Source organism: Rhinopithecus roxellana, chromosome 8, assembly GCF_007565055.1.
Source record: "Rhinopithecus roxellana isolate Shanxi Qingling chromosome 8, ASM756505v1, whole genome shotgun sequence".
Taxonomy (NCBI): domain Eukaryota; kingdom Metazoa; phylum Chordata; class Mammalia; order Primates; family Cercopithecidae; genus Rhinopithecus; species Rhinopithecus roxellana.
The window spans coordinates 100,710,946-100,835,374 of record NC_044556.1 but is presented as its reverse complement, the minus strand read 5'-3'; the positions used below and the strand labels follow the sequence as shown (position 1 = coordinate 100,835,374).

General features: G+C 45.0%; 1 protein-coding gene and 1 pseudogene across 3 annotated transcripts; both read right to left on the bottom strand.

Annotated features, from left to right (window-relative positions):
* Nucleotides 1-35,282: 35,282 nt before the first annotated feature.
* Nucleotides 35,283-36,910, bottom strand: LOC104679182 (annotated as a pseudogene). The gene has a single exon (XR_004058967.1). The product of XR_004058967.1 is annotated as an alpha-enolase pseudogene (transcript).
* Nucleotides 35,290-124,171, bottom strand: EDARADD (EDAR associated death domain). 2 transcript variants are annotated; one of them, XM_010384671.2, is made up of 6 exons: nucleotides 123,944-124,171; nucleotides 109,490-109,548; nucleotides 103,977-104,016; nucleotides 89,517-89,575; nucleotides 52,772-52,817; nucleotides 35,290-37,952 (listed from the first exon to the last, which is right to left on the bottom strand). In XM_010384671.2, the coding sequence occupies exons 1-6, from the start codon at nucleotides 124,002-124,004 to the stop codon at nucleotides 37,570-37,572; spliced, it is 648 nt and encodes a 215-aa protein (XP_010382973.1). In that variant the 5' UTR covers nucleotides 124,005-124,171; the 3' UTR covers nucleotides 35,290-37,569. The 2 variants fall into 2 exon arrangements, with proteins under 2 accessions (XP_010382973.1, XP_010382974.1); XM_010384672.2 differs by lacking the exon at nucleotides 123,944-124,171 and adding an exon at nucleotides 122,831-123,348.
* Nucleotides 124,172-124,429: the final 258 nt, after the last annotated feature.

The following is a 124,429-nucleotide window of genomic DNA, read 5'->3' as shown; positions in this document are numbered from 1 at the left end:
TCTACTTGACTTTTATCCACATTTGTTTGGAAAGATATATTTTAGTGTCACCAACATGGGCTTTCTCCTCCTTGGCTTTTGTTTTCATTATTTTTTATTTTAATTGAGGAATTCATTACAAGTCCCATAACTGGGAACTCATGTTCTGATTCTCTGTTGCTTTTCTCTCCTTCTTACCCATTTTCCAAGTTTGATACACTTCTCAAGATACAATTTGAATAAGTGAATTTACCCTTGACATACACTGCCTTGGATTTATAGTTATCTTCTGGTGGGTGTCATGTGTTTTATCTGTGCAACTCGACTGTAGTTTGAGAAAATGAACTTGTCTTATACATTCCCCAGTGCATAGTGTAATGCTTTGCATAAAATAGATATCAATGTTAGGTTGAAGTGTTAAATTATTGATAAAGTCAGGAGCAATTGAATATCTTCACAATTCTGCCTGAGTCTCCCCCGCCCCCACCCCCTTTGAGACAGGGTTTCCCTCAAGTGATCCTCCCACCTCAGCCTCAGGAGTAGCTGGGACTACAGACACACACCACTATGCCCAGCTAATTAAAAAAATTTTTTTGTACAGACGGGGTCCACTATGTTGCCCAGGCTGGTCACAAAGTCCTGGCTCACAATATCTTCCTGCCTTGGCCTCCCACAATGCTGAAATTACAGGCGTGAGTCACCAAGCTGGGCCCTGAGTCTACCTAGTACTTCTCCTTTACAAAGCTAAAATAAGTTGAAATAAGTACACATAAATGCTGTGTTTCTTTCGTAAGTCATATTTAGGTACAAATGGGGCTGAGTAAAAGGGCCACAGAGTTAACAAAGAAAATCTGGATTAAAATGTTCATAAATCCTAAGAACTTATTCCTAGAAATAGCTCCCTCATTTGGCACTGTTGTTCAACTAGCCCAGTGTGTAATTTTAAATAAGCAAATATTCACTGAATGCCTATCATGGCCAGGCACAGCAGTAAAGAATACTAGCATGCAAAGGACCTCATGGGCCCTTCTAGATAGAGTCCACATCTCTTACATTATTACTGCAGTACCCAAATTGGTCTATTTTTGCCCTTGCCCCTCTGCAATTTAGTCTCAACACAGCAGCCAGAGAAATCATGATAAAACATAATTGAGATCGTGTTAATCCCTTACTAAAAACTACTTTTTTTTTTTTTTTTTGAGACAGTCTCACTGTCACCCAGGTTGGAGTGGAGTGTAGTGTTGCAGTCTCAGTTCACTGCAGCCTCCGCCTCCTGTGTTCAAGTGATTCATGTGCCTTAGCCTCCCGAGTAGCTGGGACTACAGGTGTGTGCCACCATGCCCAGCTAAGTTTTGTTTTAGTAGGGATGAGGTCTCACCATGTTGCCCAGGCTCGTCTCGAACTCCTGACCTCAAGTGATCTGCCTGCCTCGGCCTCCTGTAACCTGGGATTGCAGGTGTGAGCCACTGCTTCTGGCCAATGGTCTACTACTTTTTGCTCATTCTTTGAGTAAAGATCCAGTTATTACAGGAACACTTCATGATCTGCCCCAATCCTCACACACTGTGACTTTATCTCCAAATATTTACCTTCTCGCTTTTTCTGCAGCAGCCACACTGACTTTGCTATTCTCCTAGCAGGCCTGTCACACTTCCATCCTAAAATCTTTACTCAATATTTCCTTTTCCCTTTTCAAGTCTACTCAGATGTCAATTTTCAGTGGGGCCCTTGCTGACCACCAATATTTAAAATTGCAAACACTGTCCCCAAACACACTCATACACACTCCCTATCAACTCTTCCTTGCTCTATTTCTGGCTAACATTTGTCATGCTAATATACTATATAAGGTACCTTTTTATTTTATGTTACTTCACCCATCATAAGACTATAAACTCCATGAGGGCAGGGCGTTTTGATTGTTCTTGTTTCAAGGAAGCTTACACTCTAGTTGAGGACACATATAGTGATGTGTTTTAGAGATTAAATTGGGAGCACCTGAGGGGCAACCTTAGTTGGGTGACAAGGAAATTCTCTCAGAGGAGGCAAAGTTTCAGCAGCTGGTGAGTGAAAGAAAGGAAACAGCCATATGAAGATGGTGCAGAAGAGCATTCCTGCCTTAGTGAGCAGCTAGTGCAAAGTCCCTGAGGGTCTTGAGAATGCATTAAATGTGTTCAGGAAACAAAGGCCACCAACCAGCATGGCTGAAGCATGAGGGGAGAATGATAGGATGTCATGGGATCGGATGGCGCCACCTAGGAGAGTAGAGGGAGAAAATCACCTCGACAGCCATGGGGAGATAAGACAATGTCCATACATGAGACTGAGAAGGAACAACCAGGGAAATTTGCTGAAAGTGGTGTCACAGACGCCAAAGAAAGAGGAACAGCCTGTTGTGCCAAGTGTGCTGAGAGGCCAAGAAAGACGGAAGGGAGCAATGGGCTTAGGAACGTGAAGTTATGGCTGACTGTGACTCTGAAGTGGGTTGAGAAATGGGAGGGGAAGAACTGGTGGAAACCGTGACTATAAAGATTTCGAAAGTGTTTGCTGTGAGGAGGAGCAGAGAAGCAGCATTATAGCTGAGGAAGCAGTGGAGCAAAGGGGAGACTCAGGTTTTCTCGTGTTGTTTTTGTTTTGAAAAAGAAGATACTACACTGGCAACCTTTAGATTTTTTTTTCAAGTGACCTGCCATAAGAATGACATTTCCATTGAGACTTACTACATACATAGTTAAAATTATGAGAACAAAAATTTTGGCCGGGCTCACTCCTGTAATCCCAGCACTTTGGGAGGCCGAGGCACTTTGGGAGTGCCTGTAATCCCAGCACTTTGGGAGGCCTCAAGTGTGAGGTCAGGAGTTTGAGACCAGCCTGGCCAACGTGGCGAAACCCTGTTTCTACTAAAAATACAAAAATTAGCTGGGCCTTGTGGCGCATGCCTGTAATTTCAGCTACTCGGGAGGCTGAGGCATGAGAATCGCTTGAACTCTGGAGGCGGAGGTTGCAGTGAGCTGAGATTGCACCACTGGCACTCCAGCCTGGGCAAGAGAGTGAAACTGTGTCTTGAAAAAAAAAAAAAAAAAAATTCGTACAAAACAATACTCCTGTTATGTGTAAAGCAATCTACTTTTTTCATTTTAAAAAATTGCTGCTTATAGCCCACTAAAATGTTTGCAAGCCGCACTAACGGACTGTGACCTGAAGTTTGAAGAACACTGGGTGGTATGTTGGTGTTAGCTCATACTGGTTGGTGACAGCCAATTTTGCACATAACTTCCATGTTGATACCTTGAAGTTATCCAGGGCAACTGCTATAACTTAGGACCTTTTTCCCCTAAAGAACAAGATCTTAAACATTTACCAGCACGCTACTGACTTTACTCATGTGAATGATCCGTGGAGAGGAGAAACTGATCATGCAGGAGAAGGGATGGTGTTCCCAATAAAAGTTGTGAAAACCAGTTTCAGAACAACAGAGTAGATATTGCAAATTATTTGCCACAACTGCCTGAGAGTTATACAATAAAAGGATCACTTCAGGTAGGATCAATTTCTTTTTCATCTATATTGTCCTCTTTCCTTACCCAAGAAGCCACATTTATATGGTACAATATAGCCGTACATTTAGAAATAGTCTTTTTTTTTTTTTTTTTTTTTTTTTTTGAGACATAGTCTCACTCTATCATCTAGGCTGGAGTGTTGTGGTACAATAATGGCTTGCTGCAGCCGTGACCTCCTGGGCTCAAGTGATCCTCCCACCTCAGCCTCCCAAGTAGCTGGGACTACAAGTGCACACCACCATGCCTGACTAATTATTATTATTTTTTTTTTGGTAGTGATGGGGTTCCACTATGTTGCCCAGGCTGGTCTTGAACTCCTGGGCTCAAGCAATCCTCCTGCCTCAGCCTCCTAAAGTGCTAGGATTACAGGCATGAGCCACCATACCCAGGCAAAATTGAGTCTTATAAGCAAAATGTTAAATTATATCTATTTATATATAGCCCATATTTTTTTAAAAAACTAGTAAAAAAAATCATGATTTTAGACATGAATTGTAAGTTCTTGCTACTTAGCAGCGTTAACTGATTAAACAGAAATAGACGCCATATTCTATCCACGTGAACCATATTGTTTCAAGCTAAGGAATACTCTGGCAGTGATTTTGCTTATTATTTTGTTGCTGTGTTATTTTTGTTAACATAATTTTAAAATTTTTGGACCCCCCCCTCTCCAACTATCCATTAAATAGCGCTGCTAGTGCTGGAAAAATATGCCCCAACTCAATAATTTTGGAATACAAGCTAGGTATGATAAAACCGTATCCAGAACTTGAAAGAACTGTCTTGGTAAGCTGTGAATTTAGAAACCAGAACTCTTGTCACAGAACCTGTGACAATCATGATAAAAAAAAATTGAAAGCAAAAATTTGCCACATGGATTATACATTTGTGAGTCCTGAGAACACATACCCTGCTATTCTTATGAGAAAATTAATCAAAATATGTAGGTTTTAAATTATGCAACATCTTCAGGAATGCATTCTTTACAAAACCACAACACTCACATCCTTATACATACATCTGCTTCCCCATGAAATGTCATGGACAGTGTCATCTACCTCTTCTGATTATCTTCCCCAATCTAAAGGCATTAATTTCTCCTTTGAATCCTCTTGCGTTGACCTAATCTCCCCCACACCCCAATACTAGCCCCATCCATCAGCACCAAACTTTTTTTTCACCCTCCAGACCCCCTATGATCAGATTCACCAGGCTTACCTCTGAAGTTCTATAGGATCATGTCCCAAATCCAGTCTTTTCAGGTGGGAGAAACAAGCTTCTAGAACTATGGTTTTGTCATAAAATAAAAGAATCTTAGTGATGAGAGGGATCTTAGGAGAAGTATACATTAATTCATCTTGATAGCTCAAAGGATGAGATAGCCTGTTTTGTGAAATACATTTTTTGAATGGCTTACAGACTATGATGTTAGTACTAAAAAACGCTTGATTATTTGATATGTGGAAAATGTATCTGAAATTATGTAAAATGTAAAGGCAAGATGATACTAAAAATGTATAAATAGTATATATGGGCCGGGCGCGGTGGCTCGCGCCTGTAATCCCAGCACTTTGGGAGGCCGAGGCAGATGGATGACGAGGTCAGGAGTTCGAAACCAGCCTAGCCAACATAGTGAAACCCTGTCTCTACTAAAAATACAAAAATTAGCCAGGAGTGGTGGCAGGCTCCTGTAGTCCCAGCTACTCTGGAGGCTGACAGGAGAATCGCTTGAAACTGGGAGGCGGAGCTTGCGGTGAGCCGAGACTGTGGCACTGCACTCCAGCCTAGGTTACAGAGCAAGACTCTGTTCAAAAAAAAAAAAAAAGGTTTAAAAAGTAAATGTGTATATGCTGTATATATCCAGTGACAGTCAGACAGTAATTACATACACATACTTAGCCAAGTGCAAAAGAATGATGTTTAACGTAGTGTTCATTGTTATCTTTTCTCTTGCAAAATTACTGAGATTCGTTAAAAGGCTTCCCTCAGCAAGCCAGGTTCAATATTTAACCAACCCTTCTTGCGCATAACTAATCTCTTCCAGCTTGTGTTTACACAGTCCATTATAAAGCAACAAGTGAAACCTCAGGAATTTCTATGGCAGGTTAGAGCAAGAAAAAAATTGAGGTGATTTTTTTTAATTAAAAAAAAAAAAAACTATTGAATCCAACCAAGTACTTTTCCAAAAATATTTTATCTGGGTGTATTTTAAAACATACACAAGCGGACCTCCTCTTTCGGCCTTGGAGTCCCCCTCCCTCTGTCTCTGTACAGGGGAGCTTCTTCCTTCAGCCTTCTCTTTTCTTTCTTGCCTGTCAAACTCTCTGCTCCTTAAAACCAAAACCAAAAACAAACAAATACACAAAAGTAGAGAGATGGTGTGATGAATACCTGTGCTTTCATCGCTCAGCTCCAGCAGTTATCAGCGTGACCAATCTTGTTTCATCTATGCCTCGCCCACTTTCTCCCCACCACGGGTTCATTTTGAAGCAAATCTCAGACTTCATTTAACCTGTGAAAACTTCAAAACTAACTATTAGATTTAAAGGTTTAATAAGATCCAGCTGGGTTTAATTTTGGCCAGAAGCCTTTACAGGTGATATGTAGTTCCAACTGTAACTCATCAGGAGACAGAAAATAACTGGTTGTTTTTCTTTTTATAACATCAAAACCAGTCAGTGGTTTCAGATGTTGTTAGCCTCATCCATCTATTACGAAGTTCCCATTAGTTTCTGATCAAATGATTTTAGCATCTAGCTATTGATGGTCATTGCCTAGATCCGTTATTTCATTAGGAATTGAAAATGGTGATATTTTAATTCTATCATTTCTCCTGCATTTATTAGTAAGAATTCTTTTTCTCTTTCTCTTTTTCTTTTTCTTTTTTCTTTCTTTCCTTCCTTTCTTCCTTTCTTTCCTTTCTCTCTCTTCCTCCCTCCCTCCCTCCATTCTTTCCTTCCTTCCCTCCTTCCTTCCTTCCTCCCTCCCTCCCTTCCTTCCTTCCCTCCCTTTTTTTTTTGACAGGGTCTCACTCTTCACCCAGGCTGGAGTACAGTGTTGCGATCTTGGCTCACTGCAACCTCTGCCTCCCAGGCTTAAGCGATCCTCCCACCTCGGCCTCCTGAGTAGCTGGGACTACAGGTGCATGCCACCATGCCCGGCTAATTTTTGTATTTTTGTTAGAGATGGGGTTTTGCCATGTTGCCCACACTGGTCCTGAACTTCAGAGCTCAAGCCATCTGTCTTCCTCAGCCTCCCAGAGTGCTGGGATTACAGGCCTGAGCCACTGCACCTGACCTAAGAATTATTTTATTAGGAAATAGTGCTTGATAAATAATGCTTCTTTTCATGTATTTGCCACAGTGTATCTTTAGATAGATTCCTAGAAGCTGCATTTTTTGTGTCAAAGGTTAAATGCCATGTAGTTTTGCTAGATATGAGTCCAAGCACTTCTTGAGAATTCATTTAAATTCTGTTTCTGCTCTACGATAGGGGAAGGTCCAGGCTGTTCTGATGGGAAAGCGGTATCCGGTGTGAGGCCCAAGAGGCTGTAGTGGGAAACCTCTCACCTGAAATGACAGGAGAATCCAAATTAAGGGAGTGTGTGGGATCTGGAGCCACATGAAAAGCCAAAGGCCAAGCCAGGAAGGAAATCTACGGAATTTCAAGTAGGGCCAAGAGCAGATACGGAAGCTTCCATCCAGGAACAGAAATGTGGGAAAAATGAATTCAAAAACAGGCTTGAACAAACTGGGGAGGGTCCCAGATCATTACCCCAAATAGCAGCTGCTCTTTTACATCATTTTTCTTGGCTGGCTGGAGCATAAGACAAAGGCCCAGGGCTGTGGCACATGTTTCGATCACACTGAGGGCAGCTAACTGAAGGAGGATGTGGTAGCTGAAACCCAGTCTGTACTTTAGCCAAACTCATCCAGTCCTGCACTGCCCCTCCATCCCCAAAAGGATAGGAGTGAAGGGATGAAGGCCACCTTTTTCTAATTTGCACAAAGGTGCGTTTGGCCTAACAAAATGGACAAGAATTATCCCAAATCTCCTTCCTCTTTTGCAGTTATATTCTTATTTTTCTTTATAATTTAGCTATACCATGGCACTTTTAAACTCGATCTATAGTACGAAGGTGAGGCTAAATGTTATGGTCCTTTGCATTTTGATCCATAAGCAAACAGTTCTTGTTGATTTTAGAAAGGTGGTTTCCAAGTCAAAATGTAATTGCCAACTGCTGAAACCTTAGGGTTATGTGAGGTGAGGCATGTTGATACTTTCGTTTATTTGGAGATGGGGGAAGGAGGAAAAACAGCAAACCATACAGTACCTGGAAATGATATAGATCTTGATGTTTAAGACAGGGAACTGAGGCCTGGCTCTACCATACATACTTCAAACATTTCTGCTCACATAACCACTAATCGAATTTTGAAAAACTATATAACTTTTCACACTTTTTACAAGGATGTTTAGGTTTGATTAGTTGAAAATGATATACATTCTAGAATCTTGTGAATATGACATTTTAAATAAAAATTGTTACACCACTCTTTTAAATGTATTAAATGGGGCCAGAAGCAGCGGCTCACACCTGTAATCCCAGCACTGTGGGAGGCTGAGGCAGGAACACTGCTTGAGGCCAGGAGTTTGAAACTAGCCTGGACGACATAGTGAGATCCCATCTCTACAGAACATTTTAAAATTAATGTATTAAATGAAATATTAGCACCAAAGTGATTTGATATTCACCATTATCCAATGAAAAAAAAAAAAAAAAAAAAAAAAAAAAACTTTGCCAAGCTTTTCTTTAAAAGGAAACCCCAAGGACAAGCAGCAGCAGGATTTTACATCCTCATTTTACATTGCTCCTTTCTCTCTTGAAAATGTATTTCCATCCCATTTCCCCCAAAGAATTTTATCTAGTATAATATATTTTTAGTGCTTAAAAGCCTTTCGTTGATCATTCTTATGTCTCTGCAACAAAAATATTCATATAAATTAATATTTCTGTGGTCTTCAATTCCTGTGGTCTTAAGGCTCTAAATATTCAAAGATTCCTTCCATTTAATTAGTTTTACAAGTCTTTTTATTGTTACCATGATCCATACACAACCCAAATAAATAAATTTTATCATTTTGTAAATCATTGTTAAACAAAATTTTATTGGAAATTATCATTTTAATGAGAGAGGGTGTTTCAGAGCCTTTGTTAAAGCAGGTTCTGCAGGCATCAGCTTGAGTTTCCTTTACTTGGGAAGATGAGTTTTTTATATGCCTCAGGGCACTGCATAATATTAAAATAAAGGACGGGCCGGATGCAGTGGCTCACACCTGTAATCTCAGCAATTTGGGAAGCCGAGGTGGAAAATTGCTTGGGCCCAGGAGTTCAAGACCAGCCTGGGCAATATAGTGAGACCCCCATCTCTACAAAAAATAAAATAACTAACTGGGTGTGGTGATGCGCTCCTGTAGTCCCAGCCATTTAGGAAGCTGAGGTGAAAGAATCACTTGAGCCGGGAGGCTGCAGTGAGCTGTCATCAGCCACTGAACTTCTGCCCAGGCAACAGAGTGAGACGCTGCCTCAAAATATACATATATATTTCTCTTGTTAATCTGTATATAATATATATGCACACACACATGCACACACATATATATACACATATCTTATATATACACATCATACATATGTTTGCATATTTAGACACACATATACATATATAGGCACACATATATGATGTACATATGTACACACATATGTGTGTATAAATATACACGTACACATATATACATATACATACACACATGTATATACACATATGTATACATATCATATATGTATGTATCATATATGCATACATATATAACATATGTGTGTATGCACACATATATGATGTGTATGTGTGTATATATAGGATATGTACCTATAGAATATATATAGGGGATATATAGGATATATATGGGGATTTTATATATATATGATGGGTGAAAGGTTTTGGTAAAGTGGGAGAAGGGCAATTATGAAATGAGAAATAGAAAAAGAGCCAGCTTAATGCCTCAATTGCAGGGACTTGCTATCTCAGACAGACCAATGTTCAGAAAAGAGTACAAATGGAGGTTGATGGTCCCCACCTGAAGACCCCAGAGCAGGGTCCTCACCTACCCCCAGGGTTGTGCATACCCCAACTGGAAGACCGCTGGCCCGTGTAATATTAAGTTAGATCCTTTATCTAGAAATAGAGAGTAATAAAACCCACCTTGCAGAGTTGTGAGGACTAAACAAGAGAATCCCTGTCCACTGCTTGCTTGTATTATGCCGTGTAAACACAGGGTAAATGGACATTACTGTCTGAGTTGGGCATTTACTGTTATTGCTGTTCTTATTGGTGGTAAACATGTTATGAATAATTAAGACAAGGAATGAAGAATATTTGCAAGTTCTCAGTGTACCTTTATCCTAACAGTGGAGTTGTAATTGTCTGTTTTCTTGTCTGTCTCTATTCCTAGACTTGTTGGCTCCTTGAGTTGGGAGTGTCAGAGTTGTCATTGTAGTCTGAGAAGTTAACAGAGGGCCTGACCACAGGAAGTGCTCAGTAAATGTTTGTTGACTGAATTAATGTGATTTCTCCTATTAGTGTCTATTTAACATTAAAACGAGAACATCTAAAAGAGGCAGAAGCCACTAGGCCAAACCTATCCCTCCAGAAAAATATTCCCCTTTTGATTGATCTGGTTCTTTTCAGAGACCCATACTAAGAGAAAGAAGCGATTCTTGCCACTTATTTCTCTTTGTCAAAGGAAAATGGGTTTCATAATTGTTTTTGTTTGCACTGCTGCCAACATGGGCCATTGCAAAGCTCAGGTTGAGTGTTTACATGGATGTAAGGTATACTTTAGCCTTGGGAGCACTATAAAGACATGTTATTCTCTTGATAAAAAGAAAGAAAAGGCTGGGTGCTGTGGCTCACGCCTGTAATCTCAGCACTTTGGGAGGCCTAGGTGGGTGGATCATGAGGCCAAGAGATCAAGACCATCCTGGCCAACATGGTGAAACCCTGTCTCTACTAAAAATACAAAAATTAGCTGGGCATGGTAGCATAAGCCTGTTGTCTCAGACATTCGGGAGGCTGAGGCAGGAGAATTGCCTGAACCCGGGAGGCGGAGGTTGCAGTGAGCCAAGATCGCGCCACTGCACTCCAGCTTGGCGATAGAGCAAGACTCCATCAAAAAAAAAAAAAAGAAGAAGGAAGGAAAGAAGGAAAGAAGGGAGGAAGGGAGGGAGGGAGACAGAAAAGAAAGAAAAGAGAAGAGAAAAAAAAAAGAAAAGAAAAGAGAAGAGAAAAAAAGAAAAGAAAGGCTGGGCATAGTGGCTTATGCCTGTAGTCCCAGATACTCAGAAGGCTGAGGCAGGAGGATTACTTGAGCCGGGGAAGTAGAGGTTGCAGTGAACTATGATGACATCACTGCACTTCAGCCAGGACGACAGAGCAAGACCCTATCTCAAAAAAAAAAAAAAAGAAAATTAGCAAGCAAAGCAAACTTTTAAAACTTTTTTTAAAAGTTTGAGAGTTAATACTCTAATGCATAACCATGCTTATCTTAAATTTAGTTAGTCCAATTTTATTGAATCGAAACTGAAGCTGTTATATTTCTGCATCTGTAAAATCTGCCTCCTAAAGAACTCCAGATTTCCTTCCAGTTCTAAAATTAAGTTTATGCGTCAATTTACGTTTATGCATAGCACATGCAAGCCATGGTGGCCAGTTTTTACTAGATTGCCAGATTTTCTGTATTTCTTTTAATTTTTGAGATGAAGTTTAAAAAAAAAAAGAGAGAGAGAGAGAAGTCTTGCTCTGTCACCCAGGCTGGAGTGCAGTGGCTCAATCTCGGCTCACTGCAACTTCTATCTCCCAGATTCAAGCAATTCTCCTGCCTCAGCCTCCCGAGTAGCTGGGATTACAGACACCCACCACCACGCCCAGCTAACTTTTGTATTTTTAGTTGAGATGGGGTTTCACCACGTGGATCAGTCTGGTCTCAAATTCCTGACCTCAAATGATCCGCCTGCCTCTGCCTTCCAAAGTGCTGGGATTACAGGCATGAGCCACTATGCCCGGCCAGTTGCCAGATTTTCACCAGCTCTTTTTTTTAAATACAAATATTGTTTTCTCAATGATGTAGCTAATGGTGGCACATAAAAAGGCAGAAAAATATTTTCAGTTGATTGAAATGTTTACTTCATCACAAATTTTTCTTACGTTCAGCCTAATTTGTTTAGGTCATTATTTTCCTTTGGGTGCCTAATTTTTCCCTAGTTACAAATAAAAATCTATACAAGAGAAAAAGTTTCACTTTAGCCTCCATTTCACTGGAGCTTTAACCAATTTGACGAATCTTGAAGAACAGATGCGTGATAGTGAAAGGCTGATAAGACATTGTCTTCTGAGTTGAGCAAGTGCTTCCTGGTAGCAGAGATGAACTTTTAAATCTGCATGATTAAGCAAGAAATCATCTTGGTTTGACAGCCACAAACACTCAGGAGCCCTGTGCCCCACATATGATGGAGTGCCACATGCGATGGGGCACAAGATTTTAATCGACGGAACAAATTCATCAGATACCATTAATATATGGTCAGGTGCAGTGGCTCACGCCTGTAATTCCAGCACTTTGTGAGGCCAAAGCAAGCGGATCACTTGAGGTCAGGAGTTCAAGACCATCCTGGCCAACATGGTAAAACCCCATCTCTACTAAAAAAAAAAAAAAACTTAGCCAGGTATGGTGGCGTGCGCTGGTAGTCCCAGCTACTCAGGAGGCTGAGGCAGAAAAATCGCTTGAACCCAGGAGGGGGAAGTTGCTGTGAGCTGAGATAGTGCCATTGCACTCCAGCCTGGGTGACAGAGCAAGACTCCACCTCAAAAGAAAAAAAAAATTAATATATAGTCATGAGAAGATGTTGATGGGAGATCAGTCTGTGATTTAGCTGTTGGAAAAAGTTTTGTGGGACTCTTGAGGGTGCTTTTAGGAAAATGAGTCATAAAAAAACCGCCCCAGTTAGCACAGGGGCTTGGCATTGGAGACCACCATCTCTCTTGCCTCCTATTCTTCCGTATCCATCACTGAATGTTCAGCCAACGCTTATTAACATGCCCATTCTGTAGGCACTGGGGACAGGGGTGTACTAAGGGATCTAACCGCCACTCAGAATCAGAAACATTTAAGTTGGGAATATTGTCGAAACTCTGCCTGCCATGGATTTAGACCAAAGAGCTGCCCCTCCTGTGGAGATTCCCAACTACGCAAAGGACCTTCAGGGAGAACAGGCTGAAGGAGCAAAGGACGTGCCATCCCCAGATATGCCAGGTGGGGGATATTGGTTATTTTGAGTTGAAAACACTGAAGAAATTGTAGTTTCAGAAAGGGCAGGCTGCCCTGTCTCTTCCTGTGTGCCGTGAGTGATAAAGGTTGCGCTGGGAGGCGTGCCCTCTCCACATCAGAGCGAGGAGATACTCCTTATCGTAGAGGCTACACTGGACCAGCGTGAACATGTTTAACGACCTAGCCCTTATCTTTCACCTGCTTTACACACCATCCCTCGTACATGTCCTAGAGATTCTCCTAGAAAATTTACTGCCCAGCTAGTTTTCTTTGTGCTATCATTTCTTCTCCAATTTATTGCTCTTTTTCTAAAAAAGTATAAAAACACCTTGCTTTGGCCACCTCTTCGGACTTTGCTCTTGTGCAGATTCCCATGTACCTATAAAAGCCATAAAAGCTGTATACTTTTCTCTTGTTGATCTGCCGGTGTCCATTTGATTTCTAGATCCAGCTGAAGAACCCCCTAAGCGGTGATCTCCCGCTCCGCTACAAGGCGCTGGCCATAGATGATCAGGAAGCTGGGCTGTTTCTGGGAACAGAACCATCAGCTTGTGTAGGATCTGGAGTGAGGTTCTAAGCCCCTATTTGACTTTTCAGCACTTCAGGTGGTTACTGTATTGGTTTAACCCTAGCAGTGATCAGGCGATTCTTGAGATCATGTACACAAAAACACCTCCCGGGTTCAAGCAATTCTCCTGCCTCAGCCTCCCAAGTAGCTGGGATTACAGGTGCATGCCACATGCCCAGTTAATTTTTGTATTTTTAGTAGAGACGGGTTTCACCATGTTGGCCAGGATGGTCTCAATCTCTTGACCTCATGATCCGCCCGCCTCGGCCTCCCAAAGTGCTGGGATTACAGGCCTGAGCCACCGCGCCCGGCCTGCTCCTGCCTTTAATTGAGCAAGAGGAGTTGTGGCCTCTCTGCTCATTAACGTACTGCTTGCTTAGGGAATTTGGTCAGGAACCACCAATGCAAAGACATTTAATTGTGATTGTACCTTTATTTGTTTATGTATTTATTTTTTGAGACAGGGTCTCACTCTGTCATCCAGGCTGGAGTGCATTGATCATGTCTCACTGCAGCCTCAACCTCCTGGGCTCAGACGATCCTGCCACCTCAGCCTCCCAAGTAGCTGGGAACACAAGCATGCACCAACCTGCCCGACTAATGATTTTTGTTTTTTGTAGAGATGGGGCCTCCCTATGTTACCCACGCTGGTCTCGAACTCCTGGGCTCAAGCGATCCCCTGCCTCGGCTTCCCAAAGTGCTGGGATCACAGGAACAAGCCGCCACATCAGGCATTGCAGTTTCACCTTTAATTCAATTCCTGTTCTGCCCATGAAAGCTGAGCAAGCCTTTAGACATTTCTAACATTGGATAAATTACTTGTTTCATTCAACCAGAAAATCCAAGGGCTGCTTTCCATTCCAATGGAGTTTTTGTAGTTATTTGCTGTTTTTAATAAAATCATTTTTACTGCACATTTTTAATACAAAGCCAATGTGTATTTTCACTATAGAAACAATGTAGAAACAAAAGAAACACTATTGAGTATCAATAGTCCCTCTCATCCAGGGCAACCACAAAGAATCAACATCTTTATATGTCATTAAAAATACTGTACTTTTGGCTGGGCGCGGTGGCTCATGCCTATAATCCCAACACTTTGGGAGGCCAAGGCAGGCGGATCACAAAGTCAGGAGTTCGAGGCCAGCCTGGCCAACATGGTGAAACCCTGTCTCTACTAAAAATACAAAAGTTAGCCAGGCGTGGTGGTGGGTGCCTGTAGTCCCAGTTACTGGGAAGGCTGAGGCAGGAGAATTGCTTGAACCCAGGAGGCGGAGGTTGCAGTGAGCTGAGATGGCGCCACAGCTCTCCGGCAAGACAGGGTTGACAGAGCAAGACTCTGTCTCGGAAAAAAAATCTATATATATTAAAAATATTGTACTTTTTCTGTAACATTATTTTTTTCTGTTTTTGTTTTGTTTTGTTTTTCTTTGAGACAGGGTCTTGCTCTGTCGCCTAGGCTGGAGTGCAGTGGTGCGATCTCGGTTCACTGCAGCCTTGACCTCCTAGGCTCAAGCCTCCCAAAGCACTGGGATTATAGGCATGAGCCACCACACTCAACCTGCAACATCATTTTTAACGTGTAAAATTCTGTGAATGAATCCAACTTGGGCAAATTTTTTTTCTTTTCTTTTTTTTAATCAAGGAAGTGGAGACAAAATCGGCAGCGTCTTTTAAAAAATCATCTTTTCTAATAACTTAGGTCTTACAAATATTTGCTCTGAACTTTTAAATTCTTGTAATGTAGGAGTAGAGTCTGGTTTTAGAAAAATCACGTAATCATGGCGGTATTTCAGGTTCCCTCAAAGCATGTCCAAATGCCTTCCACAAAAGTACTACGTACACCTTTAGTTGGTGAAGCTGTGGGTGAAAGATATGTGGCTTGTTCTTTAAAATTTATATGTTTCAGTGGCTCATTTGTAACTACATCAATTATATAAGGTAGCTTATATAATTATTTATTTTATTTTACTTTTTTGAGATTGTGAGATGGAGTTTCACTCTTGTCGCCCAGGCTGGAGTACAGTGGCGCTATCTCGGCTCACTGCAACCTCCATCTCCTGGTTTCAAGCGATTCTCCTGCCTCAGCCTCCCAAGTACCTGGGATTACAGGAATGCGCCACCACGCCCGGCTAATTTTTTGCATTTTTAGTAGAGATGGAGGTTCACCATGTTGGCCAGGCTGTTCTCGAACTCCTGACCTCAGGTAATTCACCCACCTCAGCCTCCCAAAGTGTGGGGATTACAGGCGTGAGCCCCCGCGCCCAGCTATATAATTGTTTCAAATAAACAACTGTTTTCCTGTAATCCCAGCACTTTGGGAGGCCGAGGCGGGTGGATTACTGAGGTCAGGGGATCGAGACCAGCCTGACCAACATGGAGAAACCCAGCAACAAGAGCAAAACTCTGTCTCAAAACAACAACAAAACCCAACCAACCAACCAACAAAAACTGTTTTCTTGCAAACAATTGTATGAAATCAAGTGGCTGTTTAAGAACTTTTAGTATTTCAGACCATGGAACGACAATGTCAGACCACGACCATGGGCAGCTCTAGCGTCCCTGTCATTCCAAGTGTGTCCTTCCTTCGCGCTCCTGTTGTGCTTGGCATTTTGCGGTGCTCTCTCTAGGCTTTTGCTAAGTGCTATGGGAGTGTAGGGCCTGGGACAGAGACTAGCCCTTGGGGAGCTGGCCCAGGCCTCCCTGGGGAGGGGGAAACCCCAATCAAAACATAACATTCCTGTGACCCGGAGATTCTGCCATAAAGCAGTCTCAAGTGGCCTCCGGAAAGAGGAGGTGGGTGCACAGAAGGATGTGAGCTGGGGAAGCAGCCTGCCTTCTCCGTGGGAAGCCAGCATTCACTGCTCAGCATTTTTTCTTCCCCAAAGCTCCAAAGGCTGAGCTTGTTTGTTTGCTTTTCTCAATCTGCCACCTACGTTGCACCCACAATTCTCTGTGGAATGCAGTCGGTCCAGGGCTCCCTCCTGCTTTCTGCCCATCCCACACTCCCACCCAAGCCCCCCCACTCCCACCCCGCAAGCATACAGATCCTCATCTTTTTATTTCTTCCTCCTTCCCTCCCTGTCTCCCTCCTTCATTCCCTCCCTCTGTCCCCTTCTTTCTTCCTTCCTTTCCTCCCCTCTCACCTTCCTTCCTTCCTGTTACTTTCTTTCTTCTCTTTCTTGCTTTCTTTCTCCCTTCCTTCCTTCCTTTTTCCTTTCTTGTCTTTCTGTCTTTCTTCTTTCTTTTCTTTCTTCTTTCTTTCCTTTCTTTCTTTCCTTTCTTTCTCTTTCTTTCTTCTTCTTTCTTTCTTTTCTTTCTTCCTTTCTTCTCTTTCTTCTTTCTTTTTCTGTTTTTCTTTCTTCTTTCCTTCTTTTTCTTTGTTTCTTTCTCTCTTTCTTTTCTTTCTTTTTTCTTCCATTTTACTCAACTCACTCTAGGGAAACAGACAGGAAAAATAACAAGCAGAGGTGAAATTATAAACATTCCAGAAGTCTTATAATGTCCTCATGACTGTCATTTCCAAACGTGTGGTCTTTACACACATTACCAGACTCCCAGGTTGGAATCCTGGTTTCACCACCTGCTAGTAACAGGGCCTTAGGCAAGCAACTTACTCTTTCTGTGCCTCAGTTTCCCAACCTGTAAATTGGGGATAAGAAGGGTACTTACCTCATAAAGCAATGAGGTTTAAATGAGTTAACATATGGAACATATGTAAAAATGTGTAGTAACTCCCACGGGAGAACATTAACTATTATTGCTTTTAAAATTCTGGCAATCCCACAGCCTGTTGGGTTTGACTTTTACTCCTGAGGAACCGAGTGCAACAATAGATAGGAATTACTGAAGTGCCACAGTACTTGGATCTCAGAGACACCCAGAGTATCTTCCATAGTAACAGAAAGTCAAGGTAGGTTACTCCTTTTTTTTAATTTTTAAGACAGTGTCTTGCTCTGTCACCCAGGCTGGAGTGCACGGGCATGGTCAGAGCTCACTGCAGCCTCAACCTCCTGGGCTCAAGTGATTCTCCCACATCAGCCACCCACCCAAGTAGGTGGGACTACAGGCCCATGCCACCATGCCTAGCTAATTTTTAATTTTTTGTAGAGACAGGATCTCACTATAATGGAGGAGACTACCCCTCATATCATCTTATGCCCAATTTCTGCCTCCAAAGAAAGAAGTAAAAACTAAAAGGCAGAAATGAAATCCACCGGCAGACAGCCCGGTGCCACACCCGGGGCCTGGTAGTTAAAATACCTGACCTAATTGGTTCTGTTATCTATAGATTACAGACATTGTATAGGAATGCACTGTGAAAATCCCTGTCTTGTTTTGTTCCGATCTAATTACTGGTGCCTGCAGCCCCCAGTCACGTACCCCCTGCTTGCTCAATCAATCACAGAAATTGCTCACACGGGGAGCTCGGCTCTTGAGACAGAAGTCTTGCCGATGCCCCCGGCTGAATAAACCCCTTCCTTCTTTAACTCGGTGTCTGAGGAGTTTTGTCTGCCGCTTGTCCTGCTACAGCTATATTGCCTAGGCTGGTCTTGAACTCCTGAATTCAAAGACCTTTCTGACTCAGCCTCCCAAAGTGCTGGGATTACAGGCGTGTGCCATGACACCGCTCCTCATTTTCGCTGTATTTTATCTAGGTCTTTCCCAGGAAAATTTGATACCTTAAGAGAAAACCACCCATAGGGGTGGCAGGCAGTGGAAACATAGTTTTTGACTGAAATCATACAACATAGGTAATTGCTATCCCAACCAATTACGGGGATTTAGGAGGGACGTTTAAGCTAGCTCTAGAAATGGACACTGGATTACTCAAGTAAAAGGAGTCTTACATTTTAAAGACTCATGGCACTTAACCTCTCTAGATGTTTTGCAACAGTATTTCTTCATCTCTGTGCCAATTGTTCTATTTTGTTATATGGAGAATAAAAAAATACAACTTCACAGCAGTAGGTCTCTGAATTAATTTTTTTTTTTTTTTTTTTGAGACAGAGTCTTGCCCTATCGCCCAGGCTGGAGTGCAATGGCACAATCTCAGCTCACTGCAATTTCCACCTCCTGGGTTCAAGCGATTCTCCTGCCTCAGCCTCCTGAGTAGCTGGGATTACAGGTGCCTGCCACCATGCCCGACTAATTTTTGTATTTTTAATAGAGACGGGGTTTCACCATGTTGGCCAGACTGGTCTTGAACTCTTCACCCCAGGTGATCCACCCGCCTTGGCCTCCCAAAGTGTCGGGGTTACAGGCAAGAGCCACTGCGCCCGGCCAAATTACTTTGATTAAAAGAAAAACATTAGACAAATTAAATGAACAGAGTTGAATTGAGCAAGGAGTGATCCATGAATCGGGCAGCCCCTGAAACAGAATAGGTTCGCAGTGGCTCCAGCACAGCCACGTAGAGGAAGATTTATGGACAAAAAAGGGAAAGTGATGGACAGAAAATGGAAGCGAGGTACAGAAATGGCTGGATTGGTTAGAGCTCAGCATTTGCCTTATTTTAGCCTGGTTTGAACAGTTGGCTGCCTTTGATTGACCAAAGCTCAGTGACTGGCCCAAGAGTAGGTTATAGTCTGTTTACATCCAGTCAGGTTACAGTTCACTGTACCTTTTTTTTTTTTTTTTTTTTTTTTTTTGAGACGGAGTCTTGCTCTGCCACCCAGGCTGGAGTGCAGTGGCCGGATCTCAGCTCACTGCAAGCTCCGCCTCCCGGGTTCACGCCATTCTCCTGTCTCAGCCTCCCGAGTAGCTGGGACTACAGGCGCCCGCCTCATCGCCCGGCTAGTTTTTTGTATTTTTTAGTAGAGACGGGGTTTCACCGTATTAGCCAGGATGGTCTCGATCTCCTGACCTCATGATCCGCCCGTCTCGGCCTCCCAAAGTGCTGGGATTACAGGCTTGAGCCACCGCGCCCGGCCAGTTCACTGTACCTTTACAGTGAACAGTGTACAGGGAAACCTTTAGCCTGAATTTAAAAGATGTAAGAGGCAGCTCTAGGCTAAACTTAATTTAACAGTTTATTTATTTATTTATTTGAGATGGAGTCTTGCTCTGTCTTCCAGGCTGGAGTGCAGTGGCGCAATCTTGGCTCACTGCAACCTCTGCCTCCTGGATTCAAGAAATCCTCCTGCCTCAGCCTCCTGAGTAGCTGGGATTACAGGCATGCCACCACGCCCAGCTACTTTTCATCTTTTCAGTAGAGACGGGATTTCACCATATTGGTCAGGCTGGTCTCGAACTCCTGACCTCAGGTGATCCACCCACCTCGGCCTCCCAAAGTGCTGGGATTATGGGCGTGAGCCACCGGGCCCAGCCATAGCAGTTTATTATGAAACAATTTATCGGTAGTGCTGTCTCAAAAACATTATGGACATAAAGCTACGGTAGAGCTACTACTCAGGTCTTGACTTAAACAGAGCTAAGAATATTCTTGCCTTCATTCAACCTTATTAAGTCCTTTTTTTCCTTAAATTTTATTTCCTTTCTTCTCCTTCTTCTTCTTCTTTTTCTCTCTCTCTCTTTTTTTTTTATAAACAGGATCCTGCTCTGTTGCTCAGGCTGGGGTCCAGGGTTTAAGCGATCCTCTTGCCTCAGCCTCTCGAGTAGATGGGACTACAGTTGCATGCCTAGCTTATATTTTTATTTTTGGTAGAGATGGGATCTCACTTTGTTGCTCAGGCTGGTCTCGAACTCGGGGCCTCAAGTGATCCTCCTGCCTCAGCCTTGGCTTCCCAGAGTGCTGAGATTATAGGCATGAACCACAGGGCCTGGCGGTAAACTCCTTTTTTCTGGTGAAAGTATCTTCATTGTAGATACTTGGAGGTATAACTTTGAATATTCCCTTGGTAATTCTCTGACCTAAGGCCCTCATAATTTTATGTTATTGTATTATTTATTTATCTTTTTTTTTTTCTTTTGAGATGGAGTCTTGCCCTGTGACCCAGGCTGGAGTGCAATGGCACTGATCTCAGCTCACTGCAACCTCCGCCTCCTGGGTTCAGACGATTCTCCTGCCTCAGCCTCCTGAGTAGCTGGGATTACAGGCACCCACCACCACGCCCAGCTAATTTTTGTATTTTTAGTAGAGACGGGGTTTCACCATGTTGGGCAGGATGGTCTCGATCTCCTGGTCTTGTGATCTACCCGCCTTGGCCTCCCAAAGTGCTGGGATTACAGGCTTGAGCCACCGCGCCCGGCCTATCTATTTTTTGAAGATAGAGTCTCGCTCTGTCACCCAGGTTAGAGTGCAATGGCGCGACCTCCACTCACTGCAACCTCTGCCTTCTGGGTTCAGGTGATTCTGTTGCCTCAGCCTCCCGAGTAGCTGGGATTACAGGTGTGAACCATCACGCCCAGCTAATTTTTGCATTTTTTAGTAGAGTCAGGGTTTCACCTTGTTGGGCAGGATGGTCTCAAACTCCTGGCCTCAAGTAATCCACCCACCTTGGCCTCCCCAAAGTGCTGGGATTACAAGCGTGAGCCACTGCACCAGACCAGGCCTTCATAATTTTATAAAATGTATTCTATAGGTTGACATTTCATAAAAGTATTCTGGATTCAGTGAAACTGTTGACAAGCATTTATTATTTATTTATTTATTTATTTATTTATTTATTTATTTATTTATTTATTGAGACAGAGTCTCGCTATGTCGTCCCAGCTGGAGTGCAGTGGTGTGATCTCAGCTCACTGAAAACTCCACCTCTTGGGTTCAAGCAGTTCTCTTGTCTCAGCCTCCCGAGTAGCTGGGATTATAGGCACCTGCCATCATGCCCGGCTAATTTTTGTATTTTTGTAGAGACGGGGTTTCACCATGTTGGCCAGGTTGTTCTTGAATTCCTGACCTCAGGTGATCTGCCCGCCTCAGCCTCCCAAAGTGCTGGGATTACAGGTGTGAGCTGCCATGCCCGACCTGACAAGTATCTTTGAACAACCTCTTTGTTGGCCGTGACAGGGAAACCTGGCCAAGTATGCTTGATATGGCACTTAGTGGGAACTGTGGGCCTGAGAGGGCAGGCAGTGCTGACGTGGGCTGCCCTGGACAGGAGGCCATGCTGTTCTCCCAAGTGGACACTGGGCACGCTGGACAGAGGACTGGACCACGTGGGACTAGTTCCTAGGGGCCTGAGGGCATGGTGCTCCCTCTCTGACATTGTTTGTTGAACAAGTGAAGCTTTTGGAAACTTTCCAGTGAATCTGCCCACTTTCGAAATCTTTCTAATATGTAAGGGTTAACTTGGAGCAAAACGTCATCTCCATAGTTACCTTGCTTGTTAAGAGCTCAGCTGTCTTTGCCAAGAACAGGAAAAACAATGTCCTTTATGAATTTTCCTGTTGTGTGGTGTGTAAAAAAGGACTTTCTGTTTTCATAAAATAAAGTACAAATAGATCCATCAAGGAACTGAACAGAGTTTTGCTTCTAGCTACTGAGAGCTTGTTTGACTTGGACTGATTTTTTCAACTGTGTTTAAATTGAATTTTAAATGGAGTTGTAAAATCGTAATTAGGCTACAGTGACAATGAGGACTCATCACTATGGCTTGAGTAAAGCCATGATTTATATTTTCAGGACAAATATATATGGCACCCCTGGAAAGAGTAAAAAATAAGTCTCTTTCATAGTTATTTTATTTGACAGGGGGTGAGCAAGTTGAAGAGTCAAGGAAGCTTTTAAAATTGGGATTTAGGTTTTTTTTTTTTCGGGGTTGTGGGGAGGGGACAGGGTCTTGCTCTGTCAACCAGGCTGGAGTACAGTGACACAATCATGTTTCACGCAGCCTCTAACACCTGAGTTCAAGGGATCCTCCCACTTCAGCCATCCAAGTAGCAGGGAATGCAGGTATATGCCACCATGCCTGGGCAATTTTTAAAATTTTTTGTAGAGCTAAGGTCTCGCTATGTTGCCCAGGCTGATCTTGAACTCCTGGGCTCAAGTGACTATCCTACCTCAACCTCCCAAAGTGCTGGGATTGCAGGCATGAGCCATCATGTCCCCAATGAGTCTGTTTTATTTACAGCTTAAAAAACAAAAATTCTCATTTTCTGACCTTAAGTGGATACCTTAACTGGAAATGGTTTTTCAAAAATTATCGGCCAGACGCGGTGGCTCATGCCTATAATCCCAGCACTTTGGGAGGCCGAGGCGGGCAGATCACATGAGATCAGGAGATAGAGACCATCCTGGCTAATACGGTGAAACCCCATGTCTACTAAAAATACAAAAAATTAGCCGGGCATGGTGGCGGGCTCCTGTAATCTCAGCTACTCGGGAGGCTGAAGCAGGAGAATTGCTTGAACCCGGGAGGCAGAGCTGGCAGTGAGCCGAGATCACGCCACTGCACTCCAGCCTGGGCGACAGAGTAAGAGTCCATCTCAAAAATAAATAAATAAATAAATAAGGGGCCAAAAAGGAGACAAGAAGAAGTCGGGTGAGGTGACTTACACCTGTAATCCCAGCACTTTGGGAGCCTGAGGTGGGTGGATCACTTGAGGCCAGGAGCTCGAGACCAGCCTGGACAACATAGCAAGACCCTGTCTCTACAAAGTCTACAAATATTAGCTAGGCATGGTGGTATGTGCCTGTAGTCCCAGCTACTCAAAAGGCCGAGGTGGGAGGATCTCTTGAACCCAGCAGGTCAAGGTTGCAGTGAGTTATGATCACACCACTGCACTCCAGCCTGGGTGACAGAGAGACCAGAAAAAAGGGAGACAAGAAGAGAAAAACAGAGAAGTAGAAAAAAACCATGAGGGATTGTAGTCTCAGGAGCCAAGGGAGAGATGAGTTTTGTTTTGTTTTATTTTTTTGAGGCGGGATCTCACTGTGTTGCCTGGGCTGGAGTGCAGTGGCATGATCATGGCTCACTGCAGCCTCGACCTCTCAGGTTCAAGAGATCCTCCCACCTCAGCCTCCAGAGTAGCTGGGACTACAGGTGTGTCACCACACCCAGTTAATTTTTTTTATTTTTTTATTTTGTGTAAAGATAGGGTCTCCCTATTTTGCCCAGGCTACTCTTGACCTCCTGGGCTCGAGCAATCCTCTTGCCTTGGCCTCCCAAAATGCTGGTATTACAGGCGTGGGCCACCGAGCCCAGCCTGTTTTGTTTTTAAGAGACAGAGTCTCCCTATGTTGCCCAAGCTGGAGAGAAGTGGCATTTATTCACAGGCACGATCAAGGCTCACTACAGCTGGAACGCAAGTGATTCTCCCACCTCAGCCACCTAAGTAGCTAGCTGGGACTATAGGTGCACACTGCCATCCTGTGGGGTGACCATTAATGTTAAATGAAGCAGAAAGAGGCCAGGCACGGTGGCTCACACCTGTAATCCCAGCACCTTGGGTGGATCACTTGAGGCCAGGAGTTCAAGACCAGCCTGGCCAACACGGCGAAACCGCGTCTCTACTGAAAATACAAAAATTAGCTGGGCGTGGTGGTGCACACCTGTAGTCCCAGCTACTCGGGAGGCTGAGGCAGGAGAATCACTTGAATCTGGGAGGTGGAGGTTGCAGTGAGCCGAGATCGCACCACCACACTCCAGCCTGAGCAACAGAGTAAGGCCCTGTCTCAAAAAAAAAAAAAAAAAAAAAAAAAAAAAAAAAAAAAAAAAAAAAAAGAAGCTGAAAGAAATTTTTCTCTGGCTCCTCACTTCCAGATATAGACACAGGTCCCCCAGCACCCTTTGAGTCCCCTCCCACCAGAAGTGGCTTCCCAAGAGTCCTGGGGACCACTGCTGCAGTGTTTCTCTCCCATGGATACTCAGGCTTTCTTGGGGATAGGCATTTCTCCCAGAGCATGGCAGAGCGTCTTCCAGTCACACGGCTGTGACTTCCTGACTCAGCCATTCGTGGTCCTTCTCTGTTGGTGGCCACCTGAGCAGTCAAGGTGCCACAGCTTCACAGTGATTTGTGACAGACCAGGGGAGTGTGGGTCCCTCCTCTTTGAGCCACAGTTTGTTAGTGATGTGCTATTTGTTGGAAGGACCTCAAGGTTTGGGGCATCCACAGGAGAAGATTCAAGAAACATCCACGACGCTGTGCTGAAAATCTCTGCTTCTTTCCAGTGAGTCTGTCTTGGTTCCTGAAGAGTTACCTCTGCCTGGCTCCTTTGCGCAGAGTGTGTTGTCTCCTGGGAGGCCCCTGCAAATATGACTTTTGTGGGAAGAACTTCCCAGGGGCTGGGCACGTCTGGTTCCACCCAGCAGTAGCCCCGGCTTGAGTTGTCTCCGCAGCTCCTCAGCTCCATGTGACCATTCTTTGTCACGCTATTTGGTGTTATTTTGTGACCAGCGAATGCTGGAGGTCCTGCAGGGATTAAGCTAAGCTTCTACATACAGATTCAAGCTGGTATGGGCAGGGTGCAGCTGCGGGAATTAGAAGGTAATTCACCAGCTCTGCTAGTCCCTTTCGCTTGAGGCAGACAGCAGCAGGTCACAGACTCCAAAGGGAAACAGAGTTCGAGAAGAAAGAACAGACAGCTACTTTTTTTTTTTTTTTTGATGGAGTCTCACTCTGTCATCCAGGCTAGAATGCAGTGGCGAGATCTCGGCTCACTGCAACCTCCACCTCCTGGGTACAGTAGTGTGATTATAGTTTACTGCAGGCTTGAACTCCTGGGCTCAAGCGATCCTCCAGCCTCAGCCTCCCGAGTAGCTGGGACTACAGGCATGTGCCACTGTGCCCAGCTAATTTTTAAAAATAGAGACAGGGTTTCGTTATCCTGCCAAGGTTTGAGAGCTGCTGTTTCTATTATACCTTCCTTTCCATTGTGGGGGAAGCTTTGTCTTTTTTTTAAGCCTTTTATCCCCAATTAGGTTATAATTCATGTAACATGTAATTCATTATTTTAACCATTTTCAGTTGTACAATCCAGTGGCTTTTAGTTCATTCACAATGTTGTGCAACCAGCACCAGTATCAAATTCCACAACATGTTTTGCTTTGACCTCTTTAGCCCAGAAGATGGATGGAAGGGGGTGGACCTCATCAACAGAAACCAAGGCTGCCAGGGCGCCAGAGGAATTCGTGGTTTCCTTTGCTAAACAGATCCCCTCATTTTGCAGTTTCCATTGATAATGTGTTTTCCTCCTTGAGGGCCATAAAATGGTAAAAAAAAAAAAAAAAAAAAAAAGGTTTTGCTTTATTGAGAGGCTTTCCACTTATCTATTTGTTCATCCCATTTCATTCATTCAGCATCGTTAGCATCTCTTCTAGGCCAGGTACTCAGGTAGTGCTGATGATCCAGAGGCGAAGGAGAACGCAGGGTCCCTGTCCTCTGGGGTTTGCAGCCTTGCAGGGATGACAAGTAGGAATCAAACAATTACCATTGTGGCAAGAGCTGTGGGAGTGGGTCATAGAGAGACAACTGCGGCAGAGGATTGAGTGCAATTTCCCGGAGAAAGTGGTATTGAGTGTGGGAGGATTAGCCAGGGAAGGACAGTGTGCCACATGAGTGTGGTGGGGCGGGAGAAGGATGCGTGGGTGTAGACAAGGTCAGAGGGGATGGCACATGGTGACACCTGGAGCAGGAAAAAAAATGGCCATGGGGACTTGGAATTCCAGGGTGGCTAAAGCCTCAGGAGCTGCAGGAGAGTAGAGCAAGATGACACGAGGTATTGGGGCAGGAGGCAACACGCGGTTTCACCATGTTGGCCAGGCTGATCTTGAACTCCTGGCTTCAAGTGATCCACCCAAAGTGCTGGGATTACAGGTGTGAGCCACCGCGCCTGGCCTCTTTCTGCTTCATTTAACATTAATGGTCACCCCACAGGGTGGCAGTGTGCACCTATAGTCCCAGCTACTTAGGTGGCTGAGGTGGGAGAATCACTTGTGTTCCAGCTGTAGTGAGCCTTGATCATAGGGCCTTGCAGGCCGTGTCAATGGTCTGGGGCTTTGTCTTCAAGATAGGAATCTGACCAGGCGCGGTGGCTCACACCTGTAATCCTAGCACTTTGGGAGGCCGAGGTGGGTGGATCACCTGAGGTCAGGAGTTCAAGACCAGCCTGGCCAACATGGTGAAACCCCGTCTCTACTAAAATAGAAAACTAGCTGGGCATGGTGGCATGCACCTGTAATCCCAGCTACTCGGGAGGCTGAGGCAGGAGAATTGCTTGAACCTGGGAGGTGGAGGTTGCGGTGAGCCAAAATTTTACCACTGCACTCCAGCCTGGGCCACAGAGCGAGACTGCATCTCAAAAAAAAAAAAAAAAAAGGAATTTGTCAAAAGAGATTCAGGCTGAAGACGAAAGGATTCACCAGCTCTACAAACAACAGCCGGGAGGTCATTATTGGGTGAGAAAGGGTAGCTGTTTGGGTTTGGGTTAGGATGGTGGCTGTGAGGTGGGAGAGGATAGAAGGATTTAAGAGATATTTGGGATGTAGAATAGACAGGGAAGGAGAGGGAGGTCTAAGGATGACTTGAACAACTAGGTGGATGGTAAGATGGGAACTCCGGTGAGAAACAAGTTTGGAAGGAAAGATCACGCGTTCAGCTTAGAGCAGGCTGAGTTTGGGGTGCCTGAGAGGCTCCATGTGGAGACATCAAGTCCATAGCTAGGAATGTCTGGTCATTCAACGGACAAGCATGGGTCAGAGATGTAAAATGAGGAGAGGTGAAAAGTAACAGTGAAACCACCTTTCACTTACACATATCACAACATCTGAAACACTTTATTGGATTTTTCTTTTCTTTTTTTTTGAGACAAGGTCTTTCTTGCTCTCTTCCCTAGGCTGGAGTGCAATGGCGTGATCATGGTTCACTGCAGTCTTCACCTCCTGGGCTCAAGCAATCCTCCCACTTCAGCCTCCTGAATAGCTAGCACCACAGGCGCACCCCACCATGCCAGGCTAATTTTTTTCTTTTTTCTTTTTCTTTTTTTTTTTGGTAGAGAAGGGTCTCCATAGGTTTCCCAGGTTGGTCTTTATCTCCTGAGCTCAATGGATCCTCCTGCCTTGGCCTCCCAAAGTGCTGAGATTAGGGTGTGAGTCACTGTGCCCAGCCTTGGATTGTCAATGGCCTGTCTTTTCTCTTAGTTCAGTGATTCTCAACTTTGTTCCACCCATTTCTGGACCACGTGTGCACTGCTCTCTCCGGTAGCTTCCCTCATTGTCTGCAGTGATTCTCCCCCGTCCACGGGCTCCTTGAGGATAGAAATGTGTTGCTTATCTTTGCATCCCCAGCATCCAGGGCCCATTTTAGAAAGCCAGTAGGTGCTCAGATGGCTGATAATCATGTGTGCCGAGAGTACACATGAATCAATGATTGTGTTGCAATCTACATAAAATAATTCATCAGAGACAGTGATTGACATCTTTAATTTTGTAGCACCCATTATTAGAGTTTAAAATAATCTTTACTTATTTAGAAGCAAAACATACAATCATACAGATGATAACATGAAGGCAGCTTAAAAAGTACAGCACAAAGATGTATAAGCAGTGTCACGAAGATGTAGGAGCTCAAGAGCATCACCTTTGCGGCTAAGGAACATCCTCCATGAAGCTTCGAGGACCTGCCTTGGGAAGATGCAGGGGTCACTGGGCCGTTACACCAAATAGAAGAGCATGGCTGAGTTCAGGATGTCCAGGGAAACTCCCTCTTGTACATTTGCAAAAGCGCTGATGAGCTCAATCGTTTCATTTCAAGTGGCACTGTGCATTGCTTTGGTCTCTTCAGCGGTGGAGCCGATTTCTAGGAGGCATCCCCAGCTAAACACGGCCACTAGACCCATGACTCGCAGCCCCTGCAGCCACAGGAAGAAAGGGAACAGGTTCTCCCTCACCTTGGTTCTTCTGGTCTAGGTGGTGAGCACCCCGAGGGGCGGTATCCACCAGCCCAGGGGTGCCAGCAGGCCCAGTGCATGGCCCAGCATCTCAGCCACGATCCTCTGTAAACACGGGGGAAGGAAGCAAGACTTGCCTTCATCCATTTACAACCGAGTACACAGGGTTCAGAAGGTGGAGATCAGAGAAGACATGGGGGTGAACGTTGCTACTGCCTTGGGCTCACGTAGATAAGCTGTGTTTCAAAGAGTAGAAAATGGTTTTAGCAATAGTAGGACCAAAGTGTCATTAAGGATGAAAGCCAAGGCTCATGCCTATAATCCCAGCATTTTGGAAGGCCGAGACGGGTGGATCACCCGAAGTTGGGAGTTCAAGACCAGCCTGGCCAACATGGTGAAACCCGTCTCTACTAAAAATTAGCCAGGGGTGGTGGCAAACACCTGTAATCCCAGCTACTCCAGAGGCTGACGCATGAGAATCGCTTGAACCTGACAGGCAGAGGTTGCAATGAGCTGAGATTTCGATACTTCACTCCAGCCTGGGTGACAGAGTGAGAGTCTGTCTCAAAAAAAAAAAAAAAAAAAAAAAAAAGAAAGAAACACAAGCCAACAATTGCCTAGGCACGGTCAGGAAAAAGGAAGCCCGTGGCGGGGAGAGGAAGGCTGTCGGCATATGGAGGAAATCTGATTTGAGAAATGAGTGAATGGCTCGAAAACAAGTGACACGAAACAATGACATGGACCCAGAGGAGAGGAAAATTATAAAACAAGGAGGGCAGAAGTGGAAAGAGATGTGATAAGAAGGACAGTCTCCTCAAACCTAGGTAAAACATTAATTCATCTAAAAGAGAAAGGAAGGGGGAAGAAAATCTAGACCTTACTTATTAATATTGTACTTAAAAGAACATATTTTTGCATTGCATATTATAGAGGAAGCAACAAGGATAGTGCTCTGGGTCAGTATTTGCTGTAACTATGAACTTTGTCCTTTAACATTACAGCTACCTTTGGTCACAACCGCTTCCTCGGATGCTAAATTGAAAGGGAAAGAGACCAAAAGTCCACAAAGGGCTAAGCCTAAGTCTACAGGAAGAAGGCGTCCTGCTGAGTGGTAAAAATAATTCCCAGAGTATGGAACTGTTACTGGAGTTGGCTGGTCACACACTGGATCCGAATGACAGGGTGAAGTAGCGATGGACACATCCAGAGGACGGGGACCCTCATCTCAATTATGCCAGCCTCGTTCTGCTTGCATGTGCTCATTGGTAAAACAGCCTCACTTTTCCTATCTTCTAGTGGGGCTACTTGCAAGGCTTTTAGCATACAACCAAGAATGAATTTATTTTTATTTTTATTTTTATTTATTTTTGAGACAGAGTCTCGCTCTGTAGCCCAGGCTGGAGTGCAGTGGTGCGATTTTGGCTCACTGCAACCTCTGCCTCCTGGATCCTGGTTCAAGTAATTCTCCTGCCTCAGCCTCCCGACTAGCTGGAATTACAGGAATGCACCACCATGCCCAGCTAATTTTTGTATTTTCAGTAGAGCCGGGGTTTCACCATGTTGGCCAGGCTGGTCTTGAACTCCTGACCTCACGATCTGCCTGCCTTGGCCTCCCAGAGTGCTGGGATTACAGGCGAGCCACCGCACCCGGCCAAGAATTAATATTAATAAAAGGCTGGTTGGTCCTAGGCTGGTTTTAGGACGTCAGCCCAGTCAGAAAGAATGTGTATAGATGCTATACTCCAGCAGGGGGCAGTACCACATAAAAATTACTATTAAGGAAAATCCAGGGCGCAGCATCTTTTGTCTGCTACCACATATTTTCTATGTTGTTGAATAATTATTATTTAGTGCCCTAAAAATGGGTGACTTGTTCATACAGTTGATCTTTTGAGTACTTGTGGGAAATCCCAGCACCACTTAAGCCCTAACAATGTAAACCTTTGCCATTTGAAAAGTCACGTGCCTTCTTTGAGTCTCCCTCCTGTGTGAGCCCTCCTGTGTGTGGATGTGTGGGCGAGTGTGGCCTTCCTTTCTCTGTGTGTAGTAATTTGCTATTGCAACCAAGGAAATGCATACTACATAGAACCTCATCAACTACCATTACAGATCAAAGTTTTGTTTAAGAGAATATACCCCAGATTTTTCTCTTTTTAAAATAGAGACAGAATTATCACATGTTGCCCAGGCTGGTCTCGAACTCCTGACCTCAAGTGACCCTCCCACCCTCAGTCTCCCAAAGTGCTGGGATTACAGGCATGAGCCACCACACCCAGCCCTGTAATTTAGCAAAAGGTATTTCATTCTAGGCTGGGAATGGCGGCTCCAGCCTGTAATCCCAGCACTTGGGAGGCTGACGTGGGAGGATTACTTGAGGCCAGGAGTTTGAGATCAGCTTGGACAGCATAGCTAAACTCCATCTCTACTTAAAAAAAAAAAAAAAAAAAAATTAGCCGGGCTTGCTTGTATAGGACTGCAGTTTCCATTACTTAGGAGGGTGAGGTAGGAGGGTGAGGCAGGAGGATTCCTTGAGCCCAGGAGGTTGAAGCTGCAGTGAGCTATAATTTCGCCACTGCACTCCAGCCTCGGCAACAGAGCAAGACCCTGTCTCCAAAAAATAATTTAAAGAAATAAAAAGTAGATGTCTAATAGCAAAAGGACCTCATCATCAGCAGTTAAGTTTATAATATGCCCAATTTAACATGGATCCCTACGGACAGAAGTAAAAGTATTAATAAACTTAAATTTTAACAATTATTTGATCAATTAGTTATAATGTCCTACCTTTCCACTCTCTCCTTTGTAAAGTATCATCATGCTTATGCTATTACAGTACTTATTTGCTATAAATTAACTTTAAATAAAATGATTTTTGCATTGTTATACAATTGATTGATACTTGTATTTCAGTTGGGAATTACTGTTTGATATTTTTGTATGCAATATTGATATAAATCATACTACATTTAGTCAAAGTCTGGACTCCGAAGGAACTTTAAAAATCTTTTGATTAAATTTCTCTCTGTTAATGGCATGCTCCATTTTCATAATTTTCATAAACTCCAGTCATTACAGATGACAACACGTGCAAAAATTTTCATAAACTCCAGTCATTACAGATGACAACACGTGCAAGAAACAGTACAGTCAAATTATAACAGCAAATTTGTATCAACTCTCTTGTTTTTTGAGATGGAGTTCCGCTCTGTCTCGCCCAGTGGCAGATCTCGCCCAGAGTGCAGTGGCGCCATCTCGGCTCAGTGCTGCCTTCCAGATTCAAGTGATTCTCCTGTCTCAGCCTTCCCACTAGCTGGGACTACAGGTAATTTTGTATTTTTAGTAGAGATGGGGTTTCACTAGGTTGGCCAGGCTTGTCTGAACTCCTGACCTCAGGTGATCCATCTGCCTTGGTCTCCCAAAGTGCTGGGATCACAGGCGTGAGCCACCGCCCCCAGCCAACTCGCCTTCTACAAAAAAGAAAAAGAAAAGAAAGAAAATTCCTTCACCTTGGAACTTCCCCATGCAATTTTAATAGGAATTAAAACAGAACTATAAGGATGTTCAAAGCTTTCCTAGCCATGCTAGCAACGAGATGATGATAAATCCAGTGTTAGACATGACTAGCAATCGGGACTCTGGAAATAATGATACCAAATGAGACAAGTGGGAGGTTACCCTGTGATCCTGTGTTTTTCTTGTTATTCCTGTTATTACTGAATTTAAGGATAAAGGCACACACTCAACTCTGCCTGTATCTTATCTGCCTGAACCCTGCAAATCAGCAAATGTCATCTTGCTTGACATTTCTGATCCGTCTCAAGAAAGGAAAGTTCCACTGACACTTGTGAACAATAGCTGTGTTTCAGATAAGACGGTATGTTCAGTTTACAGTCGGTTTTGAGACTGCACTTTCGTGGTTGGAATTTTGGAAACATGCCCCCTAGAAGCTGTGCTCACTAAATTTTCCAAATTTTAAATTTAGAATTTAAGATCATTTTACAATTTTTATTTATGTTCGCTGCTGCGGCCCTTCGGAGGAGTTAGAAGCCCACTTCTTGGGCTGCTGTCTCAGGCCACCGAGAGTGGCCCTGTGGCTTTCAGTAGGGCAGGGCTTCCTCTGAGCGGAGGACTTGAGTGAAGACTAGGAAAGGATCGGGCGGGAAGAAGGGCGGGCAGGGGGTGGGGGTAGGTGCTGTTTCTGTTTTTGTTTTTTGAGACGGAGTCTCACTCTGTCAAACGCAGGCTGTAGTGCAGTGGCACAATCTCGGCTCACTGCAACCTCCGCCTCCCCGGTTCAAGCAGTTGCCTGTCTCAGCCTTCGGAGTAACTGGGATTACAGGCACCTACTACCACACCCGGCTAATTTTTGTATTTTTAGTAGAGACGGGGTTTCACCGTCTTGGCCAGGCTGGTCTTGAACTCCTGACCTCGTGATCCACCTGCCTCGGCCTCCCAAAGTGCTGGAATTACAGGTGTGAGCCACCGTGCCCAGCCGCAGGTGCTATTTCAATGCCCTTCTTCCCCAGGGTGCCCTTTCTTCTTGCCAGGCCTCTGCCCTTTTGTCAGTCTGAGGTGGAGGAGTCTCTTGAAATGAGAGAAACCTTCCCATTCCCCCTCCACCGGGATGAAGGCTTGGGTGGGGGGTGCAGGTCCCACCTGTTCTTCCATCTTTTCTGTCTCTGTTTGCGGGGGGTGGAGGCCCAGAGGCGGGAGGAGGAAAGAACAGGTGAGGAGAGGTATAGAAAGGGGTTTTCCCTCCCACCCTCCTCCCCTTTCCCTCTCCCACTGCCTGTATGGTGGCCACAGACTGCAGGCTGGTGTTAGGCTCAGGTGACAAGTGGGCCTGGGTGGAGATGGGGGAAGGAAGGGGCTTTCTGGAGGCACTTGGCCAGGCAGTCGTGCCAAGAAGATTGTCACCCCGAGATCCATTCTTTGCATCCCCAGGGGGTGGCCGGATAGAAGACGTGCAGAGCATCGGACAGCTGGGGTCTGCTACCACCAACACTAAACAACCACAGCCTTTTAAATCCCACTTCTCCAAAAGGTAAAAAAAGGAATGTCCTCTTCCATTTCCCCGCAGTAAATTCTGGGCTAATAAATGAGAATGTGTCACACGTAGTTTAATGAGAATGTGATACATCAAATCCAATTTGTAGGTGGCGAGAACTCCTAACGGCTTCTGTACAGTGCCCGGAACCTGGTTGACAAAAATGTTTCATAATTGCCTCACTGAACACCAATTTGCCAAAGAATCTATTTTTGAAAATCTCAACATTTTATTACTGGCTGTTACTTTCAGTATATCTGGTGATAAATCTGACATTTATCTCATAAATCAGACAAGAGAAGATGAGCTGGGTGAGATGAGCACTAAATCAGAAGTGATAAGTATGTCTCTATAATAGATTTTGCGAGTTTAGAGTTTACAATTGATGGTGAGGCTGACTTCATGTGCTAGCAACCTAATGAAAACCACTGGAATTGTCAGTGGAAAAAAACATGGTGGTTTAGAAAATAACTTTCTTTTGAGTTAATCCTAATCTTCCGGTTGCACTGAATCAGTGTTATTCATCATTTTTGCTTATTTTAATCAGGGACTTATGCAGAATCCTTCCAAATTGAACTAAGTGTCTCAATTTTCTAAGCCCATAACCAAAACCAAATAGCACTTTCATGGAATTGTCAGTCAAAGCAAGGCTTTGCCTTTTATCTTTTCTCCCCCAAATTACCTAGAAAATCTGATCTTTCCAATAACAAATTTGAACCAAATGTTTCGTTTGTTTAAAATCCTTTAAAGTTTGGATTTGAAGGAATCCCTTCCCTCCCAGCGTCCACATAAAGACTCCCTCTTCTTGGCTAAACCGCTGTGTAGTGTGATGAGGTACTGTTTTAAGCCAGGCTAGTAGAAGCTGGAGGTGGTTACATTTCACCAGTAGGTTACTGGATTTTCATTTATTTCTTAACTGAGCTTTATCTTAGGGGTGAAGCACTCAGCCTTACACAAAGGATGAAAAAGTAAATATTACATTAAATTATTATTACAATTTTTTTTTTTTGAGATGGAGTCTCGCTCTGCTGTCTAGACTGGAGTGCAGTGGCGTGATCTCGGCTCACTGCAACCTCCGCCTCCTGGGTTCAAGCAATTCTAATGCCTCGATTTCCCAAGGAGCTGGGATTACAGGCGCCTGCCATGACGCCTGGCTAATTTTTGTATTTTTAGTAGAGACGGGGTTTCGCCATGTTGGCCAGGCTGGTCTTAAACTCCTGACCTCAAGTGATCCACCCACCTCGGCCTCTGAAAGTGCTGGGATTATAGGCATGAGCAACCACGCCCAGCCTAACTATCACATTACATTTTTTAAAGTCCCGGGTAACCAAAGGGGATTTGGAGTCCTTTTTTTTTTTTTTTTTTTTTTTTCTTGAGACAGAGACTCACTCTGTCGCCCAGGCTGGAGTGCAGTGGTGCGATCTCGGCTCACTGCAAGCTCCGCCTCCCGGGTTCAAGCCTCAGCCTCCCAAGTAGCTGGGACTATAGGCGCATGCCATGACAGCCGGCTGATTTTTTGTGTTTTCAGTAGAGACAGGGTTTCACCATGTTAGCCAGGATGGTCTCGATCTCCTGACCTCGTGATCCGCCCGCCTCAGCCTCCTGAAGTGCTGGGATTACAGGTGTGATGGAGTACTCTCTTTTTTAAAGTCCTGAGTAACCAAAGGGGATTTGGAGTACTCTCTTTGTCAAACACTATTCCCATGGCCTTGATTACCTCACTGCTTCCTGACTGTTTTCCCAATAATCATCAGTTTCTACAGGTCTTTAAAAAATATTTGAGCAAATGACATTACTGATAGTCCACCGATTGTAAACATATTTGCATAAAAAAGATGGGGCAGGTGTTCTCAAGAGTAACAGCATCCTGTTAATTCACCAAAGTACTTTCTAACAAAAAAAGTAATAAACCAACAAGACAGGGTCACTTCTCATTGCTGTTTTTTGTTTTTTTTCTTTTTTCTCATGGGTCACTGAGGCTTTTTATTTTGAGCACAAAATCACTGGGGATCTTGCCTGTGGCCACCCTGGAGGTGACACCGGAGGGTCACGTGGCTCCAGACACTTGGTGGAAAGTGAGGCGAGAAAAACAATGATTTGGGCCAATTACATGACCGCAAAGTTAGAGCTGCCAACAGGGCTCCAGGGAGCTTGGCTTCTGTAGAAATTCTTTTTTTTTTTTTTTTTTGAGATGGAGTCTCGCGCTCTCACCAGACTGGAGTGCGGTGGCATCATTTCGGCTCACTGCAACCTGCTTCTGTAGAAGTTCTAAAGAAGCGGTGCAAACTCCACGGCGGTGGGCGAGGGGAGCTAACTAGCCGCGGCCCCTACAAATGTTGGTCAGGGGCCTTCAGCTGCCTGAGCTGACACGAGGGGAGGGGTCTAATTAGCCACCAGGTGACTGAAGGGCTTGCCTGCCCACAGCTTAGTTGGCCAGGGGGGTTCTGAAGTTCCTCCCAGCAAACTTAGCCTTGCTGCCAAGCTCCTCTTCAGTTCTGAGGAGCTGGTTGTACTTGGCCAAGCGCTCAGATCAGCAACAGGCACCAGTCTTGAGCTGCCCAGGGCACAGCCCCACCACCAGGTCAGCAATGAAGGTATTTTCAGTCTCCCCAGAACGATGAGACACCATGACACCCCAACCACTGGCCTGGGCCAGCTTGCACGCCCGAAGGGACTCAGTCATGGAGCAAATCTGGTTCACTTTGAGCAGGAGGCAGCTGCACACCTTCTCATTCACGGCCTCGGCGGTCCTCTTTGGGCTGGTCACCGTGAGACCATCCCTCACTACCTGGATTCCTGCACTGGCCGTGAACTTCTGCCAAGCTCCCCAGTCATCCTGGTCAAAGGGATCTTTGACAGACACCACTGGGTAGTTTTTGATGAAGGACTTGGACAGGTCAGCCAGATGGTCAGGTGAGATGTACCTTGCGGGGTCGTCGGGAGACCTGAATTCCAGGTCACACTTCCCACACCTGAAGAAGTCAGAGGCCGCTGCGTCCCTGCCGATGATCACCTGATCAGTGTAGCCAGCTTTCCCAATCGCAGTCTTCAGCAGCTCCAGGCCTTCTTTATTCTCCAGGATGTGGGCAGCAAACGCGCCTCCATCCCCCACGCTGGTGGCATCTTTCCCTTATTTCTCCTTGATGACATTTTTCAGGTTGTGGTAAACCTCCGCTCCACTGGGCATGGCTTCCTGAAGTTTGCCACACCGACTGGGAGGACCATGAACTCCTGCATGGCCAGCTTGTTGCCAGCATGAGAACTGCCATTGATGACATTGAACACCGGGACTGGCAAGATGACTTTGGGGTTGCCAGGCAAGGTGGCGATGTGGTGGTACAGGGGAACCCTCTTCACAACAGCGCCAGCTTTGCAGGTGGCGAGGGAAACCCCAGAATAGCGTTCCCACAAATTGAGATTTATTTTCTGTTCCATCCATCTTGATCATCAGTTTGTCAATCTTCTCTTGTTCTGTGACGTTCAGTTTCTTGCTAACCAGGGCAGGTGCAATAGTTTTATTGATGTACTCAACAGCCTTTGAGACACCCTTCCCCATATGGTGAGTCTTATCATTGTCCTGGAGCTCTGGGACCTCACAGATACCAGCTGAAGCACCACTGGGCACAGCAGCTCTGAAGAGACTTTTTGAGGTCAAGAGATCAACCTCAATAGTGGGATTCCCACGAGAGTCAAAGATCTCCCTGGCATGGATCTTGAGAATAGACGTGGTGAATTTCTAGCCACTGGGTCTCATCGCCTAGGAGAGACGTGGAGGGTGCTGCAGACACTGAGGTGAGCATTCCTCATTGCTGTTTTCTTTGAAACCGTGGGAATGGCACTGATCAGGAGAGATGTTACATATAGTGCTGTGGGTATGTCTGGGCCTATCAGCAGTCTCAGGACCTATTTAAATCTTTAGCCATATTTCAGGGAGAGGATAATTTTATTTTCATCATGGCATGAATCCATTCCGACTGTAGGACTTTGGCCCTTAGCGGATACTAGAAAATATGCTTTCCTAATTCCAGATTTGAATATTAAATTAAAACAGATGTGCAAAACTAAACAGAGATCCACCACCGAAACAAGCTACCCCTCCACAAAACTGCCAGCTTTGGGGAAAACCAGTGTCTACCGTTACACGTCCTTATACTAAATTCCTACAAAAGAACAGATTCACATTCCTTCTTGACCTGTGGTTGTTTCAACGTCCGGAGAGGCCAATGAAGGAAGAAGAAGAGCTCTAGAAGCGCCTGGAGGGGTCTCCACGCTCCCGCTTGGGCCACTCCTCGTCCACCCACCTGCGCAGAACCTTCTCCACGTCGGCTCTGTGGTAGAGCCTGCAGAGCTCCATCAGCTGACCCACCGTCCTCTGACTGTTCCGCAGCAGGAACTCCAAGGTGGGGCTCTGTGGCCTCTGCTCCAGGAAGCACAATTCATCATAGGACATCCCCCATTTGCTTGCAAAATTCCTCCAGTTTTTCACCGTTGGGTGACACGGATCCAGCTTTATCCTGATCACATCTAATAAGTCCTGATCATTGAGCAAGTCACTGATGGTGGGGGCCCGGAGCAAGCAGGAGGAACAAGTACAGTTTTCTTTGCAGGAGTTGTCCTTGCTGATCTCTGCAGGGAGAAACAATTTAGTCCACAGGTCAACAAGAGGCCTAACATATGCATTCATTTCTTACATCCTTTATTTTCCTGCTGAATTGTCAAAAGCATCATATGGAAGACTATTTCAGAATTCTCTCTTTTTTTTTTTTCTGAGGTGGAGTCTCGCTCTGTCGCCTAGGCTGGAGTGCAGTGGTGCGATCTCAGCTCACTGCAAGCTCCGCCTCCCGGGTTCACGCCATTCTCCTGCCTCAGCCTCGTGAGTAGCTGGAACTACTGGCGCCGTCACCGCGCTCGGCTAATTTTTTGTATTTTTAGTGAAGATGGGGTTTCACCGTGTTAGCCAGGATGGTCTCGATCTCCTGACTTCGTGATCTGCCTGCCTCGGCCTCCCAAAGTGCTGGGATTACAGGCGTGAGCCGCTGGGCCCAGCCTAAGAATGCTCATTTCTAATAATGTGTTACTCTTTTTTTTTTTTTTTTTTTCGATACAGGGTGTCACTCTGTTGCTCAGGCTGCAGTGCAGTGGCATGATCTTGGCTCACTGCAACCTCTGCCTTCCAGGCTCAGGTGATCCTCCCACCTCAGCCTCCTGAGTACCTGGGACTACAGGCACGTACCACTAAACCTGGCTAGTTTTTTTGGTAGAGATGGGGTTTCACCATGTTTCCCAGGCTGATCTTGAACTCCTAGGCTCAAGTGATCTGCCCACCTTGACCTCCCAAAGTGCTGGGATTACAGGCATGAGCCACCGCACCTGGCTGTGTTATTCTTCATAGCCAAAGATGGGTTGCTTTGCTGGAAGGAGTAGGAATTTTTAAAGCCAGTTTCCCTTTCTTTCCAAGACTATGTCTTACAGTGTGCATTTGTGACACTGCTGGCCAGAATAAGGGCTCCAGCAAACAGAACTCTCTCCGAGGCACAAAGGTCTGCAGTGCCCGTGAGTAACCAGCCCACACTTGCATGCACCTCAGCCCTTGCCCCTTCCAAGTGACCAGTCAGCCCTGACAGTTTAACACCAAATACACCATGTCAGCGTGTACAAAACTGCACACTTCTTTGAAAGGTCTTTTTTTTTTAAAACAACAACAACAACAACAACAACAACGCAGACATGAAAACTGGAATATCCACTCCATATGCATATTTGAAAACAAGCGATAGTTGATAGTGCCAGAAATCTTACTTTTTAAATTTACGGCCCCCTTATCAGCCCTCTGCCTTTACCTGTGCTTTCTTCACCCACAGGCTCCCTTTGAAGTGGCGCCAACACCCTGGGGTGTGTGCAGTGGGAGGGAAAGAGGCAGAAAACCCAGCAGGAGGCTTTTCAGCTGAGCTTCAGCATGAAGAGCATGCGCCCACACCAGAGGAAGGGCCGCCTTCCTACTGAATCTTAAAGACTCAACTGCAGCCTCATTTGACGAGCAGGAGGCATGTTAGTAGGAGGACAAAGTTTGTAGGTGAGAGGCGTGGACAAGTCATTTGTAATAAAGTATTAAGTGGTGTCTAAACAACACAGCAAATTAAGCAGCTTAAATTCTACAACAACACTGAGTCTCATGAGCCCTCTGAATTCAGATTTTAATAGCCAAAGGCCACTTTGCTTGGAAAGTGGCCTTGGCTTGGAAAGGCCACTGGCTTGGAAAATTCTGGGGAAGGTTATAATGGCCTTTACTATATATATTACGTTGAGTCATGGCCTTCCCAGTTTGGGAAGGTAAAGAATTTGGACAGAGGGAGTAACTCTGGTGATCATAAGGGAGCAAACCAGCTATCTTGAGGCCAGTGGAAATTCAAAGGCAATAAAACAAGAGCCGTGAAAATATGCTCATACTCTTTGACCTACTAATGTAACTCCTGGGAATCCATCCTAAGGAGAGAATCCAAAATACGCAATTTACATAAACATTGTTATCACGGTGTTATTTACATTATTGAGTTTCAAAAACAACCAAAATGTCTAAAGTTAGGGGACTAGTGAAATAAATGATTGTACTACTTGATGGAATATTATTTAAGTAACTATGAAGACAATATGGCAACCTAGAAAATATTTGTGATGTTATGGGAAAAATGCAAGATAGAAAAAAATGTATGAATTCTACGATTAGAACTACATGAAAATCAATGAGTGGATAAAGAAAATGTGATATATATATATATGATATATGTGATAAATGTGATATATATATCACATTTTCTTTATCCACTCATTGATTTTATATATATATGATGAAATACTATTTATCCATAAAAAGGAATTAATTAATGGCATTTGCAGTAACCTGGATGGAATTCGAAACTATTATTCTTTTTTTTTTGAGATGGAGTCTCCTTCTGTCACCCAGGCTGGAGTGCAGTGGTGCGAACTCGGCTCACTGCAAGCTCTGCCTCCCGGGTTCACGCCATTCTCCTACCTCAGCCTCCCGAGTAGCTGGGACTACAGGCGCCCGCCACCTCACCCGGCTAATTTTTTGTATTTTTAGTAGAGACAGGGTTTCACTGTGTTAGCCAGGATGGTCTCGATCTCCCGACCTTGTGATCTGCCTGCCTCAGCCTCCCAAAGTGCTGGGATTACAGGCGTGAGCCACCATGCCTGGTAAGACTATTGTTCTAAGTGAAGTAACTCAGGAATGGAAAATCAAACATTGTATGTTCTCACTCATAAGTGGGAGTTAAGCTATGAGGATGCAAAGGCGTAAGAATGATACAACAGGCCGGGCGCGGTGGCTCAAGCCTGTAATCCCAGCACTTTGGGAGGCCGAGACGGGCGGATCACGAGGTCAGGAGATCAAGACCATGCTGGCCAACAGGGTGAAACCCCATCTCTACTAAAAAATACAAAAAACTAGCCGGGCGAGGTGGCGGGTGCCTGTAGTCCCAGCTACTCAGGAGGCTGAGGCAGGAGAATGGTGTAAACCCAGGAGGCAGAGCTTGCAGTGAGCTGAGATCCGGCCACAGCACTCCAGCCTGGGCGACAGAGCGAGACTCCATCTCAAAGGAAAAAAAAAAAAAAAAGAATGATACAATAGACTTTGGGGACTCAGGGGGAAAAGGTGGGAAGGGGGTGAAGGATAAAAGATACAAACCGGGTGCAGTGTGTACTGCTCGGGTTATGGGTGCACCAAAATCTCACAAATCACCACTAAAGAACTTACTCATGTAACCAAATACCACCTGTTCCTCAATAAACTAAGGAAATTAAAAAAGAAAAAGTAAAAAGCACCCTGGGAAAACAAAAATTTCTCCCTGGCCAGTCACAGTGGCTCACACCTGTAATCCCAGCAATTTGGAAGGCTGACGCAGGAGGATCACTTGAGCCCAACAGTTCAAAATCAGCCAATGCAACATAGTGGAACCCTGTCTCAAAAAAAAAAAACTAAAAATTAGCCGGGTGTGCTGGCGCATGCCTGTGGTCTCAGCTTCGTGGGAGGCTGAGGTGAGCGGATTGCTTGAGCTTAGGAGGTTGAGGCGGCAGTGAGCCGTGACTGCACCACTGCCATCCAACCTGGGCAACAAAGCGAGACTCTGTCTCCAAAAAAAAAAAATTTCTCTCTGTGCACCTTTTAAGAATACCTGGACTTCCCTATGTACACTTAAGCTTTGCTGGGGTCCTTAGACTTTCTTCTGCTGTATCTGTCCAGTTACCAAGTCCCAGCCTTCCACTCCATGCTCCCCATGCTCCCTTCCTGTTTTATTTTCCATGACTGCCTCAATATAACTTGTGCTCAACCAAACTGGACTACTCAGTTCCCTGCATTTTCTTTTTTAAAGTTTAATTAAAAAAAAAAAAAAAAAAAAAACTGGCTGGGTACAGTGGCTTCTGCCCACAGTTCCAGTGCTTTGGGAAACTGAGGCAGGAAGATTGCTTAAGGCCAGGAGTTCAAGACGAGCCTGGGCAACACAGCAAGACCTCCATCTCCACAAAAAAAATTTAAAAATTGGCTGAGTGTGATGGTGTGCACCTGCAGTCCCAGCTGCTTGGGAGGCTGAGGCAGGAGGATTGCTTGAACCCAGGAGTTCCAGGTTACAATGAACTATGACTGTGCCACTGCACTCCAGCCTGGGTAACAGAGTGGGACTGTCTCAAAAAACAAAACAAAATCCCTAATCTAATCTCAGTGTAGAAAATTTGGAATATATATATACACACACACACATATACACACACGTGTATATATATACACACACATATAATACACATATATAATACATATATATACATATATAATATATAATACACACATATACATATATACACATATATAATACATATATACACATATATAATACGTATATGTACACACATATATAATACATATATAGACACATATATACACGTATATATTATATATATATGAATTTTGGATAAACTATTAACAGTTAGGGTTTTCCCCAATTCTCCTGAGTGAAGATGCATACCTTTCACATAAATTTTGGCCGCATCTTTAATCATCTCACCACTAACAGGATAATTAAGTCAAAAGAATGAGCCTTCTAAGGCTACTGGTGCATGTGCCCCAAATTGCTCTCCAGAAAGAAAGGCTGTACCAGTTTACAGTACGAATTTCTTTTTTTCTTTTCTTTTCTTTTTCTTTTTTTGAGACAGTCTCGTCCTGTCATCCAGGCTGGAGTGCAGTGGCACAATCTCAGCTCAAAGCAACCTCCGCCTCTTGGGTTCAAGCAATTCTCCTGCCTCAGCCTCCTGAGTAGTTGGAATTCCAGGCACCCGCCATCACACTCATCTAATTTCTGTATTTTTAGTAGAGATGGGGTTTCACCATGTTGGCCAGGCTGGTCTCAAACTCCTGACCTCAGGTGATCTCCCCTCTCGGCCTCCCAAGGTGCCGAGATTACAGGTGTGAGCCACCATGCCCAGTCATTTCACCTTTGTCAGTGCCAAGTATTCATTTTAAAAATCTCTTTTTAAAGGTTCTTAAAAAGTGGTAGGTTAAAAAATCATAAAAGGCCTTATCTTTTTCTGTCTCCATGCCTTTTTCAATGTTTCCTTCATGATCAGAATGTCCTCCCTCTCCTTCTCACCGAACTTCCTCTATTGCACTTCTCTTCCTCTATTGCACTTCTCTTCCTCTAATGAACTTTACCCATCCTAGAAAACCCACCTCGGATTCCTCCTTTCCATGAAGTCTTCCCGGCCGCTGTCTGGAATTGCACCTCACTTGGAACCCCCACATCATTTTGTTTGCATCTCCTGACCCCGCCTTGTAGTGAGAAACATTGTACAGTTTTCTTATTTCCATGCAACACCTTACAATCCTGAGAACAGGCATCTCTGCTCCTGCCTCAGCCTCCCGAGTAGCTGGGACTACAGGCCCCTGCCACCACGCCTGGGTAATTTTTTGTATTTTTAGTAGAGATGGAGTTTCACTGTGTTAGCCAGGATGGTCTCGATCTCCTGACCTCATTATCCGCTCACTGTGCCTCCCAAAGTACAGGCGTGAGCCACTGTGCCTGGCTATAATGCAATTCTTATAATGACAAATAATTCACTTATATCCCTGTAAATCGTGTATTATAAATACAGTCACAAGCATGGAGAAAAGTTTGGAAGGATCTATAACAAAAATGTTAACAATGGTTAATTCTGGGTGATGAGAACACGGGTGACTATTTTTTTTTTTTTTTTTTTTTTTTTTTTTTTGCTTATGGATATTTTCCAATTTTCTATAATTATTGTGTTTATTTGAATACTATATGTATTTTTGAGACAGGGTCTTGCTCTGTGGCCCAGGTTGGAGTGCAGTGCTGCAATCATGGCTCACTGTAGCCTCCACCTCTCAAGCAATCCTCCTGCTTCAGCCTCCCAAGTAGTTGGCATGCACCACCATACCCAACTAATTTTTTAAAACTTTCTGTAGGCTGGGCGATATGGTTCATGCCTGTAATCCCAGTACTTTAGGAGGCCGAGGGGGGCAGATCACCTGAGGTTGGGAGTTCGAGACCAGTCTGACCAACATGGAGAAACCCCATCTCTACTAAAAATACAAAAATTAACTGGGCATGGTGGCACATGCCTGTAATCCCAACTACTTGGGAGGCTGAGGCAAGAGAATTGCTTGAACCCGGGAGGCAGAGGTTGCGGTGAGTTGAGACCATGCCACTGCACTCCAGCCTGGGCAACATGAGCGAAACTCCAGCTCAAAAAAAAAAAAAATGTTGTAGGGACAGGGGTCTCACAATGCTCCCCAGGCTGGTCTCGAACTCCTGGGCTGAAGCAATCTGCCTCCCTCAGCCTCTCAAAGTGCTGGGATTACAGGTGTGAGCCACTGTGCCTGGCCTAAAATAGACATTTTTTAATGTCATAAAAAAATAAGGATTTAAATTGCTAAGTCCAGAATTATATGTAATGGTGTCTCAAGTTCCCTTTCGTCTTGTCTTTGTAAGAGTTAGCGTAGGCAATGTTACCGTCAAGAAGGAAAAAACATCAGAAAGTTTCTGTAAAGCTCCTTTATTTATTTATTTTTGAGACAGTGTCGCTGTTGTCAGCTCGGGCTGGAGTGCAATGGCACCATCTCAGCTCACTGCAACTTCTGCCTCCCAGGTTCCAACCATTCTCCTGCCTCAGCCTCCCAAGTTGCTGAGATTACAGGCACCAGCCACCATGCCCAGCTAATTTTTGTATTTTTTAGTAGAGACAGGGTTTCACCACGTTGGCCAGGCTGATCTTGAACTCTTTACCTCAGGTGATCTACCCGCCTCGGCCTCCCAAAGTGCTGGGATTACAGGCATGGGCCACCACGCCTGGCCTAGAAAGTTCCTTTAAACTGAGTGTATGAAAAGCTCTTATTTCTTTGAACAATCATATCGACCATTATCAGTTTATTTTAAAAAATGATATGCCAAAACATCTACTAAAGTTTTTGTTTGTGTGTGTTTTCTTTCCTTTTTTTGAGACGGAGTCTTGCCCTTGTTGCCCAAGCTGGAGTGCAATGGTACCATCTCGGCTCACTGCAACCTCCACCTCCTGGGTTCAAGCGATTCTCCCACCTCAGCATTCCGACCTAGCTGAAATTACAGGCGCCTGCCACTACTCCCAGCTAATTTGTTTTGTATTTGTAGTAGAGACGGGTTTTCACCATGTTGGCCAGGCTGATCTCAAACTCCTGACCTCATGATCCACCCGCCTCAGCCTCCCAAAGAGCTGGGATTACCAGCATGAGCCACTGCGCTCGCCCTGTGTGTGTTTTCAATAACACAAGTGACAAACCATTTCCTTAATTGGAATCTACATGAACTGCTAATATAAATGAATCTATAGCTGCCTTTTAGAATTACAAACTCTAATTAGCTCTCTGGAGGACTTAACACAGAGCAAGCAAAGTTTTTTCCTATCAAATACATTTTGTCCTGCTATACTTTAAATTACTATCATATATATTATACATGAAAGGTTAAACTGGGTAATGCCTCAGAGAGAGGAGAGAAAGATTTCGGACCAAATAAATCTTTATCAGAAATGGAGAAAAACGAGAATTATTGTATTGTATTGTATTGTATTGTATTGTATTGTATTGTATTGTATTGTATTGTATTGTATTGTATTGTATTGTATTTTTGAGACGGAGTCTCGCTCTTATCGCCCAGGCTGGAGTGCAATGGGGTGATCTTGGCTCACTGCAACCTCCGCTTCCCAGGTTCAAGCGATTCTCCTGTCTCACCCTCCCGAGTAGCTGGGATTACAGGTCCCTGCCACCACGCCCGTCTAATTTTTATATTTTTAATAGAGACAGGGTTTCACCATGTTGGCCAGGCTGGTCTCAAATGCCCAACCTCAAGTGATCCACTGCCTTGGCCTCCCAAAGTGCTGGGATTACAGGTGTGAGCTGCCGCGCCCAGTCAAAGAATGAGATTATTATTTGATGCTTCTCAAATAACAAGCCCAGGGTTGCTGTACAGTGGAAATTCAAAAATTATCCGCCACACGAACAAATGAATGAGAACTGTGTATTGTCCCTGGGGGACAAGGTAGATTTGTTATTGTCGCTTAATGCATCTTAATACCTAAAGAGGGAACTTCTACTAAAGGAGAAAGAATGTAGCTGATATCTGCTAGCAGTAAATAGATACTGATGGAAAATACTACAGAATTGGCCTTAAAATACAAAAGATGGATTAATTCTAGGTTTGGGGAGGAGAAGAGAAGGTTATTGAAAAATTAATTACACATAAAAATTCACTTAGATTCGCTAATAATTGGGATCCCCATTTGCCATGTTTTGACCCTTGACCTGTATATTTTCCACTGGTGCAAAGCAAGAATGAAGCCACGTCAAGTCATTTATGTTGACTTCCTGTTTTAAAGGCCAAAGCCCCGAAGGTCTACTCTTGGTCAGTCTAGTTTGAGCAGTGGCTCAAACGAAGAAAACATTTGTCAGGTGAAGAAGGGCCAGGTTCCTTGTCATCACAGTAACTGTCATGATGAAGTGACAATTAACACAGTAATTATCACTATCAAAATTCTTCTGCCTAACGTATGGTAGCCCTGCCCTGAGTCCGTGACAAGCATAATCCCAAATCATCCTGATTCTGGGTCCTTTTGGATGGTGTTCTTCAAATCCCAATGCTCCAATTTCCTCAAGGCTTGATGTCTCAGGGCACTGAACCTCTAGGAGTGTCAGACTCCTCATCTCCTCATCTATAAAATGGAGATGGCAGTATTGTCTATATCTCTTGGACTAGATGAGATGAGGGACAAGATGCCATTTTTGCCAAGTCTTATGCCAATGTTCTTTGAAGATGTTCGGTTTTGATCAGTCGGGTGTGGTGGTGCATGCCTATAGTCTCAGCTACACAGGAGGCTGAAGGGGAAGCTCACTTAGCCCAGGAGATTGAGGCTGCAGTGAGCCATGATCGTGCTACTGTACTCCAAGATGTTAGGTTTTAGATTTATTTATTTATTTAGAGACAGAGTCTCACTCTGTCACCCAGGCTGGAGTACAGTGGCACAATCATGGCTCACTGCAGCCTCCACCTCCCAGGTTCAAGCAATGCTCCTGCCTCAGCCTCCTGAGTAGCTGGGACCACAGGAGCACACCACCAGGCCCAGCTAATATTTTTATTTTTTGGTAGAAACGGGTCTCACTATGTTGCCCTGGCTGGTCTTGAACTCCTGGACTCAAGCAATCCACCCACCTCAGCTCCCCAAATTGTTGGGATTACAGGTGTGAGCCACCACATCCGGCTAGTTTTATTTTTTGAAGGAGGCAGGGGAAGAAAGAGGCCCCAGGCCATCTCTCAGGGCACCTCCTCTGCTGCTCCTCACTGCCCACACCCATCCTAGAACACTGAGCTCAGTCCAGCCTCAGGGTGTTTGCCCCAGCAAGTTCATGTCCCTGGCATCCTCCTGTCTTAGATCTCCACGGGCCGGGTCCTTCACATTGTTCGGGTCTCACTGCCCCTTCCGAGCTAAAGTGGCACCCTCCCCCTATCAGGCTTAATCCCATTAACCTGGCTTATCTTTCTCAAGGCACCTACCACCATATAAAATGACTTACTGATTCTGTGTTTATTGTCTGTCTCTCCCAACTAGAATATAAGCTCTACGAGGAAAAGGTCTTTGGATGTCTGGTGTCACTGCTGCACACCAGGCACACAGCAGGTGCCCAATAAATATCGATGAACATATCAAATGAATGAGGAGTGTGACAGTTCAAGAAAAAAATCAAAACGAGAAATTAGGCTTCTTAGCAGCCCAAGAAGAGCTCTCTATCTAGAAATTTTCAAACCAGCTGACGCAAGTGTTTTTGGTGTTAACCAGGCAGCTGCAAGATTGCTATGGAGAGGACACCGTGTACCATGGAGATTAACGGCATGAGCTTTGGAGGCAGCTAACCCCGCGCAGATGTGCGACTTGGACAGGTTACTGAGCTTGTTAAGCCTCTGTCTCATTCTCCAAACAGGGATAATGACACCTCTCTCACAAGGTGGTTGTGAGGATTAGATGAGGTAATCCTTTAAAGCCCCCATCCTAGCACACGGTAAGAAGCATGCAACAATGAACAGAATAGCTGTGGGGAAGCATTAATAACCAACAGCCTTTTTTAGGAGAATCGCTTGAGCCCAGGAGGCGGAGGTTGCAGTGAGCTGAGATCACGCCACTGCACTCCAGCCTGGGCGACAGAGCAAGAACCCGTCTCAAACAAAACAAAAAACCAAACCAACAGTCTTTTAAAAAGCAGTGGTTCCCGACCTTGGTCATAGGATGGACCCCCCATCCCCCCACCCTACCAACCCCCCAGGGAAATTTACAATTCCCTGACTGTGGTCCCACCCTCGGAGATCCTGATTAATTAGTCTGGGATGCAGGGAGGACACGGGAATTTTTTAAAGCTCCCTTGGGACTTCTAATGTGCAGCCAGGACTGAAAACCTCTGCCAGCCTTGAAGACATCTCTAGGTTAAGTATTTAGTCAGGAGCACCTGCCAAAATCAGGTTTTGGAATTACACCCACCTCTCTTTGTGAGACGCCATGTCTGTTGATGATTACGAGTTCTCAGATACGCAGTGCTTCTCCACACTCACAACCTGATGAGCAGTTTTCCATGGGACATTTCTCCCCCCACCCTCCTCCTTTCCATCGTTTCTCACTCAAATATTTTAAAATTATACTGTAAAGAAGCGTTCAGGAATCAAGCATGCTCATTAATGTCTTTTAAAAAAACTGTTAAAAAAAATAGTGAATGTCTGCTACTGTCTGTATCTAACTCATAAGTTCATGGCTGGCGGGTTATAAAATATGGGTCAATTAACAGTTAATTGTGAATTGGAACAAGATTCACAATTCACAAACGTCATGATTAGTTAGGTGTAGAAATGGCTCCAGTCAGGATGTTGGCAGCGGATCACAGACTGACTTAATGTGCCTCCCTGCAGGGAAGGTGCCCTTTTATCTTGCATCCTCTGGCTTTTGGAGAGTGATTGTCACGGGAGTGTTTCCCTCCACTGCCGCAAGAGGACTGTTAGCTCTCAGATCATTTGTAAGGATGCTCCCCGGGATAACCAGGTCTTGAGTTCGTTCAAAACCATTAGAGAGTAAACATTTTATATTGGCAACTTCAGAGATAGCTAAGTACTGTGGTTCTGAAATAAAATAACTCTATCCCGGCCAGGTGTGGCGGCTCATACCTGTAGTCCCAGCACTTTGGGAGGCCCAGGCGGGCGGATCACGAGGTCAGGAGATCAAGACCATCCTGGCTAACACGGAGAAACCTCATTTCTACTAAAAATACAAAAAATTAGCCGGGCGTGGTGGTGGGTGCCTGTAGTCCCAGCTACTCAGGAGGCTGAGGCAGGAGAATGGCGTGAACTGGGAGACAAAGCTTGCAGTGAGCCGAGATCGCGCCACTGCTCTCCAGTCTGGGTGACAGACCAAGACTCTGTCTCAAATAAATAAATAAATAACTCTATGACAGGTGGTTATACATGATCAGATTTGGAGGCTGCAAAATATCAACAAATGTTGAAGTAGAGTCACATCCTTCTGCAGTAATGGTTATTAAGGGGGTATAATCATGCTTTTTTTTTTTTCTGTGTGTGGTTTCCAATGTGGTTGGAAATAAACATAGTTAAATTACCAGTTTCTGGCTTTGATAAATCATTGGAACTTGGGGCACACACAAACACACACACACCACATTATTCATCATAAGAGTCATATGTTAGCAGCTTTCGGAAAGTAATGAAGAATTATTTTTACCTACTAAGAAACTGACCCAAGGGCTTTTGGTGGGCGTTTGATCTCTTAACCAAAGGGGAAGAACAACGTGATTTCGTTTTCTCTAAACTATCCTTTTAAGGAGACATTAAGTTGGCAGCAGCACTGGGAAGTCTAACTGACAGGTTGGGTGGATCCAGGCAAGTAAATCAATTGTGTCATCGAATAAAACTGGAGTAGAGAAAGCACGTGAGAAAAAGAAGCAAACTCTCACATATAAAAAGACCCAGGTTGGGCTGGGCGTGGTGGATGAGGCCGGTAATCCCAGCACTTTGGGAGGCTGAGGCGGGTGGATCACCTGAGGTCAGGAGTTCGAGTCCAGCTTGACCAACCATGGTGAAACTCCATCTCTATTAAAAATATAAAATTAGCCAGGCGCGGTGGCTCAAGCCTGTAATCCCAGCACTTTGGGAGGCCGAGATGGGCGGATCACGAGGTCAGGAGATCGAGACCATCCTGGCTAACATGGTGAAACCCCGTCTCTACTAAAAAATACAAAAATCTACCCGGGCGAGGTGGCGGGCGCCTGTAGTCCCACCTACTCGGGAGGCTGAGGCAGGAGAATGGCTTAAACCCAGGAGGCGGAGCTTGCAGTGAGCTGAGATCGGGCCACTGCACTCCAGCCTGGGCGGCAGAGCGAGACTCCGTCTCAAAAAAAATAAAAAAATAAAAAAATAAAAAAAAATAAAATAAAATTATCCGGGCATGGTGGCGCATGCCGGTAATCCCAGCTACTTGGGAGGCTGAGGCAGGAGAATTGCTTGAACCCAGGATGTGGAGGTTTTGGTGAGCTGAGACCACGCCATTGCACTCCAGCCTGGGCAACAAGAGTGAAACTCCGTCTCAAAAAACAAACAAACAACATTCTGGTGGTTCATTCTGACACAAGTAAAAAATGTTTGAAGATGACCAGAAGCCTGATTAAAATTAATCTACTAATTAATAATGACTATCATTCAGAAGAGTCCTTGAAGGGTTTATAAATATTTCTAAACAAATTTCTGTACTCATTTTTATTTTAGTTAACGTGCCACATTAGTGTGTGGGGTGTTAGTCTTTAAAGAGTTTAAATATAGATTTTTTTAAATTAGAAAATAAATATGTGCTTGTCATGGCAAATCTGAAAATTCAGATGAGCATATGGAAAAAATTAATGCTCCCATTACCCAGGCCAACCACAGTTAACCTTTTAGAAATTTCCTTGGTTATTTACCATGCAGCAAGGTATACTTACCGACATGTGATCATTTGTTATATATACATTTGTATACACAGATTAAATGCGGAGGGGCATTTCTGATACCAGCTCATGTTAGAAATTTTAGAAACATAGGATAGTGGAAAGAAAATAAAAACTCACCAGGCATGGTGGCTCATGCCTGTAATCCCAGCACTTTGGGAGGCCGAGGCGGTTGGATCACCTGAGGTCAGGAGTTTGAGAACAGCCTGGCCAACATGGTGAAACCCCATCTCTACTAAAATTACAAAAATTTGACGGGCGTGGTGGCTCACCATTGCACTCAAGCCTGGATGACAAGAGTGTGAAACTCCATCTCAAAACAAAACAAAAACATCTACGGAATGAAAAAAAAAGTCACCTAGAACTGCACCTTCCAGAGAGAACTGCTGCTCACATGCTGGTATTGGTGTATTTTCTAATATCATGTTTCTAAGGGGAAAAAACGTTGAGTATGCACTGCATGTTCTGGTTTCTCAGCTTGGTTACCTGGGCTGATGATAGCTGTCCTGAGGGCTCTATGGGTCCCCCACCCTGCTTAAGAAAGAAATAAACAAAACTCTGGTGACTCCAGTCAGTCAATGTATGCTTTACAAGATGCAGAAAATGTTGGTGAGGTCTTTTTATTATTATTATTTTACTAGCATTTTTTTTGAGACGGAGTCTTGCTCTGTCGCTCAGGCTGGAATGCAGTAGTGTGATCTCAGCTCACTGCAATCTTTGCCTCCCGGGTTCAAGCAAGTCTCCTGCCTCAGCCTCCCGAGTAGCTCAGATTATAGGTCCCTGTCACCATGCCTGGCTAATTTTTGTATTTTTAGTAGAGACGGAGTTTCGCCATGTTGGCCATGCTGGTCTCGAACTCCTGGTCTCAAGTGATCTGCCCACCTTGGCCTCCCAAAATGCCAGGATTACAGGCGTGAGCCACCGCACCTGGCCATTTGCTAGCTTATTTTAATGCTTACTCCCTCACTCCCTATCCCTTCTGATTAATTAATGAGAAATTTAAACATTGCAAAAATATCTGTCTTATGATTAAAAAAGGGGAGGGGGAGAAATAAACTTTAATGTTTCTTTGCTTAAACACACTGAAAGTAGAAAAGGAGCAGGACTAACACCTGGCCTAATGTCAGGAGGGCTCCTTTGGCTACCCAAGTAGCCAAGACACACAGAGAGAGATGACCCAGCTGGCTTCTGGTCCCTTCCACCAAGCAACAAACAGCACGTTCTCCATCAATGCTATGGCTCTTAGAACTCAGAGGGAAGGAGAATCCATTCAGTCTCGACTGGCCGGATCCTAAACCTGCCCCATTCAGAACCCTGCCATGCCCCTCACATGCAAAGGAAGGGTAGTGCAGAGAAAATACTCTTTGAAGGCTTTTGTGAAGTCTTGTAAGACAGGGCTTTCCCTGCAGTTTGCTGCGAGTAGAAAGTTGCTCTATTCTGCAGTACAGATTTTAAAGTTAATGATAAACATAGTCTCAAATTACTTTTATTTTATTTTAATTTAATTTTTTGAGATGGAGTTTCACTCTGTTGTCCAGGCTGGAGTGCAATGGCGCGATCTCGGCTCACTGCAACCTCCGCCTCCTGGGTTCAAGCGATTCTCCTGCCTCAGCCTCCCAAGTAGCTGGGATTACAGGCGGCCGCCACCACGCCCAGCTAATTTTTGTATTTTTGGTAGAGACAGGGTTTCACCATATTGGCCAGACTGGTCTTGAACTCATGATCTCAGGTGATCCACCCACTTCAGCCTCCCAAAGTGCTGGAATTATAGGCGTGAGTCACTGACCCCGGCCTCCAATTATCTTTAATTCAGTCATACTAGCTATTAGCCCAGATATTTTTAGAAAAAATCATTTACCTGGAAGGGGATCTCCAGTGCTATCTGGAAAGCCATTTTCTTCTCCCTAAAAACCAAAAAGCAACCTTCATTAAAATCATATCCAAATGTGAATGGAGATATTATCCATCTTCCAACTTACTTAAATTTCCACCAAAACCCTGGGGGCTGGGGTGGGTGGAGGGACTGGATCTTGAGAATGGTATTTTAATGGGAGGTGAACCCAGCATCTGCCTCTAGAATATGAGCACCTTGAGTGCAGGGACTTTTGTTTATTTGCTCCGTGTGCTGTCCCAGTGCCCAGAACAGTGCTTGATACACAGCAGACACTCAAATTTGCTAAATGCTCTAGTGTCCCTATTTTTAAAAATTATCAGCTAGACACCATAGTTTGTGCCTGCAGCTCCAGCTACTTGGGTGGCTGAGATGGGAGGATCGCTTGAGCCCAGGAGTTGGAGGCTGCAGTGAGCTAGGACTGAGCCACTGTACTTCAGCCTGAAAGACAGCAAGATCTCAAAGAAAGAAAGAAAAAAAGGGTGTCAATGCAAGCAACAATGTGCTATTTTTATTTTACATTATGGGTTACTTTCCTTATTTTATTTCTTATCTGCTTTTTGTCTGTCAGGGCTTGTTGTCTGTCGATCCAGGTTACAATTCTTTCCCTTTTCTATTTATTTCAGTATATATCGCAAAGCAGCTAAAACCAACTATGAAAAAGTGGTGTCCAAATCTCTTGAGAGACAATCGTGTTTCTACCCTTCTGACTGGGGTTCCATTTTTATAATCAGGACCATGCTACAGAGATGTGAGGGATTTACTCTGATCTTGGAGGGGTGTGTGTGTGTGTGCACTTCCCATGAAGTCAGCAGAGGAGACCAGTCCCAGTATATCTTCGTTTATCTTAACTCCATCTTTCTACAACCAAATCTTTCTCATCAGCTAATGTCACCCCCCACCCACCCCCATCCACAGTACTGAAGAAGCAGAAGAGGCCAGTCAGAAGCCCTGGGCTTTAGAACCTCAGGCACAGTGTCAATGTGGGTCTCAGATTCCCCAGTTTGGGTATTGAGGTAGCTGTGGGATTAGCTCAGCTCTAACGTGCCTCTATTTTCTTGGGTCTGAGAGTTTCACCTGTCAAGATGTGCCAACTCCGTGGTGTCAATGTGTTTTAAGCCTTTTTTTTTTTTTTTTGAGATGGAGTCTCTCTCTGTCACCAGGCTGGAGTGCACTGGCGCAATCTCAGCTCGCTGCAATCTCTGCCTCCCAGGTTCAAGTCATTCTCCTGCCTCAGCCTCCTGAGTAGCTGGGATTACAGGCATGTGCCACCACATTCAGCTAATTTTTGTATTTTTAGTAGAGATGGGGTTTCACCATGTTGGCCAGGATGGTCTCCATCTCCTGACCTCGTGATCTGCCCGCCTCAGCCTTCCTAAGTGCTGGGATTACAGGTGTGAGTCACTGTGCCTGGTGTGTTTTAAACATTTTAAACAATCTTTCTCTCTTAATCTTCTCAGAGAAGCCTTTTGCCTCATCCCAAGCTCATCCATCCCCATGTCTCAGCAGTGTACATACCTTCACCTAACCACAAAGCTAGATTTTTTTTTTTTTTTTCACACAGGCACATTCCCATGTGTTACCAGCTAGACTTTTCTCCTAAGTAATCTAAATATTTCTTTGCTGGAACTAAAAACCAACTTGCTTACCATAATTCATACAATTTCTTTTCATTTAGTTGAAGTCGTACTTTCTTCTCACATTTCCCTTACTCAGGAGTGTGTGCGTGCATGTGTGTGTCTGTGTATCAGAGAGAGAGTGTGAAAGAGAGAAACAGATGAAGAGGCAGAGATGGAAAGAGAGAATTATAGTGAGTCTCTGAGCAAAGAGAAATCTCTGTCTTTGCAATCTTTTGTTTTATTTCAAGGCTAACCCCAGAAGCCCCGTGACTTTAGGGACACTAGTCATTACTCTGCAGGTCATGTGGAGACCTGCCTTTTCGCATCTGCATCACTCCTGCAGGATCGGGCACGTATGTGGACTCTTTTATCAACACAGTCACGGTTCTGCTCACTGAATTGGAAACCTGGGCTGAGGAAACAGAAACAGGAACTTCAGGTACTCTCGAGAGATACAAATGTTAGAACTTGACAGATTTTGTGGTATTTGAGGTTCCTGCTAAAACATGAACTTGACTCTAAGTAGAAACTATGTTACTTGGCATATTTGACTTGATTTCTCATAATCGGGAGAAAATTTTACCACGGTCAATGTCCGGCCAGAATCATCCCCGTGATGCAGACAGGGAATACGAATTACTTGTGAAAGTTGATAACGATAGAATTTAGATTAATATGCATGATCTTTGTTCTTAGCTCTGATTATCAGGTTGCGCTATGGTGTGGGTTTGTTTTCTAAGAGTGAAATAGGGAAACCAATGATTTCTGTGGGTTTTGTAGTCTGAATGAAAGCATACACATGCCTTTATTCAACACCTATTTATTGAGCAGCTAATATGTAAAAGCCCCCATATTGCAATGCACAAAGATAAAAGGACCTGAATCCTTGACCTCAAGATATGCTGGGAAATGGAGACCACTTAAACAACTAAAATGCAAGGCACAAGATAGTGAATTCCAAGAGAGGGGTACAGATGAAGCCAGAGAGGAAAGGTGTCTTCTGATGAAAAAAATCAGAGGCAGTCTCTTGGAGAGAGACATATTTGAGATGGACCCTGCTGAAATCTGGACAGTGGGGACTTGAGAGGAAGAAGCATCTAATCTTAAGCAAAGACCATGAAAGGGGCAAGAGGGAGATGATTCAGAAATCAGGCTGGAAGTTAAGAAAAACAAACAAAACAAAAAGAAGGGGGTGAGACAGGTGAATAGACTGGGGCCTGTCCAAGGAGCTGGATGTCATTCCAGACAACAGGGAGTCACTGAGGGGCTCTTGTCTGAAGCAGGGCATCCTCAAAGGTGTCTAAGACCAGCGCAGGAAATACCTGCCGGGCTACAGTGTAGGACGCATGGGGGAACAGAACATGCGGAGGCGACGGACAGAGAAGGGGGAAGAATGACATAAGCAAGGATTAATGAGACTCCGCATCACTCCTCTAGGAGAGAAGGGGATGAAGCGAGAGCCGCTGTAGAGATGCGATCACTGGGGAAAACAGGAAAGGAGGTGAAATGCAGAGCAAGCTGTGAAGAGGTGACAGAGAAGACAAGGGCAGGCTCACACACAACAAACTTGAGATACCCACAGGAGCTGAAAGCATGGTCCTGGTCCCTGGGAGAAGCCAGGGCAGGAGATGAAAATAAGGATGTCGAAGTGATTACGAAAGAAATGACTGGAAGTGAAAGGACAGCTGTGAGGTCACAACCTTGAGAAGGACCTGAGAAGGACACGTCAGTGGCAGAGGAAGGAACGAAAGGACAGCAGAGAAAGTAGGTCAGAGAGGGGAAGAAAAGCAGGGGAAGCAGAATCAAAAGTTGCAGCAAACAGCCGGGCACGGTGGCTCGCGCCTGTAATTCTAGCACTTTGGGAGGCCGAGGCGGGCCAATCGCCTGAGGTCAGGAGTTTGAGACAAGCGTGGTCAACATGGTGAAACCGTGGCTCTATTAAAAGTACAAAAATTAGCTGGATGTGGTGGTGAGTGCCTGTGATCCCAGCTACTCGGGAGGGTGAGGCAGGAGAATCACCTGAACCTTGGAGGCAGAGGTTGCAGTGAGCTGAGATCACGCCACTGCATTCCAGCCTGAGTAACAGAGCAAGACTCTGTCTCAAAAAAAAAAAACAAAACAAAAAACAAAAAAACGATTGCAGCACTCCAACCCAGGTGACTGAGTGAGACTCCATCTCCAAAAAAAAACTTGCAGAAAGAGATGGACTCTGAGCACCAAGTGAAGACAAGACTTGGTGAGGAGGAGACGAGCAGCAATTTTGAAAGCCGTTCTAGCAGAGTGGTGGCCGGCTGATACCAGGTAGGCAGTGAGGCCATGGAGATGGCTGAAGAACACGCGTGTGGTTGTGTAGGCCTGAAATGCCACCTCTCCAGCCCTTTCATCTGCTTAATTTCTCTTATCTGTAGAGCCTCAGCTTAAACATCACTTCTACTAGGACACCTTCTCCAAACCCCCAGTCTGGGTTCTGTGCCCTGGGCGTTCCCAGGCACCCTGTCCATGCACCCCACAGGATGCCTGTTCCACTGGGCCTGGAGTGTATTCAAGGAGCAAGGGATGGACCTTGATGATGAAAAGACACCATTTCTTTGGAGATGGGACAAAGAGGGAGAAAAACAGGGGCAAATCTGGAGAAACCTGGAGGGAGGTGAGATATCCGTTGGCCCAGCCTCCTTGTCAGGGGATAGGAAGCAGAAACGGGGAATCGGGAGTTACCGTTCAATGCGTACAGAATTTCAGTATGGGAAGACAGAAAAGTTCTGGAGGTGGACGGTGGTGATGGTTGCGTAACACCATGAATATACTTAATGCCACTGAGCTGTGCACTTAAAAATGGTTAAAATGGGTCAGGCGCGGTGGCTCATGCCTATAATCCCAGCACTTGGGAGGCGAGGCGGATGGATCACCTGAGGTCAGGAGTTCGAGACCAGCCTGGCTAACGTGGTGAAACCCCATCTCTTCTAAAAATACAAAATAAGACGGGCGTGGTGGTATGCACCTGTAATCCCAGCTTCTTGGAAGGCTGAGGCAGGAGAATCGCTTGAACCTGGGAGGTGGAGGCTGCAGTGAACTGAGATCTTGCCACTGCACTCCAGCCTGGGTGGCAGAGTTAAAAACAGTTAAAGTTGTAACTTTTAAGTTATGTATATTTTACCACAATAAAAAATGTTTAAAATGTGTTCTCTCAAACGATGTGGGCAGTAGGGAGGGTGACATGCTCGACATGCTCTGTAGAGCCCTGTGCCAGAGTGACATGATACAAACACTATTCCAAGGATAGCAGAGAAATGCCGTGTGAATAACATTTATGAAACAGGAGAGACGGGGGAAAAATACTGCATCTCTAAATTAGATTAATCTATGATTTTAAATGTGTGTGTGTAAATTAATGTAATAACTTAAATCATACAGGTATGCATTTGCATAGTCGGTCTACCTTCCTAAAACTTGACGTTAATTTTTCTTAACACTGGCTGGGAAGAACTTCTCACTTATTTAATTGGTGTGGTGTGAGGCTGGTCATGGGTTGTTTTAAATATCTCCTTAAGAAATGTTAAGGTGTTGCAGAGTCGAACACCTATGTTTTATATTCAAGTAAACTAAAGAAAACCGCCATTTTGTAAAACCTTCTCATTGTAAGAACAAGAGAATTATCTTATATTTGGGCAAAATATATTAACTGCTGCCAAGAATTCTTTGAACAGAAAGTTGGCTAAGTTCCATGAATTTCACACCTTGGTTATTTTATAAACTGACAGTCAAGTCCCATTTCTGCTCAGGGAGCTGAAAGCTCTGGGTACTAAGGAACAGTTGCCTCTAACTATTTACCACTGAGATTTAATATCAGGCTCCAAGCAACAGAAACCCCAGGGCCCAGGGCACACTTGGGAAAAGCTCCCAGCTCCCAGCTGAATGCGCAGCCCACGTGGGAATGGACTGATGTGACCAGAGACACTAATAGGTTGATGGAGAAGTCAAATAAAAACAAGGAGAGGCTATTGATTTGGACTGAGCTCCTGCACTGAGACCCTAATAGACCAACCCAAAATGGAGTCACTCACACTAAGGTTCCACATCACCAACCCAAAACCTCAGCTGTGTACTCCTAAGATCTGACCTTCTGATATCAGGAGAGAGAAATAATAGCTGACTCTCCAAACCGGCCAGTTTCCCCCAAAAGAACCAAACCAAACCAAACAAAAATAAAAACCCAGGAGATTCACAGCAACCAATCAAAAGGGGGCCAGTCATGAACTGACATGCTAGGGAAGTCCCCTTTGCTTAACCCATAGAAGGAGAGTCACCCGAAGTCCGCTGATGTTAACCAATCCACTCGAGGCACTGTGCTGTTTCCTTGTTCCTGCTCAAGCCACAAAAACCAACTGTCCTGCAGTGCCCAGCAGAACCCTTGTCTATTTTGCAGACTATGGTGCCTGGTTCATGAATCATTATTAAAAGCCAGTTAGATCTTTAAAACTCAGTATGTTGAATCCTTGTTCTCTGAAAGCCCCCATTGGTCCCATAGGGGCTAGTTTTCTGTGAAACATGCTCTTCAGGACTGTCTAGTTTAGTCTCGAAATGTCTGTGCTTAGCCAACTCATAAAGCGTTCATCTGTGCTACTTTGCAAACTATGGGGAGGATAACTGAATGGGAAAGCATGGCCCAGGCTGGTTCACCTGTTATGACCAAAGCCTGATTGGAAACCACCATGAACACCAAGACCAAGTTGTCACTCTTCATCTGGTGTGGCAAACTAAATTACAGGCAGAGAACCTGAGAAGAAATGCTCCGCACGCTTATGACTTGAGGCACCAGTTCAGCTCAATTACTTAACTAGCTTCTTTGGAATCACATTACCTGACTTCAAGTTATACTGCAGAGCTATAGTAACCAGTATGGTAGTAGCATAAAAACAAACACTTAGACCAATGGGACAGAATAGAGAACCCGGAAACAAACCCATACACCTACAGGGAACTCACTTTTGACAAAGATGCCAAGAGCATACACTGGGGAAAAGACAGTCTCTTCAATAAATGGTGCTGGGAAAACTGGATATCCATATGCAAAGGAGTGAAACTAGACCCCTATCTCTCTCCATATACAAAAATCAAATCAAAATCAATGGAAGACTTAAATCTAAGACCTTGAACTATGAAACCACTACAAGAATAACAATGCTCAAGTTTGATCTCTCTGCTTGCAGAAAATATTTCAGTACATGGCCTTGAAAATATGATTTTAAATGCCTAGGTGTGTGATGGTAACAGGATTCACAGCACATGGATTTAGACTGTTCAAAACTTTCTCAGGCTGGGCACGGTGGCTCATGCCTGTAATCCCAGCACTTTGGGAGGCCGAGGTGGGCAGATCACTTGAGGTCAGGAGTTTAAGACCAGCCTAGCCAACATGGTAAAACCCTGTCTTTACTAAAAACACAAAAATTAACTGGGCATGGTGGCAGGTGCCTGTAATCCCAGCACTTTGGGAGGCTGAGACAGGAGGATCACCTAAGGTCAGGAGTTCGAGACCAGTCCGGCTAAAACCCCATCTCTACTAAAAATACAAAAAATTAGCTGGATGTGGTGGTGGGAGCCTGTAATCCCAGCTACTCAGGAGGCTGAGGCAGGAGAATTGCTTGAACCCAGGAGGCAGAGGTTGCAGTGAGCCGAGATCGCACCATTGCTCCAGCCTGGGTGACAAGAGTGAAACTCTGTCTAAAAAAAAAAAAGAGCTAAATAAGGAAGAGTGAAAATGTAAAATAAATGCTACGGTGCTTTGCTTGGATGAGAGCAAGCCTGTGGGTTTCTTGACCTGTAAGTCCTTCTTCTCTGCAATGAGTTTTCTATTCAATTACAAGGAAGACCTGCTTCTTCTGGAGTTGAAGTGGGGGGTCAAAGACATAACTGTTCCGGGACTTTGAGGCTGGGCAAGCTCAGGTGTAATTTCATACCTTTGCTATAGTTTCAAAGATGAAAGATAAAGGGGTTTTCCCTTTGTGTAGGATGTAGAGTTATTATTCAGAAATATCACAGAGTATTTTACAGGAGATTATGGTTTGTACATGCGAATACAAGTAGAGCACGGGGCTATGCATATTATAGAGAGGCAGGGAGTTTTTGCACCTATCTATTTCATTCACAAAACCCAAGCTATAGGACAGAGGTAATGCTAGAACATAGGCAAAGGGAAGGCTGAATACTGAGGAAATGCACCCACGGACTCCCTGGTTCAGTCTATAATTTTCCTTGGGTACACAATTGTGTGCTAGCTGACCGCACAGAAAGACCATTTGGCTTCATCTGTCATATATGAAAAGTTTACTGAGTCTAAATACCATCAAAAGTTTTGGATGATTTACTCTATTATTTTTTCTTTGATTTGAAAAAATACCAGCTGGGCGTGGTGGCTCACAGCTGTAATCCCAGCACTTTGGGAGGCTGATGTGGGCGGATTGCCTGAGCTCAGGAGTTTGAGACCAGCCTAACCAACACGGTGAAACCTTGTCTCTACTAAAAATATAAAAATTAGCCAGGTGTGGTGGTGGACACCTGTAATCCCAGCTACCCGGGAGGCTGAGGCAGGAGAATCTCTTGAACCTGGGAAGCGGAGGTTGCAGTGAGCCGAGACCAGGCCATTACACTCCAGCCTGGGCAACAAGAGTGAAACTCTATCTCAAAAAAAAAAAAAAAAAAAAAAAAGAAAAAGAAAAAGTACCAAAAACACCCAAAAAGTAAAAATTACTCAAAATCATGCTGTTTCTTTAGAAATCAAAAAGAGATAGGAAAAACTTTCTCTCTCAATCTATTATCACATCTCTCAATCCCATCTCACTCACCGCACGTTACTGGTTACAATCTGGGCACTTCCTTCCTGATTCCTTAGTCATGGCCATGTTCACATATATATAGAAATATTTTTTTTAGGCCCCAAATCACATTGATCTACAACTTGCTTTATCTGCTTAACAATACATCAGATATATTTCTTAAGGCCAAGGCTCTCTCTTCTTTTTAATGGTTCAAAAATATCCCACAGCATCAATGCACCATAATTTATTCAACTAGTGCCTGCCAACGGGTATGGGAGTTACCCGCAGCTCTTCTCCATTTTGAATGCCACACTGTGTACCCTGCACCACGTAATGAGTTCTGTAGGATCAAGTCCTTAAAGTGAGATTGCTAGAGAGGAGTGTGAGTGGGTATTGCTAAACAATTTTCTGTAAAGTTGTATCAGTTTACACTCTCAACTGTGTGTGAGAGCTCACCCTGACACCCACACCATCCAAAAGTCTAAGTGAAATTCTAACCTGCTCGTAAAGTTCAAAGGCACTGCAGTCAGTGGAGCACTGCAAGGTTATGAGAAGAGGAGCCACTGAATCAATTAATTAGAGCTGTTAAAGAACTGTCCAGTTTAATTATTAATAAACTTCTCTCCTGTTCTTCTTGGGGAAATAAGTACTAAGTGCTAAAAATCAAGCATTTTTGCCCTTTGGCCTGAATTTTTTTTTTTTTTTTTTTTTTTTGGTGGGGCACGGAGTGTCTGTCACCCATGCTGGAGTGCAGTGGCGCAATCTTGGTTCACTGCAGCCTCCGCCTCCCGGATTTAAGCGATTCTCCTGCCTCAGCCTCCTGAGAAGCTGAGACTACAGGCATGCGCTACGATGCCCGGCTAATTTTTGTATTTTTAGTAGAGACGGGGTTTCACCATGTTGGCCAAGATGGTCTCGATCTCCTGACCTCGTGGTCTGCCCACCTCAGCCTCCCAAAGTGCTGGGATTACAAGCATGAGCCACTGCGCCTGGTCTGTTTTATCATTTTTTTGTTTTTTCATTTTTTTTTTTAGAGAGAGAAAGAGCCTGGCTCTGCTGCTTAGGCTGGAGTTCCGCGGCATGATCTCGGCTCACTATTACCTCCGCCTCCAGAGCTCAAGCCATCCTCCCACCTCAGTCTCCCAAGTAACTGTGACTACAGGCATGCACCACAATGCCCAGATACTTTTTGTATTTTTGTAGAGACGGTGTTTCACCATGTTGCCCAGGCTGGCCTCGAACTCCTGGACTCAAGTTATCTGCCTGCCCCAGCCTCCCAAAGTGCTGGGATTACAGGCGTGACCCCCATGCCCAGTAAACTTGAATATGTTTTACCACAAATACTTTATTTTGTCCTGGTCTAAAAGCAGAAATAAGTCAAAGCCCGTAAGTATTAACAGACCACATCAAATCAGAGTACTATGGTTTTTCTTTTTTTTAAAAAAATAGCATTTTGGGGAGGTTTCACTATAGAAAAAAATACTCAAGGCCTTGAAATGATGGCTGAGGTTGAGTAGTAGGAATTGGCAGTGGGAAAAATGTGAACAACAGTTGACATTTCATGATTTTTTTCCAGCAATCAAAAACAAAGAATGCAGGTGGCCCTGGTTCACCCAAGCCTAGGGCTTGGCAAGGCAGGTTCCATTAAAAATCACCAGGAGCATTGCCAAAATGTTTGACCAGGGCATCGGGCTGGGTCAGTGAGGCCAGAGGAGGGCTGCAGGGCTGCGGTTCAAGGTCAAGAACTACATCAGCATCTCTCCACCGGCTGTACAGGGATGAGTGGGGAGTGTGACAGCTAAACACAGGTGCAGAGGGAGTGAGAGGGAGCGGGGGAAGGGGAAGAAAGAAAAGAGGAAGGCTGGGGTCAGAGAGGGAACTTCAGAGTCGCAGGTAGAGGGTTTGTTCCCAGCGGTGGCATGATCTGAGGCATGGCCATTCCCTTGGTGGCACAGGCACACGTGGGAGGAAGGTCATGGCAAGGTCATGGTCTGGGATAAAGAAGTTCAGTCTAGAGAAAGTGAGAAGCCACATGCCGAGGAAGGTAAATACCAATGGGAGATAGAATCAGATCATTATCTGTTTTGGGCAAAATTGTTTACAGTTATCTAAAGACAGAAAGAGAAGTTCTACAGTTTTTAAAGACCCCAGCCAAGTTCTCCTGGCATTACTCACTTATTTTTAACTTTCTAGTGGTCAGTGAGTTATTCTAATACAGGACCCTCAATCACCTTACTAGAGATGAGTGAGTGGCCAGCTCTACAGACTGCTGGGAAGGTAGATAAATGAAGAACAGGGGAAACAGGGAGATGGAGGAGTGTGAGGCCAAGAGAGATCCGCGATGCTTTTGTTCACAGAAGAGAACAAGTGATTTCTCCCTTGAACCCAGGAGATGGAGATTGCAGTGAGCGGAGATCACACCACAGCACTCCAGCCTGGGTGACAGAGCAAGACTCTAAGAATAAGAACAGGTGGCCAGGCGCAGTGGCTCATGCCTGTAATCCCTGCCCTTTTGGGAGGCTGAGGCGGGCAAATCACAAGATTAGCAGATCGAGACCATCCTGGCTAAAATGGTGAAACCCTGTCTCTACTAAAAATTTTTAAAAATAGCCAGATGTGGTGGCACATGCCTGTAGTCCCAGCTACTTGGGAGGCTGAGGCAGGAGAATTGCTTGAACCCAGGAGGCGGAGGTTGCAGTGAGCCAAGATCCCGCCACTGTTCTCCAGCCTGGGTGACAGAGCGAGACTCTGTCTCAAAAAAAAGAACAGGTGATTTCTATTCCAGTGCAACTGACCCCTTGAGATTTCCTCTCCCTTCTTTAAATGTCCAGACAGCTCTGCAACAGGAACCCTTTCACCACCTGTTTTGGGAACCTGCCGTTAGTTTGGACTGGAATGCAATAGCTGCAAGGCTGAAGTGAGTCCCTCTCATCAGTGTTAAAAATACCAAGTATGTGCTCTAGGCAGTTTTATAGTTTCATCTAATAGCCCTGGTTTCCCCCCGTTCTATAAACTTCCCATCAGGGATGCAGTAAGGAGTTACCAAGCAAACCAGAACGATCCGATTTTCCCTTAGAGGAAGGAACTAAGGACTCTCCAGTCTATTAAACAGATCTTGTCGGAGCTTGAAAGGATTCCTGCATATCATGAGAAGCAGGTAGGGGCCTGCCGGGCTGACTCACACCAGATATCATCTCCAGCAAGTGCTGGTTGGGTCCATTCCCTGTTATTATACTGTAGGTAATGACTTGGGGTCTGCAGAGAGTCTGGTGAGCTGGTTGCCCTGCCAAGCCAATGAAGTTGTTGGATGGGATTCTGCCCACTGCCTCGCCACCCAATTTTTTTTTTTTTTTTTTTTTTTTTTAAGACAGAGCCTTGCTCTGTCACCCAGGCTGGAGTGCAGTGGCACAATCTCAGCTCACTGCAACCTTTGCCTCGCAGGTTTAAGCAATTCTTCTGCCTCGGCCTCCCTAGTAGCTGGGACTACAGGCACACACCACCACGCCCGGCTAATTTTTGCATTTTTAGTAGATATGGGGTTTCACCATACTGGCCAAGTTGCTCTCGAACTCCTCATCTCGTGATTCGCCTGCCTTGGCCTCCCAAAATGCTGGGATTACAGGCGTGAGCCACTGCGCCCAGCCTCTCCATCCAATTTAAGGAAAGGAGCAACCCTTCCATCTCCCAGTAGCTTTTATCTGCACCATTCTGCAAGATAGGTACCATTTAGAACTGTGGAAAAGTCTAAATCTCCCTAGATTTAGGCAAGGCAAGAGGCCCGGCAGCAGGTGGTAACAACTGCTACCAACTCGGACACGCTGGGCACCTGGCAGGGGTGCTGGGCCAGGTCCTGGGGCCAACTCTGCTGCTCATCCACTGTCCCAGGCTCCCTCATCTGTAAAGCAAGGAGGCTGAATGACATGGCTTCTAAGGTTCCCTTCGGCTTTAAGATGCCAAGTTGTCAAACTGGGCAGCTGGGCCCCAGGCTCACTTTCTAAATTGTCAAGATTAGCAATGCCGAGTCATCCCCCTGCTCTAGTTCTGGATGGCACCAAGCCTAGGAAATAAAGCACAATAGATGGGGCCCTGGTCTCTGAATGACAGAGTGTGCATGCGGGCTAGGAGGAAGGAGGAATCCAGCCCTCTAAAAGGAAGGTGTAGGTGGTGTGTGAGGGGTCAAAGACAACGGGGTGTGTCCCACTTAAGATACAAACTCTGGGCCAGGAGCTGTGGCTCACACCTGTAATCCCAGTACTTTGGGAGGCCAAGGCAGGCAGATCACAAGGTCAGGAGATCAAGACCATCTTGGCTAATAGGGTGAAACCCTGTCTCTACTAAAAAAACACAAAAAATTAGCCAGGTGTGGTGGCACATGCCTGTAGTCCCAGCTACCCAGGAGGCTGAGGCAGGAGAATTGCTTGAACCTGGGAGGCTGAGGCAGGAGAATTGCTTGATTTCTGTTCCTCTGATGAGGAAACAAGATGTAAAACCAGTCACTATTTATTGGGTGGCTATATTAGCATCAATTATTAACTAAGATAGTTCCCCATTTATTCTGTATGACATAATGCAGAACTTAAATTGTTGAGAGACTTGGTAGATATCAAAGAAATCAATTACAGTCATGTGTCACTTAACAATGGGGATATGTTCTAAGAAATGCGTCCTCAGGTGATGTCATTTTGTGAACATCATAGAGTGCACTTACACAAACCTAGATGGTGTAGATCACTATACACCTAGGCTGGGTGGTAAAGCCTATTGTTCCTAGGCTACAAACCTGTGCAGCATGTTACTGACTTGAATACTGTAGGCAACTGTAACACAATGGTAAGAACATATCTAAACACAGAAGAGGCACAGTAAAAACGTGGTATTAGAATCTCGGCTAGGCGCGGTGACTCACACCTGTAAGCCCAACACGTTGGGAGGCTGAGGCGGGTGGGATCATAAGGTCAGGAGTTAGAGACCAACCTGGCCAACATGTCGAAGCTCCGTCCCTACTAGAAATACAATAATTAGTCTTGGCATGGTGGTATGCGCCTGTAATCCCAGCTACTTGGGAGGCTGAGGCGAGAGAATCGCTTGAATCCGGGAGGAGGAGGCTGAAGTGAGCTGAGACAATGTCACTGCATTCCAGCCTGGCTGACAGCGAGACTCCATCTCAAAAAAAAAAAAAAAAAATCTCAAGGGACCACTGTCGAACACATGATCTTGTTGACAGTCAAGTTATTATGCAGCACAAGACTGTAGTTACTGCTAGGCTCTCAACAGATAAAACAGCATCATTTTCAACAGATAAAACAGCATCATTTCTTTTATTTGGTGGCATTTACCACTAGGAAGGGACTTGGAGTGCCTCTGGTTTGCTTAGTGGAAGAATGAACTGGCAATCGGCCTTAGGTCTAGTCTGCAAATATAGACATCAGGATAGTTGTAGGAAAGATACAGCTTTACGTGGGGGTAGGGGGCAGGTACTCACATTGTGACATTCACCAAAGCAGCATTTAGAACAGTGAAATAGTTGAAACAATCTCCAAGTCCCAGAATAGACATAAAGAAACTCTTACATAGCTGTACGGCAGAGACTGTAACAGGACATCCTATAGGAGGATGTGAGATGGGATGTCTTTAGTGTTATAGGAATTTTGATTGGGCCCAAGTGAGGACAGTGGTATGTACATGTTCCACAGAGAGGTGCCAGATAAACCCCAAAAGACTAGCTAAGGGTGGGCAAAATGTGGTGTTATGACCCTTGCCCCAAGCCCCACCTTCAGCTTATAGAAGTGTATTAGTACATTTTCACACTGCTATAAAGAACTGCCTGAGACTGGGTAATTTATAAAGAAAAGAGGTTTAATTGACTCACAGTTCCACACGGTTGGGGAGGCCTCAAGAAACTTACAGTCACGATAGAAGGTGAAGGGGAAGCAGGGCACGTTTTACATGGCAGCAAGAAAGAGAGGCGGGGGGACCGGCCACACACTTTTAAACCATCAGATTTCGTGAGAACTCACTCACTATGGTGAGAACAGCATGGGGATAACAACCCCCATGATCCAATCACCTCCCACCAGCTCCCTCCCCAGACACATGCAGATTACAATTCAAGAGGAGACTTGGGTGGGGACACGGAGCCAAACTGTATCAATAAGAGAAAGAGATTTCTTAGAAGAAATTCACGGAAGAAGTGAAAGCTGGGGCTGCTGCCCTCCCTCTGCTCACAAGGAGAAACAGGGCTGCTCTCTGCCCCATCCAAGCCAAGTGATGGGGGCATCAATATCACCACAAGGGGCTGCTTGTCAGCAGGGGTGAGGACCAGCCTCTCACTCCCCAACTGGATTCCTGCGGACTGTAGATACTCACAGGCCCAACCTTTCAACCACTGGAAGACCTAACCTGTGGGCCTGAGGAAGCGAGATGCTAGCTGGAACCGCCCTGGATGACGGCACCGTGGGGCATGTTTTCCATGGGTCATATGCACCAGGGCCTTCTGGAAAGCACACAGGCCTCTTACCTACTCAGGTAAGAGGTGCAAGGTGTACTCCTGGGAGAGAAGGAGCTGGGGTTGGCTGCTGGGGGGAGGTGTAAAAATTCAGCTGGGAGTGTACTGCCCATTTCAGGTAATGGTACAGTGGCCGAATTCTCATCTCTGGGGAGGAGGGAGAAAGCCAGGTCCAACCGCCTAACTTTTAGGCCTCCAAATTCCAGATCAGGCCTGAGCTGAAGGTGAGGAAAGAAGTTTTGAGTCGGGTGTGGTGGCTCATGCCTGTAATCTCAGCACTTTGGTAGGCTGAGGCAGGATCATTGAGGTCAGGAGTTCAAAACCAGCCTGGGCCACATGGTGAAACCCCGTCTCTACTAAAAATACAAAAATTAGCCGGACATGGTGGTGGGCACCTGTAGTCCCAGCTACTCAGGAGACTGGGGCAGGAGAATTCCTTGAACCCGGGAGGCAGAGGTTGCAGTGAGCCAAGATTGTGCCACTGCACTCCAGCCTGGGCGACATAGCAAGACTCTGTTTCCAAAAAAAAAGAAAGGAAGGAAGCTTTGAACTGAACTGGATGACAGACAAATACTCCACTAAGTTCGTTTCATGTAAATATAACATTAACCAGATATTTATTGAGCACTTACTGTGTGCTAGGAGACGAGTATTATGATGTCCATTTTACCAAGGAGAAAGCTGACTGAGAGGGGTTAGGGAACCAGTTCCAGGTGACACAGCAAAATAGCAAAGCTAGGGACTGAGAAGGTCTGTCTAGCTCCAGAGGCCACGGCGATAGAATCAAGATAGTAGATTTTATCACCATGTTTCCAGTCACACAGTACTGAGTAGTGGAGTCAAGACTTGCATTGTGTACCACTGGGAGAGGAAGAGCTGGAGTTGATTGCTGGGGGTAGGTGCAAAAGTTCAGTTGGGAGTGCACTGCCCATATAAGGTAACTGTGCAGTGGCCATGGTGATAGAATCAAGATGGTAGAGTCAAGACAGTAGTATCAGCGCTCAGTACTGTACGACCTTCAACAAATATTTAACCTCTCTGGATCTCCATGTGTAAAGTGAGCATAATAATGGTACATCCTGCATAGGGTCATTTTGAAAACTATATGAGTCAGCCTGGGTGTAGTGGCTCATGCCTGTAATCCCAGCACTTTGGGAGGCTGAGGCTGGTGGATCACTGGAGGTCAGGAGTTAGAGATCAACCTGGCCGACATGGTGAAACCCCATCTCTACTAAAAATACAAAAATTAGCCGGGTGTGGTGGCGGGCGCCTGTAATCCCAGCTACTCAGGAGGCTAAGGCAGGAGAATCGCTCCTGGGAGACAGAGGTTGCAGTGAGCTGAGACTGCACCACTGCACTCCAGCAAGACTCTGTCTCAAAAAATAAAAAAAAAATTTTAAAAAATGGGGATGTCCTTAGAACAGCACTTGGCCTTAACATTTTTAATTATAATGATTATTCTTTTGATCACATCAAATTAACTCTTTATACAAAACGTTTATGATACTGTAGTAAGTAAAGAAAGCAAGACATTCCATTGTCTATACAGTGTGACCATAACTATACAAAAAAATAATTATACCCATGCAAAGGGAAAAAAGAGAAAAGCATACTTCCTTCATTGTCTTTATTATTATTATTATTATTTTAGAGACAGAGTCTTCCTCTGTGACCCAGGCAGGAGTGCAGTGGCACAATCATATGCCTAGGCTTAAGTGATCCTTCCATCTCAGCCACCCGAGTAGCTGGGACTACAGATGTGCACCACCACACCGGGCCCTCATCATTCATCATCTTTTAATAAGCCTATTACTTTGTTTTGTTTTTTTTTTTTTGAGACAGAGTCTCGTTCTGTCACCCAGGCTGGAGTGAAGTGGCGTAATCTTGGCTCACTGCAACCTCTGCCTCCTGGGTTCAAGGGATTCTCGTGCCTCGGCCCCCCCAGTAGCTGGGATTACAGGCGCCCACTACTACGCCCAGATAATTTTTGTATTTTTAGTAGAGACGGGGTTTTGCCACGTTGGCCAGGCAGGTCTCGAACTCCTGAGCTCAGGCAATCTGCCCGCCTTGGCCTCCCAAAGTATTAGGATTACAGGCGTGAGCCACCACGCCCAGCTGCCTGTTACTTTTATAATGGAAAAGTAATTATGTAACAGAAAGAATTTTGTAGCCCTAGCTTGCTGTTACTATTAACAGTTTTAAACAAATAATGAGTACCTATCACATCTAAGGCTTTGTGACTTAGCAAAGGCTAGGTAAGCATATGCAGCCATATCCCGGATGGGAAGTAGAACCAAACAGAATGCATAGGAAAAGATGTAAGTATAACCGATATAGCCAGAATGAATGATAAAGCAAAATGATCCATGACAGTGGAGGCTGGTCGGGAAAACTCCAGCCTTCTGCTCAGAGGAGAATGGAAACCATCAGGGTGTATGTTTTCTGATACAGACAAACACACAATACCCTGGATGCTAAGACTTACGTATTCATCCATCCATTCCATTTAATAAATGTCTACTAAGTATCAGATTCCAAGATAAATGCTGCAATATAATCATCATCAAATTATCATGTGCTGTTATGGGCTGAATTGTGTCTCCTGCAAAATCCCTATGTTGGGGTCCTGATACCCAATATCTCACAATGTAGGCTTATTTGGACATAGGGTCTCTACAGAGGTAAGCAAGTTACTATGAGATCATTAGGGTGGGCTCTAAAATCCAATATGGCCAGTGTCTTATAAAATGGGGACAGTTGGAGACAGGCCTGCACACAGGGAGAACAACCAGGCAGAGGTTGGGATGATGCTTCTACAAGCCAAGGAATGCCAAAGAGTGCCAGCAAACCACCAGAAGCTAGGAGAGGGACATAGAACAGAATCTCCCTCACAGCCCTCAGGAGAATCCAACACTGCTGGCACCTTGATCTGAGACTTCCAGCCTCCAGAACTGGGAGAACATAAATCTCTGTTGTTTGAGCCTCTGACTTTGTGGTACTTAGTTACAGCAGCCCAAGCAGACTAGGCACACGTGGTTATGTCAGTTACTTCTGAAAAGGAAAAAGAAGAAATCTCTGGGCCTCTGTTTTTGTATCTGCAAAGAAAGCTGGACTAAATGATACAGCTCCTTCCACCTCTAATGTCCTATAAGTCTACACAGTCTCTGTATCAGAAATGCACATTGGTTAGGTGAAGACGGCATTTCCCAAGGTGCGTTTCTTGGCCTAAGAAATTTGCATAGCAGGGCGGGGCAGGTCACCAGCGCTGGCACCGGAGCACCTATAGTTAGTTATTTGATTTCTTTCATCAGAGTTTTTATAGTTTTCCTCACACAGATCATATATGTATTTTGTTAGATTTCAACCTAAGTCTTTCATTTTGGGGGAGTTAATATATTAGAAATGGGGAAAGAGTTTTGGGAGTCAGGGAATACACTCTCTAATGCTCTTCCCCAGCAGCTGAGGCTGTCATTGTGGGCCTGCTCTGACCACCATGGTGGGACCAACTCTAGGATCAGACCCTCCCAAGCTGCCCAGTTCAACTTCAGCCCAGCAGGCCATCCATGGCAGCCAGGAGGAGCAGCCCACACGCAGGCTACATGAAGAGTTAGGCAGTGAACGTGTCTGCATTTCTCTGCCCTGTGGATGCGTGGTCTAAGCCAGCCTTCCTCGCTCTGGCTATGCTGGGAGAGCCCTGGGACATTTAAGGAAGATCAGTGCTTGGAGTCTATCCCAGATCACTTAAGCCAGAATCTCTGGGGCATGGGGCCCAGGCACTGGCATTTTATAAAAGCTCTCCAAGTAGGCCAGGCACGGTGGCTCACACCTGTAATCCCAGCACTTTGGGAGGCCGAGTTGGGCGGATCACCTGAGGTCAGGAGTTTGAGACCAGCCTGGTCAACATGGAGAAACCCTGTCTCTACTAAAAGTACAAAATTAGCCAGGTGTGGTGGCACGCATGTGTAATCCCAGCTACACAGGAGGCTGAGGCAGGAGGATCGCTTGAACCCAGGAGGCAGAGGACACAGTGAGCTGAAACTGCACCTTTGCACTCCAGCTTGGGCAACAAGAATGAAACTGTCTCAAAAAAAAAAAAAAAAAAAAAAAAGTTCTCCAAGTAATTCTAATGTGCAGTCAAGGACCAGAACCATTGGTTTAAGCAGATCATAGATGGATACTAATACTGTTAGTAAGAAAATTTAAATCTGTTTTCTTTGGGCCACTAACTAATAGGCACTTTCCATGTTTTTTTTTTTTTTTTCAAATCTATTGTTAGGGATTCTCATTACTGCCTAAGGTGCTAGTCACAGGGTGGCCACTTGAAGGGGCTGATGTTTGAAGCACCTTCTATGTGTAAAGTGATGCGGCAGGCTCAGGGGTTATACAAAAACAGCGAAGAAGGGTAGGATGGCAGGAGGACATGCAAATGAAGGGTAAGAGGTACATGTGTGACTATTCTCACAATCACTACTACTGTAGATTTGTGTTAACCCACACTAAAATTATTCATATATCCATCCTGCTGTGGAACAGGTGAATTTAACCCATAGCCAGTTAGCCCTCCTGTTCAATTATTTCATATTGGGTATGGGTTTGGGGTACATCAGAATCACCTATAAGGCTTTTATTTTTATTTTTTTATTTTGAGGCAGGGTCTCACTTTGTTATCAAGCTGCCTAGGCTGGTCTCAACCTCCTGGGCTCAAGTAATCCTCCCACCTCTGCCTTCTGAGTTGCTGAGATTACAGGTGCATGTCACCATGCCCTGCTCCCATAAGACTTTTAAAAACTACTTCCTCCCAGACAATGTTAGCTGGGGGGCTGGGGAGGGACAGAGAAAAGAAGATTGAGAAGATCTGCTTTTGCAGCTCTGGAAGCTAAGAGCTCCTGCAATGCGGCCCTACTTCCTTCCCCCACCCTGCCTGCCTCTGTTCTCAATGACAGCTATGTGGTCTAGCTAAGGCCTCCCCACCTTCCACCCTCCCGAGAGACAGGACTAATCCACTACCGGAGAGTCCTGGAAACCTCTTCAGAGCACAGGGCTGGGATGCATGTGCCTGGATGAGCCCTGCAGGGTCCTGAGCTGCATTTGTTCCCTGTGCAAGTGTCTTGCTAGCTCAGCTCCACCGCAGGTTTCTGGGGGGGGAGCTTGGCCTTGTATGTACTCTGCAAACCACGCTGCTCAAGCCACTGCCTGTGTGGCGGAAGAGGCAAGGCTGCTTGGACTTAAGTTAGCACAAGCTAACCTTTGATTGCTGGGAACTCTCCACATCTACTGTTTTTTGGTTTTGTTTTTCTTTTTGAGATAGAATCTCGCTCTGTCGCCCAGGCTGGAGCACAGTGGGGCAATCAGAGCCCACTGCAGCCTCCTCCTCCTGGGCACCTTGAACACAGCAGAGTTTGTGTCTTTTTCTCTGTTAAAATGACACTCCCCATTCTCCCCTGCTTTATTTTTCTCCACAGCACCCATTGCCATTAGAAACTATCTGTATTACACAATCTTGTACAAATCTGTTCATGGTTAGTCTTATTTGTTACACACCCATAAGGCATAAATGATGCTCTTGATAATATTTTTAAAGCTTAAAAAATATTAACTCACTTCATCATCACAACCACCCTGAGGGAGGTACTACTGTATGCCTTATCTAATTCTATTGCCTAGTATTTTACAGACAGGGAAATGAAGGCCAGGCGTGGGGGCTCATGCCTGGAATTCCAGCACTTTGGGAGTTCAAGGTGGACGGATCACCTGAGGTCAGGAGTTCCAGATCAGCCTGGCCAACATGGCAAAACCCTGTGTCTACTAATAATAAAAAATTAGCCAGGCTTGGTGGCATGTGCCTGTAATCCTAGCTACTCGGGGGGCTGAGTCAGGAGAACTGCTGAAACCTGGGAGGCAGAGGTTGCAGTGAGCCAAGATCGTGCCACTGCACTCCAGCCTGGGTGACAGAGTAAGAGTCCATCTCAAAAAAGAAAGAAAGAAAAGAAAGAAAAGAAAGAAAGAAAGAGAAAGGAAGGAAGGAAGGAAGGAAGGAAGGAAGGAAGGAAGGAAGGAAGGAAGGAAGGAAGGAAGGAAGGAAGGAAGAAATGAAGGCACTGTCCAGGGTCACAGAAATTTTGCTATAGGTGCTCTGGTGCCAGCACTATTGACCTGCCCTGCCCTGCTATGCGCCCTCCTCACCCATTGGCTGTCAGCTCCTGATGGCAGGGGTTCTGTCTTTTGTTTACCACCACATCTCAGCACTCTGAGCAGTACCCAGGACAACCTGACCAAGCATGCTTACGAAATATTCACATGCTTTACAGTGTGTGCACACTTCATGAACGATGCTGGGGACCAAAGATGACCAGGACAGCCTCTCTGTCCTTAAACAACTCACAGTCTAGTGCAGGCCTCTTCCAACTTTTTGACCACAACCTACAGAATGAAACATGTAACACTATTTTGCACAAATATATGTGTTTTTAAAAAATGTCTACTCGAAACCAAAAATTTACAAAAATAATTCTATTTCACGCATAGCATTTTGACACATTTTCTACTTTGTTGTATTGCATTCTACTCATTTCATTGGTAGAAATGCTGGTCAAGACTTAAGAAGCTTTTGTGACTTTCTTTTTTTTTTTTTTTGAGACGGAGTCTTGCTCTGTCGCCCAGGCTGGAGTGCAGTGGTGCAGTCTTGGCTCACTCAACCTCTGTCTCCCAGGTTCAAGCAATTCTTGTGCCTTAGCCTCCCGAGTAGCTGGCATTACAGGCGCATGCCACCATGCCCAGCTAATTTTTTGTATTTTTAGTACAGACGGGGTTTCACCATGTTGGTCAGGCTGGTCTCGAACTCCTGACCTCATGATCCACCCACCTCAGCCTCCTTATGACTTTCCAATCTATGTCATTGTCTAAAGTTTGAAAAATACTGAACTATAGGCATAGCCAGGCCAAGGGCTGTAGGAGAGGTCTGTGTAACAAAGGGGAGAAGGGGAAGGTCCTTAGGGGCCCAAGGCCTCTTGGTCTTTGTTTAAAAAATGGCAGCAGGAAGATGTCCCGCTCTTCTCTTACAGTAAAATGGAGCTTGCATTTTTCATATAAAGCATTTCTATGTCTTTCAAAGTATAAGTGCCACGCTCTGCAGACATCAATAATGAATCATGACTTCTTCCTCTCCAACCATTGACACTCTGGTACTTAGACCTGCCAATCCTACAAGCACTCTTTGCGTATGGGTGCTCACAGTGATTGGTTCCAACAGGGGTGGAACTGCTGAAAAAAAGGAAAGGCACAAAGGCAGCCAAGCAGGGAGCCCGGAGACAGAGAACCTGGGCTCGCACCTTCATTCGTCTGGAACATGAACAAATGGTTTAATTCTTCTGCATTTCTTCATCTATGAAGTGGAGGTAATATCTCACCTCCTAAGACTGTCAGAGGCATCAAATATGGGCACACACATTTATGAAGACTGTAATGTGACTTACAAATATACTGAAAAGTTTATTAGTCACCAATTTAACCTTCTTCTTCATTTCTACCTCCCTGTGACCTTGGCCAGTGGCAAAGATCCCTGCTGTAGTGTGCTCCTGCCTCCTGCCTAGCTCATCCTCAGATGTAGAGGACAGTCAATAAAGAATTGATTATGTCTCAACTAATGCGATAACACAAAAAAGTAAATAAAAGGTACAGTGGAGAAATAAATAAAACTGTCTTTGCTTAGATGATATGACTGTCTACGTAGAAAATCGGAAACAGTCAACAAAAAAGTAAATTTTTATGGCAGGGTGGCAGGATACAAGATTAATACAAATAAGTCAATTGCTTTCCTATATATCAGCAATGAAGAAGATCCTGACATCTCAAGCACAATACCATTTATCATATATTAACTCCCCCCAAAATGAAAGACTTAGGCTGAAATCTAACAAAATACATATATGATCTATGTGAGGAAAACTATAAAAAGTCTAATGAAAGAAATCAAGTAACTAAATACAGGCATATCTCAGAATTATTATGGGTTCAGTTCCAGACTGAAGAGGTGGGGTTGGCTGCTGGGGGTAGGTGCAAAAATTCAGCTTAGAGTACACTGCCCATATCAGATAACTGTGCAGTGGCCATGGTAACAGAATCAAGATGGTAGTCAGTCGGGTGCCGTGGCTCACACCTGTAGTCCCAGCACTTTGGGAGGCTGAGGCGGGCGGATCACCTGAGGTCAGGAGTTTGAGAACAGCCTGACCAACATGGAGAAACCCCGTCTCTACTAAAAATACAAAAACGTGCTGGGCATAGTGGCACATGCCTATAATCCCAGCTACTCAGGAGGCTGAGGCAGGAGAATGCCCTGCCCCTGCTTCATGCATTATTTATGTACTAAGTTTATGTACTATTCTAAGTTTATATACTACTCTAAATTCTTTGTTGTCTTTTCAACAATGTTCACAGCATTTTCGTCAGGAGTAGATTCCATCACAGTCTCCCAGAGAGAGAGGTTGCAGCGAGCTGAAATCATGCCATTGCACTCCAGCCTGGGCAACAAAAGTGAAACTCCATTCCAAAAAAAAAAGATGGTAGAGTCAAGACAGGAGAATCAGTGCTCAGTACTGTATGACCTTAAATTATTTAACCTCTCTGGATCTTGAAGTGTAAAGTGGGCATAATAATAGTACATCCTGCATAGGGTCGTTTTGAAAACTGTATTAGTTTATATGATTTAATTAAACATAAAATAAAACTAATAATAATTAAACATAGTTAATAAAACAAATATTGCAATAAAGCAGGTCACTCAAATTGGTTTCCCAGTGCATGGAAAAGGTATATTTACATTATACTGTAGTCTAGAAATAGCATTATGTCTAAAAAAGTACATGCCTTAATTAAAAATATTTTATTGCCAAAAAATGCTAATGATCACCTGAGCCTTCAGCAAGTTGTAATCTTTCTGCTGATGGAGGGCCTTGCCTTGATGTTGATGGCTGCTGACTGATCAGGGTGGTGGTTGCTGAAGATTAGGGTAGAAGTGGCAATTTCTTTAAAAATTCAATAATAAGGTTTGCTGCATCAATGGACTTTTCATTTCACAAAAGATTTCTCTGGAGCATATGATGCTGTTTGAGAGCATGTAACCCATAGTAGACACTCTTTCAAAACTGAAGTCAGTTCTCTCAAGCCCTGCCACTGCTTTATGCATTATTTATGAACCAAGTTGATGTACTATTCTAAGTTTATGTACTACTCTAAAGTCTTCGTTGTCTTTTCAATAGTGTTCACAGCATTTTCGCCAGAAGTAGATTCCATCACAAGAAACTACTTTCTTTGCTCATCCATAAGAAGCAACTATTCATCCATTCAAGTTTTATCATGAGACTGCAGAAATCCAGCCCCATCTTCAGCACCACTTCTAATTTTAATTCTCTTGCTATTTCTACTATATCTGCAGTTACTTCCCCCACTGAAATCTTGAACCCCTCAAGGTCCTCCATGAGGGCTGGAATCAACTTCTTCCAAACTCCTGTTAATGTTGATATTTTGATCTCCTCTCATGAATCATGAATGTTCTTAATAGCATCTAGAACGGTGAATCCTTTCCAGAAGGTTTTCAATTTACTTTTCACAGAACCATCAGAAGAATCACTACATTTAGCCTTACCAAATGTATTTATTAAATAAGTCTTGAAAGCCAGAATTATTTCTTGGTCCATGGGGTGCTGTATTAGTCCATTTTCTGTTACTCGTAACAGAATATCTGAAACGTGGCAACTTGAAAAGGAATTTATTTCTTACAGTTCTGGAGGCAAAGAAGTCCCAGTTGAGGGGCTGCATCTGGTGAGGGCCCTCTAGCTGGTGGGGCCTCTACTGAGGCAGTGCAGGGTATCTCATGGCAAAGGAACTGAGCATGCTAACATGGTAGCTTCTTCTTAGGAAGCCTTCAGTTCCTTTCCCATGATAACTCATTAATCCATAAACCCAGTAATCTGTGAACAGATTAATCCATTCATGATGCCAGAGCCCTCATGATCCAATCACCTTTTAAAGGCCCCACTTCTCTCAACTACTATATTGGGGATTAAATTTCAACATGAGTTTTGGAGAGGACAAATATTCAAACCACAGCAGCTGCGCTATGGATATTGTGTCAGCAGGCATGAAAACAACATTAATCTCCTTGTATATCTCTACCAAAGCTCTTGGGTGACCAGGAACATTGTCAATGAACAGTAATGTGTTGAAAGGAATCTTTTTGATTGAGCGATAAGTCTTAACAGTGGGCTTAAAATATTCAGTAAACCATGATATAAACAGATGTGCTGTTAGCCAAGCTTGGTGTTTTATTTACAGAGCATAGCACAGACAGAGTAAATTTAGCCTTATTCCAAGGGCACTGTGATTTTCAGGATGGTCAATGATCATTAGCTTCAACTTAAGGTCATCAGCTGCATTAGCCCTTAACAAGAGAGTTAGCGTCTCCTATAAAGTTTGAATCCAGGAATTGACTTCTCTCTAGCTAGGAAAGTCCTAGATGGTCAGGCTTGGTGGCTCATGGCCAGGCACAGTGACTCATGCCTGTAATCCTAGCACTTTGGGAGGCTGAGGCGGGAGGATCACTTGAGGTTAAGAGTTTGAGACCAGTCTGGCCAACAAGATGAGACCCTGTCTCTACTAAAAATACAAAAAATAGCTGGGCATGGTGATTCATGCCTGTAATCACAGCTACTTGGGAGGCTGAGGCACGAAAATCACTTGAACCCTGGAGGTGGAGGTTGCAGTGAGCTGAGATCATGCTCCTGCACTCCAGTCTGGGCAACAGAATGAGACTCTGTTTCAAAAAAAAAAAAAAAAAAAAAAGGGAAGTCATAGGTGGCATCTTCTTCCAGTAAAAAGTTGTTTCATCTACACTGGAAATCTGTTTTTTAGTATAGCTACTTCATCAATGATGGTAGCTACATCTTCTGGATCACTCGTTGCAGCTTCTCAGCACTTGCTGCTTGTTTTATCTTGCACTTTTATGTTACGGAGATGGCTTCTTTCCTTAAACTCATGAACCAACCTATGCTAGCTTCAAACTTTGCTTCTGCAGCTTCCTCAATTCTCTCAGCCTTTATATAAGTAAAGAGGGTTAGGAGTCTGGGTGCAGTGGCTCATGCCTATATTCCTAGCAATTTGGGAGGCCGAGAAGGGTGGATCACTTGAGGTCAGGAGTTCAAGACCAGCCTGGCCAACATGGTGAAACCTTGTTTCTACTAATAATACAAAAATTAGCCAGGTGTGTAATCCCTGTAATCCCAGCACCTCAGGAGGCTGAACCAGGAGAATCGCTTGAACCCAGGAGATGGAGACTGCAGTAGCAGAGATTGCGCCACTGCACTCCAGCTTGGGCAATAGAGCAAGACTTCGTCTAAAAAACATATCTATATCTATATTCTAATATAATATAATATTATAATATGTATTTTTGTATTTATTTATCATACATTATATATGTATTTATATATAATTAATTATATTATAAATAATTATATATTATATAAATGAACATACATAATATCTATAATTGTATATTATATATAATTATATAATATATATTTATAATATATAAATATATAACATAATATATTATATATTACAAAATATACTTTAAAATATTATATATTATAAAATATACTTATATATTTTATGTATTTATAATATTGTATAATATATAATATTTCTTTACTTTTACTTCTTTACTGGAAGAAGATGCCATCTAGGACTTTCTTCTTTCTTTCTTTATATATATATAAATGAAGAGAGTTAGGGCCTTACTCTGGGTTAGTCTTTGGCTTATGGGAATGTTGTAGGTGGTCTGATTTTTTATCTAGACCATTAAAACATTCTAGACCATTTTATCTAGACCATTAAAACATTCTAGACTATTTTATCTAGACCATTAAAACATTCTAGACCATTTTATCTAGACCATTAAAACATTCTCCATATCAGCAATAAGATAAGCATAAGATAAGAATAATGGCTTTCTTATCATTTGTGTGTTCACTGGAGTAGCCCTTTTAATTTCCTTCAAGAACTTCTCTTTTGCATTCATAACTTGGCTGTTTAGCATGAGAGACCTGGCTTTCAGCCTATCTTGGCTTTTGATATGCCTTCCTCTCTAAGCTTAATTATTTCTAGCTTTTGATTGGAATTGAGAAATATGCAACTCTTCCTCACTTAGAGCCCATGGTAGGGTTATCAACTGGCCTAGTTTCAATACTGTTGTGTCTCAGGGAATAGAGAGGCCCAAGGAGAGGGAGACAGGAATGGCCAGTCATTGGAGCAGTCAGAACACACACATTTATCAATTAAGTTCGCTGTTTTATATGGGTGCAGTTCACGGTGGAGCTGTGCATGAGTAGGGGCAGGGAGTGAATGGGAAATTTGTGTACCTTTTGCTCAATTTAGCTGTGAACCTAAAAATTCTCTAAAAACATAAAGTGTATTAAAAATAATAATAAAATAATCAACTACGGATGATGTGCAGGGAGTGGGAAAATGACAGCATTAGGTAATCCACCAATCAGATAATCAGCCCTCGGAGGATTAAGTGACATGGAGTCTTCAGTTTTTGTTGATCAGACTGTGCTTGCTTTTCCCACTGCCCAAAGAAGTGGTTTTTCTGTTTTCGACAGTGGTCCGCACCACAGCCCTGGTCACCAGCGGGGATTCTCTGAAGCAGACCTTCAGCCCTTCCCTCCACCTCTGTCCCAGCGTCTGCCAGACACCAAAGCAAGTCTTCATCTCTCCCTGAAAATGCGCTGTTGTTATATTGTAAGGTTCTTGTTTTACTTGGTTTTCGAACATTGGCATCCTAATCCTAACCCTCAGTACCTTAGAATGTGACTGTATTTTGAAATGGGGTCCTTACAGAAGTAATCAAGTTAAAATGAGGTCATTGGGGTGGACCCTAACTCAGCATGACTGGCTTCCTTATGAAAAGGGGAAATTTGGACACAGACAGACAAAGAGGGAAAACTATGTGAAGAAACACAGGGAGAAGCCAGGCAGCTACAAGCCAAGAAGAGAGGCCTAGAGCAGGTCCTTCCCTCATAGCCCTCAGAAGGAACCAACCATGGGCGGGGCACGGTGGCTCACGGCTGTCATCCCAGCACTTTGGGAGGACGAGGTGGGCGGAACACCTGAGGTCAGGAGTTCAAGACCAGCCTGGCCAACATGGTAAAACCCCGTCTCTACAAAAATACAAAAATTAGCCAGGCATGGTGGCATGTGCCTGTGATCCCAGCTACTCAGAAGGCTGAGGTGGGAGAATCGCTTGAACCCAGGAGGCAGAAGTTGCAGTGACCTGAGATCACACCACTGCACTCTGGCCTGGGTGACAGAGCAAGTCTCAAAAAAAATAAAAATAAAATAAAGAAGGAACCAACCCTGCCAACACCTTGAGCTCAGACTTGTAGCCTCCAGAGCTATGAGATGATGGTAAGCTTAAGCCACTTCATTTGTGGCACTTTGTTTATGGCAGCCCTAATACACTAAAACCAACATGTTAGAACTGCACTCTCCCCTCTTCCTTCTCCCTGCCACAATCCAAATCCCACATCCCTGGGTGAGTGCAATAGCCCTCAGGCTCTCCTGGCCTCAGTCTTTCTTCCTATCTAATCTCTAGACCATCCTCTGCTAGGATGCCCTTTCTAGAACTCTGCCTTTTTACCCCATCAGACTCTTTCGGGAACTTTCCAGGGTGTGGGACATCAAGTTCACACTCTTCCATCCTGGCATTCAAGACTTCCATTTGAACAACTCTTCCCAAAGTAGTATTTAGAGGAAACATGAGATGCAGGGGACATTTAACAGGTATGCCCCGGGGCTTGGAAAAACAAGTATTTCTCTGTTCAACTAAGCTTACCTGTCGGTCAGGTGTTCTCTCTATCTTTTGCCTCTAGGGATATGTGCTGAGCTTCTCTAAGAGGGGGATTTTCTTAGAGTACTTGCCTATGGAGCTTCTGTTACTGGAGCATCCATAAACACTTCCACTCACCCTTCCCAGTTGGAGAGTTTCAATGCCAAACTTGACTGGAAGTTCTAGGTATTCACTATTGTATCCGCAGTCCCTAAGGGAGTGCAGGTAATACATTCTTGGCACTGAAATACTTGAAAGATGGAGGGATGAATGGATGTTTCACCATCCACTATCCTGCAATCTATTTCACATTTATCAAATACTGTCATACCATTGCCTATTTCACGCAGGTCTCTGCCTCCCTGCTGTATGAACAGAGTAAACTCTTTAGCCCCCTAATAACTCTGCTCCATTTCCTCCCTCCTGTCCCAACCAAATGCCATGATTCAAGGCACAACACCAGTTTCACATCAGCTAACTCAACTTCTTGCCTTTGCATCCAAAAAGAATATTTCTAACTTTCCCCATCCAACCTTCTTTGACTCCTGCCTCTGAAAAAGAGTTAAGGTTCTTATTTATTTATTTATTTATTTGACAGGATCTTGCTCTGTCACCCATGCTGGAGTGCAGTAGCACAATCACAGCTCACTGCAGCCTCAACCTCCCAGGCTCAAGTGATTCTCCCGCCTCAGCCTCCCAAGCAGCTGGGACTACAAGTGTGCACAACCACACCTGGCTAATTAAAAAGAAAGTTTTGGTTAGGTGCAGTGGCTCACACCTGTAATCTCAGCACTTTGGGAGGCCGAGGTGGGGGGGATCACCTGAGGCCAGGAGTTCGAGACCAGTCTGGCTGACACGGTGAGACCTATGGTGGTCTCTACTAAAAATGCAAAAATTAGCCGGGAGCAGTGGTGCACGCCTGTAGTCCAAGCTACTTGGGAGGCTGAGGCAGGTAAATCGCTTGAACCCAGGAGGTGGAAGTTGCAGTGAGCTGAGATCACACCACCGCACTCCAGCCTGGGCAACAGAGTGAGACTCCATCTCAAAAAAAGAAAAAAGAAAGAAAGAAATTTTTTTATAGAGATGGAGTCTCACTTTATTGCCCAGGCTGGTCTTGAACTCCTGGTCTCAAGCAATTCTCCTGCCTCGGCCTCCGAAAGTGCTGGCATTACAGGCCTGAGTCACCATGCCTGGCTGAGGTTCTTACTTTTAAAATGCAAATTCATCTCTCTGTGTCTTTGATGACTCTTATTTATCAAAATTATGTGTGCATATTTCTTGACTTCCTTGCCAGGTTACAGATTCCTTGAGGAAAATCTAGTGTTGTGTGTTCTCTACCAAACATAGGATATCAATAAATATTTGCTCAGAAAATGAATCCCCTCTACCTTCTACAGGAAAACATCCCATGTTAATCCTCCACTCCTGCTGATCCTTTTTCTTTCTAAAATCTTCAAGTTTCTCATCCTGAAAAGTAAAAAGGAAGCCTTTTCTGTACTTTCCAATACCTTCAAATAACATTTTAGTATGCTTCTTTGCTACCTTAATGAATTTCTGGATAGAACTGCATAAGCATTCTCGTACTCACTTCTTAACTCTTGCAAGTAAATCCAATGACGTCTTGGTAGGTCTCCCTCTTGACCACACTGTGCCTCCTGAGGGCGGTGACCATTCCTTCCCCGACATGTGAGGCAATGTCCTTCCCTGGCTTTTCCCTTTCTTTATTCAATACATAGTTATTGAGACCTACTATGTAGTAGGCACTGAAGATACAATTATGAGCAAAAAGACACAGGAGTCCCTCCCTCAAGGAGCATGGCCTAATCAATGGGCGAAGACAATGAAATAGTCAGCAAACATGTGGCTATGAACTAGGACCAGTGCTATGAAGGAAAGAATCGTTGCCTTGACCACAGATGGCTTTCTTCTCTGGCTATTCCTCTAGTTACCTCTGAGCTCCTTTCTTCCTCTGGCCTCCAAAAGTAAGTGTTTCTCAAGGTTCCATCTTGGTTCACCTGTCTGCTTTCCTATAAGGATGAATTTCCTTGACAGTCTCATCCATGCCTAGGGCTTCAACTATAACCTCCCAATGCATGAATCCTAAGCACAGTACCTAGTGTTGTGTCATCCACACAAACAGTCTCACTGGTACAACAAATCTCACATACTCCAAACTCCACACACCTTTATCTCCTCTTTCTTAACCAGCCAACCAAGAAAACTCAGTCCTAACAACACACACACATCTGATGGTCTTCTTCCTGAATTCTCTATTGATCTTGTCAATAGCATCCTTCTCCCAGGCACAGGCTTAAAATCCAGTCTCATCTTCGTTCAAGTTCCCCTGGGATCCTAGATAAGGTCATGAGAAAATAACTGAAAATCCCCTATACCTTCCACCACCTACCCCTCTCTGGCATTCAAGGCTCTGGTGCCTCAACTTACCTTCCAGCCTCATCACCTAAGATCTCTCAGGCCAAGTTCACTCTGTCACAGACTCTCCCCTCAGATCCTCTGTCTATACCAGGGGTGTCCAATATTTGGGCTTCCCCGGGCCACATTGGAAGAATTGTCTTGGACCACACGTAAAATATAATAACACTAATGATAGCTGAAGAGCTTTAAAAAAATGCCAAAACCCTGGGCATAGTGGCTCACGCCTATAATCCTAGCACTTTGGGAGGCTGAGGGGGGTGGATCACTTGAGGTCAGGAATTTGAGACCAACCTGGCCAACATAGCAAAACCCTATCTCTACTAAAAACACAACAAAATTTAGCTGGGTGTGGTGGTGCACACTTGTAACCCCAGCTACTAGGGAGGCTGAGCCAGGAAAATCGCTTGAACCCAGGTGGCAGAGGTTGCAGTAAGCTGAGATCACACCACTGCATTCCAGCCTGGGAGACAGAGTAAGATTCCAACTCAAAAAAAATAAAAAATAAAGAAAAGAAAAATTGCAAAAACACACATAACATTTTAAGAAAGTTTACAGATTAGTGCTGGGCTGCATTCAAAGCTGTCCTGGGCCACATATGGCCTGCAGGCCACGGGTTGGACAAGCTTGGGCTACACCATTCCACCTACTAGGAGGGCTCTGGCTCCGGCCCTCAGACTCGCATCCTAGAATCTATTTCTGTGTCAGATGGGCCTACCATGCTGCCATATGACATCATCATGACCGTGACACCATCATGGCCATGGAGCAATAGGATGGCAAAACCATGGAGCAAAGTGGATAAAATGTTTCTGAATTATTAAACAACAAAAGCAGGATATAGGACAATATCAAATTATTTGCAGGGTTTTTTTGGGGGGTTTTTTGTTTGTTTTTGATTTTTGAGATGGAGTCTCACTCTGTGGCCTAGGCTGGAGCACAGTGGCACAATATCGGCTCACCACAACCTCTACCTCTTGGGTTCAAGCAATGATCCTGTCTCAGCCTCCAGAGTAGCTGGGATAACAGGCACCCACCACCACGCCCGGCTAATTTTTGTATTTTTAGTAGAGACAGGGTTTCCGTTTCCCCATGTTGGCCAGGCTGGTCTCAAACTCTTAACCTCAGGTGGTCCGCCTGCCTCGGCCTCCCAAAGTGCTGGGATTATAGGCATGAGCCACCGTGCCCAGGCTTATTTGCAGTTTTTATAATTATACATACAAAAATGTACAAAGGAATACAACGAAGTGACAAAAATAGTTGTATTCAAGTGGTGAAATGAGCAATGTGCCTTTCATTGATCTAGAATCTAAATTTTATTTAGTATGCTTTTTAAAGTAACCCTTTTATTTTAGAATCATTTTAGATTTACAGAAAATTTGAGAAGACAGTGTAAAGAATTCCTATATATATATCCTATCCCCGGTTTCTCTTATTATGAACATCTTACATTAGTGGAATATGTTTGTCGCAAGTAAATGAGCCAATAACTTAATGATACTGTAGTTTCTTCCTCTTTTTTGAGAGAGAGTCTTGCTCTGTCACCCATGCTGGAGTGCAGTAGCAAAATCACAGCTCACTGCAGCTTCAGCCTCCCAGGCTCAAGCTGAGCATGATCTCAGCTCACTGCAACCTTCCCCTCCTGAGTTCACGCCATTCTCCTGCCTCAGCCTCCCAAATAACTGGGATTACAGGCGCCCACCATCATGCCTGGCTAATTTTTGTATTTTTAGTAGGGATGGGTTTCACTATGTTGGCCAGGCTGGTCTAGAACTCCTGATCTCAGGTGATCTGCCCACTTTGGCCACCCAAAGTGCTGGGATTACAGGCATGAGCCACTGAGCCAGTCTGTAGTTTCTTAATGTAGTTTCTAAAACTAAAAAAAATTGTTTTGTAACCCAAATAAACAACAAAGAAGACAATGTCATTCTTTTCATAACTTCTAACTCCAACTTAGTACCCTAATATTTGTTATTTTTCTTATTTTTGTTTTATTACCTTAGATTCCTCTTGGCATGGATTCTTGGCTACAAATTGGAACCAATTTTTTTTTTTTTTTTTGGTAACAGGGTCTGGCTCTGTCTCCCAGGCTGGAGTGCAGTGGCACAATTTCCGCTCCCTGAAACCTCTGCTTCCCAGGTTTAAGCAATCCTCTCACCTCAGCCTCCTGAGCAGCTGGGACCACAGGTGTGGTTAATTTTTGTATTTTCTGTAGATTTGAGGTTTTGCCATGTTGCCCAGGCTGGTCTCAAACTCCTGGGCTCAAGTGATCTGCCTACCTTGGCTTCCCAAAGTGCTGGGATTACAGGTGTGTGCCTCCGCACCCAGCTGGGACAAATTTTTGCTTTACTTTCATTTGCCATATGCTTGTGCATGTAGTTAAAGTAATTAAAACTTTATTGATTGATAAAGGTCCTAGGAAATGTTTTCCTTAATGTAAAGTATGGAAATCATTTACACATCTGAGCCTTAAGCACATCCAAGAATCAAACCGTGTGTGTACTGCCTCTCCAACAAGTCTACAAGGTCTGCCTGGGGTCTCATCTTCCACCTCCTCCTCCTGTATTTTTTATGTCCAAGAATACCCAGTTCAGATTGGTCTTAGAGTACATCCTCAATAAATACCAGTTGTAGTAAGTTGTAGAAGTTGAATAGTTCTAGTAGATGGGGTATTGATTTTAAATAACTGAAAGTACAGGGTTCTTTCTGAAACTCTACTTGAGATGTCAGACCTTAATGTTTTGTTTTGTTTAAGAGACAGGTCTTGCTATGTTGCCAGACTAGCCTCAAACTCCAGCTCTCAAGCGATCCTCCCACCTCAGCCTCCTGAGTAGCTGGGACCACAGGCATGTGCGACCATGCCTGGCTTAGACTTTAATTTTTGACACTAGGACACTACTATGTTTTTCCTCAGCATCATTCAAAAAAGGAAGCTAAAATTAATCCTTAGTAGAAGTAGATTTTAGTTCTTAAGTTACAAAAATCACTAAAAAGGCAGATAATAATTATTCTAAAGAACATACTTCCAGCTTGCTTTTGTTTTATTTATTTATTTATTTATTTATTTTAAGACAGAGTCTCACTCTGTCACCTAGGCTGGAGTGCAGTGGCACAATCTCGGCTCACTGCAACCTCCACCTCCTGGTTCAAGCAATTCTCCTGCCTCAGCCGCCCAAGTAGTTGGGATTACAGGCGCCTGCCACTGCACCCTGCTAATTATTGTAGTGTTAGTAGAGACAGGGTTTCACCATCTTGGCCAGGCTGGTCTTGAACTCCTGACCTCGTGATCCACCTGCCTCGACCCCTCAAAGTGCTGGGATTATAGGCATGAGCCACCGAGCTCAGCCTCTGGCTTGCTTTTAATGTCTGAACTATAGAATGGAGTGTGGGTTGTTTTCTTCTTTTAAACGTTTCTCCCTGGTGAAGTTTCTTTGTTCTAACTGCCAAGTTCATTTCAAAGAATCCTTCTGAGCATCTAGCAGTTAAAACAAATCCTATAGATTATACAAGGAAATAGTCAACGGAAGCAGCCAGCTGCTTGTAGTACTACTTTTTATAGGACAAGAAGACATTTTGTTTTAAAACAGAACTTTAAAAATCTCAAAGAGGTCATTCCCCTATTTTTTTAGTTGATAAATGTATTTTCACCTTTTAGGATAGTATTTACTTGATATAGCCAAAATTATAACACTGACATGAGGGAAAATGCTGCACAGTGTGCTAACATATATTCTGTACCTCATCTTAAGCGGTTTTGGAAAATCCCTAAAAGTAAAGTACATGAAAAACTTAGCATTCTTTTATCTTCAAGGAAGTCTACACGCTACCAAAAAAACTTGAGGAGCAAAACTTTGTTTAAAAATTAGGATTATGAGAAGAACAACTTTACACTTTCAGTTTACTAAACTAGTTTAAATTCGGTAAGTCCAGAAGCCCACTATTAGATTGTAATTTCAAGGAAAATGTTGAGTATCAGGAGTAAAGTGAAGTCTGATATTCACAATTAATGGCTGAAGATTCCCCGAAACAAAGTTAAAAGTAGCACCACTGACCATTTTCAAGAGAGTTATGTGTTTTAATTTAAATTGCTTATTTTATCAACTGTTGTGTAACTTCTCTTTATTACGGAGGTGATTTGACTACCCAACAATGTTACTATTAAAGACTTTATTACAGACTGATGTTTTTAAAGCAAGACTAGGCAAAACTTGTTACAAATTAACTTGATGTTATACATAGAAGGAGCAGAACTGAATCAGCCTATTTGAGGCAAGACATGCCTTTGAGATACTGAATGCTGTAAATATAGTTAAGCAACTCTGCTAATGAGCTTTGGGAGAGAACAGAGGTGGCTTGGACAGTACAAGAAGTAACTGACCAAGGAAGTCCCCAGAAAGATGTATATCAAAAGGTGGAACAGTGGAATGATAAGCAATTCTCAATATTTTGTGTGTACTTTTTTGCACAATCTGAACTTTAACATGATGAACATTCTGGCCAGGTGCAGTGGCTCACGCCTGTAATACCAGCACTTTGGGAGGCCTAGGTGGACAGATCACTTGAGGCCAAGAGTTTGAGACTAGCCTGGCCAACATGGCAAAACCCCATCTCTACTAAAAATACAAAAAAAAAAAAAATTAGCCGGGCGTGGTGGCAGGCGCCTTTAGTCCCAGTTATTCGGGAGGCTGAGGCAGGAGAATCGCGTGAACCTGGGAGGTGGAGCTTGCAGTGAGCTGAGATCACACCACTGTACTCTAGCCTGGGTGACAGAGCAAGACCCCATCTCAAAAAAAAAAAAAAATTAACCGGGCATGGTGGCGCACACCTGTAATCTCAGTTACTCAAGAGGCTGAGGCATGAGAATCTCTTGAACCCGGGAGGCGGAGATTACAGTGTGCCGAGATTGCACCACTGCACTCCAGCCTGGACAACAGAGTGAGATTCTGTCTCAAAAAAGAAATAAATAAATAAAAATTAAAAACAAAATTCTTTTATAATCATAACACAATAAACGTTTCCTTTTTGTAAAAAGATAATAGAAATAATACGTTAAAGTTTGACATCTGATATCTAACAAAATTAAAGTTTTATAAAGCATTACAAAAGTGTTATATTAGAGTATCTAGTTGTGTTGTGTCTTAAAGAATTTGCCCATCCACAGGGTGCCAACTGCATTCGAAAGAAAGCAACTCTCCTTTCTAACTCACCAGCATTGGTTTTCTGTTGCTGGCATATAGATAAGTATTTCAAAGAATGAATGAAAGCTACAATATTTATTAGAAGTAAAAAAGTTCTAAAGATATGCTGCTTTACTAGGATGCTTAGAGACCATTTGCAAACCCTGTATATGATCTAGAAATCCTGTTTTTCATTTTTTATTTGTAAAGTTCTATAATTCTCAAAACATTTTAGGTGGGTTATCATGTACCTAAGGGTAAAATATAGTTGAAATTATTCTTACCTGATTTTTCATATCTGAATTTGGGGGGCAGTTCAAAGTAATTGTATCACATTCTTCAGCTAGGAAAAAAAAAAAGAAAGAAAGAAAGAAACAAAGTGTGATTTTAAAAAGCACACACTCCATGGTGTAAGACCTAAAATTAAGGCTCAGTGTCACATGCTGCCTTGGCACCCGGTAAAATCAGAAGGGCTGGACTACAAATTCCTCTCCAAACTCTGCTCTTAAGGATAAGATCCCCCTGCTAAACAGTGCTCCTTATCAAGAAATTAGGCACAATTCCTGCTTATTTTTTATTTATTTATTTAAAATAAGAGACAGAGGCGGATGAATCACCTGAGATCAGGAGCTCGAGACCAGCCTGACCAATATAGTGAAACCCTGTCTCTACTAAAAACACAAAATTAGCCAGGCGTGGTGGCGCTTGCCTGTAATCCCAGCTGCTTGGGAGGCTGAGGCAGGAGAATCGCTTGAACCCAGGAGGCGAAGGTTGCAGTGAGCTGAGATTGTGCCATTGCACTCCAGCCTGGACAACAAGAGCAAAACTCCAACTCAAAAAAAATAAAAATAAGAGACAGAGGGTCTCACTCTGTCATCCAGGCTGGAGTGCAGCTCACAGTAACTTGGAGCTCCTGGGCTCATGTGATCCTCCCACCTCAGCCTCCCAAATGTCTGGGCAGATAGGCATGTGCCACCACACCCAGCAAAGGAAGATACAGGGTCTCACTGTGTTGTCCATGCCGGTGTTGAACTCCTGGCCTCAACTGATCCTCCTGTCTTGGCCTCCCAAAGTGTTGGGACTACTAGCGTGAGCCACTGTGACTGCCCCCTGCTTATCTTTGGGTAGTGGGTTTCAGTTTCCTGCCAACCTGTGGAATTATTCCAACAGGCTGCTCATGTCCTCCCATAGGAACCAGAAGGCAGCCCACCCTTTTGATGCCACAATGTTTGCCTCACACAGCCCATGGTTTTTCGCTCTGCTCTCTGGTACAACATCTGTGTCTCCTTGCGTGGCTCTGCGTGATGGGCAGTGTCCTCCTCCCCTGGGCTGTCAGTATATGTGACTCATAAACTGCTGCTGATCTTGTCTCTCCAGTGTTGGGTGTGTGTGTTTGTCCATCCCCATAATCCTAGAGCAGGGGTGAGGAGAAGGTGATCAAAACAACTGGAGTGATAGCCAGGAGTGGTGGCTCGTGCCTGTAATGACAGCTACTCAGGAGGCTGAGGCAGGAGGATCACTTGAGACAGGAGTTTGAGGGCAGCCTGGGCAACACAGTGAGACCCAATCTCAAAAAAATTAAAAACCAGCCAGGCATGGTGGTGTGTGCCTGTAGTCCCAGCTACTTGGGAGGCTGAGAGGGGAGGATCGCTTGAGCCCAGGAGTGCAAGGCTGCAGTGAGCTCTGATCATGCCACTACACTCCAGCCTGGGGGACAGAATGAGACCCTGTCTCAAAAAAAAAAAAAAAAAAAAAAAAAAGACAAGGAAAAAAAAAAAAGAAACAACTGGCGTAATGAACAGGATGACCCAACCACAATCACGGATATTTGGTCAGATTTCATTAATTGCTCTCGGCTAACCAAGTTCACTAATACCATGCAGGCTGGCTGGGATGGAATCGACGATTAGCGGAAGATGTGCATTCTGGCCTATGCAATGCTGTGTTGTCTTTGTTGATTGTTTGCTATCTCATCCCAAGATGAAAACTGTTGTGAACTGACTGGACCCCAGTGCTGTCAGGTTGGGCCTGTGTTTGGCAGGTGGTCTCTTGAGGCTCCCATCTGTACAGACGGTGATAGCACAGCCCCCTAACCAGTTGCTGCTTAAGTCCCACTTACCGAGGGATAGGTGCAAGCTCTCTTAGCAACACAACTAGCTTGGTGACCATCACTGGCCACTTGGGGCAGCTGTACAGACACTATTTGTAAACACACATCCCCAGGTCAGCCATGGGGATGGTCCTTTGCAGACAGAGGTTTGCAGGAAGGAAGGAGAGAGACCAGGGAGTTCCCCAGGGGAGTTTCCCTGGTGCCCTGGTTGCTGTTAAGGCCAAGGGCATGACCCTATCCCCTCAGCTGCTGCTTCCCTTGCTGCTGCCCATGTGTTCTCCTGACCCCCTGGGGCACCGAGGTGCACAGCCATGGCGGTCTGTGGCCCAGGTGCTAACGAAGAAAGAAAAGGGGAGAAAGTATTTGGTACTCAACTGCTCTCTTGGCACACAGCCCCTGGCGAGCGCACCCAGCTGTGCTCAGTGCTGCTGCTTCCAACACGCCAAAGAGCTCATCTTGCCATAGTGGGTTTAATGTCCCCACCTGGGCCACAGACAAAACCACCTGACTGGATGAGGACCCCATCCCCAGGGAGACCGACTGGCATTCCCTGGAGGAAGAGGTGGCTGCCTGCGACGGGGTCCACCTGGCTCCCAACCCTGTGCTTACAACCTCCCAGATGGTCCCTGTCACAGATGATCATATGGAGACAAAAACTGAAAGCCACAACTTTTTGTGGCTAGAAATCCAAAATATTCTGAGGGCATTTGTACAAGAGAGAAAAAAATCCCTAAACAGATTAGTTAATTAATTAAAGAAAACCCTCATGGCAGAAAAGACAAAGCCGTAGCAGAGTCCCTCCACCTCTGGGTTACAGGCCAGCACTCTTCCACTGGGCTGGACCACGCTGCAGCTTATGCCCCTATTGCGACAAAGATCCTGATCCTCAGAGTTGTAGGGAAAACTCCTGGTAGCCCCGGGGCACAGTAAAAGGGTTAATTCACCCTGACATAAGCCCACGATTTTTAAACTACATGAGAGCAACCACTGCCACAGGGAAGGCCCCACCCCTGATTATACTGATGTGCGGTTCTCCGGGGGAAGAAATTTATCAATATGAGCAGAGTAGAGAAGACTGCCCCTGTCAAAAGTATATCCAGTGACCATGAAAAGGGAATGAAAGAAAGATAAAAAGAAACCTGGACACAAAGGAGAAGACAGGCCGGGTGTGGTGGCTCACACCTGTAATCCCAGCACTTTGGGAGGCTAAGATGGGAGGGTGGCTTGAGGGCCCAGAGTTCAAGGTCAGCCCAGGCAACACAGCAAGACCCTATCTCTACAAAAAAATTTAAAACTTAGCTGGGCCTGGTGTCACATGCCTATCGCCCCAGCTACTTGGGAGACTGAGGTGGGAGGATCACTTGACTCCCAGAGGTCAGGGCTGCAGTGATCCAGCCCTGAGTGACAGAGCAACGTCCTCTCTCCTTAAAAAAAAAAAGAAAGAAAGAAAAGAAGATGCTCCACGGTGGATTACTACAATTTTATTTTTATTTTTTTTATTTTTATTTTTATTTTTTTTTGAGATGGAATCTCGCTCTGTCGCCCAGGCTGGAGTGCAGTGGCCAGATCTCAGCTCACTGCAAGCTCCGCCTCCCGGGTTTACGCCATTCTCCTGCCTCAGCCTCCCGAGTAGCTGGGACTACAGGTGCCCGCCACCTCGCCCGTCTAGTTTTTTGTATTTTTTAGTAGAGACGGGGTTTCACCATGTTAGCCAGGATGGTCTCGATCTCCTGACCTCGTGATCCACCCGTCTCGGCCTCCCAAAGTGCTGGGATTACAGGCTTGAGCCACCGCGCCCGGCCTTACAATTTTATTTTATTTATTTATTTTTTTGAGATGGAGTCTTGCTCTGTCACCCAGGCTGGAGTGCAGAGGCATGATCTCAGCTCACTGCAAGCTCCATTTCCCAGGTTCAAGTGATTCTCCTGCCCCAGCCTCCCAAGAAGCTAGGATTACAGGTGCCCACCACCATGCCCAGCTAATTTCTATATTTTCAGTAGAGACAGGGTTTCACCACGTTGTCTAGGCTGGTCTTGAACTCCTGACCTCAGGTGATCTGCCCACCTCAGCCTCCCAAAGTGCTGGGATTACAGGTATGAGCCACCGCATCCAGCTGGATTACTACACTTTTATTGCTGTGGTCCCATGCCTTAAGGCTTCCATACCCCATGCCCAATATGATTGGAAAACACCAACTCCATCCAATTAGTGACCAGAAAATATTTTACTATTACAGATTTGCCTGAAATGTTCTGTTCAGTACCTATCACAACAGTCTCTCAGTCAAAGTTTGCCTTCATCTGCAAAGGGACACAATACATCTTTACAAGGCACCGATGGGGCTTTTCAAGAGCCTAGTCACCACACACGGGCTTTGTAGGCAAGATCTAACTGCATCCCGCTTTCTCAGCCTCGTGAGTGTGATGACGTTACATAGATGAGATCCTCCTCTGAGGACATTCTCACTTGACATTCTCATGCAGGCCACGCAGTACACCACTCACAACAATGCTCACGGAAAGAGATGGGCCACTGCCCCCACACACAGTGCAAGGCCCTGCCACTGTGGTGAAATTTCTAAAAATTACTTGGTAAACTAAGGGCTGCTCCCACGCAGACACTGTCAATAAAGAGCTATTGACCCTTTCTGCACCCACAATGTGAATACAAGTCTAGTATTTTTTTAGTTCTTTTTTGGGTTCTGGTAGCAACAAATTTCTCATTTACAAATTTAGTCTCATTGATGCCAGTACTTGCAAGTTAACTCAACGTAAATTTGAGCCCCTCTAATAAAAGTCTACAGCAGGCAGTCCCATTAGGACCCCCAGAGATTTCTGCACTGCAGGGGCTTCAGCAACCTCCTCCCATTCCCCCTGAAGTCTCTGGACCACCCATGACAGCTCAAAGTTGTCCACAGGCTTTTGACGCAAGAAACTGCCCTCCTAGGCTCTGTTCTATACGTTATTAGAGCAGCAACTGCTAGCTGCATACTGGGCTCTCTTGGAAACAGAGGCTGTCATTAAACCCTAGCTGTGCCCCTCCACACTGCGCTGTCCATTATGCCTTGGGTCATGGAAGCAAAATCCTGCAAGCTCTGCATGGTTACCAAGGCCTCCTTGATACAGGATGGAGCCAAACCCGGGCCCTCTGGCATATTCCATCTGCAGGAAGGGGTGGCGTCCCCCGTCCCTCACCAGAGCCGGTGGTGCTGGAAAAAGTCACCCCTCTTGCAGACTCCTAGGTTATCTGGGGAGCCCCTTCAAAGCAACTGGGTGAAGAGCAATGGGAATTTGTAGACTTTACAGATGACATCACCCCATCACACACGATGAAGCTCAGTGGACGGCTGCTGCTTTCCATCCCTTAACCAGCATATCCCTGATAAAGGAGGGACCCAAGGTTAGCAAAACTGGTCAAACTTCAGGCAGTCATCTTATTGCTGGATGTCCTGGCCAACAAATTGCCCCATCTGCACAGTTTTTATAAACTCTTGGACCATTGCCTAAGAGTTGCATCCTTTGTGGTAAGGAACTCTCAGAATCTCTTGCTTCAAATACACCCAAACTATAAATCAAAGAAACACATGTCCCTACGTACAGCAAGGCCACAATACAAGGCTTCAGTAGAACATTTCTGGTCCCCCTTGGAGTCCCACATATTACTGACAGTGAACAAGACACTCATTTTTCTTCTGAGAATATACAATGCTGAGTTCTTAAGCCATTCAATGAAACTTCCACCTCCCCTCTCTCATCAGGCAGCAGGTTCGATTGAGAGGCATAATGAAATCTTCAAGGAACTCCTATGTAAGTTACTGGGTGTCACTACTGCCACAGGCCTTAATGAATCTAAATCCACAACCTCTGGGGACATGTACTCCCTACTCAACTGCCTTTACTGGCCATCAGGAGACACCTCTAAAGTTCATGTTTTTGGTGACAGTCTCACCATGTGGCCCTCTCCCTCCTGGTCAAGTGCCTTCCTTGCTTCTTAGTGGGGCACTTCTATTTCCTAGAAGTCTCAGCCATCATCAAGGTTTAAATTTATGCCATGGCATCCGGGGGTGAACTGCTATATAAGACCTAACATTCAGGCTCAATTTATGTGATGCCCTGACACTGGTAGAACTGGGAAGGGCTCACACCTGCAATCCCAGCACTTTGGGAGGCCAGGGCAGGTGGATCATTTGAGGTTAGGAGTTTGAGATCAGCCTGGCTAACATGGTGAAACCCCATCTTTACTAAAAATACAAAACTTACCCAGGCATGGTGGCTCACGCCTGGAATCCCAGCACTTTGGGAGGCCAGGGCAGGTGGGTCATTTGAGGTTAGGCGTTGGAGACCACCCTGGCTAACATAGTGAAACTCCATCTTTATTAAAAACATAAAACTTAACCAGGCGTGGTGGCTCACACCTGTAATTCCAGCACTTTGGGAGGCCAGGGCGGGTGGATCATTTGAGGTTAGGAGTTGGAGACCAGCCTGGCTAACATAGTGAAACTCCATCTTTATTAAAAATATAAAACTTAACCAGGCATGGTGGCTCATTACCTGTAATTCCAGCACTTTGGGAGGCCAGGGCGGGTGGATCATTTGAGGTTAGGAGTTCAAGACCAGCCTGGTCAACATGGTGAAACTCCATCTTTATTAAAAATACAAAACTTAACCGGGCGTGGTGACTCACACCTGTAATCCCAGCACTTTGGGAGGCCAAGACGGGTGGATCATCTGAGGTCAGGAGTTGGAGACCAGCCTGGCCAACATGCTGAGACCCCATCTTTACTAAAAATACAAAACTTAACCAGGTGTGGTGGCAGGCACCTGTAATCCCAGCTACACAGGAGGCTGAGGCAGGAGAATTGCTTGAACCCAGGAGGTGGAGGTTGCAGTGAGCCAAGATTGTGCCACCGCACTCCAGGCTGGGTGATAGAGTGAGACTTCATCTCAAAAAAAAAAAAAGAACTGGGAAGGTCCTGAATGGCCTAACCACAAGTTCCCCTTGCCACTCTGCTCCCATGGAGAAAGTCCCCTAGCCAAACAATGCCCCTTACCAAGGGGACCAGGCACAGCCCTTGTTCTCTTTTTGTAAAGGGCTTCATTTTCCCCGACTCCATGGACTTACTCAAACAAGTCAATCACATCCTCCATGACAACCAGGAGGCACCCCACCCTCTTAATACTATAAAGACTGTCTGACAGCCCCTGGTTGTTTGCTCTGCTCTTAAGTGCAACCCCCTTGTGGCCCTGCATGATGCACAGTGTCCTCCTCTCCCAGGCTGAGTATACATGACTCATAAATTCCTGTCGATCTCATCTGTTCAGTGTTGAGTGTCGTGTGTTTGGCCATCCCTGTAACCCTAAGATGGAATCCCTCCCTCACTAACGGGGTGAAGAGGAGACAATCAAAACACATTCTCCCCTGGTGGGTCGCCGTGGCTCATGCCTGTAATCCCAGCACTTTGGGAGGCTGAGGCAGGTGGATCATCTGAGGTCAGGCGTTCGAGACCAGCCTGGCCAACATGGTGAAACCACGTCTCTACTGAAAATACAAAAATTAGCTGGGTGTGGTGGCGCATGCCTGCAATCTCATGAACTCCAGCCTAGGAGACAGAGGGAGACTCCATCTCAAAAACAAAAACAAAAAAATCCCCTGATTAACAACATGATACCAAATTCCACTGTATTCATTCGTCTGTCATTTTACTAAGCCTTTCAGACAGTAGAGAGTGGGATTATACTTGTCCCAACAGCTCACCCTCCTAAAGGTCAAACCTAAACCATTTTGGTTCTCTTGTTCAAGTTCACGTTGTCAGCAAAAAGCAAAGGAACTTAAAATTCATGTTAAACATTTAACATCTTTCCATATGAATTGCTAGGAAGCAACTTCCATTCCAAAGTTGTGTTAACTTCACAGTTTTCCTACCAATGGTGAAGATGGTACAAAACAGCTTAAAAACTGACTTTGTTCCATCAGATTCTAATCTTTAGTCACAGAATTCAAGGCCATACTCTAAACTTTAAAGTTGGCAGAAATATATTATAAAAGAAATTTTAGCACCATGTAAAATTTTAAAGTTATTTAGCCTTAAATACAGAACCATTTAACTCAGGGTTAAAAGTCAGGATGAAGTGAGGGATTGATTGATTAAGCCATTTGTTTTTTACATTCATTAGCAGTCTTTTTTATTTTATGTGTTTATTTATTTTGAAACAGAGTCTTACTTCGTTGCCCAGGCTGGAGTGCAGTGGCATATTCTCAGCTCACTGCAATCTCTGCCTCCCAGGTTCAAGCGATTCTCCTGCCTCAGCCACTCCAGTATCTGGGATTACAGGTGCATGCCACCACACCTGACTAATTTTATTTTTGTATTTTGAGTAGAGACGGGGTATCGCCATGTTGACCAGGCCGGTCTGGAACTCCTAGCCTCAAGTAATCCACCCACCTTGGCCTCCCAAAGCTCTGGGATTACAGGCATGAGTCACCGTGCATGCATTAGTATTCATTCACCTATTATGAATATATTCATATATTATGAATATATTCACCTATTATAACCTATTCAGCTATTATGCGCTGAGCTGCTAGATTGGTTCAAATAAGAGACCGTGTGTATTCATTGTCTCACACACAATTCTGACTGGAATAAAAGACTTTCTTTTCATAATAGTATGATCTGAGAAACTGAAGCTAAAAGTGTGGTCTTTGACTAAGGCTGTGTATGTTATCTTTTTACAGCTAGAGCGGTTGCCATCTGACCCAGGCTTGGGTCCCTCTCAGCTCTCCTGCCTCTCAATCAGAGTGCTGGGCTCTCCCCCAGACCTCCTTAGTTGGAATCTCCAGGGGTCCACAAGTCTGCATTGTTGACAAGCATTCCCACATTCTGATGCACACTGAAGGGTCATTCATCACAGCCCAATTGTAATAAGCATGTGACTTCAATCACAGTCATTCCCACAATGTCAAAATTATTAACCCAGATTTCTTTAAAGTGTTTTTTTTTCTCAATACGAGAAGTTGAGTTTTTTGTTTTGTTTTAGTTTTGTTTTTGTTGAGACAGGGACTCACTGTTACCCAAGCTGTAGTGCAGTGGCGCAGTTATAGCTATAGCTCACTGCAGCCTCGAACTCCCAGGCTCAAACGATCCTCCAGCCTCAGCCTTCCATGTAGCGGGGACTATAGGTGTGCACCACTACACTCAGCTAATTAATTTTTTTTTTTTTTTTTTTGTATAGATAGGAGTCTCACTATGTTGCTCAGGCTGGTCTCAAACTCCTAGTCTCAAGTGGTCCTCCTGCCTCAGCCTCCTGAGACACTGGGAAAGAATTTGAATTTAATAGCAACTTTTCTCAGGTGGTTTTCCAAATGCTCCCATGGTCATAGTCCTCTCCCTCCCCTCTATCCTCTTATACATAAAAGATTAAAAAATGGGCCAGGGTGCGGTGGCTCAAGCCTGTAATCCCAGCACTTTGGGAGGCCGAGACGGGCGGATCACGAGGTCAGGAGTTCGAGACCATCCTGGCTAACACGGTGAAACCCCGTCTCTACTAAAAAATACAAAAAAAACTAGCCGGGCGAAGTGGCTGGCGCCTGTAGTCCCAGCTACTCGGGAGGCTGAGGCAGGAGAATGGCGTAAACCCGGGAGGCGGAGCTTGCAGTGAGCTGAGATCCGGCCACTGCACTCCAGTCCGGGTGACAGAGCGAGACTCCGTCTCAAAAAAAAAAAAAAAAAAAAAAGTTTAAAAAATGTTTTGGAGAGTTGTTTCCATTGTATTCTTGCCATAACTGGGAGGGGAGGGCACACTGATTTTTGGTTTACTGTAACAGAAGACTCCCAAGATGGCATCTTGATTTTTGGTTTACTGTAACAGAAGACTCCCAAGATGGTATCTTGATTTTTGGTTTACTGTAACAGAAGATTCCCAAGAGGGTTTCTGTCAGCGCTTGGGGGACAGGAGCGGGGAGTGTATTTATTGAACAAGCAGGATGAGAACACACAGCACACCATGCAGGTGGGAGGATGCGGAGTTTCCCGTGAGAACAGGGACAACTCTTCCCATGGCATCACTATCAATCCGTGAGGTAGGAAATCATATCAAATACAACATACTGGCTTCCTAGTTTTAGGACAGACAATTCTACTTTTGAATTATTTAGTGATTTCCTGGTACTTGTTTATTTTCTCTTCACGTGTTCAAACTGAACTACTCCTTCATAGTTAATTAGATTGTTAATGTAATTAACAATGTTAATTACACTGCTCTAAAAGGCACCCCCAAACAGCATCTATGCTTAAGTTCAAGTTCCTCAAACTTCTTAAGGTGGCATTAGTCTACCTTACTTCAGTGGGCTCAGTGGCTCACGTCTGTAATCCCAGAACTTTGGAAGGCCAAGGTGGGTGGATTGCTTGAGGTCAGGAGTTCGAGACTAGCCTGGCCAACATGGTGAAACCTCCTTTCTACTAAAAAATACAAAAATTAGCTGGGTGTGGTGGTGGGCGTCTGTAGTCCCAGCTACTTAGGAGGCTGAGGTGAGAGAATTGCTTGAGCCTGGGAGGCAGAGGTTGCAGTGAGTTGAGATCATTGCCACTGCACTCCAGCCTGGGTGACAGAGCAAGACTCAGAAAAAAAAAAAGAGGCCAGTGCGGTGGCTCACGCCTGCAATCCCAGCACTTTGGGAGGCCAAGGCAGGTGGATCACGAAGTCAGGAGATCAAAACCATCCTGGCTAACACAGTGAAACCCCGTCTCTAATAAAAATACAAAAAATTAGCTGGGCTTGGTGGCTGGCGCCTGTAGTCCCAGCTACTTGGCAGGCTGAGGCAGGAGAATGGTGTGAACCCAGGAGGCAGAGCTTGCAGTGAGCTGAGATCATACCACTGCACTCCAGCCTGGGTAACAGAGCGAGACTCCGTCTCAAAAAAAAAGGAAAAAAGAAAAAAAGAAAAGAAAAGTCTACCTTACTTCTCTTTAACTTCTAAATACACTATAATATTTTTTGAATGATCAAAGAAAAGAGCAAGGACACGAGAGGAAATGAAGATGATAAAATCTTGTTAGATTCGTGTATTTAAGTGTAATTTTCTCCCATTATGAATAGTGGCTCAAAAATCAAAATTCCTTTTTCAAACACATTTTTCTCTCGAAAATGTGAACAGTCACATTCCCTTCAGAACAACCAAGCAGCAGCTTCTATGAGATACTGGGAATCATGTGATGGAAAGTAAACCTCAATCTCACCAGTTCTTAGTACCCGCAGATTCATAGAATGGCCATCAGAAAAGAGCCCAAACAAAATGAACCCCTGAAAACTGTAAAATCAGGGGGTGACTGCTTGAGATGGAAGCTCTGCATTTATGCCCAATGAGAAAACAGATATAATTTATGTTAACACATTTCACCTCAAAAACAGATGCTGATCACTGAAATTACACTAGATTTCCACAGCTGATTATCAAACCACATTATTCAAAACCAATCTATTCTGGCCACTGTTAAAGGTTTATACTCTCTGTGAATAATGTAGGAATATGCTAGCAGTATGAAAGAGATTTTGTGAAACTGTTAACGCTAATTACAAATGATGCTTCTAGTAAATAAAGCTGGCCTCCTTAAAACTCACTTAAATGTTGGCGTCCTAGTCTTTCCTTTATAGAATTAAATTGCAATTGCTTTTAAGTCTATAAATCAGTTAATTCACGTGGATTTTTCTTTCCCTAAAAACAATTTATTTATTTATTTATTTATTTATTAGACAGGGTCTCATTCTGTCACCCAGGCTGGGGTGCAGCCCAGGAGGTTCATGCCTCACTGCAGCCTCAACCTCCCAGGCTCAGGTGATCCATCCACCCCAGCTTCCCTGGTAGCTGGGATTACAGGCACATGTCACCACGCCTGGCTAATTTTTTATAGTTTTTGGATAGATGGGGTTTCGCCATGTTGCCCAGGCTGGTCTTGAACTCCTGGAGTCAAGTGTGAGCCATGGCACCCAGCCATAAACAACTTGAATGAGAAAATTACCACAATGTCTAATGATAGTATTGGTCCCACTAGCGACATCAAAGAAAAATACTCGCAGACATCAAATTGTTACATTGTTGAGCGCAAATGCAGGAGTAAGTTTTTAAACTTCTAGACATGGTTCATTTACTTATAAAACGATGTATTTATTTGGAAATAAGAAATTATGCACTTAATAATAATGTTCACTCCAATCTGTTCCTTGGTCTAAGAAAAAAACACTATTCAGCATGAATGAGGACAAAGGAAAGCACTAGGGTATGGTTTTCACATTCATGTCACTTATAAATTCATTAAGGTTTTGCAGAACTCAAATTCTAGGAGAAATCTGATGATACAATTACTGTATTATCAGGTTGCTAGGCAACAATCTTTTTCTTTCAAAACAGGAAATCCACTTAAGAGTGACAAAAAAAAGATACTGAGCCCGACAGCACCACGACATTCAATGCTAGGGCCACTGCAGCTCCGTCTTTTTCTAAGACAGTTTCACTTTGCCACTCTGACTGAAAGCTTGATTTTTTCACACTTCTTCAGCCAGATTTCCCTGCACCCCTGTATGGTGCTCACAAGTGTCAGGCACCATTCTCAATTTATTTCACTGAATTCTCACCAGCACCCTGGGAGGTGGACAGTAACCTTGTCCTTCCTGCTGCGCTGAGGAGGAAACAGAGACCCTGAGACCTGAAGCCACTTGCTGAGGCCACTCACAGCCTTTTTGGACAGAAAAGAAAGGACACTCTAGTGGTGTCATTTCAGGGAGCAGGGAGAAGGGTCTGGGATAGTAGGGGAAGAAGAGCAGGAGAGCTTTGGCCAAACTCTGGACAGGTTGGCCCTGGGGATCTCCCTACGATTATCCACTACCATGAGAACTGCTGGGGAGACCCACGTTAATGCGTGCTGGGCAGGCCTACCCCTCCATGGTGACCAGGATGCCAGGTACCCCTGCCATCTCTGAAACTAGTCAGATCTGATTGTCCCCAACCTCACCCCATCCCACCCCTCGTCTCTGGGTTGTCAGCAGACTACAAGGTAGTGGCACCACTGTGACAACCAGCAGCCTGGCCTCCATAAAGGAACACAGGGCCCAGGTGAGGTGGGTGGCTCCCACCTGTAATCCCAACACTTTGGGAGGCTGAGGCAGGTGGATTACCTGAAGTCAGGAGTTCAAGACCAGCTTGACCAAATGGTGAAACCCCGCCTCTACTAAAAATACAAAATTAGCCGGGTGTGGTGGTGGGCACCTATAATCCCAGCTACTTGGGAGGCTGAGGGAGGAGAATCGCTTGAACCTGGGAGGCGGAGGTTGCAGGAGCCGAGATGGCACCACTGCACTTCAGCCTGGGCAACAAGAGTGAAATTCTGTCTCAAAAAAAAAAAAAAAAAAAAAAAAGGAACAGAGCCCTGCTGACCACCCAGCAGGAGAGGTTATTGAAGGCTAGTGTCTAGCCACCCCTATGGTCTGCACCATGCCTAAAGCATAAGTGTATGGGTTATCAAAGATAGTTTTTTTAGTTTGCTTTTGGGCCGAACAAGCATCCCTCACCCCTTTGTCTAGCCACAGAACATTCTTTCCTAGACAAAGTGGCTTGAGCAAAATCCACTGTGTGACCCTCCTCCTTGACCCCATTTCAAGGCTCAGACCTGGCCAATGTCTTCCATCCTCCCAATGACAACAGTTGATTTAAGGATGACCACATGACCTGAACTGCCCCAGTCACAATCATCTCTCAAACTGTGCTATCCGTGCTGGCAGAAAGGCTCCCTCTTCCTCCACCGCCTTGAGAACATCATCTAAAGCAGGAGGCGCTAGGAATCATCTTTCCCTCCAGGGGGGTGGGGGTGGGGGAAGCATCCTGCCCAAGAATGGAGCCAACATGGAACAAGACAGAGCCATGAGACGGAGAGACTCAACCTGACAGCCTCATTTAGATGCTTGGATTCAGCAGGGCCCAGAGACCCCAAAGTCAGTGAGTTCCCGCTTTTTTTTTTTTTTTGAGATGGAGTTTCACTCTTGCTGCCCAGGCTGGAGTGCAGTGGTGCAATCTTGGCTCACTGCAACCTCCGCCTCCGGGTTTCAAGCGATTCTCCTGCCTCAGCCTCCTGAGTAGCTGGGATTACAGGTGCCTGCCACCACGCCCAGCTAATTTTTGTATTTTTAATAGAGATGGGGCTTCACCATGTTTACCAGGCTGGTCTCGAACTCCTGACCTCAGGCGATCCACCTGCCTCGGCCTCCCAAAGTGTAGGGATTACAGGTGTGAGCCACTGCACCTGGCCAGTTCCCACTTTTTAAACAAATTAGTGTTAGATTTCTCTCCCTTTGCAACCCAGAGTCCTGACTATCTTCATTGGATTCCTGTTAAAAACACCACAGGAATTTAATGCATAATGTGTTATGGAATAATTTACATTTTTTAATAAGAAAATTCATTTCTATTGCAAGGTTAAAAGATATGATTTTAAAAAAGAAAAAAGAACTAATTTCTGAGATAATCATGTCACAAGTCACGAGCTAATCTATGGGCATGTTTCTGCTTTACAATTTTAAATAATGAAAAATTACGTCACAATATTAAAATAATCACACGTTCAAGTAGTTATTTTAACCGTACATACCTTTAGGGAGTTCTGTATCTTGAATGGGATATTTGTCTGACTGTAGAAACCAACAAAAGAGGAGAGTTATTTTTAAAGGCCATATAAGATCAAAGTGAAAAAAAAGCTTTGTCTTGGGAAAGTTATGACTTCGATTAAAAACTTGAACATATTTAGCCTCAAACTTATCAACTAGCCTCATCCACTGATTGTATTTATTCTCAGCTGACAGGAATGAAAGCAAGGTTGACAAGAGGTTAATGCTGGAATATGAAACAGAATAAGCTTTCCAAATTTCCACAGCTTGGACCACAAAACTACACTTCCTCTCTTTTCTGCAGTGCTAGCCTCCAGCAGTTTACCATTGAGGAGCATTTGTTGTCATGAATTCTGGGGACAGATGCCTTTCTCTCACCGTTTCTGCAACAGTTATTGGTCATGCGTTCTGGGCAGTACTCATCTATTGCAGAGCTCTGGCCTGGGTTGACTGAGACAGGATGACTCAAAAGATCCTTTTCTTACTGACTGCACAAAGCTCTAAAAATCAGTAATTATGCAAAATTCAGCACAGTTCCTCAGTGTATCAGTTGAGAGTAATACTGTTACAGGAACTCAAAATAGCAAATGTTCTCACAATCACATATATTTCTTTTCATTTATTCATACTTCCATGCAGATATCTAAAGTTCTGTAAACTTATTTCAGACCAAACAACGTAGCCATTTCTGAAAACGTCCATAAGAGGAATGAAAAGAGCCTAATTTCCCAACCCTGTCCCCTAACCCCTGCTCAGCTCCCAACTCCACTCAGCCCCCGTCCTTCAGCCTGAACAAAATTACACCTCAACAATTTCCTGTAGGTCTCACCCATGTCTTCCTCTGAGAGAGGAGAGAAAGAAAGAAATGGATAATCGAGGGTTTCGTTTTAAATGCCTTTCCTTGGAGTTTCTTTGGAGTTGGGCAATAAAGTTTCAGAACTTCTAGAAGCCTCCAACCTCAACCTCTCCTAACAAAAATAAATTAGTAAATAAAAGTTAATCACAAAGAATAGTCCTACAGTACTACCCCAGATCAAATTAGCTCTCATCATTCTACTCCCAAGACTGTGAAACACAAATCTGTACTAGAACATTTATCACTCTGTTTTAAAAAGAGGCTGGGCGCGGTGGCTCATGCCTGTAATCCCAGCACTTTGGGAGGCAGAGGCAGGCGGATCACCTGAGGTCAGAAGTTCGAGATCAGCCTGGCCAATATGGTGAAACCCTATCTCTACTAAAAATACAAAGATTAGCTGGGCATGGTGTCTCGTGCCTGTAATCCCAGCTGCTCAGGAGGCTGAGGCACGAGAATTGCTTGAACCCGGGAGGGGGAGGTTGCAGTGAGCTGAGATCGTGCCATCGCACTCCAGCCTGTGGAACAGAGCAAGAGCTGGTCTCAAAAAACAAAAACAAAAACAAAAAAAAAGTACTTATCTATTTCCTCAGATAGACTGAGTTTTTCCAGAGATGGAACTACAATCTGTGTGTCCCCAGATTGTAACATAGTTTTAAGCAAACATCCACTGAAAGTCTGCATGGAAGACCGCACAAGCCGGAGCAAGTGCAGAGCTCCTAGAAAGACTGACACTGGAGCTGGGCCTAGAGAATGGCCAAGAATTGGATGAACTGAGAAGCAGCAGCAAAGTAGTTACAGGTGGCAGGCATGGCAGGAGCAGGGACCAGGTGGCTGGAAGAGCTGAGGGTATAGAACTGAAACAGTTTGTTGGAGGTGGACAGAGGAAGGTAGGATTAGATGAGAAATGATGGACCCAGTTTCCAAGAAAGACCAAGAAAGACAAGCAAAGGGATTTAGGTGGGATGCCCTTCTAGGTTCTCAGGAAACTTGCTACCTGCCTTGCACCGACTTTGCATAAGGGAAGATGGTCAACACAGTCTTGCAAGAAGTCAGACAAGCAGGCAATGACAATTCTCTGAGAGAGCAAATAGGGATTGGGCTACGGAAAAGGGAGCACCTGAAGGTCCCAAGGCAAAGAAGGCTTCGTAGATCAGGGGAACACTTGAAGTGAGATGGGAAGCAGCACAGCAGTTCATTAGGTAAGGATGCAGACAGATTTTCCTTGCCAAAGGGAAGAGCATTATTGCTACCCTGGGAGGGTGGAAGGGCATGGCGTATTAAGAAGCACCACACAGCCACACAGGGCTGGGTCATCAGGTGAGCACTGGATGCTGAGGTAAGGCCGTGGAGGACCTCATCTCCCACATCAAGGGGTATATACTAAATCCTGTACCCAGTGGGAATGCTGCGGGTTGGATTCTGTCTCCCAAACCAGATGTGTTGAAGTCCTCACCCCCAGTTCCTCAGAATATGACTTTATTTGCAAATAGGATAGTTGTAGAGGTAATTAGTTAAGTTAGGAAGAAGGCAGGCCCTTGACCCAATATGATCAGTATCTTTAAAAGAAGAGATGAGGGCAGGGCGCGGTGGCTCACACCTGTAATCCCAGCATTTTGGGAGGCCAAGGTGGGCGGATCACCTGAGATCAGGAGTGCGAGACCAGCCCGGCCAACATGGTGAAACCCCATCTCTATGAAAAATACAAAAAATTAGCCAGGTCTGGTGGCGGGCGCCTGTAATCCCAGCTACTTGGGAGGCTGAGGCAGGAGAATCACTTGAACCCGGGAGGCGGAGGTTGCAGTGAGCCGTTGCACATTGCACTCCAGCCTAGGCGACAAGAGCAAAACTCAATCTCAAAAAAAACAAAAAACAAAAAAACAAAAAAACAAAAAAAAAAAACGAAGAAAAGACAAGACAGAAACACCCCAGGAGAAGATGGTCGTGTGCTAACAAACTGAGAGAACGCAGTGATGCCTCTATAAGCTGAGGAGCTTCCACAATGGCTGGCAACCACTACAAGCTAGAAGAGCCAAGGAAAGATTCTTTCCTGTGGGTCTCAGAGGGAGCATGGCTCTGAGGACGCCTTGATTTCAAGCTTCCAGCCTCCAGAACCATGAGCAAATACATTTCTGTTGTTTAAGCTGCCCAGTCTGTGGTATTTTGTTGCAACAGCCCTAAGAAACTAGTACCAGGGACACTTTGGAAATACCACTTTGTCCCCATCATGGAGAAGTAATTAGAGGCAGCTAAGCCCCAAGGTGAGCATAAGGAGATGACTCTAAGGGAGGAAAAGAAAACCTGGTATCAGGAAGTGAGCAGGATACCAGGGAGACCTGGATAGTCACAGGTGGGGGCAGCGGGAAGGGAAAGAAGGCAAACTGAATAACACGTTATAGAAACCAAAGGCTTTAGTAACAAGCTACTCCAAAGACATAGAGGCCATGGCCACAGATTGTTCTTCGTTTCATTTTGATGAGAGTGAAGAGAGTGAGAATTTTTCATAGGAATTTCCAGCAGGTATCAAAACTTGACCCCCTATGCTATCCACAATTTATCAAGCCAGGGGTAATTAAAGGACAGGAAAATAAACACCTCAGGTCCTCAAGACACCTAAGATTTAAAGACATTTAGTTGAATTATATGAAGTGTATTTTATGTCTCTGTAACTAAATTAGTTAACCAAAACTTTTCATGAATTGGTAGATCCCATGCTCCGAGGATCTGGAACAGAAGGAATATGTCCTACACAATATGCCCATCACATATGCCATGCTGTCAGAGGGCACTGCTTTGGCCCTGAGCACGAGGCAGGGCTGGGCAGGAGAACAGGGCTCTGGTCTAGGTGGCTGCACACTTCCATTAACTGTCCTTTCTGCATCTGTTGGATAGGGATACCTGACCCACCATCTCAAGGGATGGTTGGGAGGTTGAAAAATAATGATGGCAGCCATAAAAAAGAATAAAATTCTTCCTTTGGCCACGCACAGTGGCTCATGCCTGTTATTCCAGCACTTTGGGAGGCTGAGGCGGGCGGATGAGGTCAGGAGATTGAGACCATCCTGGCTAACACGGTGAAACCCCATGTCTACTAAAAATACAAAAAAATTATCCAGGAGTGGTGGCGGCGCCTGTAGTCCCAGCTACTCGGGAGGCTGAGGCAGGAGAATGGCGTGAACCCGGGAGGCAGAACTTGCAGTAAGCCGAGATTGTGCCACTGCACTCCAGCCTGGGCGACAGAGCGAGACTCTGTCTCAAAAAAAAAAAAAAAAAAAAAAAATTCTGTCCTTTGCAGCAACATGGATGTAGCTGGAAGCCATCATCCCAAGTGAAATAACTGAGAAACAGAAAATCAAATACTGCATGTTCTCAGTTATAAGTGGGAGCTAAAGAATAGGTACACATGGACATAAAGATGGAAATAACAGACACTGGGGACTCCACAAAGGGGGAGGGTGGAAAGGGGCCTCAGGGTTGAAAAACTACCTATTAGGTACAGCATTCACTATTTGGGTGATAGATTTACAAGAAGCCCAAACCTAACCATTATGCTATGTATCCACATAACAAACCTGAGTATGTACCCATGGAATCTGAAATTAAAATGATGATGATAATAATAAAACTATTAAATGAATTCTAAAAAACCAATATATGTGAAATCTTTGGGTAACCTTAAAGCAATAGCCTCAGAATGGTTATGGGAGGATGGGAAGAGGATGAGGCTCAGAAGCTAGATGCTAGGATTAAACGCCCTAACTGAGGTAAATCTAGCAGCATGTGTCCATCTGGCATCCAGGCTGCTCCATTACCAAACCAGTAGTATTAAAAATAGGCCAGTGAAACCTCGTCTCTACTAAAAATACAAAAAATTGGCCGGGCGTGGTGGCGGCCGACTGTAGTCCCAGCTACTCGGGAGGCGGAGGCAGGAGAATGGCGTGAACCCGGGAGGCGGAGCTTGCAGTGAGCCGAGTTTGCGCCACTGCACTCCAGTCTGGGCGACAGGGCAAGACTCCGTCTCAAAAAAAAAAAAAAAAAAAACAGGCAAGTAGGCTGGGCACGATGGCTCACATCTGTAATCCCAGCACTTTGGGAGGCTGAGGCGGGGGCGGATCAGCTGAGGTCAGGAGATCGAGACCAGCCTGGTCAATGTGGTGAAACCCCAATTCTACTAAAAAGAAAAAATAATAATACAAAAATTAGCCAGGCATGGTGGCGCACGCCTGTGGTCCCAGCTACTTAGGAGGCTGAGGCAGGAGAATTGCTTGAACCTGGGAGGCAGAGATTGCAGTGAGCTGAGATCACGCCACCGCACTCCAGCCTGGATGACAGAGCAAGACTCCGTCTAAAAAATAATAGTAATAAAATATAAAATTAAAAAAAGGCAAGTAGACAAAGCCTTCACATAATTTAATATCACCTACAACACGTACAAAACAAGAACAGATTCTAATGCCATTTTTAGCCAACCCAAAGTTTATTATTATCACATACAATACCAAGATAAAGTAGTTTATCTTAGAAAAATCTTACTTTGGGCTTTCTGATGCACATGTAAATACAGAGTAATAAAAACATAAAGAAGTAACAAAGAAAAAAAGCAAAACAATAATTATCACCGTTAGTGTAAAATCTGTAACCTACCGTGTTAAAGGACAAAGTGCTAGGGTCTGTGTCTTCCACTGGTTCCTGTGCCATATGATCTGCAAAATAAACAAACACAGAACAAAAACAAATAGAGCACGTTTGCTTTCATTGAAAACCACAAATTAGTCCTTTGATAACTGTCTCCTACAGAGGCAGGTAATTTTACTCAGGCTGAAGAAAACTTTACTTTTTTTTTTTTTTTTTTAGAAATAGGGTCGGCTCGGCACGGTGGTTCATGCCTGTAATCCCAGCACTTTGGAAGGCCAAGGCAGGTGGATCACCTGAGGTCAGGAGTTCAAGACCAGCCTGGCCAACATGGTGAAACCCCGTCTCTACTAAAAAATAAAATAAAATAAATATATAAAAATTAGCCGGGCATGGTGATGGGCACCTGCAATCCCAGCTACCCGGTAGGCTGAGGCAGGAGAACTGCTTGAACCCAGGAGTCGGAGGTTGCAGTAAGCTGACACAGTGCCACTGTACTCCAGCCTGGGAGACAGAGTGAGACTCTGTCTCAAAAAAAAAAAAAAAGAAAGAAAGAAAGAAAGAAAGAAAGAAAAGAAAGAAAAAAGAAATAGGGTCTTGCTCTGTAGCCCAGGCTGGAGTACAGTCAGTGGCACAATCATAGCTCACTACAACCTCGAGCTCCCGGCTTCAAGTGATCCTCCCACCTCAGCCTCCCAAAGCACTGGGATTACAGGCATGAGACACCGCACCCGGCCTGAAAGCCTTACTTCCAATTATTAGTTGAGACAAAATAAGGAGGAACAGATTCAGATTGCATCAACAAAGAGATTAATAAAAATAAACTATAGGCTAGATGCAGTGGCTCATGCCTGTAATCCCAGCACTTTGGGAGGCCAAGCCAGGCTGATCACCTGAAGTCAGGAGTTTGAGATCAGCCTGGTCCAACATAGGGAAACCCCATCTCTACTAAAAATATAAAAATTAGCCCGGCACAGTGGTGTGCACCTGTAGTCCCAGCTACTTAGAAGGCTGAGGCACGAGAATCGCTTGAACCTGGGAGGTGGAGGTTGCAGTGAGCTGAGATCGCACAACTGCACTCCAGCCTGGGCAACAGAGTAAAACTCCATCAAAAAAAAAAAAAAAAAAAAATTAATTAAAAATATAAAAAAATAACTATATAAAAAACCCCACCATATTTTGGAACAGGTTAACTATAAATATCTTCAAATACCCAGAGTTACAAACAACCACAAACTATACAGGCATGATATTAATGACTCTTGCCTACTGAATTTGACACTACCTTCAGTAGGAATTATTCTGTTCTGAATCTACTTCTTTCCTGATTTCCTGTTCTGCTGCAACTCATTTTTATTAATCTTCTGTATGTTGTTTACGTGAACTAGTAAAGCAAAAAACTTATAGCTTTTTTAATCAAAAATAAACTTGATTTCTCAATATTTCATTTCTGATACTTTACCACTTGTTGCATTTAAGGAATTTAATGGGGAAATACAGAAAAAGGCACAGACCTCAGTCAGAACCTAATTAGTACAAATTAGAAAAGTTTCCAACCTCCAAAATGCTTTATAAGACATCTGCCAGGGAGCTGTCTCAATAAATAATCAAACCTATTTGCGTGGGATCCTCTAGATTTGTACAGTGCACAACCTGCAGCACCCTAAGTGGCAGTCATGGGCCTGCCAAGCGTCAACGTTCACTTTTGATCCAAATCCTCATTAAGCACATATTGCAGACTAGGAATTAGATCCTGGGAATGCCTTTGGGTATCCAAATAAGCACAGCAGGACAATTTGTCAAGACAATAATTCGTGTGTGTTCTTCCTAGGTGCTTCCCTGCTGAGAATGTGTCTGAACTTTCCATAATTTCTTCACCCTGCAGGTGTTGATAATGCCCAAAGAAGCTTTGAGAAGGCAACATCTCTTTGTTTTATGACAGCCTCCAGTTACTGAAGAGAAGTGGGGATGAATGGAGACAGCCTTCGTCAGTGCCTCCCATGAGCAGGGCACAGACATCTGCAGAGCACGAAGAAGGTAAGACTGCATCAGAGACAGCACTGAGCAGCCTGACCCCCGGGGACCGCGGCCTAGCCCCAGCAAAGAGACCTGTGCCCTGTGTCCAGCACAGAAACAGAGGGCTGCTGGGTCTCAAGGGACTTCTCAGGCCTGGACCATGAGACAGCAATGCCTCCCTGATGCGCTAAAAATTTGAGGTCCTTTCCTAGTTTTCCCAGCATCACATGAACCCCTCAGATTCCTGGGTGGCCCTGAGGGACAGGGCCCCAATTCTGACTGAAGTGGAATTTCCTGCCAGTCTAGTGCAATACACACTCAGATTTGGATTTAAATGGATAGAAAGAAAATGAAAAACAAATTGTGTTGCTAACGGCTCTCTGAGATGGCAGAACTCTTACTGCCCAAGCAACAAGTAATGACACAGAGCCCTGAGTGCCAAGGCAGTGGCAGTGCAGGACAACCAGGGGACACCCAGAACCAGCACTCGAAGCCTGGGGAGCTCCCGGAGAGAGGAGGAGGGGCAGGAGAGGAGCCTGCAGAGGGCCTGAGGGCTGAGTCTGGAAGGATGAGTTGACGTGGTAGAAACGGAAAAGCATTCCAAGCAGAGGGAATAGCACAGGCGTAGAGAAGAGAGAGAACATGACACATTAATGTACAATCACAGGACAGACCATGTATATGACTGTGGTCCCATAAAGATTAGATCACTATCTTCTCACCCTACCTTTTCCATGTTGAGATATGTTTAGACACACAAACAGCACTGCATTACAACTGCCTGCTGTATTCAGGATGGTCCCATGCTGTGCAGGTGTGTAGCCCAGGAGCAGTGGGCTGCACCATACAGCCCAGGAGTGTTGTAGGTTACACCATCCAGGTTTGCGTAAGTGCACTCTGTGATGCTCACACAACTATGAAACCATCTAGTGACGCATTTCTCACAGTGTATCCCTGTTGTTAAGTAACATACGATGATGCTTCAAATGAGTCCTTACAGCCAGACACACGTGCATTCAGTTTTCCAGTTTTTCCTTCCCATCCTTCTCACACGCTGGTTCCTAGCTGGGGAGGGGGTGGTAGAAGCCACCACAAAATAGCCCAAAGTCCCTTCTCCCTCCTCTTATCACAGCCCAGTCTCACATATTTCATCTTCACTAAGGTGTACCTGGAGGACATGCTTTAAAATGCTATCCTGCTAGGAGTGTGGCTTGTTAATAGGCATCAGCACGTGAAATTTCAGGTAAATGGGTTTGGAGTGCTGAGGCTGGGGTGAGGTTGGGGGCTTTTAAATGCCCCTGACACCATCCTCTGCAAACAATACCCGCTGTGTCCAGGACAAGTTAATCCTGTTTCCTACAGGAAAATTAGAATGAGCAGAAAAAAAGAAAGAAAGAAAGAAAGAAAAAAAAAACATAAAAGAAGAGGAAAATGCAGTAGATCGCTGGGAGAGGCAGAGCCACAAAAAAACATCATTGAGGACACACATAGGACAGTTAAAAACAAGGAAGGACCGGTCCTCACTGGCACATCACTAAGAGCTAGCAGTCTGGCCTTGAACAAATCTAGTGCTGTGGCCTTGGACAAGCCTAGAGGTGTGACCTTGGAGAAGTCACGTAAGCTTTCTAAGCCTCAGGCTCTTCCTCTGCACCATGAGGAGTCCCGGGTCTCTGGGATCCCACACTCAGCTTACTACCATTATTCTGGATTTGGGAACCACCTGGGTAGGTGAATTTCAACTCCCCTCAGACTCTGACTGAGTTCTGTGAGATCCTGGGGCCTGTGTTGGAGGGTTATGAAGCTAACAAGATAGAGACAGAAGACAACATAGGCTTGGAGGCACAAAGTCTCTTGCTTTGGTTGACATCTCAGAATAAATGGAACTTAAGAAGACAAAGACACAGAGAATTTAGTTTTTTTTTTGTTTTCTGAAGCACAACAATGAAGTGAGAGGGGAACGGGGAAAGGCAATACTTTCAGGTATTAGAGGCATTTTCAGGTCTTTTTTTTTAATTAATTAGTTAATTTTTTTTTTTTTTTGAGATGGGGTCTCACTCTGTCACCCAGGCTGGAGTGCAGTGGCGTGATCTCGGCTCACTGTAACCGCCGCCTGCTGAGTTCAAGCGATTCTCCTGCCTCAGCCTCCTGAGTAGCTGGGATTACAGGCACCCGCCACCACACCCGATTCGTGTTTGCATTTTTAGTAGAGACAGGATTTCCCCATGTTGGACCAGGCTGCTCTCAAACTCCTGACTTCAGACGATCCACCCGCCTCAGCCTCCCAAAGTGCTCGGATTACAGGTATGAGCCACCGCGCCCAGGATTTTTTTTTTTTTTTTTTTAAGATGGCGTCTCGCAGTGTCACTCAGGCTGGAGGGCTGTGGTGTGATCACTGCTTACTGCAGCCCCAACCTCCCAAGCACAAGCAATCCTCCCACCTCAGCTTCCCAAGTAGCTGGGAAGGCACACGCCACCATGCCCAGCTAATTTATGGGGGATTTTGTTTTTGTTTTTCATAGAGACAGGGTCTCGCTATATTGCTGAGGCTAGTCAGGTCTTTTATTATTTTCCTTCTTGTGGTTCTGACTTCATTAGCCTTTGCCTTATATTAAGCTGTGGATTAAGTTCTTACATACGTATTATTGCCATAAATGCTCACAGACCCAGGCCCACGGTGGTGCCCCATGCACTGTATCTGGTACTGCACCTTCTCCCTGGCCTGTTTTAGATCATGCCAGACTCCTTATGTTCTCACAGGTCCAGATGCATGTGTGTACCAGGGAAGTTATTCCCAGGAGAGCAGAGCCTGGTTATTTGAGGCTGATCCAGAAGTGGAACGTTGCCCTAAGGTCTTTCTTAGGGCCTTGGAGTTGCATGTTTACAATACTATTAAGTATAAAATCAAATCATTTATCTAGAAGCTTTAAAATGTTTGTTTTTCCCAGCCCCCGCCTAACAGCAGGCTGAGCCTTCAGGCAAGGCTCTGATATCTGATGGGACATGGCACAGAGGAGCCCCAAACAGAAGCGGAGCCAGAGCCCAGCCGAGACAAGACCAGTGGTTTTGCCAGGGCCGGGTGCAGGATCCGTCCCCTGCTCGTGGCTGCCATCTTATGCCGGGCTGTGTTTTTCTGCCAAAGCTGCCTGGGCTCCCCTGGGTCGGTGACTCTGCACAAGGCTCAGATCACCTCAAATTAGCTGGTAACTGACTGATGGGGATATCTCTGCTGGCAGTAAGAATGAAGTTCAACTCCCTCAAGCATATTCTGGAAAGTTCCTCAAAAGGCATGAGAGAAACCTGGTGAACTGAAGCATCAGGGCTGGCGAGGGCACCTGGCCTGGCTCACAGAGGCTGCAGGTGACAGCAGGCAGGGCAGGCTGCACCCTCATTTTCTTTCTGTGGGCCCTAAATCCCTAACTTAAACCTCAGGAGGTGAACAGAGCACCTCTACATCCCCTTCCTGCTTTAAAAGTCCATGAGTGGTGAGTAGTAGTAGCCATAAGGGTCAAAGAGCACCTCCAAGCTGAAAGTTCACAATTAAACTTTCAAAGCTCTCACTTTGAAAAGTTCGAAAAGTTGTCCAGGCGTGGTGGCTCACGTCTGTAATCCCAGCACTTTGGAAGGCCAAGGCGGGTGGATCACTTGAAGTCAGGAGTTCGAGATCAGCCTGGCCAACCTGGTGAAACCCCATCTCTACTAAAAATACAAAAATTAGTCAGGCGTGGTGGTGCATGCCTGTAATCCCAGCTACTAGGGAGGCTGAGGCAGGAAAATCACTTGAACCTGGGAGGTAGAGGTTTCGGTGAGCCAAGATCTCACCACTGCACTCCAGCCTGGGCAATAGAGTGAGACTCTGTCTCAAAAAAAAGAAAATAAAAGGAAAGTTTGAAAAGCTTAAAAGCTTCCCTAGTGTCTGCTCTGCATGGCACGGCTTACTCACAGTCTCAGCTAAGCCTTACAGTAACCCCGAGGAAGGCATTAGACATCCCCTTTTTCACATATTGAGTACCCAAGATCACAGGGTAGGTGGTAAGTGGAAAAGCCAGAATTTGTATCTGGGACTTTCTGGCTTCATAATCTGTCTGTTTTCCAGTATAATCAGGTTCTAGAAGTACCTCATGGCCAGATGTGATGGCTGACATCTGTACTCCCAGCCCTTTGGGAAGCCAAGGTGGGAGGATTGCTTGAGTTCAGAATGCTTGAGAACAGCCTGGGCAACACAGTGAGACCCCATCTCTACTTATTTAAAATAATAAAAAATAAAATAAAAATTTTGAGACAGGGTTTCACTCTCTTACCCAGGCTGGAGTGCAGTGGCTTGATCACAGCTCAGTGCAGCCTCCACCTCCTGGGCTCAAGCAATCCTCCCACCTCCTCCTGAGTAGCTAGGACTACAGGCATGCGCTGTCACATCTGGCTAATTTATTTTTATTTTTGTAGAGATGGGGGTCTCACTATGTTACCCAGGCTGGTTTCAAACTCCTGAACCTGCCTTGGCTTCCCCAAGCGCTGGGATTACAGGCATGAGCCACCATGCCTGGCCAATAAAATAAAATTTAAAATAGAAGTGGGCTGGGCACGGTGGCTCATGCCTATAATCCCAGCACTTTGGGAGACTGAGACAGGCGGATCTTGAGGTCAGGAGAAGGAGACCATTCTGGCTAACACAGTGAAACCCCATCTCTACTAAAAAATACAAAAAAACTAGCCGGGCGAGGTGGCGGGTGCCTGTAGTCCCAGGTACTCGGGAGGCTGAGGCAGGAGAATGGTGTAAACCCAGGAGGCGGAGCTTGCAGTGAGCTGAGATCTGGCCACTGCACTCCAGCCTGGGCGACAGAGTGAGACTCGGTCTCAAAAAAAATAAAAAATTAAAAAATTAACTGGGCATGATGATGGATGCCTGTAATCTCAGCTACTCGGGAAGCTGAGGCAGGAGAATCGCTTGAACCCGGGAGGTGGAGCTTGCAGTGAGCCGAGACTGCACCATTGCACTCCAGCCTGGGCAACAAGAGCGAAACTTCGTCTCAAAATAAAACAGAAGTGGTTCATGCACTGACCACCTGACAGACTCTCTTGAGAAGGTGAGTGTCTGTGTGTCCCATTTCCCCTTTTTATATGGGCACCAATCATATTGGTTTAGAGCCCACTTTGATGACCTCATTTTGACTTGGTTACCGCTGGAAACACTCTGTTTCCAAAGAAAGTTACATTCTGAGATACTGGGAATTCCGACTTCAACATATCTTTTTAGAGGGACACAATTCAACTCCTAACAGTTCACACTCCGCCCCCTGCCCATCCTTTCCACATGCAGAATCTATTTGCCTCCTCCCGACATCCCCAAAAGCATTAATCATTCCAGCATCCACTCTAAATCCCAAATCTCATCACTCATCTTCAACTCAAAGACTCAAATCTCATCATCTACCAAATCAGAGCCTCTTCAGGAATGCTAGGAAACACGTACTGTATGCAACAGCCTCTGCAGAAAGAATCCTCAGCACATAACCCGAAACAGACACTGGTGAGGTGGCCGAGGACTGCACTGCCGCATTCTGACATCAGATAGTGGTGAATAGTTCTTAGAGATGGTTTCTCAAAGGAAGTTCAAACATCTCTAAAGATGTCCTTTCAGAGAAAACAAAGAAGGAAGTATGTCAGGACTTCCCAGCTTTCCCAAGCATCCTGAGCCAGAAAAATGCAGTCACTGTGCTTTCTAGTGAAGAACTACAGGCAATTCTTTGAATGAGTGATTGCAGGATTAATTTATTTCTCATTTGTTATTTGTTTTCTGCCATAGCTTTTTTTTTTTTTTTTGAGACATTCTTGCTCTGTCACCCAGGCTGGAGTGCAGTAGTGCGATCCCAGCTCACAGCAACCTCTGCCTCCTGGGTTCAAGTGATTCTCCTGCCTCAGCCTCCCCTATAGCTGAGATCACAGGTGCCCACCACCATGCCCAGTTAATTTTTGTATTTTTGTTAGACGTGGGTTTCACCATGTTGGCCAGCCTGGTTCTGGAACTCCTGACTTCAGGAGATCCACCTGCCTCAGCTCCTAAAGTGCTGAGATTATAGGCGTGAGCCACCACTCCCAGCCCATAACTTTTCTTTTGACTGCTATTGTCATTATTGGATATACAAAAGGCTTGGAGGTGGGGCGTGGTGACTCACTCCTGTAATCCCAGCACTTTGGGAGGCCGAGGCAGGCACATTGCTTGAGCTCAGGAGATTGCTTAGGCAACATGGCGAGACCCCATCTCTACTAACAATACAAAAAAAAAAAAAAAATAGCCGGGTGTGGTGGCACACGCCTGTGGCCCCAGCTACTCAGGAGGCTGAGGTGGGAGGATTGCTTGAGCCCAGGAGATGGAAGTTGAAATGAGCCAAGATCGTGTCACTGCACTCTAGCCTGATTGCAGAGCGACACAAAAAAACAAAAGGAAGAGAAATGAAGTGAGAATTGGGAAAACCCACACAGAGGAGAAAGAGAGGGCAGAAGGAGCAGAGAAGGGAAAACCACAGATTGCCATCCCTCTCTTTAGTGTATCTGCAGAAAGAATTGGCTGGTCCAGCTTTGCATAAATCAGTGCTCCAGGAAGTGGTTTACCCTTTAGTCCTGGGTACTGCCCACAATGCCATGGGAGAGACTGCCACCTTGGACCCATCGAAGCCCACAGGAGGGGCTGTGGGAGGTGAAGTGCCACCACTGGGGCTGTCCTGAGTTGGTGGCTCAGGGCCAGGGTTCCCCCAGGAAACAGCCCTGTGCTGTGGAGTCTCAGAACAAAGGGGGAATGTGCTCTTTTGCAGTGCTCTGTGGCCGTTGGCACTTGCCCTACTGTAACGAAGCAAGGAATTGTGCCACCTTTGACCCAGACCTTCAAAGCCCCGTTGTTTGTTTCTGTCTTTAAAATCCATTTGTGGCCGGGCGCGGTGGCTCAAGCCTGTAATCCCAGCACTTTGGGAGGCCGAGACGGGCGGATCACGAGGTCAGGAGATCGAGACCATCCTGGCTAATACGGTGAAACCCTGTCTCTACTTAAAAATACAAAAAACTAGCCGGGCGACGAGGCGGGCGCCTGTAGTCCCAGCTACTCGGGAGGCTGAGGCAGGAGAATGGCGTAAACCCGGGAGGCGGAGTTTGCAGTGAGCTGAGATCCGGCCACTGCACTCCAGCCTGGGTGGCAGAGCAAGACTCCGTCTCAAAAAAAAAAAAAAAAAAAAAAAAAAAAAAAAAAAAAAAAAAAAAATCCATTTGTATGAACAATCAAGAATAACCAGATTTTACACATATTTGACAGACAAATCTGGCTCATCCAGTGCGAGACTGCTTCTTAGTGGAAGAGACAACAGGGTGATAGCTACACTGTAACCACCATCGTTGTTTTCTTTCCATGTGCCTGTGAGTCTTGTGAATTTTCTCAGTGTAAAAAGTCACTTTTAAAATTAACTCATGGCCAGGGCGTGGTGGCTCACGCCTGTAATCCCAGCACTTTGGGAAGCTGAGGCAGGCAGATCACTTGAGGTCAGGGGTTCCAGACCAGCCTGGCCAACATGGTGAAATCCTGTCCCTACTGAAAAAGAAATACAAAAATTAGCCGGGTGTAGTGGCACACCCCTGTAATCCGAGCTACTTGGGAGGCTGAGGTAGGAGAATCGCTTGAACCCAGGAGGTGGAGGTTGCAATGAGCCAAGATCACACCATTGCACTCCAGCCTGGGGGACAGAGTGAGACTCTGTCTCAAAAATAAATAAATAAATAAATAGTAAAAAATAAAACTAACTCATAATATAGTATAATCATATACATACTTTTGTTATATGCATGTGGGTATACAAACATCTTACTTTAACTTTACAAAGAAAACTTAGTTAATACGGCTAACTAGATGAGTAAGTTCCTAAAATGCCAATGTGGGAAGAGCTTTTTTTTCCCCCAACTCTTTAAAGGGCCTGTGGTTAAATTTTATAACCTTCCTTCCTTTGCCCAGGGCTTTATAACCTTCCTTCCTTTGCCCAGGGCTTACTATGTGCGGAGTACTGTGCTGAGTGTCAGGGAGAGCTACCACACAGACATGGCCTCTGTCCACGGGTTTATGGCCTACTGGAAATAGCCACAGTGGCCAAATAACCACAGCTAGAAATAGTGACAGGTGCCAGAAACGAAAGGTACAGGGTTTGCTGAGCGTGTATAACATCGGGCTGGATCTGGGTGACCTATGAGCTGAAATCTGGAGGTTAAGTAGAAGGAAACGGGTGGGTAGAGGATGGGGTGAGGGTTGTAATGCAGGGGTCCTTCCAGGCCGCAGGAACAAAATTTGCAAAGGCCAGGATGTGCGAGGGTGCAAGAGGCTTCAAGGAAATGAAGGGAGGCAGCACAGCCGTGTGCAGAGAGCAGGGGTCAAGCTAGGTGTCAGGTGAGGCAGGCGAAGGAATAGGTAGGGATTGATTGTACAGAGTGTGGAAGCCTCAAGGACTGAGGATCTGTCGGAAAGTGTTGGAAAGCCAGCACCGGATTCAAAGTCAGCACAGAAAAATGGCAGAATCTGATTTGTTTTTAAAAGATGACTGGCTGAGCACAGTGGTTCACAACAGTAATCCCAGAACTCTGGGAGGCCAAGGTGGGTGGATCACTTGAGGTCAGGAGTTCGAGACCAGCCTAAAAATACAAAAAATTAGCCAGGCGTGGTGGTGTGCACCTGTAATACCAGTTACTTGGGAGGCTGAGACAGGAGACTCTCTTGAACCCGGGAGGCAGAGGTTGCAGTGAGTGGGGATCATGCCACTGCACTCCAGCCTGGGCGACAGAGTGAGACTCCGTCTTGAAAAATAATAATAATAAAAATAAAATAAAAGATGACCCTGGACACCTTTTGCAGAATATGTTACCAGAAGGCAAGAGTGGGTGTGAAAACCTAAGTTGGAATGGTGTGAAAACACCAGGCGGGAGAAGAGGGTGGGAAATCAGGCAAGAGAGTATGGTAACTTGGTCTGGGGTAAAGTGAGCTCAAGATACGGGCACCATCTATGGTTTCATTACAGAAATAGGAGTAAGGGGGTGTCTCCTGTGGGTTGGAGAAATGACACAGTATGTTAGGAAGGGGAAATTGGGGTGTGTGTGTGTCTGTGTTGAAATGGAGGAGTGCTCATTTCATAGACAGAATAGAGTCCCAGAGTGGGAATGGACATTTGGGAATGGACATCTTTCGGATGGTCAAATATGTTCTTCAGCATCGTCTGCCAACTGGTGGGGAGCTCTCACCCTCAGGAGGCCTCCTTTCTCTTTGTGGGAAGCCCAAATCCATCTCTCTCTAAAGTTTTTACCGACAGGTTTGGGTTCTACCTCCTGAAGTCAAAAAGACAGATTCTTTCCACACGACTCCCTCTTACCATCATATCCTCTGTCCATCATATCCTCTACTCCTTCACATGTTCTGGGATTTTGAAATCCCTTTGTTCCACGTTGCCCATTTGTTCCAGGTTGTGCACATCCATTTTGGCTGGACCAGGCAGACTAAGAATACCATCTTGGGAAATCTGGAACCTGTAGCTTTTTTTTTTTTTTTTTTTTTTTTTGAGATACAGGTTTTTGCTCTGTCGCCCAGGCTGGAGTGCAGTGGATCAATCACAGCTTACTGCAGCCTCGACCTCCTGGACTCAAGCAATCCTCCTGCCTCAGCCTCCCGAGTAGCTGGGACAATAGGCATGCACTGCCACATTGGGCTAATTTTTCTATTTTTTGTAGAGTCAGGGTCTCACTATGTTGCCAAGGCTGATCTCAAACTCCTGGCCTGAAGCAATCCTCTTGCCTCAGCCTCCCAAAGTGCTAGCATTACAGGCCTGAGTCACTGCACCCAACCACTGAGCTTTTTATACACTGTGGTCACTGCTGAGCTGTTTTCCAGCCCCCATCTTGCCTGGTAGTGCCGATTTAGGGGGGGCCCAAGTAGATTTTACATTTTATCTCTATTCAGTGTGTCTCTCTCAAGATCTTTTTGAATCCCCCCCCCACACACACCTGCAATGATCATTTAATGAGATCTGAGGCCACTATTAGTGAAATAGCCTAAAACAGCCCTTGGCACCTTGTCCATTCAGTTCTCAGAAGAGGAGATGGATGCTAGGGTAGGAGTGGAGTGGGATGGGGCAGTACGAGGGTTTCTCCCTTTGCCTCCCCTTCTATTTTTTCAAATAACAGGTATGGGGATGGGGAAGAATATCTAGACAATGTATTTATTTTCCGCATCCAATTGATAAAATGTTTACCAAGCCCCACTTTAAAAAAAAAAGGTAGATCTTTCCTTGAAGTTTCCAAGAAACGCCCCCAAACTCAGCCATCACAATGCCAACTTAGTTGTTGGGTGTAGTCTTCTGACCACCTGCAGACACACTGTCTCCTTCTAACTGCTGAAGCCACAATTTAAGGATGGAACATTCAAACTCGGCCCCTGCCCAAGCTCAAGAAATGAAATAAGAAACGCGTTTATCTAGACGGTTATATCAGGTTCTACGTAACTCTCTTCAGTGTTTCCAACCTCATCCTCCTCCTCAACAAAACCAAGTAAAGCCCCAGTGTACTCCGAGGGATAGATCATTCATTCATTTGTGTGTTCAAGAAACACCCACGGAGGTCACCGTCTAGGTTATATGAGAGCGCAGAGACAGAACTCCAGGAAAGCGAGGTCTGGGACGGATTTTAGATTCACGTGAGAGAAAAGAGAAAAATCTCCACTCTGACCTCGGTACCAACACACAGTATTTTAAAACAGAGACAGAACTAGAGGCCATTCTAACCACAGATGGGATCCCACAGGTGGGATCTGCCTCTCCATTCTGCGGATACTATCTGATGAAATAGCTCCGAGGGCCAATGTTTAGACAAACAAAACCATTTCATCCAACTGCACTGGGGGTGAGGAAGAGGAGTAATGAGAAGGCATGTGAGCGGAGAGTAAAGAAAAAGCCCGGGAGGGGAAAACGAAATCCACCCCCTTGCGCTCATTTCTGCCAGAGATTTGCAGGACGTGTCTCAACCTGGCATCCCGAGTCCAGAACAAAAGCCACGGGGGCTGCGGCGTAGGCAGGGGGAAGGCGCGCGGTGGGTGACGCGGGGTAAGGGCCGTGGCGAGCGCGGGAGGGGCGGTCAGCAGCCGCTCGCGGGGCTGGACTAGGAGCCCCATGAGACCCCGGGTCTGGCGCCTGGGTTGGGGGTGGTTCCCGGGCGTCCCTCGGGGGTCGTCAAGGCCCGGCCTCAATAGCCCTGCGGCTGCTGCGAGCGCCTCCCGAGCTCCCGCCCCACGGTGCCCGCTCCAGGTGCGGGCGCGACGCTGTGTACCTTTACCTGCGCGCAGAGGGTCGTCCGGTGAAGCCATGGGGGCGGGTTAGGGGCAAACGAGCTTCCGAGCGGGGCTGGCCGGCCTCCGGGGATGAAAAGTCCTGCGGTTCCGACGCGCCTGGAGCAAACCGCGGCTCTGCGCGCCCCTGCCCTCCTCTGCCTTCCCCTCCCTCCTTCTTCTCCTCCTTCGCTTCTTCCACGAGCTCACTTCCTGCTTTGGCAATTAGCAAAGCCCCTTCGCTGCGCGTCCCTCGGTACCTCCCTCCGGAGGAGCGGGGCGGGAGCCGGGGTGCCGCGACCCGGGGCTGGGACGCAAGGCGGGGCCCCGAGTGTCCCGGGCGTCCCCAACGCCCGGAGCGCGCGTCCTGCCCGGTGCCCACGTCCCCCTGGGCGGGTTCTAGCGGGGGGCTGACACGACTGCCGCCCGGGACAGACTGCGGGAGAAGGACTGCAGTCGTGGGTCGCTTTCCCGGCTCCCTAATCACGCCCTCAGCTGAGACACCAGAACTCCCCCTACACAGGCCTGGGCCGAGATGCCCGCCGGCGAACTGATATTTAGACAATTTCCTGATCTTTAAGCAGACTCTGCTGCTGCATGATGGCACACGCTGGTACTTTCCATTTTGATTTTTCTTTGGCATTAGTTACTATATGACCTCCAGGGTGAGTGCTGCACAAAAGGAGTGAAAACAAGTGGCCCCATACACACTCACAACCTCCCTAGAAAAAACAGCTTCGGGTTCTCTCGGAAAGGATGGCTTCAAATATTTAAAATACTACGTTTAAGTGGGGTTTTATACCCATTACTTAAGGGGGAACACGTTGGAATTGGTTATGAAGAATATATTTAAGATTGCTATATTTTAACTAAAACTATCGTCCATCATAAGTCTATTATAGGAAGGCGACGGGCATTTTAAATTAAATAGGAATCTTTGAAGAGCTCTAAATAATCTTTCTCTGCCTTCGCACATAAGAACAGAAAGATAAAAGTTGGGTCGAAAAAGATAATAACACATTATTTAGTGTATAATATATCAGAAAATTATCATAAATAAGCAACCTCTTGCTAAAAACTCAGCTCTGAGAAATCCAGGAAGACAGCAAATGCCTACATACCGTCTTGGTGACCAGGAGCTTTGGTGCCTCTCCCCATCTGTTTAGTCTTCCTGAGGCCCATGGCAATCTTGAGTTTGGCTTCTTATTCTCTGGAGTTTGCCATGGAAGCAGCAAGAGGTTCCAAGAAGATGCTCGCTGGTTGTCTAGCCAGAGTCAAACCTTCTAGATGAAAGTTCTCTGGGGGAATTTGTGGGTGGGAGGATAAACTTCCTCTTGGTCTGCCTTCGGATAGGAAGGGAAATTTTTTTAAAGGGTATTTTATCTTAGAATCAATTTGGAGGTTTGTTTGTGGTTCTTTCTGTACTTCTCATGAAGATGGAATTATTCTGACGTTGGCTGTCAGGAAACACTAAGTGAGCCTGTTAGCAGCCCAACCTCAAGCATTGCTCTAGAGCTGGTTTGCTTTTTGAAACTCTGAACCGTAATTCATCTTTTTATCATTCCCATTCTGCATTATATCAAACAGAAGATGGGCGGTATATTTTA

What these genes read in the sequence shown, in the direction of transcription:
- EDARADD (XM_010384671.2), bottom strand. Translation starts at nt 124,004, where the DNA reads ATGGGCCTCAGGAAGACTAAACAGATGGGGAGAGGCACCAAAGCTCCT. An exon ending in AGCTCCTGGTCACCAAGACG is followed by an intron (nt 109,549 to 123,943) that starts GTATGTAGGCAT and finishes TTTATTTTGCAG; the next exon opens with ATCATATGGCACAGGAACCA. An exon ending in CACTGGAGATCCCCTTCCAG is followed by an intron (nt 37,953 to 52,771) that starts GTAAATGATTTT and finishes TTCTCCCTGCAG; the next exon opens with AGATCAGCAAGGACAACTCC.